At 37.3% G+C, this 142,162-nt stretch overlaps 10 protein-coding genes and 1 pseudogene across 15 annotated transcripts in view; 5 read left to right on the top strand and 6 right to left on the bottom strand.

Annotated features, from left to right (window-relative positions):
• Positions 1–7,947: 7,947 nt before the first annotated feature.
• On the bottom strand, positions 7,948–13,370 carry LOC149050512 (uncharacterized). The gene is made up of 9 exons (XM_089198055.1): positions 13,084–13,370; positions 12,860–12,920; positions 12,624–12,659; positions 12,467–12,493; positions 11,855–11,889; positions 11,610–11,663; positions 10,897–10,977; positions 10,652–10,694; positions 7,948–9,221 (listed from the first exon to the last, which is right to left on the bottom strand). The coding sequence occupies exons 1-9, from the start codon at positions 13,213–13,215 to the stop codon at positions 8,146–8,148; spliced, it is 1,545 nt and encodes a 514-aa protein (XP_089054181.1). The 5' UTR covers positions 13,216–13,370; the 3' UTR covers positions 7,948–8,145.
• A 4,530-nt stretch (positions 13,371–17,900) lies between these two features.
• On the bottom strand, positions 17,901–22,713 carry LOC149050513 (uncharacterized; annotated as a pseudogene). The gene is made up of 4 exons (XR_016182671.1): positions 22,702–22,713; positions 21,566–21,608; positions 19,887–20,151; positions 17,901–18,581 (listed from the first exon to the last, which is right to left on the bottom strand). The product of XR_016182671.1 is annotated as an uncharacterized LOC149050513 (transcript).
• A 6,272-nt stretch (positions 22,714–28,985) lies between these two features.
• On the bottom strand, positions 28,986–35,432 carry LOC149050514 (uncharacterized). Of its 2 annotated transcripts, none has more exons than XM_089198057.1 (9): positions 35,415–35,432; positions 33,862–33,922; positions 33,650–33,685; positions 33,493–33,519; positions 32,891–32,925; positions 32,649–32,702; positions 31,935–32,015; positions 31,690–31,732; positions 28,986–30,259 (listed from the first exon to the last, which is right to left on the bottom strand). In XM_089198057.1, the coding sequence occupies exons 6-9, from the start codon at positions 32,679–32,681 to the stop codon at positions 29,184–29,186; spliced, it is 1,233 nt and encodes a 410-aa protein (XP_089054183.1). In that variant the 5' UTR covers positions 32,682–32,702; positions 32,891–32,925; positions 33,493–33,519; positions 33,650–33,685; positions 33,862–33,922; positions 35,415–35,432; the 3' UTR covers positions 28,986–29,183. The 2 variants fall into 2 exon arrangements, with proteins under 2 accessions (XP_089054183.1, XP_089054182.1); XM_089198056.1 differs by lacking the exon at positions 35,415–35,432 and adding an exon at positions 34,086–34,311.
• Positions 35,433–41,449: 6,017 nt separating this feature from the next.
• Positions 41,450–46,478, top strand: LOC113677064 (polycomb group RING finger protein 3). Its single transcript, XM_089198058.1, has 10 exons — positions 41,450–41,582; positions 42,466–42,571; positions 43,241–43,337; positions 43,925–43,980; positions 44,077–44,139; positions 44,405–44,558; positions 45,237–45,270; positions 45,474–45,572; positions 45,748–45,828; positions 46,093–46,478. The coding sequence occupies exons 1-10, from the start codon at positions 41,577–41,579 to the stop codon at positions 46,150–46,152; spliced, it is 756 nt and encodes a 251-aa protein (XP_089054184.1). The 5' UTR covers positions 41,450–41,576; the 3' UTR covers positions 46,153–46,478.
• A 1,204-nt stretch (positions 46,479–47,682) lies between these two features.
• On the bottom strand, positions 47,683–66,628 carry LOC113677056 (adhesion G protein-coupled receptor A3). Its single transcript, XM_027193803.2, has 19 exons — positions 66,206–66,628; positions 65,899–65,976; positions 65,179–65,250; positions 63,752–63,823; positions 62,916–62,987; positions 62,598–62,669; positions 60,484–60,653; positions 59,637–60,202; positions 58,271–58,420; positions 57,037–57,131; positions 56,210–56,432; positions 55,585–55,756; positions 55,071–55,129; positions 54,594–54,639; positions 54,400–54,515; positions 54,171–54,313; positions 53,057–53,322; positions 52,312–52,378; positions 47,683–51,558 (listed from the first exon to the last, which is right to left on the bottom strand). Exons 1-19 carry the CDS (start codon positions 66,403–66,405, stop codon positions 49,080–49,082), a joined length of 5,118 nt encoding a protein of 1,705 aa, XP_027049604.2. The 5' UTR covers positions 66,406–66,628; the 3' UTR covers positions 47,683–49,079.
• A 259-nt stretch (positions 66,629–66,887) lies between these two features.
• On the top strand, positions 66,888–72,643 carry LOC113677055 (dihydropteridine reductase). Its single transcript, XM_027193802.2, has 8 exons — positions 66,888–67,046; positions 68,654–68,746; positions 69,522–69,618; positions 69,944–70,031; positions 70,606–70,658; positions 70,948–71,056; positions 71,778–71,861; positions 72,262–72,643. Exons 1-8 carry the CDS (start codon positions 66,963–66,965, stop codon positions 72,374–72,376), a joined length of 723 nt encoding a protein of 240 aa, XP_027049603.1. The 5' UTR covers positions 66,888–66,962; the 3' UTR covers positions 72,377–72,643.
• A 7,786-nt stretch (positions 72,644–80,429) lies between these two features.
• LOC113677063 (cytosol aminopeptidase) lies at positions 80,430–88,494 on the top strand. Its single transcript, XM_027193808.2, has 16 exons — positions 80,430–80,556; positions 80,636–80,790; positions 81,150–81,204; positions 81,806–81,914; positions 82,439–82,507; positions 82,637–82,751; positions 83,287–83,472; positions 84,006–84,148; positions 84,599–84,614; positions 84,840–85,053; positions 85,904–86,006; positions 86,263–86,342; positions 86,686–86,792; positions 87,307–87,343; positions 87,458–87,554; positions 87,892–88,494. Exons 1-16 carry the CDS (start codon positions 80,482–80,484, stop codon positions 87,951–87,953), a joined length of 1,623 nt encoding a protein of 540 aa, XP_027049609.2. The 5' UTR covers positions 80,430–80,481; the 3' UTR covers positions 87,954–88,494.
• LOC113677062 (wolframin) lies at positions 88,288–95,666 on the bottom strand. Its single transcript, XM_027193807.2, has 9 exons — positions 95,555–95,666; positions 94,085–94,471; positions 93,310–93,561; positions 92,574–92,860; positions 91,957–92,129; positions 91,050–91,187; positions 90,201–90,966; positions 89,560–89,746; positions 88,288–89,080 (listed from the first exon to the last, which is right to left on the bottom strand). Exons 2-9 carry the CDS (start codon positions 94,409–94,411, stop codon positions 88,874–88,876), a joined length of 2,337 nt encoding a protein of 778 aa, XP_027049608.2. The 5' UTR covers positions 94,412–94,471; positions 95,555–95,666; the 3' UTR covers positions 88,288–88,873.
• A 794-nt stretch (positions 95,667–96,460) lies between these two features.
• On the bottom strand, positions 96,461–101,835 carry LOC113677054 (golgin subfamily A member 7). Of its 2 annotated transcripts, none has more exons than XM_027193801.2 (5): positions 101,715–101,835; positions 101,481–101,594; positions 98,686–98,838; positions 98,304–98,405; positions 96,461–97,641 (listed from the first exon to the last, which is right to left on the bottom strand). In XM_027193801.2, exons 1-5 carry the CDS (start codon positions 101,727–101,729, stop codon positions 97,603–97,605), a joined length of 423 nt encoding a protein of 140 aa, XP_027049602.1. In that variant the 5' UTR covers positions 101,730–101,835; the 3' UTR covers positions 96,461–97,602. The 2 variants fall into 2 exon arrangements, with proteins under 2 accessions (XP_027049602.1, XP_089054186.1); XM_089198060.1 differs by having other exon boundaries at positions 101,709–101,752.
• LOC113677053 (serine/threonine-protein phosphatase 2A 55 kDa regulatory subunit B delta isoform) lies at positions 101,767–110,473 on the top strand. Of its 3 annotated transcripts, none has more exons than XM_027193797.2 (9): positions 101,767–101,959; positions 104,484–104,579; positions 105,122–105,190; positions 105,341–105,438; positions 105,553–105,715; positions 106,807–107,097; positions 107,807–107,971; positions 108,245–108,506; positions 109,307–110,473. In XM_027193797.2, the coding sequence occupies exons 1-9, from the start codon at positions 101,932–101,934 to the stop codon at positions 109,584–109,586; spliced, it is 1,452 nt and encodes a 483-aa protein (XP_027049598.1). In that variant the 5' UTR covers positions 101,767–101,931; the 3' UTR covers positions 109,587–110,473. The 3 variants fall into 3 exon arrangements, with proteins under 3 accessions (XP_027049598.1, XP_027049599.1, XP_027049600.1); XM_027193798.2 differs by having other exon boundaries at positions 104,484–104,570; XM_027193799.2 differs by lacking the exons at positions 101,767–101,959; positions 104,484–104,579 and adding an exon at positions 104,830–105,028.
• Positions 110,474–123,070: 12,597 nt separating this feature from the next.
• LOC149050515 (uncharacterized) overlaps positions 123,071–142,162 on the top strand; it is a 46,542-nt gene continuing 27,450 nt past the window's right edge. Inside the window, exons 1-12 of the mRNA XM_089192935.1 lie at positions 123,071–123,398; positions 124,074–124,156; positions 124,821–125,015; positions 125,184–125,481; positions 126,147–126,229; positions 126,893–127,087; positions 127,254–127,551; positions 128,215–128,297; positions 128,960–129,154; positions 129,321–129,618; positions 131,141–131,223; positions 132,297–132,342. Coding sequence (XP_089049061.1) covers positions 123,104–123,398; positions 124,074–124,156; positions 124,821–125,015; positions 125,184–125,481; positions 126,147–126,229; positions 126,893–127,087; positions 127,254–127,551; positions 128,215–128,297; positions 128,960–129,154; positions 129,321–129,618; positions 131,141–131,223; positions 132,297–132,342 — 2,152 coding nt within the window. The 5' untranslated portion in view covers positions 123,071–123,103. The remainder of the gene's footprint in view (positions 123,399–124,073; positions 124,157–124,820; positions 125,016–125,183; positions 125,482–126,146; positions 126,230–126,892; positions 127,088–127,253; positions 127,552–128,214; positions 128,298–128,959; positions 129,155–129,320; positions 129,619–131,140; positions 131,224–132,296; positions 132,343–142,162) is intronic.

The raw sequence follows: 142,162 nt of genomic DNA on the forward strand, positions 1-142,162 counted from the left end.
AGGTGATCAGAAATAGAAATTGCTTATTGTTTGTCAACTGTCTGTTCACTTTGTTAACTTAAACCGTACAAACTGAATTGTCAGAGAAAACGCTCATGAGTTTAAGAGCTGGGATTATGATTTAGATATTGCATCAAAAAATAACTGATTAACAAGGTTACCAAAGGCAGAAGAGAATGATCAAAGTGGTTTGTTTACACCAGCTATCCACTGTCACAGAACAAAAAATTTTGGGAATAATTAAATACACTGATATCTGAAAAGGATATGTTCGTTTTAGGTCTAAGTATCTGGATGACATAAATTTGAGTCCTCAGGCCCATAATTCAATTGCTGGTTTTCACGTGACGTCACTAAATTTCAGACTTCAGAACTATTGATCCTCCTGAGATTTTACTTTCATGATGCATTAGAGCAGCTAAAAACTAATATTCAGACAAATTTTCACTCCAAATGGGTTCTTGGTTTAGTGATAGACTACTCTTGAATTTCTAAGCTTTTGCGTGACGTGGCCTTTACATGACGAGCGAGAGAGCTGTTATGTTGGTTTGAAAGGTGACTTATTTAGGGAAATTCAGCTATCTGAACAGTTCTTGTATTAGAATAAAGTATTATTGTTACGTTTATGAGTTCTTAGAGAGATAAATTCACGCTTTTGTAGCAAAACTCAGTGACAGATGTTTCTGCTGGTTTCCGGCCGCCATGTTGGTGCCCATCTAGGTGGGCACCAGCATGGCGGCTCCATACAAATCTCTATAAATTTGGGAAAAACGTTTCTCCTCATATCTTCCGTAAGAAAAATTGCTGTGACCTGAATCTTGGCGAGAGTCTTTACATATCTAGCTTCTTTCTATTTCCAGATTCTAGACTAAATCGATTGAACGGTTTTTATTTTTTATTTTGATCTATTTTGAATGGCGTGACACTGAAAACCAGCAATTAAGTGCTATTTTCATTTTGTTCTGGTGAACCTGAGGGGCTCCTCGCCACACTTCAGAGAATTTCCATAAAACATACAGGTTGTTTACACAAGGGATTACTCGAAAAGATTGTATTAAGACTCCAAAGAAAGAAGAACGTAACATAACAGCCTTTGCTTCACCTCAAGAACCATGCTTTACATTAAACATTAGTAATGAAAACGCTGAATACATGAAGCCGTCTCGTCAGGATTAATAAATAACGAAAACAACCGCGTTCTTTGGCAAATACATTGTAGTTCCATGATTTACTTGAGTTAAATAGAAAACGATATTGAAATCAACTTTACTTCCATGATAGTCTCTCTCTCTTTTTTTTTTTACTCTGAGTCTCGATGAAGCTATAACTTCACTTTCTAATGTTCAAGAATTCTTAGACTAGCACTCGGCATTTCATAGAATCGCTTAAGTTTCACACTCTATAGAAGGATTGATGAGGAAGGAACTCGAAACACGATGTCAATTTGTTTAGTTTTTCGAGAGTTCGATGAAAGTTCTAAGAATTTGGTTACTCGATAGGCGTCCTGAAACACCTTGTTCCCGTGTTGAGCCGTGCTGACGTGTCCATGTGATCATCAATAAAAATTGCTCATTGTGAACCAACTGTCTTTAGGTTTACCAAAACTGTTCAAGCTGAATTGTCAGATAATAGGCTCGAAAAATTAGTGCTGGGATAGGTAATTCTACTGAAACAGAAAAACCATCAATAGAAAAACTGACGAAGGAAACAAGGTCCAGAAGATTATATTGTCAAAGAACAAAGTAACTGGGAATAAATAACGACTGAGTGACATTTGGAGAGGGAGATGTTGACGTTGAATCAAAATGTAAACATTTCACAGATTTAGTTCTTCAGGACCATAATAGAAGCGTCATTTTCGCTAGGTTCTAGCGAAAGTGAGGACATATCGCAAGATTTCAAATAATTGCTCACTTAGCTCGAATAACCATTCCCTTGTTAACTGCCCGATATTTTTAACCCATTAACCGCTTCAACACTGTTGCTATTTTTAGATAAGTTGGGAAAAATATACAATTATGAAACCCATTTTGTTATCATTTTAAGAGATGCGCTTCTCTGATCTTAAGTGTGGTAGTCTATTTTTGAGAATAAACTAGTCTGTGATCAAGCTAATGCACTGTGATCAAACACAATTGTGAACATGAAATCAACATGCAAATTTGGTTTTTGTAAAGAATGCTTTTTTTAATTATTTGTTTTGTTATAATTTCGTCCCAGAAAGATATTCTAGCTGATTTCACTATATCCTCAAGTGCAGGCCTTCTTTTGGGTGTGTGAGAGTTCATTCTATCTTCCTGAAAAATCTGATCGTCGCTTTACAATTAGACCGAGGAAGGTTACCCAATCGTGGCGCCTTTGTTAGGGGGGAGCTGATTTGTCCCTGATGGATGCCTTGAACAACACAAGTAAACATAGACCAGCGGCGGATATAAAGAAGACTGACTGATAGTTTGTTCACAATGAGAGGTAAAAATTTGTGAGTTGTGTCCTTTTGATATGAACAAGATGAAGAAGAAGTATGAATGTCTGTTTTGTGTAAGTTTCTCAATCAATAACTCAATCATTTTTGTTTTAAAATGTCGGTTTAAAAAAAAACCAGAAATATCATAATGCCAGACAGCTGATATTATCATGATGGTACATGAATAAGTGAACGAGGCTTTTAAAACGGAAAACTGAACTTCGACATAAAAAATAAAAAGTAAACGGAGATTTCCAACCACTGAGTAAACAAGAAATGAATTTTCGACAGTTGCAAATACTTTCGACTATGAATTTATAATGATGTTTATATCATTGATAACTTACACTCAATCTATTTGTTTCCTGGAGGAATAACTTGGAGAAACAATTTGGAAAATACTGTTTTAGAAGAACGAAGGAGCCTTCCCTTAGTTGCCTTATTTTGTAACAGACTTTACCAGAGCCAACTGTGATTGAATAGTGTCGAAGTGACCATCAACGGAGATCACATATCAGTCTGTGTAGTTTACTAGAGAGAGGAACTCGTGAAACTATTCAAAATCATTTTGTTTTTGCCCACTTTTTCTTATTTGATAATTATACTTTTAACAATACTCTAATTTCAAAACCTTCTTCAGTAAATTTATGGAAGAGATTCTCTTAGTAAATCATGGATCCTTCCGCTCAGCCTTTTCCTCTGTTTACTTGAACTTGTACAAAAAATTATCAAATTAATGTTTTTCCGGTCGTTAATTATGAATAGCTCAACTCTGATTCTCAATATGTCAACATTTGTAGATTCTGAATGAATAAAAGGAGAAAGAAAAAGTAAGAGTTTCGATGAAAGCCTTACTTTGCTGCGACTCATGCCTAAACTGAAATTACAATGTTACAGATGTGGCGGCGAAACAAAGACAGAATAAGTCATTTCAATTCATTATGTTTTGCGATAGACTGATTATAATACGAAAAATATAGGCGTCGTCGTCATGGGTCTCGTTAAGTAACCTGTCCTGTCTTGGGTATCCTGTGTGAAAAGCGAAAGTGACAAGTTAGATTCGGAGGCGAGGCGTGGTTACAACTTAAGCCTTTCGTCTTTTTTCCTCCCTTCTGTTTGTCTTTCATAAGTACCAAGTCCTTAGTCGACAGAAGGGCATAAGAAGGTTAGATCGGAAAATAGAACTGAAACGCCTTCCCTTAGACTGTTTCCACTGAAAGAGTAAAAGGGAGGAACGAGAGAAAAGTAGAGAACGGGTGTAAACAATACCATAATATGCCCAAATCGAGGCTTGGTATTAACACAAGGTAAGCCACACACTTATTGTGGTTACGCCGTCTTTGCGTGTATTTGTGATAAGAGAAACCTTGAAATGCAGAGGAGAGTTTAAAATATGCAATCAATTCGACTTCTTATAGGAGAGAGAGTTCAACTCTATTTATTTTGGCTCAGGACAGGAAAATTCTAATTCGTACCGATTTTTACATCGCCATGAAATGTCTGGAAGGTGCATCCAGAGGAGATCTAGATCCTATGTTTCCACCTGCTTAAAGCAGTAGAGCGGCGTAAAACAATAGGGGGTTGTTAGAATGGTTAATCAATGAATCTTCTGCGTACCGGTGGCGATTTCTGGAGCCGAGAGAGTGATTTTGTGTCCACGCAGTTGGGCTAAAACGTTCTGCGTAATATCTGCAGCGAGGAGCCTTTAAATACAGGTTTTCCTGACAGAATGATTGGTTACTCGTTTTCCTTCAAGCTGAAGGTCAACATCCTTTGCAGCTGTGGATAGAGAGTTGTAGATAATAGGTGCGAATAATAGCTTAAACTATTTTAAATAGTTCAAGTTATTATTTATAACAAAGATTTTAATTTACATCGATTTTTGAAACACAGTAACTTACGGCAAAAAATACTTTACTTCAGACCCGCACTATAGAACAGGCTACACAACTAGCTGGGCAAATAATTATTTAACCTTCAGTCCTCTCAAAACACCATAAGAAAACTAGATATCAGTAGCATTTTGGATCGTAACAGTAGGTTTTTCTATCTCTATAAATAGTGATTTTATATTTTGGATTCAGATCATAGATTGTAGATTTTAGATTGTAAATGTCATATTAGACTGTGCAGTTGGTGTAAGGCTCTTTATTAATTTTTTTCAATGTTTTATTGTCAGCTAAATTCTATGTCGGCTATGTAAAGTGTCCCCAAATAGCTCGTACCTAAATACATTTGACACTAAAGTAAATGTTTGTTAACATTTAAAACCTTCTGTCTAAATTTGTATTTGTTGAGAAAATGAACGGAAGGAGTACAAGGAAACCAGAAAGCAGATGCAACGAGCACCATAAAGTGACCCGTACTCAGGATGCAAACAAGGCTGAGAGAAAAACAAGGTAAGCCATGCTTGTTGTGGTCGCACGGTCTTGGCGCATGTTTATAATCAGTGATAACTTTTTAATACAGCTAGGAGAGCGTTCAATAAGTACTCAAATGGACTCTCTTTCAAAGAGTTCATTCATTTTGCAATGAAAAAATCAAGGAGGCGGTTAAAGACTATCGATGGCAAAGAGTAAAGATAAACAGAAAGCCTGTCAAGCGAGAGAGAGATTTACAAGGGAACAATGCAAATGATAACTGCTGATTGTGTTACTGCGATTCTTCCATAAGATAAATTGGAGTCTCCCGAAGGGCTCAGAAACCACTTTGATTGGTTCGCCGCGCTTGCTGATTCAAAATATTTCAAGCTACTGGTGGCTTTTGCCATCTTCTGCTTCTTCGCCAGAGTGTAGTACCCAACCTAGCCCAGGGAAGAATTCGGTGGCCAAGAAATTTTTCAGTTTCAGGAAAGCGCTTCCCCATTCCTCAAGTGAGAATGGCGCCAGTTATTCTGTGTCAATCAATGACTTTAAGTGTGTCCCTTCTTGCCGCAGGTGACAGTACCCTGTCATTCGATTACTTATCAACCAGGAGGCGATCAGAAAGAGGGTGGCAAAGGGTTTTTGCGTGACGCGTGATGGCCCCAAAATTTGCAGGATGACGCGTGATTGAACATAAATTATTCGCGTGACGCGGGATAGGACGTCACAACTTGATGCGTGATTTTCCATTTCACAAGTGTGTGACTCGTGATTTACAAGACTTACTAATTAGATTTCCGTGATAGTGAACGCTCTTTGACCAAGAGGAAACCAATTATTCAATGTAAATAGAGTCTTAACAAAGATCAATAAACCGTTTTCTGGTCTTTTCCGTCCTTTGCTGACCTTCGCCTGACATTTGATGTCTTTGATCTTCCTGGTAGGTCCACACAATCGTAACACAATATGCATAAGTTAATGTAGCTAACATTTGCTCAAGGACTATGATCTTCAGTGTTCTTTTTGTCGACCGCCTGGTTGTCTAGTTTCAACAAGTAAATCATCTTTATTTGCCTAACAAAAAGCAACCTAACAAGTAAAACGCAGTTCATTCCGGGATAAAATCGTTGGATGCAATATAATTTTCAATAATACATCCGATAGGTTGAAATCTTACAGTGTTAGCCTAGTGTACTTACTTCTTTTTATGTGACGCGTGATTGGTTTAAAAAAATTGCCCGTGATGCGTGATTCGATAGAAAAATTCAGCGTGCTGTGATTGGAACCCCACCTTTGCCACCCTCCAGAAACCTTCCTTGAATTCACTTCCTTCCTCGCCAGAAATAATAAGATCGTAAAAACAGTAATACTATTGCCGAAGCCCTTGCAAAGAATGGCTCAAACATTTTTCCGCTTACGGCAACGCTTGATTAAACAAATGCATCATGGCCTGCTCTACATCTTTCTTTGACAAACTCTAACGCCTCTCTCGACACATATTTGGTGACGAAAAAGCTTTCTGTGTCTTTTTTTCCACCTTCCTCATTTCCATCTCGTTACAGCTGTAGTCAACTTACGCTAATTTCAAGGAAAGCATTCTGAGGGGGAGACACTTTTTCAATTTTCAAAGGGAATTTTTCATCTTGTGAATAGACAACCAGCCACCGTCTCAAGCCTCGTCACTTTAGCACACAAGAAAAGCCCTCAGCTACGCGAGATGGCCCTCTTCTGTTGTTTTTTCAGATGTAGAGTATTTATACTCCCCGTTGCCCATGCATAGTAAATAAGTTGTATCGCCTGTATAATATGCATCACATCTCTTACATTTAAATTTGTTTTCAAGGCGTTGTTGGTTCACTACGGAAGGCTTTTTTTTTCGTAATTTGTGAACATTCTGAGGTGTAATTGTCTATGAGGACCGGTTACTATAGTCGGGTAAAACTTTCAAGCTGAGGGTATGAGGCTCCTTTCGTAGGAAGTCGGCAATTTTCTGGTCTTTGAGGGGTAAGGTGATTCCTACAGTGCTCTTCATCCACGTGCTCAGGGGAGTGAAAGGAGGGGAGGAAAGGGGGAGAAAGGGCTCTCCATAAGCCTGGTACACACCTGGTCCTGGTACTATTAAGAAGCGTGAAATCTATTGAAAGTAATATCACTACATTCTTTTAGATATTTCAATTTTCTAGTACTTCATCTCAAAAGTGATCATTTATACCAATTGTTAACATCGCATAATATAATGTTCAACACTTTTTTGTATTGTAAAAGATAAATGAATTTGCAGCAACAGGATATTCAGAAAATCAGACGATAGGATCTCCGACTTATTTTGATTAGAGATTCATGGGATTGTTTAGGTGTGCGGGTGTCTCCTTAAAAGAGAATGGGATATTTGTACGCAAAAATTTTCCAGCCTTTAAACTGATAAAGCGGATGTTTTGTGGCATTTCAAAGCATGATGTTGTTATGGCAACCTATTGTCATGAAAATTATCACGATTTATTGAGCCGGAAATAATTGGGCATGTTTACGTTGTATGGAAGAAACAATACAAACTATTTTGAAACATTTCCCAAAATTTCCTCACTCCTTACTCTGGACTTCGCCTTCTTCCTCACTTTGCTCAATCTAAAAAGTTGTGTCACCAAGCTCATTTCTAAGGCTGTTAAAAACAAAAAGAAAGAATGTTTCTGGCAAATGATGTAAGCAGTAACCCTTGTTGACGAGAATTGTAATATTACATTTATGCTCTCGTCAAAGTCAACAGAGCGTTGAGAGCAAAGAATGTTATGAGCTGTCTGAAATTTTAAATTTCGAAGATATTTTCTTACTTAGAAATATAGTACTAACCATTATCAACATTCTTGGATCCACAAAAAATCTGAATTGAATGGAAATATCACCCCTGATCTCTTCTTCTCTGTAAATAATTCATTAGGGGGTGGGGGTGGGAGGAGATGTGAATTCTGTGACAAAACACACAGAACAGATGAGCTGAGGGTATTTTTAGTCCATTTAAGAATATTGAACGTATCTGATAGTACTGTTCTTGGGATCAACTTTTATCAATGAAAGTGAAAGGTATTTACTCACACAAAATTAGAAAGAAACCAGACTTTAGTATCATGTTCAAAGCACAGCTTTATTGTAGATTTCACTCTTAAAGGGGCTGATAAACACTCATTTATCGAAGATATCAATTTTGACTATCCCTAAATCTGAACCGTTTTCTTCGATTTTTGAGCAAATACTATCACTATACCAATGCATAAAGCAGCTAAGACTCTTGGTCATTACGCTTTTCGTCTTGTGTCCCTATTTCTACATCCACTTGTATAAAGCGCTGTTTATGTTGTACTTCTGATTGTAGTAGTTTGCCACAGCCAGATAAGTATGACCTTTGTACTCAAATGATGTCATATCAAACGCTCCGTGGGTGGAAATCTCTTGGTACTCGATGAACTTTGCTCCAGCGGCCTGGTACACAGCTGACTGTGTGTTGTATTTCTGGCTGCTGTCGTAATGATTGGCCACACCTAAGAAGGTATGAGAGCTGATCACGAAAGGATGGCAAGTGAGGGCTCCACGAGTAGGAATAGACTGGAAAAGAACGAACTTGGTACCATCCCATTTATAAATAAACGAGTCAGTGTTGTAGGAACTTCCAGAGTAGTAGCAGGCAAAAGCGAGGAATGTGTGACCATTGATATTAACAGACTTAACGTCATATGCACCATAAGTTTGAAGAGACTGTAGTTTGACAAAGTGTCCTCCTGACCATTTGAAGAAAGGGGACTGAACAGAATGCTTCTGTTGAGAGTTGTAATAGTTGGCGAAAGCGATGTAAGTGACATTGTTTATTTCAAATGCCGTACATCCCATGGCACCTTCAGTTGCTATCTCCTGGAACTTGTTGAACTTGACGCCATTCCATTTGTAGATGACTGATTTTATTGAGCGGGTACTTCCATCGTGATTGTTTGCCACTGTGAGATATTTTTCGCTATTTAATGTGAAGAACTTGAAGTGTGCAGCTCCTTTTGTTGGTAATTTCTGAAATACCACAAACCGCTGTCTATTCCACTGGAATACTACAGAGTCAACTTGGTACGCACCATCCCAATGACAAGCCACAGCTAGGAAATGTTTATCAGCGATAGAAAAGTACTCAACGCCATATGCACCTCTAGTTTGCAGGGTCTGGTACAATGTGAACTTTTCAGTCGGTTCATCCATCTTGTAAACCACGGAGCTTGTTTTGTGTTTCTGAATATCTCCTTTATAGTTGCCAAAGGTGAGGAACAGACTTCCATTAATGGTGAAATGTTGAACAGCTGTAGCTCCCCTGGTTGGCAAGTCTTGAACTTTCTCGAAGAAGTGGAAACCAGTGGAACATTCTTTGATAAAAACAAAACAGAGTTGACAGAGTTTACCTCTCATCCTTTGCTTCTGGTTATTAGCCTATTAAAGGTGGTTCAAAAGAGTTTCGTCATTTTTAATCACCGTATTTGAACGTACCGAAGCTTTAACAGTTTACTCTTTTCGAAATTTCCATACGACATGCGAAACTGTTATTTAACAATTCTTTCTATAAAATATAATGTTACCAAAGCAACACTCCATCCTCTCAAACAACGTCCTTTTTTTCACTTTATTTTCCTGTAACTCGAAAACAAACCCTACTTCTCAATCACTGTATTGCAATCAGCATATAAACATATGTAAGTTATATGGACAATGGAACAACTTGACTCAACTGGTTTCTTTTTATTTGTTTTGTTCGTTTGTTTTTTGCTTCACTTAGGAAGTTAATAAGTTCATTTCTGCGAATGGAGGGAATGGTCAATTTTAACATAACTGACACACAACGGGCGTCTAATTTGTCAAAAAATCTATCCTCTATTGTACTCCATAAAACTGGAGCATCAAACGAGATTTTCCCTCAAAAGTTTGATGAAAATCTTACATTGGAACGAAAACTACTTACAAAGTATATATCCACTCGAGACTTATGGCAATTTTATTTCTTGTCCGCGATTTCAGCTTTCATTTGATTGTTCTTACGTTTTGGAAGGTGTTTTTGGCACTTTTTGTTAATTATAACAATTCCCTGAAAGCTTAAATTTAAGCAGAGGCAATATAAAAAAAAATTGATTAAACAAAACTAGTGTCCTACGAATAAAAAAAATAGATCGTGTCTGATGTATACGGCTCGATGTTGCCGTCTCTGATTTTGCTGCTATTGTTGTAGTGCTATTTTATAAAAGAAATTAAATCTAAGTCCTCTCAATGGTGAGAAATTTTTTCATCATAAAATTTTCCTCGATAGTTTCCACGATGAGCAGATAAAACTTATCTAGATATTTTTGCAAGGAAATGCCTTGTTTTTAATAACGTGCTGGTAAGGCTACTGTGAATTATTTTGAGGTGTTTATCATCTTTTTTAGCGTGACGTCAAGGACTGAAAAAAAGGTATATTCCGATCTACTGGGCATAATTCGCTGATTCAAACGGTAAGATACTCCCCGTTTAAAGAAAAAAGTTTTCCTGTAGGTTTTCATGTTGCGCCGATCATCTTATGTGATATAGGAAAAACTTTGGTTTTTTTACGCGCCATCGTGAAATTATTGTAAGATGTTTCTCGTCTTCTTTAGTACTTCAGAACAAAGAGTGAGTAGCACAGTTAACATCGAGTAAAAATTGGATCAAGATCGGAATTCTATTGTAACCATCACTCACTCACTCACTCACTCATTTTGACGACATAAGTAGCCTCGCCTCCTGTAGGAGACATAAGCCACAAAAACAAGTAAAAAGTGACTCCTACCGACTTTACAACACCCTCTTTTCCCGGAGGATGACGAGGAGCTCTGCAAAGAATCATTAGAAATCTCGTTATCATTATCGTTTCGTGCTTGTGCATGTCAAAGAACTTCACACAATAACTGCCAAAAAATAATAATAATAAAAAAAAGTAGCAAATTACTTGTTGTAATATTTAATTGCTTTAGAAGTACACAAGGTCTGTTGCACTTTTAAGTGATGATTTCTATCCATTATATCTTTCCGTACCAGGTCATCACATGTTCCCGGCATTCCTTTCTGTCCTTTTAGTCCTAGTGATCCTTTCTGTCCAACAGATCCTTTCTCGCCCTCGATGAAAAAGCAAGCTTATAAAAAAAGGTTGTATAGCACGAACTTTTTCGCTATCCATCATGAAATAACTTTGAGAAGTTACTGGTTTTCAAGTTTATCTTTAAGCTGTGTTCGACGAAAGAATTTTTCATACAAACCCGGCATGAAACTTTCTTTAGAAGATCCCCCCCCCTCCAACTGAATAATGACCAATCCCTACCAGGTCCTACCAGGGGTTCCTAGTCCTACTATTATCGCATTTGTCTGTCAGTTTTTAGTTGAACCGAATGATTCATAGAACTAACTTCGGAACTACAATTACCATTCTTTCCCTTTATTCCTGGCTTACCCCCATCCCCCTGAAGAAATCAAAATTTAACGTATGAGCGCAACATACCTCATTGTATTCATTGACAGTCAGATAATTCTCCAATAGGGTAAAATAAAAAGCAAGAGAACTCTTACAGTTCGGAATAATGAAATGTTCTCCTTTCCCAAAACCTAATTCTATAACTGCATCTTTTAAGGCTGGGATACCTGCAGTAATCACGATTTAAATATTCCAACCAAATAATTGGTAACAGTTAAAGTGTCAATCAGATCAAAACCAAAGAAAAATTAGCCAGAAAACCACTTAATTTTTTACCAACCTTGATGCCAGCATTTCCATTCACACCATGCATGCCTGGTTCACCTTTCTCTCCCTGGATGAGTTAAAAGGAATGGAAGTAATCTACCGGTAACCATGAAAACAGTTTTGATTGATGTACTCATAAGTTCACCACTAACAAGAAGAGATACGTCATATACAGTTCAATGCATTTGTATTCTCAAGTCCGTTTCAATGTCATTTTTTTTTAACGACGGTTACATTATCGTTTTAAAAATACATAACCTTTGCTCTAACTGTCCCATCGCGTCCATCTCGTCCTATGTTGAAAATGTTGGCGATCAGTACAAATTGTGAAACATAGATAAACGAAAACAGCAACAAAAGTACAAAGTCATGGTACACCTTCGTTTCCCAAAAAATGTATTATTCATAGTAATTTTCAGTCATTCAAACTCGTTGTAATGTTAACTTGACACAAGTAATCATCATATTACTAGGTTTTCGTTTTTCTCTCTCCCCAAATTCCCATAAAGGACCAATCAGCGGGTCAGCCCGAGGATTTTGGTAGCGTCTCGCAAAAATTTACCTGGTCCTCCACAAAGGCTCTGTAATATTCTTATGATTCCCCACCCCTACCCCCCCCCCCCCTTGGCAGCTAATTGACAGTCATTTTGCTATAGTCCCCCCTTGATATTCTGTTGTCGACGACTGATCCCCCATCAGTACCCCCTTAAAAACATGTGATCTTCCTAAAGTCCTCCACCAACCCTCCCCCCCCCCTTCCACAGCAAATCCATAATAAGCCGTCCCTACCACTTGTGTTTATGAAGGAATTCACGTTAAAAAATTTTCCATCTAAATCAAAAATTCACTTTGAATAAATAACTACATCACCGTTTATTCCATCGCGTCCATCTTTTCCTGCATAGAAAGAAATCAATTTTCTTGTGTTAGAAAGGTAAGTAAACAGTTTATTTTTATGATGAAAAGTTGTTCGTTTTTAAGTCAATAACTTGATGAATGAACCATAAAGTAACTTTTGCACACTCACCGTTTTGTCCATCTTTTCCGTCTTTTCCGTCTTTTCCTGTCCAGAAATTAACAGAAACCAAACATCAATGAAGAAACTCGAATTTCTTTCTTTCTCGCCCATATGAGCAGATGTAAATAAATAAATGCGTGTTACAAGTATTATTATTATTATTATTATTATTATTATTATTATTATTCTAAGGTAATTATGAATGTGCTGAACAAGGTGGGATTTTTGTTTGAAGTTTTACCCACCATCTTTACAGTATCCAACTTGCGAAACACAGCAGTTTGATTTTGTCGCTGTTCCATGACTCTGTTGAAGGTTTGAAAGTAAAAACGAGAAGTGTACACATAAATTATGAAATCAAGGGGTTGTTTGGGAAATCACAAGCACGAACAAAACACAAACCTTCTCACTTTCACTCGAATTCCGATTCGAATATAATGACTTCAAGCCTAGTTATCAATTTGGTTACCTGATTTGCAGATTTGTTCTGTGATTTTGCGAAGGAACTCAACAAAAAGGCAAGAGCCAACACAAAGAATAAGCGAAACATTTTCACTCTCAGCGCCCTCCGATATGAAATGGTAGACGAATCTGTCAGCATAGAAGGAACACTTTCCAACTCTGTTTATTTTGTCCCATAACAGGAAAATTCAGGATGTCCAAGGGCTTGTGTTATGAATAGTGTTAACAATGCACAATGAGAATTTGTAGTTTATGGATTATGATATGCTAACTGACCGACTACGATGAACTTCTTATATCTCCTTAAAACATCGTTATCTTGTACAGTGATCTGGTATGGAGAATTTAGACTCTTATCGGTGAAGATTAGTTGTTTGGTCTTTATGTAAATTCTCACTAATTACTGTAGTAAAAAAAAAAGGTTTTGATCCGTGAAAGGAAAGGTGTCCATAGCAAGAACTCGGCTCGCTTGACATCATTTTGAGGAATTTTTCAAAGATATGATGGTTGATATGAATACTGTGAGTTGAAAGAAAATTCTCGTTTGCTTTTACTAAGTAGGAAACACGCAAATTCATTTAATATAAAATACGGTTGAATAAAAATGAATTAAAATTAAGATAGTAAATTGCCGTGGATTTAGGATATAAGTGTGCAACTTTTTGTTAAAACCATTCTCGTGGAGCTTAATGGGATTGTAACGACGCCATTTACCGTAAGCGAGTTTGAAAGGAAAAAAATCGGTTGCAACCGTAGATCAGAACAATGTACCGCAATTATTCAAAAGCGACTGAGAGACTTAGTTCACCCAATTATCATTTTAACTAGCAAAATATTATCAGTGACATAATTCCAAAGTTTCCTTTGAATAATATAATTTTTCCTAACAGTGCATCCCTTGAATCTTTCGGTTCTAGAATCAAGCAGTATCTATGGGACAAACCTTTTTTTTAAGGTTTTTCTTTCTTGGCTCCTTAGCCTGATTTATTAAAAAGATGACGTGTAACTCAATATAAAGTAACCTTGTATGCGTATTATCCTGTGTTTAAAATATGTTTATCCTGCGAGTAAAAATATTAAAGGGGGGGGGATGTACGAGATAGCTTTGCCAAGATAAAATGGACCTGCTTACCAGAGTAACCAGGTGTAATGAAAATAGCAATTATTTTGAAAATATAATATTCTCCTTCTTTTTTTACGAGGCAGAAGACATAACTCTAAGAACAACATTAAAGAGTAGGGGGTCACTAAGGAAAAATTATGACTTATCGCTGAAAGGGTTACTTCTTAATAAAGTTGACAAGTGAAAGTAATTACCTTGGTCCGTTTGAAATTTGATCAAGTTGAGCAAACGGCTCACACACATTGTTCTATTACGTACCCCGCTGTGTTTATCCCGTGTAGCGCTATGCTGACGTGTCCAGATGATCAGAAATAGAAATTGCTTATTGTTTATTAACTGTCCGTGTACTCAGTTCGCTAAAACAGCCTTTGCTTCACCTCAAGAACCATGCTCTACATTCAACATGTAATGAAAATGCTGAATATATTAGGATTAGAGAATAACGAAAACAACCGCGTTCTGTGGCAAATACAGTGTAGTTCCATGATTTACGTAAGTTGTACAGAAAATGATATTGAGGTCAAATTCACTTCCATGATAGCCTTTTTTTTTACTCTGACTCTCGATAAAGCTATAGATCGTTTTCACGTGACGTCACAGAAATAATTTCTGCCATGTTGGTGCACATCCGAGTCACGTGTTTCAGTAAGAAATATATGCAAACAGAGTCCAAAGTTATAATTCTTCTCAGTTCACAGTCGAAAATTATGGCTTCCGAGGAAAAAAAAAATTCTTCGTCTGATCCTGACAATGTTGTTCAAATTCCACTGTCTGATTGATTACGCTAAAAAGCTGGATGGGAAAGTCAGAGAGCGCTACGTTAAGAAAATCTCGACGATTGGAATCGATCCTGCCTTGATAGAGGGGAAACACTTCGAACCTGACTGTCTTCCGCCGGTTGAATCGACAGATTTACTCTGTTATTTGGTTCTTGAGACCAGCTTTTACACGCAAAAGCAATTAAAGCCTTTCGCAGTCTGGAAGCTTACAATCAAATGGTTTCGGGGTTTGTTTACAACGTGCAAGGGCATATGGTCGCAAGCAAGTTTGTCGTGTTGGCGAAAGTGCGGCACTCTCAGCGGATGAACGAGGCCTTGATTCCAATCTGGATCATTACCGAGAAAGATGGAACAATAAACTGCGCGCATGGTCTTGGATACAACAAACACCAAGCCAACAGTCACGCACATGACAACAAACACCAAGCCAACAGTCACGCACATCACATCACATCATGCTCTGGCCATGAGATTGGACGGTCTATTGATGAAGACCTCAAAGCAGTCAATAATTACTGTAGTTTTGTTGCCAAAGGCAACTTGAAAGCATTGAGGCATGGTCTGCCATAAGTCCTCACGCTCTGGCCACCTTATGAGAAAGGCTAATCTAGCATCAAGGACGACCATCCATGCAGAGAATGTCCTTGAAACTGTTGCAATGGAAATACCAAAGCGGTAAGCAAGATCCTGCATTGGCATGTTCAGTTTAAGTTTCATTAAAGTGAGAACAAATTCTTGAAACTGTGACAAAGTTGGCGACTTTCTTACAACGAATTTCGAAACATACGGTAAAACTGTTTGCAGGACATCATAAGCAGGCAATCCAGTGTAAAATCTCACCTTCTCGTTGTCATTTGCGAAGTAAGCCTCATCGAATGGTGGTTTGGCAGTCGAGATGTGAAATAAATAATCGAACTCCTCAGTTTGAGTAGCTGTTCCTGTTTCAGTTTCCACTTCCATCGCTGAGTCCAAATTGAAAGAAATGTCACTGACCTTTTCCCCTGGTTCGCCAATTTTTTGTCGCTTGGCCTCGATTTCTTCCCTGAGCCGCTTTTCATTTTCTGCCGCAACACGCTTCATCTCACGATCTCTGACTCTCTCGTCTCGTTTCCCGGCAGCTTCTAGATCTGCTTGAAGCTTTTCTGCGGCATCACATTTATTATGGCCTAAATTCTGGGTTGGAGTCCAATCTGGATTGTACCTATCCCACAGTTTTGCAGCTTTCCCTGAGATAAAATGTCTACCACAGACTCGTCCGTGCTCCAAAATGCTGTCCGTGAGGTCTTTTCGGCTGATGGCAGAAATCAATTTTTTCGCCTTTCCTCGCTAAGAATTCTTATTTCGTCGCCTTGATTCGTTACAACTGAAGGAATTCTTGCCATATAAACTCCTTTATCACGAACAGTTCGGGTTCCACAGCCAAAAATCGCACACAAAACCTTTTTTTAGAGCTCACGCGATACGAGTTCACTGTTTACATGTGCACCAATATGGCGGCCAATTGTAAAGTGGTCACGTGACTGAAAACGATCTATATCTTCAATTTCTTATGTTTAGAAATTCTTAGACTGGCGATCGGCATTTCATGTAATCGGTTAAGTTTCACATTAGTGGACGAACCAAAGAGGAAGGACCTTAAAACACGATGTCAATTTGTTTAATTTTTCGAGAGTTCGATTAAAATTCTAAGAATTTGGTTTCGCAATCGATAGGCGTACTTATTCATGAAAGTGATATGTAGAAATAAACACCTTGTCCCCGTGTCGCGCTATGCTGACGTGTCCAGATGACCATCATAAAAAATTGCTTATTGTTTACCAATTGTTCATTCACTCGGTTTGACAGAATCGATCTTTTCGCTAGGTTCTAACGAAAGTGAGGACATATTGCAAAATTTTCAAATAATTGCCCACTTTGCTCGAATAACCATTCTCTTGTTAACTGCCCGATACTTTTTACCCATCAACCGCTTCAACACTGTGGCAATTTTTAAATAAGTTTTCCAAATATCTACAGTCAAGAAACCTTTTTGTTATCATTTTAAGAGATGCACTTCTCTGATCTTAAGTGTGGTAGTCTATTTTGAGAGTAAACTAGTCTGTGATCAGGCTAATGCGTTGTGATCAAACACATGAAATCAACATGCAAATTTGGTTTTTGCAGAAAATACTTTTTTCTAATTTCGTCACAGAAAATATATTCTATTTGATTTCACTATATCCTCAAGAACAGGCCTTTTTTTGGTGAGTGAGAGCTCAGTGTTTCTTCCTGAAAAATTTGACCGTCGCTTCACATTTATTAGACAAAGGAAGGTTACGCAATCACGGCGACTTTGTTGGCGGAGAACCAATTTGCGTGACAAACTATTCTATTTTGCATTGTGTGTATCTCTGATGGATACTTAAAATAACACAAGTAAACATTGCTTGGTTTACTACATATACCAAATTAGACCAGCGGCAGGTAATCAGGAGACTGAAAACAGCTGAGTTGACAATTTATTCACAATTAGAAGTAAAATTTATGAGTTGTGTCTTTTTGATGCGAGCGAGATGAAGAAGAGGTATGAATGTCTGTTATATGTAAGTTTCTAAATCAATAAATCAACCATTTTTGTTTTAAAATGTCTGTTTAAAAGACAAAAATAAGTGTAAAAATAAGTGAATGAGGCTTTTACAACGGAAAACTGAATTTCAACGGAAAAAATAAAAAGTGAACGGAGATTTTTAACCACTGAGTAAACAAGAAATGAACTTTCCACAATTACAAATACTTTTGACTATGAATTTATAATGATGTTTATATCATCATCGATAACTTACACTCGATATATTCGTTTCCTGGAGGAATAACTTGGAGAAACAATTTGGAAAATATAAAACATGAATTACAATGGAAAAAAAGAGCATTCAAAACATAAAATTATTGTTCTATTATAGGAGTGGAAATCTCTTGGTACTCGATGAACTTTGCTCCAGCGGCCCGGAACACAGCTGACTGTGTGTTGTATTTCTGGCTGCTGTCGTAATAACTGGCCATACCTAAGAAGGTATGACAGCTGATCTCGAAAGGATGGCAAGCGAGGGCTCCACGAGTAGCAATAGACTGGAAAAGAACGAACTTGGTAACATCCCATTAATAAATAAACGAGTCAGTGTTGTAGAAGCTTCCAGACTAGTAGCAAGCAAAAGAGAGGAATGTGTGACCATTAATATTAACAGACTTGACGTCAAATGTCCCGTAGGTTTGAAGAGACTGTAGTTTGACAAAGTGTCCTCCTGACCATTTGAAGACTGTGGACTGAACAGAATACTTCTGTTGAGAGTTGTAATGGTTGGCGAAAGCGATGTAAGTGACATTGTTTATTTCAAATGCCGTTCATCCCATGGCACCTTCAGTTGCTATCTCCTGGAACTTGTTGAACTTGACGCCATTCAAATTGTAGATGACTGATTTTGTTGAGTAGGTACTTCCATCATGATAGTTTGCCAATGTGAGATATTTTTCGCTATTTAATGTGAAGAACTTGAAGTGTGCAGCTCCTTTTGTTGGTAATTTCTGAAATACCACAAACCGCTGTCCATTCCACTGGAAGACTACAGAGTCAACTTACATGTTACAATGACTGGGCAAAGGCTAGGAATTGCTCGCAACAAACGGATATCATCTTCTTAGATCTCTCCAAGGCTTTCGACAGTGTGCCACACGAGCGCTTGCTGTTGAAACTACAACGGTATGGGATAGACGGCTCTCTACTACTGTGGATTAGAAATTTTTTGACGAATAGAAGGCAGCGTGTAGTGTTAAGGGGCAATTGTTCAGACTGGTCACCCGTGATTTCAGGTGTGCCTCAAGGAACAGTACTCGGCCCAATCCTATTCATTATTTATATAAATGATATTTCGGCAAACATTGCATCAACCGTGAAAATCTACGCTGATGATACTAAAATCTATCGCAAGATCATGGAGCCTGATAAGGATATACCAGCCTTACAGCTGGACTTGAACAAATTAAGCGATTGGGCTAACAAGTGGCAGTTGCGCTTTAATCCTGAAAAATGTGAAGTTATGCGTGTAACGCACAGTAGAGACAGATCCAAGCCTAGTTATTCCCTTGGTACGCAACTAAAATCTGTCGACAGTGCCAAGGACCTAGGGGTCACAATAAACTACGATCTATCTTGGGGTAAACACGTTTCGTACATAGTAAACAAGGCGAACAAAGTGTTGGGTATAATTAGGCGATCACTTGGAAACGATAATCGCTATGCGTTTTCCTGCCTCTTTAAGTCGTTAGTAAGACCTATACTCGAATACGCTGTCCCCGTCTGGAGCCCCTACCAAAAAAAGGATATCGAATCCTTGGAAAAAGTCCAAAGAAGGGCATCTCGGTTGGCATTAAAGCAAAAACGCGGAGAAATGAGCTATGAAGACCGCTGCCGCCTACTGAATTGGCAAACTTTGGAGAAACGAAGAGAGTTTTTATCTCTGATCCAGTGCTACAAGATAGTTCTGGAAATAGATAGTCTTCATTTTTCGGACTTTTTTGAACTTACTAAATGTAATCGAACTAGAGCCAATCACGATTATAAGCTCTACGTAAAAATAGCTATCGTAAATTGCTACAAATTTTCTTTTTTTGTACGGATCGTTAATACGTGGAATAATTTGCCTAAAGATATTGTACACGCAGGATCATTGACTTTATTTCGTAACAGACTAAAGATTTACATGAATATTGATTGAGATGATGGTAAACAGTTTTTAATTATCTGTATATAATGTTTTGATCTTTTTATTCGGGGAATCTTTTATATAGGGTTAACCTCTAGAATATCCCCTTTCGAGAGATACTTTTACAATTTTTTTTATTTTCCTTCTCTTGAATATAGTATTGTAATGTAATGTCAAGTTGGTGCGTACCATCCCAAAAATGAGCCACAGCAAGGAAATGTTTATCAGCGATAGAAAAGTACTCAACACCATATGCACCTCCAGTTTGCAGGGTCTGGTACAATGTGAACTTTTCAGTCGGTTCATCCATCTTGTAAACCACGGAGCTTGTCTTGTATTTGTAAATATCTCCATGATGGTGGAATGTTGAACAGCTGCAGCTCCTCTGGTTGGCAAGTCTTGAACTTTCTCGAAGAAGTGGAAACCAGTGGAGCATTCTTGGATAAAAACAAAACAAATGGTTAACAGAGTTTACCTCTCATCCGCTGTTTCTGGTTACTCGCCTTTTAAAGGTGGTTCAAAAGAGTTTAGTTATTTTTAATCATTGTATTTTAACGTACCGAAGCTTTAACAGTTTCCTCTTTTCGAAATTTCCATACGACATGCGAAACTGTTATTCAACAATTCTTTCTATAAAAACTAATATTACCAAAGCAACACTCCATCATCTGAAACAACGTCCTTTCTCACTTTATTTTACTGTAACTCGAAAACAAGCCCGGTGACCCTAATTCTCACTCACCGTATTGCAATCAGCATATACAAATATGCAAGTTATATAGAAAAGGGAACAACTTGATTCAACAGGTTTCTTTTCTTTGTTTTGTTTTATTGTTTTTTTCTTCGCTTAAGAACTTAATAAGTTCATTTCTGCGAATGGAGGGAATGGCCAATCTTAACATAACTGACACACAACGGGCGTCTAATTTGTCAAAAATCTATCTTCTGTTGTGCCGTTAAACTATATAAAACTGGAGCATCAAAAGTTTGTTGAAAATCTTACTTACATTGGAACGAAAACCACTCGCAAAGTATATGTCCAGTCGAGACTTATGGCAATTCTGTTTCCTGTCCGCGATTTCAGCTTTCATTTGATTGTTCTTACGTTTTGGAGGGCGACAACAAGGCATTCTGCGTTAAGGGATATTCTGCCATTCGGCCATTCCTCCAATTCGCCGTTCTGCCAATCTACCGTTCTATCATTCCGTTGAATAGGGTCACCCTGTTAAACTCAAGGTATGGTATTTCAGACCTTGCTTGCTTCGCAAATTTAGCGGTTCATTGGCGCATTAGTCGCTGATTGAAATGGTAAAATGCTCTGTCTTCGAATAAGTAAAATTTTTCTCGATAGTTTCCACGATGTGCAGATAAAACCTATTTAGATATTAGATTTAAGGTAATACCTTGTTTTTAATAACATGCCGGTAAGGTCAATGTGAATTATTTTGAGGTGTTTATCATCTTTTGTAGTGTGACAGCAAGAACTGAAAAAAAAAAAGATATATTCCGATCTACTGGGCATAATTCGCTGATTCAAACGGTAAGGTACTCCCCGTTCAAAGAAAAAAGTTTTCCTGTAGGTTTCCATGTTGCGCCGATCACCTTATGAGATATAGGAAAAACTTTGGTTTTTTTTACGCGCCATCGTGAAATTATTGTGAGATGTTTCTCATCTTCTATAGTACTCCAGAACAAAGAATGAGTAGTACAGTGAACATCGAGCAAAAACTGGATCAAGATCGGAATTCTACTGTAACCATCACTCACTCAATCACTCACTCATTTTGCCAACATAAGTAGCCTCGCCTCCTGTAGTAGACAGCCACAAAACAAGTAAAAAATTATTCCTACCGACTTTACAACATCCTCTTTTCCCGGAGGATGACGAGGAGCTCTGCAAAGAATCATTAGAAATCTCGTCATCATTATCGTTTCATGCTTGTGCATGTCAAAGAACTTCACACAATAACTGCAAAAAAGTAATAATAAAAGAAAAAGTAGCAAATTAAAAATGATGGTTGATAAGAATACTGTGAGTTGAAAGAAAATTCTCGTTTGCTTTAACTGAGTAGGAAATACGCAAATTCATTCAATATAAAATACGGTTGAATGAAAATAGAATAAAATAAAGATAGCAAATTGCCGTGGCTTTAGAAAAATAAGTCTGCACTTTTTTGTTAAAACCATTCTCGTGTAGCTTAATGTGATTGTGACGTCGCCATTTACTGTAAACAAGTTTGAAATGAAAAAAAGCAGTTGACTGCAAGCGTAAATCAAAACACTGTACCGCAATTATTCAAAAGCGACTGACGAGACTAAGTTTACCTTATTATCATTTTAACTAGCGAATTGTCATCAGTCGCATAATTCCAAAGTTTCCTTTCATCAGAACTATTTTTCCCAATAATGCATCCCTTGAATCTTTCGGTTCTAGAATCAAGCAGTATTTATGGGACAAACCTTTTTTTTAAAGGGTTTTTTTTTATTTCTTGCATCCTTAGCCTGGCTTATCGAAAAGATGACGTGTAATTCAATATGAAGTAACCTTGTTGATATTGAATGCTAAATGGGAATATAAGTATGGGGGGGGGGGGGGGACGAGACAGCTCTACCACGGTGAAATGAACCTAATGAAAATAGCAATTATTTTGGAAATATAACATTCTCCTTCTTTTATTACGAGGAAGAAGACATAACCTTAAAAACAACATTGAAGAGTAGGGTGTCACTGAGGAAAAAATATTGACTTATGGCTGAAAGGGTTCGTTCCTTTTTCATTAAGTTGACAAGTGAAAGTAAATACCTTGGTCCGTTTGAAATCTGATCAAGTTGAACAAACAACTCACACACTGACACAGTTCTATTATCATTTGTTTATCCCGTGTAGCGCTATGCTGACGTGCCTACGGCCTCGGGCGGTATCCAAGACCTCGGGCACAGTTTTTCCCAATACGAACCTCCGGGTGAATAACATATAATTACTTCACCTCAAGAACCATGCTTTACATTAGACATGTAATGAAAACTCTGAATATGCAAAGCCGTCTCGTCAGGATTAATGAATAACGAAAACAACCGCGTTCTTTGGCAAATACAATGTAGTTCCATGATTTACTTGAGTTAAATAGAAAACGATATCGAGGTCAACTTTACTTCCATGATAGTCTCTCTCTCTTTTTCTTTTTTACTCTGAATCTCGATGAAGCTATAACTTCACTTTCTAATGTTCAAGAATTCGTAGACTAGCACTCGGCATTTCATGAAATCGCTTAAGTTTCACACTCTGTGGAAGGATTGACGATGAAGGAACTCAAAATACGATGTCAATTTGTTTAGTTTTTCGAGAGTTCGGTGAAAATTCTAAGAATTTGGTTACTCGATAGGCGTCCTGAAACACCTTGTTCCCGTGTTGAGCCGTGCTGACGTGTCCATGTGATCATCAATAAAAATTGCTTATTATGTATCAACTGTTCGTTCACTCGGTTTACTAAAACTGTTTAAGCTGAATTTTAAGATAATAGGCCCGAAAAAATTAGTGCTGGGATAGTTAATTACTGAAACACAAAACCATCAATAGAAAAACTGACGAAGAAATAAGGTCCAGAAGATTCTGTTGTCAAAGAACAAAAGTAACTGGGAATAAATAACGACTGAGTGATATTTGGAGAGGAAGATGTTGGCGTTGAATCAAAATGTAAACATTTCCCAGATTTGGTTCTTCAGGGCCATAATAGAATCGTAATTTTCGCAAGGTTTTGGCGAAAGTGAGGACATTTCGCAAGATTTTCAAATAATTGCTCACTTTGCTCGAATAACCATTCCCTTGTTAACTGCCCGATATTTTTAACCTATTAACCGCTTCGACGCTGCAGCTATTTTTAGATAAGTTGGCAAAAATCTACAGTTAAGAAACCCATTTTGTTATCATTTTAAGAGATGCGCTTCCCTGATCTTAAGTGTGGTAATCTATTTTGAGAGTAAACAAGTCTGTGATCAGGCTAATGCACTGAAATCAAACACAATTGTGAACATGAAATCAACATGCAAATGCAACATGCATGGTTTTGCAAAGAAAATACTTTTTTTTATTATTTGTTCTGTTATAATTTCGTCACAGACAGGATGTTTTAGCTGATTTCACTATATCCTCAAGTACAGGCCTTCTTTTTGGCGGGTGAGAGCTTATTCTCTCTTCCTGAAAAATTTGTCCGTCGCTTTACAGGTTACGCAATCGTGGCGCCTTTGTTCGAGGGGAGCTAATTTGTGTTACAAATGATTAAATTTTACATGGAATGTATCCCTGATGGATGCTTTAAATAACACAAGTAAACATTGTTTGGTTTACTTCATGTTCTAGATAGACCAGCGGCGGATATTCAGAAGACTTATTGATAGTTTGTTCACAATGAGGAGTAAAATTTGTGAGTTGTGTCCTTTTGATGTGAACAAGATAAAGAAGAGGTATGAATGTCTGTTAAGTGTAAGTTTCTCAGTTAATAAATCGATCATTTTTGTTTTAAAATGTCGGTTTAAAAGAAAATCAGAAATATCATAATGCCAAACAGCTGATATTATCATGGTAGTATATAAATAAGTGAATGAAGCTTTTAAAACGGAAAACTGAACTTCAAGATAAATAAAAAGTAAACGGAGATGAGTAAATAGAAATGAACTTTCGACAATTGCAAATACTTTTGACTATGAATTTATAATGATGTTTATATCATCATCGACAACTTACACTCGATCTCTTTGTTCCCTGGTGGAATAACTTAAAGAAATAATTCGGAAAATAAAAAAAATAAATTGTGATGAAAAAAGGGACGCTCAAAACATAAAATTCTTGTGTTATTGGAGGAGGTTTGTTGCTTCAGCTCGAGAGCAGGACGGCTTGACGAAATAGCAATGCTGTTTAAATATACAAAGGAAACATTGCACATTTACAGCCCTACTGTTTTAGTAGAAGAACGAAAGAGCTTTCGTTTCACAGAAATTATTTTACAGACTTTACCAGAGCCAAACTGTGATTGACTATTGTCGAAGTGACCATCAATGTCAATCAGTGGAGATCACTTATCAGTGATCAATGTGTGTTTTACTAGAGAAAGGAACACGTGAAGTTATTCAAAATCATTATGTTTTTGCTCACTTTTTCTTATTTGAAAATTATACATTTAACTATACACTAATTCCAAAACCTTCTTCAGTAAATTTATGGAATAGATTCTCTTGGATCCTTCCGCTTAGTCTTTTCCTCTGTTTACTTGAACTGTGTACAGAAAATTATTAATGTTTTCTCCGGTCGTTAATTATGAATAGCTCAACTCTGATTCTCAATATATCAACATTTGTAGTTCATGAATAAATAAAAGGAGAAAGAAAAAGTTAGCGTTTTGATGAAAGCTTTACTTGGCTGCGACTCATGCCTAAACTGAAATGACAATGTTACAGATGTGGCGGCGAAACACAGACGAAATAAGTAACTTCAATTCATTTTCTTTTGCGATAGATTGATTATAATACGAAAAATATAGGCGTCGTCGTCATGGGTCTCGTTAAGTAACCTGTCCTGTCTTGGGTATCCTGTGTGAAAAGCGAAAGTGACAAGTTAGATTCGGAGGCGAGACGTGGTTAGAAACTTCAGCCTTTCGTCTTTTTTCCTCCCTTTGTTTGTCTTTCATAAGTGCCAAGTCCTTAGTCGACAGAAGGGCATAAGAAGGTTAGATCGGAAAATAGAACTGAAACGCCTTCCCTCAGACTGTTTCCACTGAAAGAGTAAAAGGGAGGAACGAGAGAAAAGTAGAGAACGGGTGTAAACAATACCATAATATGCCCAAATCGAGGCTTGGTACTAAAACAAGGTAGTTTTACATCGCCATGAAATGTCTGGAAGGTGCATCCAGAGGAGATCTAGATCCTATGTTTGCACCTGCTAAAAGCAATAGAGCGGCGTAAAACTATAGGGGGTTGTTAGAATGGTTAACTAATGAATCTTCTGCGCACTGGTGGCGATTTCTGCAGCCGAGCAAGTGACGACTTGACATTCATCTTTTCATACCGGTTTTAAAACGAGTAACTCGACTGAGGGTCATGGACATCCTCTTTAGGTGTTCCGAACTCGCTGACTATCCGTGATTTTGAGTCCACGCAGTTGGGACTATAAAGTTCTCCGTAATATCTGCAGCGGGGAGCCTTAAATACAGGTTTTCCTAACAGAATGATTGGTTACTCGTTTCCTTCAAGCTGAAGGTCAACATCCTTTGCAGTTGTGGATAGAGAGTTGTAGATAATAGGTGCGAATAATAGCTTAAACTATTTTAAATAGTTCAATTTATTATTTATAACAAAGATTTTAATTTACATCGATTTTTGAAACACATTAACTTACAGAAAAATACAATACTTCAGACCCGCACTATAGAACAGGCTACACAACCAGGCAAATAATCATTTAATCTTCAGTCCTCTAAAAACACCATAAGAAAACTAGATATCAGTAGTATTTTAGATCGTAACTGTAGGTGTTGCTGCCTCTATAAATAGTGATTTTATATTTTGGATTCAGATCATAGATTGTAGATTTTAGATTGTAAATATGAGATTAGACTGTGCAGTTGGTGTGAGGCTCTCTATTAATTTTTTTCAATGTTTTATTGTCAGCTAAATTCTATGTCGGCTATGTATGGTTTCCCCAAATAGCTCGTACCTAAATACATTTGATACTAAAGTAAATGTTTGTTAACATTTAAAACCTTCTGTCTAAATTTGTATTTGTTAAGAAAATGAATGGAAGGAGTACGAGGAATCCAGAAAGCAGATGCAACGAGCACCATAAAGTGACCCGTGCTCAGGATGCAAACAAGGCTGAGTGAAAAACAAGGTAAGCCATGCTTGTTGTGGTCGCACGGTCTTGGCGCATGTTTATAATCGGTGATAACTTTTAAATACAGCTAGGAGAGCGTTCAATAAGCACTCAAATGGACTCTCTTTCAAAGAGTTCATTCATTTTGCAATGAAAAAATCAAGGAGGCGGTTAAAGAATATCGATAGCAAAGAGTAAAGATAAACACAAAGCCCGTCAAGCGAGAGAGAAATTTACAAGGGAACAATGCAAATGATAACTGCAGATTGTGTTGCTGCGATTTTTCCATAAAGTAAATTGGAAAACATTTCAAGCTACTAGTGGCTTTTGCCATGTTCTGCTTCTTCGCCAGAGTGTAGTAACCAACCTAGCCCGGAGAAGAATTCGATGGCCAAGAAATTTTTCAGTTTCAGGAAAGCGCTTCCCCATTCTTCAAGTGAGAATGGCGCCAGTTATTCTGTGTCAATCAATGACTTTAAGTGCGTCCCTTCTTGCCGCAGGTGGTAGTACCCTGTCATTCGATTACTTATCAACCAGGAGGCGATTAGAAAGAGGGTGGCAGAGGGTTTTTGCGTGACGCGTGACGGCCCCAAAATTTGCAGGATGACGCGTGATTAAACCTAAATGATCCGCGTGACGCGGGACCGGACATCACAAATTGATGCGTGATTTTCTATTTTACAAGTGCGTGACGCGTGATTTACAAGACTTACTAATTAGATTTCCGTGATAGTGAACGCACTTTGACCAAGAGGAACCCAATTATTCAAAGTAAATAGAGTCTTAACAAAGATCAATAAACCGTGGCAGCCTTCACACTGGTTTCTGGTCTTTTCCGTCCTTTGCTGACCTTCGCCTGACCTTTGATCTTCCTGGTAGGTCCAAACAATCGTAACATAATATGCATAACTTAATGTAGTTAACATTTGGCTAAAAACTATGATCTTCAGTGTTCTTTTTGTCGACCGCCTGGTTGTCTAGTTTCAACAAGTAAATCATCTTTATTTGTCTAACAAAAAGCAATATGACAAGTAAAACGCAGTTCATTCCAGGATAAAATCGTTGGATGCAATGTAATTTTCAATAATACATCCGATAGGTTGAAATCTTACAGTGTTAGCTTAGTGTACTTACTCCTTTTTACGTGACGCGTGATTGGTTAAAAAAAATTACCCGTGATGCGTGATTCGATAGAAAAAATTCAGCGTGCTGATTGGAACCCCACCTTTGCCACCCTCCAGAAACCTTCCTTGAATTCACTTCCTTCCTCGCCAGAACTAATAAGATCGTAAAAACAATAATACTATTGCCGAAGCCCTTGGAAAGGATGGCTCAAACATTTTTCCGCTTACTGCAACGCTTGATTAAACAAATGCTTCATGGCCTGCTCTACATCTTTCTTTGACAAACTCTAACGCCTTTCTCGACACATATTCGGTGACGAAAAAGCTTTTTGAGTCTTTTTTTCCACCTTCCTCATTTCCATCTCGTTACAACTGTAGTCAACTAACGCTAGACAACCAGCCACAGTCTCAAGCCTCGTTGCTTTAGCACACAAGAAAAGCCCTCAGCTACGCGAGATAGCCCTCTTCTGTTGTTTTTCAGATGTGGAGTATTTATACTCCCCGCTGCCCATGCATAGTAAATAGGTTGTATCGCCTGTATAATATGCATCACATCTCTCACATTAAATTTGTTTCCAAGGCATTGTTGGTTCACTATAGAGGGCTTTATTTTTTTGTAATTTGTAAACATTCTGAGATGTAATTGTCTATGAGGACCGGTTACTATAGTCGGGTAAAACTTTCCAGCTGAGGGTACGAGGCTCCTTTCGTAAGAAGTCGGCAATTTTCTGGTCTTTGAGGGGTAAGGTGATTCCTACAGTGCTCTCCATCCACATGCTTAGGGGAGTGAAAGGACGGGAGGAGGGGGGGGGGGGGAGAAAGGGCTCTCTTTATGCTTGGTACACACCTTGTCCTGGTACTATTAAGAAGCGTGAAATATGTTGAAAGTAATATCACTACATTCTTTTAGATATTTCAATTTCTAGTACTTCATCTCAAAAGTGATCATTTACACCAATTGTTAACATCACATAATATAATGTTCAACACTTTTTTTATTGTAAAAGATAAATGAATCAGCAGCAGCAGGAAATTCAGAAAATCAGACGATAGGACCTCCGACTTATTTTGATTAGAGATTCGTGGGATTGTCTAGGTGTGCGGGTGTCTCCTGAGGAGATGTGATTTCTGTGGCAAAACACACACAGAAAAAATGAGTTGAGGGTATTTAGTCCATTTAAGAATATTGAACGTACCTGATAGTACTGTTCTTGGGATCAACTGTTATCAATAAAAGTGAAAGGTATTTATTCACACAAAATTAGAAAGAAACCAGACTTTAGTATCATGGTCAATGCACAGCTTTATTGTAGATTTCACTCTTAAAGAGGCTGATAAACACTCATTTATCAAAGATATCAGTTTTGACTATCCCTATATCTGAACCTTTTTCTTCGATTTTTGAGCAAATACTATCACTACACCAATGCATAAAGCAGCTGAGACTCTTGGTCATTACGCTTTTCGTCCTGTGTCGCTATTTCTACACCCACTTGTACAAAGCACTGTTTATGTTGTACTTCTGATTGTAGTGGTTTGCCACAGCCAGATAAGTGTGACCTTTGTACTCAAATGATGTCATATCATGAGCTCCATGAGTGGAAATCTCTTGGTACTCGATGAACTTTGCTCCAGCGGCCTGGTACACAGTTGACTGTGTGTTGTATTTCTGGCTTCTGGTGTAGTAATTGGCCATACCTAAGAAGGTATGACAGCTGATCATGAAAGGATGGCAAGCGAGGGCTCCACGAGTAGGAATAGACTGGAAAAGATCGAACTTGGTACCATCCCATTTATAAATAAACGAGTCAGTGTTGTAGGAGCTTCCAGAGTAGTAGCAGGCAAAAGAGAGAAATGTGTGGCCATTGTTATTAACAGACTTCACGTCAAATGCTCCGTAAGTTTGAAGAGACTGTAGTTTGACAAAGTGTCCTCCTGACCATTTGAAGACAGTGGACTGAATAGAATACTTCTGTTGAGAGTTGTAATGGTTGGCGAAAGCGATGTAAGTGACATTGTTTATTTCAAATGCCGTACATCCCCTAGCACCTTCAGTTGCTATCTCCTGGAACTTGTTGAACTTGACGCCATTCCATTTGTAGATGACTGATTTTGTTGAGTGGGTTCTTCCATCATAAAAGTTTGCCACTGTGAGATATTTTTCGCTATTTAATGTGAAGAACTTGAAGTGTGCAGCTCCTTTTGTTGGTAATTTCTGAAATACCACAAACCGCTGTCCATTCCACTGGAATACTACAGAGTCAAGTTGGTACGTACCATCCCAAAAATGAGCCACAGCAAGGAAATGTTTATCAGCGATAGAAAAGTACTCAACGCCATATGCACCTCTAGTTTGCAGGGTCTGGTACAATGTGAACTTTTCAGTCGGTTCATCCATCTTGTAAACCACGGAGCTTGTTTTGTGTTTCTGAATATCTCCTTTATAGTTGCCAAAGGTGAGGAACAGACTTCCATTAATGGTGAAATGTTGAACAGCTGTAGCTCCCCTGGTTGGCAAGTCTTGAACTTTCTCGAAGAAGTGGAAACCAGTGGAACATTCTTTGATAAAAACAAAACAGAGTTGACAGAGTTTACCTCTCATCCTTTGCTTCTGGTTATTAGCCTATTAAAGGTGGTTCAAAAGAGTTTCGTCATTTTTAATCACCGTATTTGAACGTACCGAAGCTTTAACAGTTTACTCTTTTCGAAATTTCCATACGACATGCGAAACTGTTATTTAACAATTCTTTCTATAAAATATAATGTTACCAAAGCAACACTCCATCCTCTCAAACAACGTCCTTTTTTTCACTTTATTTTCCTGTAACTCGAAAACAAACCCTACTTCTCAATCACTGTATTGCAATCAGCATATAAACATATGTAAGTTATATGGACAATGGAACAACTTGACTCAACTGGTTTCTTTTTATTTGTTTTGTTCGTTTGTTTTTTGCTTCACTTAGGAAGTTAATAAGTTCATTTCTGCGAATGGAGGGAATGGTCAATCTTAACATAACTGACACACAACGGGCGTCTAATTTGTCAAAAAATCTATCCTCTATTGTACTCCATAAAACTGGAGCATCAAACGAGATTTTCCCTCAAAAGTTTGATGAAAATCTTACATTGGAACGAAAACTACTTACAAAGTATATATCCACTCGAGACTTATGGCAATTTTATTTCTTGTCCGCGATTTCAGCTTTCATTTGATTGTTCTTACGTTTTGGAAGGTGTTTTTGGCACTTTTTGTTAATTATAACAATTCCCTGAAAGCTTAAATTTAAGCAGAGGCAATATAAAAAAAAATTGATTAAACAAAACTAGTGTCCTACGAATAAAAAAAATAGATCGTGTCTGATGTATACGGCTCGATGTTGCCGTCTCTGATTTTGCTGCTATTGTTGTAGTGCTATTTTATAAAAGAAATTAAATCTAAGTCCTCTCAATGGTGAGAAATTTTTTCATCATAAAATTTTCCTCGATAGTTTCCACGATGAGCAGATAAAACTTATCTAGATATTTTTGCAAGGAAATGCCTTGTTTTTAATAACGTGCTGGTAAGGCTACTGTGAATTATTTTGAGGTGTTTATCATCTTTTTTAGCGTGACGTCAAGGACTGAAAAAAAGGTATATTCCGATCTACTGGGCATAATTCGCTGATTCAAACGGTAAGATACTCCCCGTTTAAAGAAAAAAGTTTTCCTGTAGGTTTTCATGTTGCGCCGATCATCTTATGTGATATAGGAAAAACTTTGGTTTTTTTACGCGCCATCGTGAAATTATTGTAAGATGTTTCTCGTCTTCTTTAGTACTTCAGAACAAAGAGTGAGTAGCACAGTTAACATCGAGTAAAAATTGGATCAAGATCGGAATTCTATTGTAACCATCACTCACTCACTCACTCACTCATTTTGACGACATAAGTAGCCTCGCCTCCTGTAGGAGACATAAGCCACAAAAACAAGTAAAAAGTGACTCCTACCGACTTTACAACACCCTCTTTTCCCGGAGGATGACGAGGAGCTCTGCAAAGAATCATTAGAAATCTCGTTATCATTATCGTTTCGTGCTTGTGCATGTCAAAGAACTTCACACAATAACTGCCAAAAAATAATAATAATAAAAAAAAGTAGCAAATTACTTGTTGTAATATTTAATTGCTTTAGAAGTACACAAGGTCTGTTGCACTTTTAAGTGATGATTTCTATCCATTATATCTTTCCGTACCAGGTCATCACATGTTCCCGGCATTCCTTTCTGTCCTTTTAGTCCTAGTGATCCTTTCTGTCCAACAGATCCTTTCTCGCCCTCGATGAAAAAGCAAGCTTATAAAAAAAGGTTGTATAGCACGAACTTTTTCGCTATCCATCATGAAATAACTTTGAGAAGTTACTGGTTTTCAAGTTTATCTTTAAGCTGTGTTCGACGAAAGAATTTTTCATACAAACCTCATGAAACTTTCTTTAGAAGATCCCCCCCCCCCCTCCAACTGAATAATGACCAATCCCTACCAGGTCCTACCAGGGGTTCCTAGTGCTACTATTATCGCGTTTGTCTGTCAGTTTTTAGTTGAACCGAATGATTCATAGAACTAACTTCGGAACTACAATTACCATTCTTTCCCTTTATTCCTGGCTTACCCCCATCCCCCTGAAGAAATCAAAATTTAACGTATGAGCGCAACATACCTCATTGTATTCATTGACAGTCAGATAATTCTCCAATAGGGTAAAATAAAAAGCAAGAGAACTCTTACAAGACGGAATAATGAAATGTTCTCCTTTCCCAAAACCTAATTCTATAACTGCATCTTTTAAGGCTGGGATACCTGCAGTAATCACGATTTAAATATTCCAACCAAATAATTGGTAACAGTTAAAGTGTCAATCAGATCAAAACCAAAGAAAAATTAGCCGGAAAACCACTTTAATTTTTACCAACCTTGATGCCGGCATTTCCATTCACACCATGCATGCCTGGTTCACCTTTCTCTCCCTGGATGAGTTAAAAGGAATGGAAGTAATCTACCGGTAACCATGACAACAGTTTGATTGATGTACTCATAAGTTCACCACTAACAAGAAGAGATACGTCATATACAGTTCAATGCATTTGTATTCTCAAGTCCGTTTCAATGTCATTTTTTTAACGACGGTTACATTATCGTTTTAAAAATACATAACCTTTGCTCTAACTGTCCCATCGCGTCCATCTCGTCCTATGTTGAAAATGTTGGCGATCAGTACAAATTGTGAAACATAGATAAACGAAAACAGCAACAAAAGTACAAAGTCACGGTACACCTTCGTTTCCCAAAAAATGTATTATTCATAGTAATTTTCAGTCATTCAAACTCGTTGTAATGTTAACTTGACACAAGTAATCATCATATTACTAGGTTTTCGTTTTTCTCTCTCCCCAAATTCCCATACAGGACGAATCAGCGGGTCAGCCCGAGGATTTTGGTAGCGTCTCGCAAAAATTTACCTGGTCCTCCCCAAAGGCTCTGTAATATTCTTATGATTCCCCACCCCTACCCCCCTTGGCAGCTAATTGACAGTCATTTTGCTATAGTCCCCCCTTGATATTCTGTTGTCGACGAGTGATCCCCCATCAGTACCCCCTTAAAAACATGTGATCTTCCTAAAGTCCTCCACCAACCCTCCCCCCCCTCCACAGCAAATCCATAATAAGCCGTCCCTACCACTTGTGTTTATGAAGGAATTCACGTTAAAAAATTTTCCATCTAAATCAAAAATTCACTTTGAATAAATAACTACATCACCGTTTATTCCATCGCGTCCATCTTTTCCTGCATGGAAAGAAATCAATTTTCTTGTGTTAGAAAGGTAAGTAAACAGTTTATTTTTATGATGAAAAGTTGTTCGTTTTTAAGTCAATAACTTGATGAATGAACCATAAAGTAACTTTTGCACACTCACCGTTTTGTCCATCTTTTCCGTCTTTTCCGTCTTTTCCTGTCCAGAAATTAACAGAAACCAAACATCAATGAAGAAACTCGAATTTCTTTCTTTCTCGCCCATATGAGCAGATGTAAATAAATAAATACGTGTTACAAGTATTATTATTATTATTCTAAGGTAATTATAAATGTGCTGAACAAGGTGGGATTTTTGTTTGAAGTTTTACCCACCATCTTTACAGTATCCAACTTGTGAAACGCAGCAGTTTGATTTTGTCGCTGTTCCATGACTCTGTTGAAGGTTTGAAAGTAAAAACGAGCAGTGCATACAGAAATTATGAAATCAAGGGGTTGTTTGGGAAATCACAAGCACGAACAAAACACAAACCTTCTCACTTTCACTCGAATTCCGATTCGAATATAATTACTTCAAGCCTAGTTATCAATTTGGTTACCTGATTTGCAGATTTGTTCTGTGATTTTGCGAAGGAACTCAACAAAAAGGCAAGAGCCAACACAAAGAATAGGCGAAACATTTTCACTCTCAGCGCCCTCCGATATGAAATGATAGACGAATCTGTCAGCATAAAAGGAACAACTTTCCAACTCCGTTTATTTTGTCCCACGACAGGAAAATTCAGGATGTTTAAGGGCTTGTGTTATGAATAGTGTTTACAATGCACAATGAGAATTTGTAGTTTATGGATTATGATATGCTAACTGACCGACTACGATGAACTTCTTATATCTCCTTAAAACATCGTTATCTTGTATAGTGATCTGGTATGGAGAATTTAGGCCCTTATCAGTGAAGATTAGTTGTTTGGTCTTTATGTAAATTCTCACTAATTACTGTAGTAAAAAAAAAGGTTTTGATCTGTGAAAGGAAAGGTGTCCATAGCAAGAACTCAGCTCGCTTGACATCATTTTGAGGAATTTTTCAAATATGTGATGGTTGATATGAATACTGTGAGTTGAAAGAAAATTCTCGTTTGCTTTTACTAAGTAGGAAACACGCAAATTCATTCAATATAAAATACGGTTGAATAAAAATGAAATAAACTTAAGATAGTAAATTGCCGTGGATGTAGGATATAAGTGTGCACCTTTTTGTTAAAACCATTCTCGTGGAGCTTAATGGGATTGTAACGACGCCATTTACCGTAAGCGAGTTTGAAAGGAAAAAAATCGGTTGACTGCAACCGTAGATCAGAACACTGTGCCGCAATTATTCAAAAGCGACTGACGAGACTTAGTTCACCCAATTATCATTTTAACTAGCAAAATATTATCAGTGGCATAATTCTAAAGTTTCCTTTGAATAAGATAATTTTTCCTAATAGTGCATCCCTTGAATCTTTCGGTTCTAGAATCAAGCAGTATCTATGGGACAAACCTTTTTTTAAGGTTTTTCTTTATTTCTTGGCTCCTTAGCCTGGTTTATTGAAAAGATGACGTGTAACTCAACATGAAGTAACCTTGTTGATATTGAATGCTATATGCGTATTATCCTGTGTTTAAAATATGTTTATCCTGCGAATAAAAATATTAAAGGGAGGGATGTACGAGATAGCTTTGCTACGATAAAATGAACCTGCTTACCAGAGTAACCAGGTGTAATGAAAATAGCAATTATTTTGAAAATATAATATTCTCCTTTTTTTACGAGGCAGAAGACATAACTCTAAGAACAACATTAAAGAGTAGGGGGTCACTAAGGGAAAATTATGACTTATCGCTGAAAGGGTTACTTCTTAATAAAGTTGACAAGTGAAAGTAATTACCTTGGTCCGTTGGAAATTTGATCAAGTTGAGCAAACGGATCACACACATTGTTCTATTACGTACCCCGCTGTGTTTATCCCGTGTAGCGCTATGCTGACGTGTCCAGATGATTAGAAATAGAAATTGCTTATTTTATGTTATTTGTCTGTTTACTCGGTTCACTAAAACCGTCCAAATTGTATTGTCAGAGAATAGGCTCATGAGTTTTCGAGCTGAGATTATGATTTATTGCAACAAATAAAATTAATTAACAAGGTTACCGAAGGCAGAAGAGAATGGTCAAAGTCGTTTGCTTACGCCAGCTATCCACTGTCACAAAACAAAAAATATTGGGAATAATTAAGTTTAGTGATATCTGAAAAGGATATGTTTGTTTTAGGTCTAAGTATCTAAATGACATAAATTTGAGTTCTCAAGCCCATAATTAGTAATAGTGCTATATTTTCCTTTTGTTCTGGACCAAAAGGGCTCCTCGCCACACTTCACCGAGTTTCCATACAACATACAAGTTGTTTAACTAGGGATTACTTGACAAGATTGTTAAGACTCTGAAGAAAAAATAAGAAGAAAAACGGAAAAAGCACTGGTATCATATAACAGCCTTTGCTTCATCTCAAGAACCATGCTCTTCATTCAACATGTAATGAAAACGCTGAATATATCAGGATTAGAGAATAACGAAAACAACCACGTTCTGTGGCAAACACAGTGTAGTTCCATGATTTACGTAAGTTGTATAGGAAATGATATTGAGGTCAACTTTATTTCCATGATAGCCTTTTTTTTTACTCTGACTCTTGATGAAGCTATATCTTCACTTTCTTATGTTTAGAAATTCTTAGACTGGAAATCGGCCTTTCATGTAATCGGTTAAGTTTCACATTAGTGGACGAATCGAAGAGGAAGGACCTCAAAACACGATGCCAATTTGTTTAGTTTTTCGAGAGTTCGATTAAAATTCTAAGAATTTGGTTTCGCAATCGGTAGGCGTACTTATTCATGAAAGTGATATGTAGAAATAAACACCTTGTTCCCGTGTCGCGCTATGCTGACGTGTCCAGATGATCATCATAAAAAAAATGCTTATTGTTTACCAATTGTTCATTCACTCGGTTTAATAAAACTGTTCTTCAGGATCATGACAGAATCGATCTTTTCGCTAGGTTCTAACGAAAGTGAGGACATATTGCAAAATTTTCAAAAAATTGCCAACTTTGGTCGAATAACCATTCCCTTGCTAACTGCCCGGTATTTTTTTACCCATCAACCGCTTCAACACTGTGGCAATTTTTAAATAAGTTTTCAAATATCTACAGTCAAGAAACCTATTTTGTTATCATTTTAAGAGATGTACTTCTCTGATCTTAAGTGTGGTAGTCTATTTTGAGAGTAAACTAGTCTGTGATCAGGCTAATACACTGTGATCAAACACAATTGTGAACATGAAATCAACATGCAAATTTGGTTTTTGCAGAAAATGCTTTTTTTTTTTTAATTTTTCTTTTATAATTTATGTCACAGAAAATATATTCTATCTGATTTCACTATATCCTCAAGTGCAGGCCTTTTTTTGGTGAGTGCGACCTTTGTTGCTAAGAATAGTGGTGGGGTGAAAAAGAAGCCAATGATAATCTTAGAAGAGTTTTTTTTCCGTTTTAGTTTCAACAAGCGGCGCCAGCGACTGGCAGGCATGCAAGGATTCACACTGAAATAACAGAACAACCTTCGTTTTGCATAAAATTGTAATTTACAGTCCTTGAACTTGAAAACAATCCGAAGATTCTTTGAAAATACCATTTACTGCGAAGCGTTCGGAGTTTACAGATGTTCAAAAGCTTTTTCTGTTATGGCGTGAGATTGAGGACAAAATCGATCATTACGTTTCGTATCGTGTTTTTTTCCTGTGTGAAGCAACAAGAGATGCCGGCGACTGACGAAATTACAAGTTAACACGAAAATCAAATAACACCTAAACAAACAATTTTAGCTACCGATTTTCAGTGAATTTTTAAAGAACAATTTTTTTTTAAGTTTCAAGACAATTTGAAGGTTCAAAATACATATTACGTACTAAAATGCGAAAGTTATACACCACGAAATTGATAAATAGGCCTGAAATGAAATTCTATTTTGTTATTGATTATAGGTTGCCTAGCACGTGACAAAAATCTACCCAGGCGGAGATCCAAAATGACGGTAACAATCTTGACTTAGTTATATCACTCAAAACTCGTTCCCGTTTGTCTCATTTGATAAAGAGGGAATCGTTAATGTTTTTATTAAGACAGTATTGCCTTGATTTTCTAATATTTACAATGATAGACAATAAATTTCACTTTTCACCCACATTTACTTCTAACCTTTTCTTTTGAACCAGAAACAAAAATTATATACGTTTAAAACACACGACATCATCCACCCTTGTCAAATGTAATAGCATGATCATTTCAATTGTAATGCCTTCTTATCCCAACGTTACTTTATTTCTTTGCTACATTAGCGAACACTGAACTACTGCTCGTACTCTAGATATGGCAATCATCCACAAAATTCCCTAAACTAGATAACATTAAACATTATCCAAAAAATTATGTGTCAATTCACGAGTTTGCTCACAGAGCACTTTGATTAGATAAGTTGGCAAAAATCCATAGTTAAGAAACCCATTTTGTTATCATTTTAAGAGATGCGCTTCTCTGATCTAAAGTGTGGTAATCTATTTTGAGAGTAAACTAGTCTGTGATCAGGCTAATACGCTGTGATCAAACACGATTGTGAACATGAAATCAATATTCAAATTTGCTTTTTGCAGAGAAATACCTTTTTTATTATTTTTTCTTTTATAATTTCGTCACAAAAAAGATATTTTAGCTGATTTCTCTGTACCCTCAAGTGCAGGCCTTCTTTTTGGTGAGTGTGAGCTCATTTTCTCTTTCTGAAAAATTTGACCATCGCTTATAATTATTAGACAGAGGAAGGTTACACAATCGTGGCGACTTTAACTTCTTCAAGGGGACTGAGCTAATTTGAGTCTCGGGAAACATCAGGACTCTCGGGAAAACAAAACTGTTTCCAAATTTCTATAAAAACGCAAAGTAACTAACTTGTCGAGCCGTGTCAAGCTTATATTTCTTGCTGTACAGTAACAGTGAAAGAACTTAAGAACTCTCGAATAAATTTACCCGAACTAATTGCCGAGAAGGAATAGTCGCAATGTTTTAGCTTCAAGAAAATGACAAACAGGATCTCATTAAGAAGGTTATTGATTATTTCATTTACCTGAGGACGAAAACCACTTAAAAAGTTTGTAAATCACTTGCCTCCAGCTCGTGGTATTCAACCTTTTCTTGTGTTCTCCATAAAAATTGTAAAAGTTGATACCAACATTCTGTATGCACTTAGGACGACGATCTTGAATTAAAAAGGGCGTTTTACTATGTGCACAAAACCAGTGATTATATATTCTTTCCAACTTTTCAACATCCTCTTTTCCTGGAAGTAATCATTTAAAACTCTGATATTATTATTGTGTCATGCCTGGGTATGTCAAAGACTACAAGACAATGATTCCAAAAGAAAACAAACCAGTACTCGTTATTAGATGACAGTACTCGACACAGGGACCGTTACACCTTTAAGTGATGATTTTCTACCTGTTGAATAATTATCCATCTTAACTAATGTCGCAGGTTTTGTCTGGTTCTAAATTCACTGAATGATAGAACTTACTTTGGAACTATCAGAACTATCAGAACTATCAGAACTATCATCCTTTCCCTTTTGTCCTGATTCACCCTTCTCTCCCTGAAAAGATCATAATTTGATGTATAAGTAACACTTTTCATTGAAAGTGTCAAAATCAGATAAATCTCCATTACGGAAAAAATAAGAAGCAAGGGAACTCTTACAGTTCGGAATGATGAAATGTTGTAATATTTCATTGCTTTAGAAGTACACAAGGACTGTTGTACTTTTAAGTGATGATTTCTATCCATTATATCTTTCCGTACCAGGTCATCACATGTTCCCGGCATTCCTTTCTGTCCTTTTAGTCCTAGTGATCCTTTCTGTCCAACAGATCCTTTCTCGCCCTCGATGAAAAAGCAAACTTATAAAAAAAGGTTGTATAGCACGGACTTGAGGGGGAGAAGTTGTTTCGCTATCCATCATGAAATAACTTTGAGAAGTTACTGTTTTTCAAGTTTATCTTTTAAGCTGTGTTCGACGAAAGAATTTTTCATACAAACCTCATGAAACTTTCTTTAGAAGATCCCCCCCCCCCCAACTTAATAATAACCAATCCCTACCAAGTCCTACCAGGGGTTCCTGGTCCTACTATTATCGCATTTGTCTGTCAGTTTTTAGTTGAACCGAATGATTCATAGAACTAACTTCGGAACTACAACTACCATTCTTTCCCTTTATTCCTGGCTCAACCCCATCCCCCTGAAGAAATCAAAATTTAACGTATGAGCGCAACATACCTCATTGTATTCATTGACAGTCAGATAATTCTCCAATAGGGTAAAATAAGAAGCAAGGGAACTCTTACAGTTCGGAATGATGAAATGTTCCCCTTTGCAATTTTATCACGATTTAATTATTCCAACCAAATGATTGGTAACAGGTGAAGTATCATTCAGATCAAAGCCAGAGAAATATTAACCCTTAAAATCAGTTTTTTTTTGCCCTTAAAGAAAAAAGATTATCACACACTTAGGTTAGATCTTTTTAAAATGAACTCTACCAACCTTGACGCCAGCATTTCCATCCACGCCATGCATACCTGGTTCACTTTTCTCTTCCTGGATAATCATGATTTTTGATGAAATGAATTGAAGTAACTTCTCAGTAACCATGACAACAATTTCATAGAAGTACTACGTACTTATGAGTGCACGACTAGTATGAAGAGGTAAGTCATTAGAAGTTCTACCCATATGTATTCCTAGAATATGGATTCAGTGTCATTTCTTCAATGATCAGAATGTCACCTTTTTGGTTTAAAAAAAATAATCTATGCTCCAACTGTCCCATCGCGTCCATTTCATCCTATATTGAAAACATTGGAGATCAGTTCAAAATGTGAAAATGCAGAAAAACACCAACAGCAACAAGTGATTTTTTAATTTCAATTTTGTGAATATTTCACATTTCACATATGCCTTCGTTTCCAAAAAGATTTCATTATTCAACAAAAGTTTCAGTTATTCACACCCAGTAATTTGATATTGTCGCTGTTCCATGGCTCTGTTGGGTTTTTTTCGTGACAAACGAGAAGTGGACATTTTCAGTTCAAGTTTGTTTGTTATCAAATTTAGGGGTTATTTAGAAAATCACACGCTAGACAAAACGCAAAATTCTCATGCTTTCACTCAAATTTCGATGCGAATACAATCTCTTTAAACCAGGTTATTAATTTGATTACCTGGCTAGTAGATTTGTTCTGTGATTTTGCGAAGGAACTCAAGGCAAGAGCTAACACAAAGAATAAACGAAACATTCCCACTCAGCGCTCTCCGATATGAAATGGCAGACGAATCAGTCAACATAAAAAGAGGGACTTTCCTGCTCTGTTTATTTTGCCTCATAACTGGAAAATTCAGGATGTTCAAAAGCTTTTGTCATCACTGACGTTTGCAATGCTTAATAAGAATTTGTAGTTTATGGATTGTAATATGCTAACTGAACGTGTGTATCTGCTTAAAACATCGTTATATTGCACAGTAATCTGATGAATAGGACTTTGACCCCTATCAGTGAAGGTGATTTGTTTGGTCTTCGAGTAAATATTCATTAATTACTGTAGTCGAAAAAAGTAATATTTTGATCTGTGAAAGGAAAGTATACGTAGAGAGAATTTTCCTTGCTTTACATTATTTTGCGAAATTTTCACAAATGGGATAGTTGATATAAAAGGAAAATTGTCGTTTGCCAATATTGAATATCCTGAGTTGACTGAGAAAGACAGGAATTTTTGGAAAACTGAAAAGGTTTTACTTGAAATTGTGGTTGCTTAATTAGTAAATGTACCGAGTAAGCAGAGGGCGGACGCAGCGCACACTTCGCAAGCGCTTTGGATGCAATCGAGGCTCAGCTCCAGAACGAGGTATACCGAGTTTCATGTGTTCGCGGAAGGTGTGAGCTGAAAATCCTCCTCAATGCAGGTAGGGGAGTGTTGGATTGATACAGAAATCGACGTAGTGTTGTACAAAACATTTAAACTTAATAGTGTGGGCTCTTCCCATGAGTGAGGCCAGGCTCATCGAGATATGTTAAATCTGTGGGCAGCGCGCGATTCAAAAGCATTATTGATTAGTCTTGATTTATACGAACGCACGTAACGGATCACTCAAGGTTTCTTGTAAACCAGACGTAACCTTGAGAGGCCTTGAGTAGCGGTTTCAAATTGTGTCAATAAACCAAGATACTCCATATAATGGCGATACTGTTAAGGAGATCAACACTGAACGCATCGATAGCTGATATACATCTGGCATATGTGTGTTAAGGCTGTCATCTCCTCGAGCTAAACCACACATGCTGCACAAACTAGTCTTTTTTTTCAACCAACCAACAAAGATACTGGAAGAAACACATGAATAAATGTACATGAACAAAGTGCACACAAAGGGCGAACAGAGACCGAGAGTCAATTTCGAAGCTTGCTTGGCAACTTATTTCAGTATTAAGATGTCAGTTTCTAATTTTCAGCAAATGAAATGCTTTAAAAGTAAGACAGTAATGCCCTGTTTTATTGGCATCTTTTTTTTCTGCAAAACTATTGAGGAATCCTGATCGCAGTGAAAACAAACATAAGCTTGCTTGGCAACTCATTTCAGTATTAAGATGTCAATTTTCAATTTCCAATTTTCAGCAAATGAAATGCTTTAAGAGTAAGACAGTAATGCCCTGTTTTATTGGTCACCTTTTTTGTCTGTAAAACAATTGGGGAATCCTGATTGCAGTGAAAACAAACATAATTCTTGACCCTGAGCCCTATGTCTGTGTTCTAGTACTTTAAACCTGATAATTCTTGTATCTCTGCAGAAGCGCATCAAGTTACCAGTGACTGCACTGAATGAGCACATCATCTGCAAATTATGCAATGGATATCTCATTGATGCAGCAACTATCACAGAATGTTTGCACACTTGTAAGTAGATTGTACTAGTCTGATATATATATAATTATATATATATATATATATATATATATATATATATGAATATGACTGTATACCTTTATGTAAGATTACCAATGTATAACTATGAATAATACTAATTTTGTAATCTTAGCGAGGTCCAAAGATATCAAAATTAACTCCTTTTCTAGCTTCCACTGCAGAAATTTCCTCATAACTTGATTTGGAGAATTTATTTATATTTAGATGCAAATTATTCTCCTCAAGTTTCTCTATCCTCATCAGATTTTTCTTAATATGATGTATTGATATTGTTAGGAGAAGTTAGTTAGTAATTTCTCTAAGGAGTTGAAAGGTGAATTTACCATCAGCATTTGGCAAAGCTTTTTTTTGAAGCCACAGAATACTGCACCTTTTCACTATATCGTGTTTTTAAAAGCTTGTGAGGATGAGAAATTATTTTCATTACTTTTACATGATCTTGGTGCGAAAGGTTCAATATAAGCAGGATTTGGGACTCTTGGTTTGTGAGCAGTGCATAGGCAGTGGAAGCATATCGGTCAAGGATTGTTCACTTGAGTTTAAAATCCTGGCAACCAACTTTGCCAGCTTAGGCTTCCATGCCCTGAAAAAATTGGACTTCTCTCTTCAATGAAAGTTTTTTTTTCCCATAAAATTTAGTTTGCAAGAGCTGCTTGGTAAGACATATTGAACTTGTGAATCGATGTCCAACATGTAACAATCAAATTCATGAATCACAGCCACTCTACAACATCAGGTACAACCAGATAATCTTTGATATGCTGATATAGTTAAATTTAAAACAAAATGAGAAAAAGCATTTTATATGAAAGTCGTATAAAGGATTAACAGATTATTAACTCACTCAGTAGTGTCACTTTGAAAAAAAGATTTTTTTTTTCTTAAATCGTCAGAGTATGCTTAGTGTACTTCAGAATCAATACAGTATATGTGTGTGATATCATAAGTATATTGTGTGTGATGTGGTCATCTTCTATGACCTGATATACAACACATGTAAAACCTACATTAGTCTTTCATGTATACCAAACAAGGATTATAAAGAAAAAAGGAAAGCTGACCTCTTAAACCTTTTAGTTGTTCAGGGAGCTGGTATCCTGTATCCATTTAATTTGAATTGTTGTAAATATTTTAAAATATTTTATGGATGCAACAAAGTGTGTTTTTGTTGTCAGTTATTAAAGTTATTGACTATTTACTTGAGGATTTTGATTCACCCAACAATTCCTTCATCTGTAAAGTTTTTATGTTAAGCTGTTAGTTATAATTTGGGTGTTGATAAAATTAAGCCAAGGGATAATAAATATTTTTCTCCAATGATAGGCTTGACAGAACCATGCAAGACATTGTTTATAAACTTCTACCAAAAGTAGAGAAGGGTGCGTATACAAAATTGCACAATTAGATGTAACTATTGTAATATTCTATGGATTTTTTAATATCCTCTAAGTTGTTTAGTGCAATTTTTGTTACAGAGGAAAAACGCAGAGAGCGAAAGTTTTACAAAGACAGAGGAATGCCTTATCCAGACCCTAAAGGTAAAGAATTGTACTTTCAATCACACGGATAGTGATACATGTACATGCGCATAAAACTTTTTAATGCTCATGTTCCATCATTTGTTGTCCCAGATATTTTTTTTGCAACATTAAGTGCTAAGTGCTTTTAAGAGAATCTCTAGTGACTTCATATACCTGGTGATTATTTAAGAAAGAGGTCAGCCTGGAAACAGTAATGAGGTGGGCTCAAACATGAAGTAACATGTATAGGAGATTGTCTCTCTTGTTATTGTGTTGTTTCTAGTTCTAGGTAGCCAAACACCTACAAGTGCAGGCTCAAGGCCATTAAAAGCAACAAAGAAAGATAAGGGAGTAGCATCTAAAACAAGTAAAACTACAAAAGTCAAAAGTTATCACAGAACAGATGAGCAAATCTCCCTTCAACTTGAGACATACCGGTCAGTTGAATTGAAGGCAGTTAATTTCTTTGATAAAAGAAAAAATATTTCATTCTTTTGTTTACTGAAGAGGCTTGACAAAGGGAAGGGAAAGATGAAAAGGTTCTGTGAATGCTCTGCCAAGCCTGTCCCTATCTTCTCAAACCTATCTCCACCACTAAACCAAAACTAAACAATTTTAATAGTGATGCTACACTAGTAATTACTGAGAGTTACAAGAAAGTGGAGTGCTGCCAAGTGGTTAATTTGGAATGAGGGAAGTGGGCTGAGTTAAATACTTAAAGGTGTAGTTGAGGGAGTGTGTAGAAGTGAACATCTTTTTGCTGTATTGCTAACATCATTTACATTACTGACACACTTAAAAAATTTTATTCTTACCTGAAATTATAATTTTAAAGTGCCGCTAACCCCCCAAATTATTTTTCAATAAAATAAATTTCCTTGTTTCTGTAGCTCACAGTATATTGATGTAGGATATCAGAATTCTGAACACTGTGTCAAACAGACAGGTCATGACGAGGAAGAATATTTACTGTCAACCAAGGGATTTTTGTTGGATATTTAAAACACCAAAGCAATGATTACTGGTTGGCTGACATAGAATTAATTATGTTAATATCATTACTTAGGAGAGTTAGCTTTTATTTGAATGCTAATATGACATGTAACTTGTGTTAGGGATGGAAGCATGTGTAGCTCAACAGAAATAGAGGTGAGAATACTTTGAATGATTGATTCATTACATCTACAGCACAAATGCATAACGTTATTTCTCTCCTTTCTTTTTCTATGCCTAGCTTCCTCTTCTTAGTTTGAATCTGAAAATGAATATTTCTAAAGTATACAGTTGTATTTACTTTTCTACTTGTCTATCATGTTTGATAATTGCTGGTACTCATACTCTCTACTTTTTAGCCTCTGCCAAAGAAATTTATCAGGTTGTCAACACACGTCACCATTGGATTGCTTCAGAAGTTCTTGGCTTGGAAACTACACTTGGACTCTGAAAACATGGTGAGAAGAGTTCTGTATTAAGACATCAGAATTCTATTTGTTGCTAAACTGCTGTTATTTACTACTAGTACAGATAACAATAAAAACAAAACAGACTATTATTTTACTTGTAGTTGAAATGGTACCATGTATTTCTGACAGGAATCAATGTAACTTTGTAATTTTGTCCTTTCAGGTGGGCATCCTCTATGATAAAACAGAAATGGGAAGAGATCTTACACTGAAGTACATCAGTGATAATCTCTGTCCTCCAAAGGTAATTGCAGGTCTGATTTTCTAATATCACCTAAATAACATAGCAGGTCAAACAGCCATGCATAGGTACATGTACCTGATGATACCATCCACTTTACTGCAGTAATAAAGAGGGCCTGCTTAGGTACTTATAAGGCATTACCCCTTAGTACCCATTCTTTTTCTGTCCTGGTTGTTATGGAACTAAAATGTTACATGTCATGTCCTTATATTTGCTAATCTTGCTGCTAGTTCTTAAGTTTCTAATAGAATTTTCCTGTTTTAGGAACACTCTGCGCCCTTGATTCTACATTACAGAGCTATGGATGTAAGCTTTACAAGATGACCGGTGTTGTATGGTCAACTCAAAATTGATTGTTGTCTAATGTTTTAATAATAAATGTTTTGTAAAGCTTAATAACACTACGGAGGAGTGACGATGTTCATACTTCATGAAGTTTGAAAAAGTTTAAAATGTCCAACGTGCTAGCGTTTTATAATAGCCTGTGTTTCGCCATATCGATTACGGTTCAGTGTATTTAGTATTTATTCGTGATGAGTTCAGTCAGCTTCATAGGAAAACAAATGAGAAAGAAATTCAGTAAGACTATTGTAGTTGCATTTATATTGAATTTGTGGAAAAACTCTTATTAAAAGAAAATTTGTCTTTTATCTTTCGCTTAAGGTTGGGCGACAGTATAACAGCAATAATCGCCGTGTTTAATATGAAAAATATGATAAGGAAACAAGTCATTTAAATGATTCCCATTTGTCCTCTTACTTCCCCTGACTCCGCATTGGTGATGTAACCTAATTGAGTTTTGTGTTTAGTTGATTGTGGTTTTAATTGAACCATCCTGAAGGTTACGGTATCCTTTTCATTGTTGAAGTCGCTCTGTCTACTGTCGAAACGTCAGCTTTAAAAACTCTTACAGTGGCCAATTCACAATGTCAACTCAACTGATTAAACCAAATTATCCTATGAGCGACGTAGAATAATCTTCTTAAACGTAAAAAAAACAAAAGATAGATTAGCTAAGAGCACAGGAAGCGACTGAACAAGCCCCCTGACCCATCCCTCTCAGCTAGTTTCCTCTCTCATTTCTGTGATTTCTCTTCGCGCTTAACGAGAGTTCGCCCAGTTTTCTTCATATGATCCTCAAGCAATAACCCAAATAGAAGACTCCGGAATTTCTTATCTCTCTCATTACCTCAGGAGATGCCGAGTTTTGTCTCTACCATAAACTGAGTACAGGTGTACCATACAGTTTGTGCTTGGGTGCTGCCCATGATCTATCAGAGTACAGTCGCACGACTTGTGTCATACAAAACATGATGACTTGGCTTTCTCCAACGAGCCAAATCAACGAATATAATACACTTATCCGTGGATTTGTTTACTCATGAATCGCAGACAAAGTTGAATTGGGATGAAAACATCTTCAATACACTTGCCCTGTAATTCGTTCCACGCGCTCTCGCTCAATGCAGAAGGGCAGAGCACGAGCAATGCCTGGCAGTTGAAAATTGAGGAGTAGGGGTAGTCTTTACTTGAGAAAAACGGCTAGTTTTTGTGACCACATTCGTAACTGAAAAGATTCTCGGTAAAATAAAATTGAATCTAGTCACCATTTGACTCTTCCAACCCTATTAAGATGAGGTAGAAGATCTCAGCTGAAATTTTCGAAGTTTATGGATGTTTCGAGTTCCGTCATCATTTAACAATTAGATCTTTCAGATCCAGTTTCATCCATTAATATTCCTTCCTGATGAGTTATTACCTCTGTTTTTTTCTCCTCTCACTGAACCATTCAGGATATCGTTTTAATATCTTTAGCACACTTTGACAAGAGGCAGACAAGTGAACAATTGACTGTTTGAAATACAAAAGCATTTAATGACACTTTTTCACAAAGTGAATACTTGCAACATTTGATAGATAATTCTCGCGGTTTTCTCGAACACCAATGCATATAAGTAATAAATTACTGGTTTCTCCTCATAATTTATGGTGTTTTTACAATCGTTATTCTTAAAGAAAATATCTCTCCACTAAGAGAGAAGATAGTTTCTCTCCCTTAAACATTCAAACGCAGATTCAACCAGCGAAACACCTAACTGTCAAATCAGACTCCGTTCTGTCCGCTAACGTTACCACTTCATTGAAAGACACTTCTCAAACAAGTCTATGATTTACACACGCCGCTTATCTGACTGACGCTCTTAACTTGTTAAAAAAATATATTTCCAAACAACGAAGTACTTTCCAAAACACTTCACGACACGCCTATTAACAGCTTAAAACACTCGCTTATGAACACAAGCATAAAAATCTGAACAAAACAAAGCGATACATCGGTGAAAGCTAGCACTGACTACTATAAGAGAAGATACGTAGGCGCCATATCGACACTTCACACCTATATACCTCGTAATACCTCTATCTTAATTCTCGAGCAAAATAAGACGCGGTAACAACATCAATGACACACTCGGCTGCACCTCGTGTGCCATTACTTTTGTTCTTAAGGTAATTTAGTGTTATCAACTGAGTTGAAAACGTAAATTGGCCACCGTAAAGAGTTTAAAGGCTGACGTTTCGAGTACTAGCCCTCCGTCAGAGCGACTGCCGAGGGGCTAACGCTCGAAACGTCAGCCTTTAAACTCTTTACGGTGGCCAATTTACATTTTCAACTCAGTTGATGACACTAAATTACCTTGTTATACTCTCCAACCGACGTAGTGCCACAGTTTCTTGGGAAACCAACCCCCTTTACTTTTTTGTCTTTTGTTCTTGCCACACTTTGACGTCATCTTTAATCTTTTACTGCACAGACGCGGGCAAATAGATCTATTTTTTTATACATAGCGAATAGCAAAACCAATCAGATTGAAGCAACTATGTTATGTCGCTAGTAGATTGCTACTGACAGGTATTATTCCCAGGTTCAGATTGAGACCTATACTACCTGGAACAAGTCTGACTGAAACTAAGTTTTCTTGCGAACTAGAAATAATTTTGCATGACCTTCATCACCGCCCGACATATTTGTTCAAATGAGGAATTAAAACAAAATACTCGTTACGTTAACTGATCCACAGTGTAGCGAGCCTGATTCCTTCAGTTTAACCCTTCGATGCGAGCCTGATTCCTTCAGTTTAACCCTTCGATGCACTTCCACAGGTGCATGGGAAATTCTATCGGAGAAACGTTTCCAGTTTCCCACCACCGACAGTTAACCTTGAGCTTACTGTGTATAACAATAGCATAGCTCAAACACTTGTTTCATTGCGAGGCTTTTCAGGCGTAGGAGGCTTCAGGTGCGGAATGGGTACAAATACTGCAGTTTTTGGTATATCAGGGGCCCACTCTTTCTTTGCGGGCTTAGGTCGCTCTTCTCGCCACGAAGACATGGATGACCGCGGAGTTCGCTCTTTTGGCGTTTCGCCTGGGCTTGATAGTACGTCTTTAACGTAATTTTTACGAGATTGTGATCGTTGTTCGGCTCCTGCACGGTTTGACCGACGTGATGTTCTAGTTTCAATACCAAGATTATGATGTATGTCACGCGCAATTTGATAAGGATTGCGTGACCTCCGACGAGAGACATGTATTCCGTTCGGCTTATCACGAGAGCCTCGTGGAGCATTTTGAGACCTGACTCCATTTTTATCGATTGGGACGTCTGGTCTTGTATCCGCGGTTGTTGAAATTTCACTGGATGGTAACGCCTGAGGTTGCTCACGCGGTCCTTCTCCAGCATATTGATCGTGCGCTCTTTCAACGGGTTCTGGCGATGGTCCATGAATGTTGTCATGTGCCATGTTTTGTTCGCCTCCTTTCTGTGATGAATCACTATGGACAAGGTTTTGCTCGAGTGGAACTGGAAGGTGGTCGTAAGGTCGATCAGCTGGCGGCTGGTCTCGTGGTATGTGATCACGAGGTCCCTGATATAGCTCTGGTGGCTTACTGGGGTCGATAGGTATGTGACTAAGTTCCAGTGACCTCTGCGGCTGATCATGTGACCTTTGCCCCACATTATCTTGAGGCACTTGATAATTCTCATATGCCCTGGGAGAAGATGCCAAGTCACGTGCCATCTGATAAAGGTCGTGCACCTTGTGAGCGGGACTTTGATCACGTGCAAGGTGATAAAAGGTCTGGCCTTGGGTCTGACTTGGTATTTGGTTAACATTAAAAGTTCTCGGATCCAAATTCTGATCCTCGGGTATTTTGAAATGATCAGGTGATACTTGTAACTGATTGTGTGGGTTATGACCGAAATTTTGCCCTCGTGGGCCTTGATATTGATCGTGCCCTGGGTGTAATACGTAATGATCCCTCCTGCTCGTGGGAAGAGGAAGTATTTGGTAATGGTCACGTGGTTTTTCCGAAAATGCCCGTGGTTCATATGGAATGTGATACCGTTCCCGCACTACGACATGATCACGTGGGATGTCACGCGGGATGCTGGTTGTGGTTTCTGGAATTGTATAATGAGTGAGAAGATCTTGAGTGTCAGATGCTGATGTGGGGACTGCTTGAACACCAGGGAGCGGACTTCGATTTCTCTTTGATGGAATTGGGGGCGCTACGTCAGAGCCTTGAGAAGAGGATCCGGGGACTGGAGGTCTCCTTTTCATTGGCGGAATTTCTATTGGAACAGACGCTTCAGACGCTGAGCAAGACGTGTTAGCATTGCGTGACACAGGTTCCACACAGACTTGTTCGTCACGTACTGATGTGCGGCCTTCAGATGGAGCAGCATTAGAGGCAGTGTCCGTAGGCAGCTGAACACTTGATTCTACGGAGCTTGCTGTCCCCTCAGGTGGGGCGAGAGGTGCACGACGATCTTCTTGTGAAATAGGAAGACGGACGTTTCCACTATAGCTGTGTCGATGTCCTGGCGGATGCTTAAGAAGCCGCCCTCGGGGTTTGTGTGGCTGAGGAAGAGGAGCAGAGATACATGACTGTTTATCTGACACCGATGGTGCTTTGTCAGTTAGAGCATCAGTTTCTTTTGCCGTTACACAATCTTTCTTTTCGATGGTAATGACTGCTGAATACGGCAAGGACACATTTGACTGGGAATCTTCATCTGGCGAGAGAGGATTTTTAGCACCATGAATTTCACCCCCAGCGAATTCTGCTGCGGCTCCATTTCCGGTTTCAGCTGCCGTTTTAGCCGATGAAGTTTCATCAGAGGAGCAGGCTTGAGGACTTTCTTGTTGTAAGTGATATTCCTTTTTCGGTAAGCACTGACATTTGCAACAATACTTTTTCCAGAAAAGTCGAGTCTTTTCCTTTCTGTAACAGTAAAATACGAAGACAAGGAACCCCAAAATAATCAGAGCCAACGCAAACACGCAACTCAGTATAACGTACCAGGTGCGGGAATGTTGGTAACGAATCATGAAGACTCCTCCAACCACACTGGCGATAATGAACAATAAAATAATACAGCTTCCCCTTAATTGATCAAGCATTTCGTGTTTATCTGGCAAAGATGATTTGTCCACGTTATCACCGACCTCATCCGGATTTTCCAAAGGTTCACTTTGAATGACGAGCGCGTTTTCTTCTGCTGTGATATCAGCATCGTGTTCTTGACTGGTTTGCAACGCAACTGTTGTTTCATATGTAATTTTCATCAGATTGTACACGCGGAGGAATACGAACAAATCTATGAGCACAATCAAACATGCGGGACCCACAAATCCTCCATAAAAGGGATGTAGCCTCAACCAACAACTGCAGGGCAAGAGAAAAGAAACTTGGTCAATACAAAATCATTGTTATCTACAGTAAGTTTCTATTGTAGTTGAGACACTTTGTCTCAAAGACAGCTGTGATTTAAACATGTACATTATTCTTCATTACATCTTGTTACCTCTTATACCCCAATTCAGTATTAAATAAGAACATAGTCTTGGGTATTAAAAAAAGAAAAAGAAGATGGGAAAAAATTAGCAAAACACAGCCGCTTTGGGGAGTGGGTGGAATCGAATAGGGGCGGTGCGGCAATCTGTCTAGAACCTAAAAAATTGGCAAGTGACACGACTCTTTCTTCCGATTGTAGTTTCTCGGTAATAATTGAATACCATGTCAGTGCTTTAGGAAGGATAAAAATACTAACCGAGTCGCGATTCCCCTGAAACGGGTTTAAAGCTAGGGTTAGATCTTCGGCGTCATCGAGCGACGCAATCTAGAGAATTTCGGTGTTTCGAAGCCTTGCGTTCGGTATCCGCAAATTTCGCAAATTCTTCTCCAATTGTCATAACCCGTAAAAAGTAAAGAAATTGGCTTCAAATAAACAAAAAACGAATATAAAGACAAACAACAACAACGAAATCAAGTGGCAATATAATTAAAGTTCTTTGTAGTTAACAATCGACACCTGTCAAACTCAGGGGGGGAAAATACACCACTAGAAAGAATTAGTGAAGATTTAATTTTTGAATTAAATCAAGTACTGTTGGCAATTTTGTACTCTGAAATACTTACTAGTCGTCAACATTGTAATTATCAAGGTTACCGGCGGTAGTAATTCCACAAATAATGAGTGGTATTCCTAGCAAAATTAAAAAAAACAAAAACAAAACAAAAAACATAGAGAGGGATGAATGACCAGAATATAACCAAAAATCTTATTGATGTTCTATGAAATGGGGGGCTTTATACGGGTAAAGATTCACAATTTCTAGGGGACATTTCCAAAATTTCCTTGGCCTTTTTTCTTTGATTGCAGTGTCTTCGTTTGAAAAAAAAGAACGCGAGTGACCACAGCACTCATAAAACAAGGTTTCAGTGACTCATTTTGTGCGATAACCTAAACACTCCATCAAAATTCCAGGAAGAATATTGCTACAGCATTGACAACAAACAACGAACTAAGAGGAAAACCACGATGAGAAAATCTCCAAGCAAAAGATATCTTCATGAAAGCTGTCTATACTTTTGATTCCAAAGAATTGAATTGGTTCACCGCCAAACGTCCTTTACCCTATGACTGCCAAGATCTCATCAGTGATTCGCCTTACTGTCAACCATACGATTTTAATGACGTAGGTTCGGGAAATTTGGTATTGTATCAACTAACAGTCCCCTTGTTGATATTTCCCTTTATTCTCATAACCTATGTACGTGATATTGTATTGATATTGTATTGATCTTGTAAGGAGAAATTCTGTCTTGGTCAGTCATGGGAGTTAAAGGGTTAATACACTAAAAGCAGTAAAAGCGACCATACCCCAGCTTATCATATAATATCTCAGCACAGGGTTGTATTCCTCAGGCTCAATAGCAGTTCTTATCAGTCTGTGAAGACACACTCCACTACAGCCGATCCACAGTAATGAGCTGAGCAGGAAATAATGCAACACAATCCCAACAGAGCGGCACACCAGTACATTGGTCACGTGATTGATTCCCGTCACAAACACTACGATAGAGACAATGAGAGCGAGGCACTGATTCATCAACATGGCCGCGTCATCTCTGTCGTAACGCAAATCGCTGTGGAAAAAAACAAAGAAGAGGGTTTTAAACACCGAGTTAGCAGCTCATCGCTTAAGAAACAGAAAACCGTACAGTGCACACAAAATCACCACCCAGGCAAGCTATTCAGTAACTCTAAAAAACATTAGAGAACTTAGGCAGTGTAGTTTTTGAAACGCAGACTGCAACCGGAGGTAGAAAAGAACTAATTATGACGGACTTCTACGCTAATATATAGGACCGTATGTTCGTCGTTAAACCCAAATTGTGCTGACCAAAAAGGCGTATTAAAAACTAGGAAAGGGAACTTTCAACCTCCGACTGCTACGTCTAAAAAACGATGTGCTTAAGCTCCCTAAATAATTCGCTGCGTCCTCGTCATTAGATTCTCAAACAATTCCTTCCGAAGATGTAGAGGGTTGCGTCAGAATTTGAAATATAACTCATTAACACTAAAAATTACAACTTTTAAGAAGATTAATTTTAAAATACCAGAAGTAATTTTATTACAGAAAATTTCGCGGTAAAAGCGGCGTTATTTAACCTAAGTGATCACAAACAGCCGATCAGATTAAATGAAAATATCCCAAAGACCCAATCAGGACAAATGAAAATATCCCAAAGAGCCAATTAGGTCTTTTAACACTCATTTGAACATCGCTTTGCATGCTGTTAGATTTAAACCTCAGCAGGAAAATAGCAATGCTAAGAACGCCGGTAATTTTCAAGATTACGAACATACCGAAAAATACGCCGCAGTACTCTGCCATCCGATAACCTTTATTTCATATGGCGGAAAATTGCCGCTTTGAGCCGGTGGGGACTACATATGCCCCATGTGACCAGCACAGAGTGGATGCTCTTACCGTATCAGTGCATACACTATCAGCGTAGCAAGGAGGAGGAGCACAGAGATTCCAGCACCTACGAACACAACGATCTCTATGGAAAATGGCACCACAGTCCATTCGTCATCAGTGATTGCACTGACCGCTGGTGTCTTCATAGTCTACAAAGAGATTATTAAAACATTTGGTGAACAAACTATTTCAGCATGCTGAAAAATATAAGGAAAAACAAAGACGGTCAAATTACCATCATGACAGCAAAGTAGTCCTTGCTAGAAAGCTGTGAGCACTCTGTGATCGTATAGTTGCCTTGAGATGAAACCATGTTGCAGTCAGAATTCTCTTTCCAACTTCCAGGTCCATCTACAAACAATCGAATCACATCAGTTGCCACACATGAAATTCACAAACACAGTTCCACGGCTAGATAACAAAACTTACCATTGCCACCATGATCCCAATAAACTGGCGTAGGTTCGTCACCACTCTGTGAATATAACGGAAAGATCGAGAGTCAGCTCTAAGAGGACTCTTTCGGAACAAGTTTCTTTCGTGTATCCATGGTAATCCAGGACTGCCCTTGTTTACTTCTCTAAGCTCCGTGGTTGTCTGGGAAGTCTTCTATCCCCTCAACAGAAGGTTCAATTGGTCACTAGCGTTTTCTCAATTTACAATGCAGGTGTCCTCATTTTGTGATTTAACATCTGAGGATATTTTTCTTTGTTACGATTGGCTGTTGTGATCACTTTGATTTTGGTTTTATCGAAACTCAACTGAGAAGTACTCTTATTGTCATTCCGTTCATTTTAGACAGGAAAACCCTGAGAACAATACTTAATTTGGTATGGTGTGGAATATTTAAGGCTCACCTCGAATTAAGTAATCACATCAATAGTAACAAATCATTGAAGCACAAACCTGATGATTTTTGAATTCCATGATAATAGGCTGAGAAAAATTCGTCAATTGAATCCCCTCTGGAGCAAAAGTTATGCACAACATGAAAAGTCAGTTTTAAACACATAACACAACTGGAAACAAATAACATGAATGCGAAGCCTTGTACAAGTATCTTGTAGGTAACTATCTTTGTGATTAAGATTTGGAAAATCACATTACCGCAGATAAAAAGAAAATCAATAAAATAACTACGAAGCATAAACTTCTAGTTCAATGATGCCATTTTTTTCAAGACATCTTGACATGCAAGCCTTCAAAAGTTCAAATGAATAAACGGTTCCTTTTAGCAAGAGTTGTATTAGTGATTAAGACCATAAGGAATTTAAACTACATTTTAATTTAAACTTGCATTTTCTCCTTCGTTCATTTACGGCTTCTTGAGTCTTCTTCTTCTAAACGACCTACGGTAAATTGTTTAAGCTACATACTGGTATCACAGTGTGCTTTAAGTTTCACAGTCAATTCTACTCACCAAACTGTGCTGACATCACACTACTAGACACCTCTCTCCTGGTATGAACTCCACTTGAATTGGAAAGTTCTGGAAAAAGTTTACTATTGGCATAGATTATAAACTGAAATTTTACACCAGCTTGGATTTGCGGAAATAGCGATGGAGGAAGGTATATGGAGGTGTCTGTCATCTGCAGTAAAAGTAAAAGCGTTCAAAAGCTTAAATAAAAAGAGAACAAGCATTATATCATATGACCACAGAGTGGTGAAAATTTCGAAAATTTTGTTTTACTCCGCACATGTATTAGCATACAAAAATAGGGCTCGACCTAGACAACTACAAAAAAGATACGACAGTTAAAACTTTCCTCTTTTTCTTCAAGTCAAAACAAGCGCGACCCGTTTTCTCATTTGTTTTATTGCAAGTCGAAGTCCACAATTTCAATGAACGTTCTCGAAAAATGCAATGGAGCCGTGTGAGTGCAAAGCCGGACGGTTTTTTTCACGTCAACCCATCCAGCTCTGCACGTCAGCTTTCACTATGGTTTGGGATTGCGCGGGGAGTGAGGGGGGGGGGGGGGGGAAGGAGCTACTATAATATGAAGATAATTATAGAATATGTGATGATACATTACTGCACATACCGGTTTCTTAGTACATGACTTATTGTATTCACATGAGATACAATTTACACGCAGCAATCTGGAGTTCTTGTTTTTCGTCACATAACACATTTTGCCTAAAACATCGAGGGGTGAGGTTTGCACCACATGTACTGCTAAGTTGTTTGCCAAGAAGGACACGTCAAATTGTGATAAAACGTCCAAAGGAAATCTTGTCGCCAGTAAGCCCACACGAAGCACCATGCTGTAGGTAAACATCATAGTAGGTTTTAAGTACTCTAAATTAAGTTGAAAGATTTCTAACCTAAAAAAGGGAATGTTCTGATTATTGATTCACAAATAATTTATGCTTGCAAGGTGCAAACCTTTTTTTTCTGACCATGTCATACAGTAGTGTATTTTCAACAGAAAGCCTTGAAGGTGGGAAGGTAAAGTGGTTTTAGGCACTAGATTTGACATTGTGAACTTATCCAGTGCAAATCTTCCACCACACCCCTCAATGAGTAAATCAACTCATCTGTGACATGTACCAATGGGTCTATTTCATGGAAAATTTGCCTCTCTAGTGAAATGAGGTATTCCAAGTCAATTCTGTATTTTTATCATTATTCTCATTATTTTCATTGCTTTTGTTATCATAATCATTATCATGATCACTATCCTTAGCATCATTATTACTTTTATTATTATTATCATTATTATAATTATTGGTATTATCAAAGCTCAAACATCTTGAATACCCAGCATATTTCTTAGAAAAGGAACATTGTTTCATAGCAAACTTTGTATTATTTGGTCTAGCTTAGTCTAGCTATCTGCACGGTTTAAAGCTACTTAAGAATACAAACCTTGAGCAAGACTTTGACCTCCTCTGAGCTTCTTGTAACAATGACGTATCAGCGTCCATCATGTTACTGATGGTTCCAACTAAATTTTTACCAAGCTGTAACACGAGAAAAAGAAAAAAAATCATCCTTAAAATTGATAAAATGCATGGTCAGGAGTATATTTTGGCACCATGGCAAGAGCATATATGTGTACAACATGTGCAGTGTATGTGAAGGCCTAAAGAAACAAGAATCAATTTAATGAGGTGATTTGTCCTGTGGTAGATAATTTCATGACAAGTGCATTGTATTGTTCAAAAATACTTTCTTATAATAAGTGTGGATATGTATTAGAGTTTCTTCAGAACATCAACAAAACGCATTAAGGCCATTTTGTAAATTAGCACTTCATGATTATTATAATTTCATACAGGGGAAATGCAAGAATATACAATGAAATACTCCATCAATCAGAGCAATTCCATCTTAAGAATCACCTGGCTCTGTTGTTTAGGGCGTGGATAACTCTACTAATGGATGAATCACTATCTGGTGGATAGGGCAGCATATTTTGTTCACACTTATCCACTGGATGGTGATTTATCCATTGGTTCACAGTATCCAACCTTTAAACAACTGGGCTCTGGACAAGAATAAGCATGACATTATTCTTGACCTGAATAATCACTTCAGCTAAAGTCATCCAGTTTTTATAGCTGTGTGCTGAGTTGCCAAGCCCTTGAATAGGAGAGAGGCTATGGATGACCTTTTTCCAACACAAACCACATTGTTTTTCAGATATTCATAACTTTGATATCACTCAAACTACTTGGTAGTCTCTATCACATCAGGGTCAATCTCTGTATGCTCCTCAGCAAGGGCTTTTTAACTAAGCACATGACTGTAAAATAGGTGATTACACCAATAGAGAATAGGTCATTTTACAGTTGTGTACTTAGTTGCCAAGCCTTTGATTTGGAGTGAGGCTGAAGGTGACCTTGCTGTGATAGAGACCAGTATTTAGTTAGCATGATAACAAAGTAATTTACATTTGAAAAGCAGCAAGGTTTGTATCATAACAAGGTCACCCTTAGCCTCATTCCTGTTCAAAGGCTTGGCAACCAAGCACACAACTGTAAAATGGACTATTGATAATACTCCCAAAGAAACACTATGTGAACAGTGAAAACAATAGTGCAGAATGCATTAGAAGGGTGACCTTGGAAAGTTGATAAAAAACCCACAAGCTCCTTACTTTTTTATCTCCTCCAATGACTTGTGCCAAATTCTTCACAATGTCAGCAGTATATACAACATCCAGTGGATCTGTATATTCCTTGGCTCGTCTTGATATGTTCAGTAAATTCCCGCTGACAGATTCAACTGTTGTCTCGTTAACTGTTTTCTGGTCAAAATGGAAATAAAAATAATACATGTAAACACATTTCTTACCCATACTAGAAAAAGTATAAATTTCACAAAGTTCTGAGAAAAGAGACAGTTTCCTTGCCCTGTTTCTTGGCCAACTTTATAATGCCAACAACTACATGCAGACTCCAAGCTGTTACTTTCTTTCATAATAAAGGAAGTGAAATGAAATATCTAGCAACATTTTTGCTTCACACTGACAGGAAATAATGGAGATACATAAAGAGTTGTCACAGGAAAATGGGCCATAAACTAGCTGCATACTCTCTTATTTATCTTGGAGATAAAAGAATAAGGTCCTACCACCGGAAAAGCAACCAGCTCTCAAGCTGGGAGTGTGTCCACCCATAAAGATTAAAAATTTGTCAAATTAAATTTAGAAAATACAGGCAGTATTTCTGGTAGTAATACTACAACTTCAGGTACTCCACAATGCATGGTTGCCACAAATAACAATTGGACCCTGTAAACATAACTTTAGTTTCCTGTTTGCCTAAAATTTCCCCCAAAAATATATTAATAACTAACAAAGTGTCTTGGCTTTGCTTAGCACTTACACTCTTATGAGTGTCCAAAACGCACAACAGACAAGCCATGAGAATAAAAGAAAAATATCAATTAGGGGATTATTAGTTTATTCCACATTCACTGATCTAAAATCATAAGAACTTTATGGCAGATGGTAAAAAGAATTACTTATAAGATCGGGGAGTGAAAGGGTTAATACAGTCTGACAAACCACCAGAGGAGGCAAAAAACACTTCTTACTCAGACATAGTTAGATGCTACACTGGTTTGCAGATTTAATGAATGTAACCGAAGAAGTTACAATTCATAGACCCAACGTTTCGACACTCCTGTCTAGTGCCTTCATCAGGGGTGATCTAAACGCTGCAACAAGAGGTCCTTTTATATGATCACTAATTAGGACCTAATCACTAATTAGGACCTCTTGTTGCAGCATTTAGATCACCCCTGATGAAGGCACTAGACAGGAGTGTCGAAACGTTGGGTCTATGAATTGTAACTTCTTCGGTTACATTCATTAAATCTGCAAACCAGTGTAGCATCTAACTATGTCTGATTGTCCACCTAGTTGCCGTGTGAACTTTAATATATTTTACACTTCTTACTCCTTAACCAAACCTATTCATGTACTTGACATGACACCATTCTCTAACAACTAGTTTTACCTGTTTTAAATCATACAAAGCACGAGTTATTTCACTGGCATGAGCACATGACTGTGCCTCTACAGGCATCCAGACACCTTCTCTTGAGCAATTTCTTCTGGCCATGATTTTAATTCCCATACCATCTATCAGGCTGCTCCTTACACCAACAGGGCAGGGCAAGAAGGCAATACCCCCAGCAGCTGTATGATGCCAGTGAAATGTTCCCCGTTCATTCTTTGTGGTAACTGCGCTGCAGAATTTACCATTAGATGGAATTATCGAGAGACGTGATGTCCAAATATGCAGATAGCCTCCTTTGTTTGTAACATTACAGCTGTAATAGCCCCCATCTTCCACAGTAAGTTGTTTTATGTGCAAAACAGATGAAAGTAAAAGTTTGTCATGGTCACCCTTCAAATCAATGCCAATCCGTTTGTCTTTAGTGACTGGTTTATTGTTCTTGTACCAACTTAACTGTGTGCCAGGAATCCAAGATGAGTTACATTCAAAGGAATAACTGTCACCATTGAAAGCAATTTGATCTCCTTGCGGACCAAATGACATGGTTTTTAATGCATGTTTATCTATAAAGAAAAAAATTCACAGTTAACAAGTACTGTCAGCAGTATTTTAATATTCTTGTTTCTGAGTTACATCAATAACTATCTATGGGCTCAAGCTTAACAAATCTGTTTTGGCAAAATAAAATACTCAAAGGCACAATATGCCTTCAAGGTTCATTTTTCAGCAAAAATCTTTAAAAAATGTCTCCTTATTTCACATTTAGCTTCCTTGGAGCATATATTCTAAGGACTGCCCCCCAAACCAAGCGTCTGAGAGACTCAAAATTATATAAACACCTTACCACATATCATCTCCTTCTTGTTAACACTTGCAATTGTTTTGTCCCTCAGCTTAAGAGGTTCCTCACAAGTGCCTTTAATAGATGGTCGTCTGTCTGGCCTACTTTTTGCAATCCATTTCACCATCCATTTCAGGTTACAGTCACAGATCAAAGGATTAAGTTCAAGGTCACTTCAGAAGAGATAAAACAGATAATTAGCCTGTAAGGTCAGTACACGGATCAAATAAAACCTATTTGTTTCTTTTTCATTTGGTTTTCCCACTTTATATGATAATGTGAATTGGTCACCACAAGGAGATTCTCAAGCTGACATTCCAAGCATTAGCCCTTCATTGGAGGGAATAGACTTGCTCAAATGAAGGGCCAATACTTTCAACGTCAGCCTTGTAAACTTTTATGTTAGCCAATTTATATCAACAACTCAGTTCATTAAACCAAGTTATATTGTAATCTTGTAAGACCCCACTCCTCTCCCACTGATGTAGCACCACAGTTTCTTTAGAGACTTTCCATCTATGGCTTCTTTCTTTTTTGGCCACAAGACTTTGGTCTCCTATCCAAACACAAATCTTTTTTTTTGTTCTCAATCACAGTGTGTTTCATGGGAAAGATCACTGATCACTACTGGGTGTCAAGATGATTATATTTTGCTCTAAAAACTGTGATTTTACAATTTTCCTTCAAGCAGCACATTTAAACAAGGAAGGGATAACAATATCTGAGTAACAGTCAATGACACTAATACCTTCTGTAGAACTAGAACTGAAAATAAGACACTGGTAAAATCAATTGCATTCGATGTATGCAGACAGTTTGTAATTTTCATTGAAATTTCTTCATTTATCCCTGGCAGTTAAAACTGACAAGGGTACAAAACTAGTTCGATTATGGACCTTAACTTAGGTTTATATTAAGGAGAAAATTGATAGTAATAAGATACAATGTACTTTAAAATGATACAAAAGCACATTTCTGAGGAACTATTTATTACTTGTAACTTCTCAGTGACAGCTCTATCATTGACTCACAAATTCAATAAAATCAATTGTAATTGTAACTGTTTCTGAGCATCAGGCTCAAAAATATTCGGCAAAGTTTCAAATTAGATTAAGTTCAAAATTTACTTGAATCACATTCTTATGCTTGAGTTATCATTGTTGTGACTAGGTTTTTTTCTTCTTGACCAGATGTTTGGTGCTGTCACTCAGTTGATGGTTGTATGGCTGTACGACTTTATTCAGCATGTCTTTAACAGCTTCGTGTTCAGCTTTTAGGTTGTTATGCATCAGGAGAATGACTTTGTCAAATGTTAGAATCAACTGCCTCATAAACTGTACAAGTTTGTTGACATTATCCTCGATGCGCGTCATTGTATAAGTCAAAGTAATAACCATCTTTGCGAGACCCTCATTTGACATATTTCCCTCTTCTGCTTGGACAGTAATAAATTTAACAGCTTTTTTCATGACATTGAGAATTTTGACCAGTTCCTCAAGAGCTTTGTTCAAATCACACACCACATACCACTGCCCATTATAAATCCCCTCAATTTTTTCCATAGCTTGTTACACTGAGAAGTTTCACAGAATACCTGTTTTACTGAGTTTTTTTTTAAATTTAATTCCTAAAGAGCAAACAGATGAATTGATTTTTTTATTTTATTAATGAGTAAAAACCACATTTCCCTCTTACTTTGCATTAAAAATTAAGCATCTAGCCAGATTACCAGGAGAAAAAGTTGATAAAATCAAACACACAAATTTCATTTCTAGTCTCAAAATATACTGTGTAAATGATAGCACCAGTTTGCTGCAGCAAAAGTGTTTTAAAATTTCTAGAATTCTCCTATAATAGTAATCTGATGAACCTCTGAAGACCAATTTCTTCGTAAAAAAACTTTTTTTTTAACTTATCATTTTTGTACATAACATATTTCTTAATATATACATCTAGAGTTGTGTTCACCCCAGAAAAGCACCTCAGATTAAATAACCTTAACTATCAAGCAGCAATATCACCATAAATTATTAAACAAAATCAGAATATTGATGAAGTGTGAGTTTGTGTTTTCAGTTTGTCATTTTTGGAGAGATCTAAATGCAATTTGTACTCACATTTTTTGTAAGTTACCAAGTGAGTTAAATAATCCTTCAGGAAGGAGAGTCAGCCTGTTGGAAGATAAGTTTCTGAAAGAAAAAAATAAAAGGAAATGAAAAGTCATCCCACAAATCAAACACTGAATATATTAAATTATTGATGACAAATTGACTGCAATCATCTTTTTGCCATAAAGAGAGCAGGGACTTGAGATCAGGAGTCTTGATGCCTGACTAGGAGAGAACTCCTAACAGCTGACTGTGAGTTACTGATGCATGTACATGTAAACTATAGATTCAGTAATTGACTCAACATTTTACCTCTAACAAACTTACATTATCCTTAGATTCTTGCAACCAGAAAATTGAGTCTTATTTAGCTTGAACATGTGATTGTTTGAAACATCACTGAAAAAAAAATGGACAACAACAACAATGTATTATAGCTGAAGTTTATGGCTTTTTTTAAATTAGAGTCCAACAGCTTCTCAAAGCTAAAAGTTAGACGATCTCTGCTTATAGGCAAATAAATATGATATATTTGACTTGCTGATGCAAGAGAGTTAAATTGGACTGACAGAAGTGTCTCTCTATTTCCTTTGATTTGGTTTAAAGTAAATTATATCACTTTGAAAGTACTAACTTACTTATTCACTAAAAGATTCCTCATGAAAATAAACAATGACATGTAGCACAAGCTTTTCACTGGAAACCTTGAAAAATATTGTTTATTCTTACAATCTTGGTTACAAGAGGAAAGAGTGATATTCCCTGTAATCAATTGTACATGTACTGGTGCATGCATGGTAAAGGTATTAAATGGTGCGTACAACTTGTAAACAAAACATAAAATACTTTGTGAATGTAAAGTATGAGAGTTTATCTATACTCATAAGTAAGTTTTGACAGTTACAGAATAAAAATTGTAGGTTGAAATGACTAAATGAGAAAAAATATCTCTACTAACCAGGTGGGCCATAAATCTGAGCAGAAAAAACTTTGCATAAAAAAATGAGGTGGTTAAGATAATTATTTTATATATTTGGGTTCAAGTAGAGGAGGAGACTTCAATTCAAACAAACTTTTGAATTTTGAAGGCCAAACAGTTAAATACAGCTTACTAAATTGAACAATCATGGTGCATATATTAACTGGTAGGTGTCATAACTCACATTATTCTAATATTCCTCAGTTTCCTAAAGACAGCTTCATCCAGGAGGAATAATTTGTTGTGACTAAGATCACTGAGGAAGAAAAATTACAAATTATAAACTAAAATAAATAAAAAATAAATGTCAGTGAGTAATAAAGTAAATTACAGGTGTTATAAAATATACAATAAAAAATATACAGACCAAAATTAAAATGCCTCAATGAAATATTTGTAGTAAGAGTAATTATTCTATACAAGATACATGTATAAATGCAAAAGAGAACTGGTAAAAATCAAAATACAAATCTTATAGAGGGATAAACAGATCTTATAAACAGAGGCCCAGTATATTGAATTAATAAACTGGCAAAGATCAACTGATAAGTTAGTTTAGTTGCAAATAAAGAAACCTCTCCTTTTCATAGCTTTTTACAACATACACCGTATATCTATTGGAAATAAACACTGTAACTTTCCATACTGTATCAGTTTTTGCTGATAATTGTTCCTAATCAATAATCAATTTACGCAGGATTTTTATAGAAACAACTGAATTAATTCCCATTTTAATCAATTTTAATTCAATCCTCCTATTCAGAAAAAGAGAAAAATGCTCACATTTACTGTGTGGAAAGGATATCAATTTATTTTCACATGAAGTATTTGTTTGGTGAGCTTCATGCCTCAATAAACCCTTTTACTTCCACAAATATGAAATTACTGTACCCCTTCTGATATCAAAGTCGAAAAAATTATCAGCCGGGGCATGGTAGGTTAATCAGTCTTAGACCAAATTCTTTGCACTGACAGGTAACAAAAGCTCTTACACTAATTAATAATGAGAATTACAACTCCACTCTTGGGACTAAAGAGGTTAAACTTTCTCAAATGTGAAGAGAGAGCTTAACCTACTGGAATGTACCATGATAAGCTTAACTAAATTCTGCTGTTAAGAGGAATCTAGAATTAAATTCCTAATTTTTACAATCTGAGAGGTGGAATTAAAAAAAAAACCAAAAAACAAAAAACATGGACTGGGGAAGGTAATTGGTATGACCCACCCTTCTTTCTTTCTATCTTATCAGCACCCTCACTTGTTAAAGAAAGGGAGCAGTTGCAAGATAACTTGACCAGCCCTTTAACATTTTGTCATCTTATCTTGCAAGGCATCTGAGAAAACCCAAATAATATGGGTCTCATATTTTCTTACTTTCCTACAAGAAATTGTGTACATCATATTTGGTTGAGCAACAAGCTAAACCATGCATGATACTCAACAGGAAATCAAGAATTCTACAATATGTTAAAAAAAAAAAACTGAAAACCAGTAAATACCAACTCTACGATGTACGCACATCCAATTCGTGTACATGCGAATTTTAACCCGCACTGCTGTTTTCTCAGCTTATGTGAGGATAGTATAGCACATTTAAACATACTACTCACAGCTTTGTTAATCTGTTCAACCCTGAGAACGCATCTGGTTCGATCTTGTCTAGTTCATTGCCAGACAAAAGTCTGAAAAAAAAAACACACACACACACAACATCAATTAATACTGACGAGGATTTTCGAGTCAGAGGCTAAGTTGTCTTCTAATTACCATCGGAAGTGCCATAAAATTTTGTAAATTATCGTGAGCCTAACTGAGGGGAAGTGAGCACTACATCATCGTGTACTATCTGCGTAGCAGGAAGCCACTTCGATTGATTCCCATTGACTCTTTCAATTATTGCAACAACCGGGCACGCAAAAATTCGAGCGACATAAAAAGCCAGAAAGATAAACACAATAAGTTTATTTTGAAAATAAGTACACACTTATACGCACAAAGAAACATTGTGGACAGCGTAGAGAAACGGGGATGGAGATTGGAAGTAAATAGCAAATTCTTTCCATATTAAATCAAGCAATCAATATTCAGAAACTTTCTCACAAGTATTTGTATATTCTTTGGGGTTATTGATATTGGTCACTATAAACTTTGCAAATAATGCAACCATAGGATGTATAACAAATTGAACGATGGAAACTTTGCGGAAAATAATAGAAAATTCAATTAATGTGCATGCATGTTAATATCATTTGTAGCTACCCGGTTCATTAATCAAATGAACTTTAACTTTCCATGAAATAAAAAAAAGAAAACATAAAGATTCCACTTACAATCGCTTTATTTTTGTGAGATTTTTCCTTTTGAAGGCATTGTTTTTGATCGTCTGTATCGCATTATCTGACAGATCGCTGCAATGGAGGCAAAAAGGCAAAGGCTTCAAAATTCCTACTATGCTCAAAAACCATGACTAACTTGGCTTTTCATAAAGTCAGTTAGGATATTAACTGCGGCTTTACAATTGGAGAAGAGTTCTACGTCGAGAAAAAATTACACAGAAAACACAGTAAAGACAAGAATATAAACATCAGCGTAATCCTAAAACGACAAAGCCCATAACATACGATCGGTCTTACTCACAGTTCGAATGTGTCGTCCGGCAGATCATTAGGGTTTATTGGCGTTTTCAATCCTTGGTTCGCACAGTTTACTGAATAACCATTCGCTTTTTGTTCACATCCACATTTCGGTGGGCAGTTAAATGATGGCATCACTCCATAACCAAACAGCATCAGCAACACAAAGATGAGATTCGTAAAAGCTGTTTTCATTTGCATCATGGCACGGCGCAAAGGAACTTCGCTCGAATACTTTTAGGTGACTGATGAACGGATAATGGCCGGCCTTTCTACCGACATACAGAAGGTAGTTTACTTCAGTCCTGCTAAAATCTTCCGAACATGATATCACAGGATTTCGGACCCAAAAACCGCCTTTAATGAATTGCCCCCGTTTTGAAGTGAGATCAAGCAAGCAATGTTCTGATTTGCATTTTCTTTTGATGCCGACGACAAATACCTCCCTGGGGACTCCCACGGGGATAGCATGCTGTACAAGTAAGTGTTTGTTTGTTTGTTTCTCCTTCTCTCTCTTTTTCGTCCATATAATTTACCAATCGTTTCAAAAAATATTATAAATAATTATTGATTATGGAAAGGCAGAGTTAACGGGTTACAAAAAAAACAAATGAAAACATTGGATATTTATTTTTCGGGGAGCTTGTTCTCCCCATCCCGATGGGTATGACTTTGTGACTCGGGCAAGTAACTACTCTGCGAGTGGTCGGTAAGGAAGATTTTGTAACCCTCCTACTTGCCGCACGTGGGAAGGTTCCAATATGGCAGTAGCAAGGGTTTTGGTTTATGGCGGGAAAGGAGCCCTTGGAGCTACCTGTGTGACTTATTTCAAATCCAAAGATTGGGTAAGAAAAAACAACATTCTTAGCCTAGCAATATTTACAGGTGGAAAGTAGTTTTGTGCCTAGAACTTTTGACGATCGCTTTCTATTTTGTGGTGATAATCAGCTGTAATCAGGCCCTGCTGTAATAATCCGTACTTCACTAGGTCTGTACATCATCAGTATAAAAAACATGCTTTTAGATTAGAATCGTCTGATCCACATTTCTGAAGCGGCAGCTGGAATTCCAGAATTCGTCGGAATTCTTAAATTTGAGTTGGTTTTGTTTTCAGTTAACATTTGTGGCACGAATTATGTCAAAAATTTCCAATAAAGCCGTCGCGAAATTAAGCTAAAGGGCTTATCGTTAAATCTGTGAGCGGAGAAATGACATTTTAGTCTTCGTATTCAATAACTTTACACCTCGATATGAGTAGATACTTGCTTAATAACATTATCGTATGTGGAAGAAAACGTGCATTGTGCGTCGAGGAGAAATTAAAAGAGAAGCACTGTGGGTAATATCTAATAATCTTTGGAGGCCAATGTTATTTAAACAGGGAGAAATCCCTGTTTGGCAGAAGGAGCTGTTTCCCCTTTGTGGATTTATTAAGGCAGCAAATAGTTTTTTGCTGTCAGTTAACACAGTTTCAGAGGGTCTGTAGAAGCCGTGGTTTAGAGTGCATGTTTAAGGAAGCAGATTTAAGGGTCAAACCCAATGAAACAAGTAGAGTGATTCATTCTGATAGACAACAACTCCTTACGAGATATTTACTGTGGGATTTTTGCAACCAAGATGTCATCAGAAACATGAACTGTGAAAAGGTTTACTGGGTGTCTTGTCTTGTTCCCTTTCATTTGGGGGCAATGTCTGATTTAACACCAAATTTCAAGAATATCTTTATAGGAAATTTATGAGAGAAAGTAAGACTTAGTGTATTGATCTTGAGAGTGAAAATGTCAAAGATAACCCTAGTATTCAGTCTCCTATATCATTTTTGGTTAGAGTTGAGTGTATGGGAGTTCTCTGTTTTACACATAGAATACAATGGTATAATTGCTCCGGTGATTCTAGAGATGCTAGATGATTGGTCAAGGATTGCATCATATCTTGCTATAATCACCTTGTACAAAGTGATTATAGTAGGAGCGATCAATTTCAAAATGGCTGCCTCATCGTTAGTCTGCATGACGGAGGAAGTGATGAACATGATAAAGGAAATTCAAATCGGAAGAGCGTAAATGATGCTACTTAATTTGGAGTAACACTTTTCAAAAGAAAGATATCAAGTTTTTGCTGATTGAATTATATTAAGTTATCAAATTCTAGAGGAAAGTGGCTCTTTATTTCAGTAAAAGAAATAAAAGCAATTGATACTGAATGGTTTTTACATCAAAGCAAAAATTTACAACAGAATTTGAAAGCAACTGAGCAATTATACTTAAAAAAATTATTTGCCTCAGAGTCAGTGATTACTGTTGAATAATCCCCTTGACCTTGTCTCAGGGATCATTTGACAAAATTCACTTTGCCTTCTGTGAACAATTGTTAAACAGTGAGACAGTGGTCTCCTGTTGGTTGCATCTTATCTACAAGCAGTTCTGCTCTTCTTTTTTTTTTTTTTTTACAGTGGGTGGCTTCTGTTGACTTGTTTCCTAATGAAGAAGCACATGCAAATGTGGTTGTTACCAAGACAGACTCGTGGACTGAGCAAAATGAAGAGGTGTGTAATATTTGTGTTTAAAAAAATTTTTGTAAAAATATGGCTACTGCATGGGATGGGATGATATTTGAAAGATTAATGGATTTTTAATAAACACAGTATATCACTGATTGTTTTGTACTTTGCAACTTTTAATTAGTTTTCATCTTAACAGATGAGCATATTAAGATGGTAATGGAATGTGACTTGCATATCATTTAATGCATTTGATGCATTTGTATTTGTTTACAATGTGCAACTCCTAGTTCCTACTTTCCCCAGTCTCCTTTCCTGAGAATATGAAAATAGAACATAGTATAAAAACATTCTTCCAAATACCTATGTGACATTCTCCACCCTTTAGTGGCAATTGGTTTGTCCATGTACAGTACAAACACTAAGGTGCCTTACTCTAAAGATCAAGCAGCTTGTTATTCATCCATCATCGTTTCTTTGACATCAAATACTTTCCTGCAGCTGTTATTTAACTTTGCATCATCAAAATCAAAATCAAAACACTTTTGGAGTCAGAGTTGCCTTTCGACATATTACTCACAATATACAGTTACAGATGCTGGTAATTCATGAATGATTAGTTGTTAGCCACTGTTATGTGCTTGTTCTATTTCTTTTGTGTGGCTAAAGATACTAAGTCATCTTCCCAGTGAGCTTCTTAAATCATTTGATGAAATACGAGGTAGTATCTGAAGCTGAATGTCACAATAAATAACCAGCTTTTGCACAGAACAATAAGAGTAAGACATCCATTGTTTTTTTTATCATTACTGATGAGCAGATCCAGCCCAAGGTTGAGGAGATCCTTGATGGTAACAAGTTTGATGCAATAATCTGTGTTGCAGGAGGCTGGGCTGGTGGCAGTGCCAAAAGCAAAGGTGAAGTAAAATCTACATACGCAGACACATGCCACAAGGGCTTTGCCATTTCCTGCTGTTTGATGCAATTTGGATCATTGTTTCTCAAGTAGAATGTTATTGATTAGTGGTATATTATCAACTCTGTCATTCCTTTGTAGCAAAACAATGACCATTCTAAGGCTGCCTTCTTTCAAGTATGATTATCCATTAATAACTCTTAAACCTGGTTGAACACAGTTATAGGTAGGAACATTTGTGCTGAAAAAAAATCATTCACCAAATTGTATTGTCCAGTTTGTTTGCTGTAATTATCCTTAACTGTTTGTGGCTTTTCATGTATCAGCTGTTGTCAAGAATGCAGACTTAATGTTCAAGCAGAGTGTTTGGACCTCTCTTATTTCTGCCAGTATTGCTTCTAAGCATTTGAAAGAGTAGGTATCAGACTGTATGTGAATGTTCTGCAAAATGGCAAATGCTATACTTTTTACATAATTATTTCTCCTCTCGCTCTGTTTGTTTTTTTGTTTTTTTTGTTTTTTCCGGCACTAAGTCTTAATTTTATAACAGTTGACTAGCTCCTCTTACCAAATTTATGTAGTTCTTCTTTGTATCAGATGGAATAAGTAAGAAAAAAATTATTTATTTACTGTGTTAATTCTAAATGAACACTAGTAGCAAGGTGCATGTCTCCACATTTTTGTGATTAATTTTGACTGACACCACTCTCTTCATTTAAGTTGGGAAAAGGGGATAATCATCAGTTAGAGGGAGATATTTGATAATAAACAGATAGTCTCTGATCAACCAGTGGTTATCAAAACTAAAATGTAGAATCACAAATTGAATTTATTCAATCAATAATTTGAGGCAAGTAAATCTAAAGATTATGGTCACTGTACTGATGAAAACTTACAAATCAATTGAAAAGTAGTTAACAAGACATAAAAAGTGGTGGTCGGTAGTTTTGCATTTCAACCATTTAATTTATTTTTTCCCTAATTTCAGAAATGGTATGTTGACGTTGACTGGAGCTCAGCCTTCTCTGGGGGCTACACCAGGTAAAACTGCTTCTTTTTGATAATCTTGTATTAATTGGAACTTTTTGAAACAGATACTTTTAGAAAACTTTTCTGTTACAGATGGCATTGCACTAAATTAGTGCTACCCATCCCTCCCCCCACTCCCCTCCCAGCCACCTGCTGGACTCAAGGAGGGAGCCACTCATGGATTCCCGAATTAATTGTAGTGTATCTTTAACAGCAGTATGTCATTCTTTTTTTTGTGCAAAATCAGCTAACAGGATTAAATTTAAAGTCTACACCTCAATAATATATTATAAATTAACAGGAATGTTGGGTTATGGTATGGCCAAGGCTGCTGTGCACCAACTTGTTAAAGGACTTGCTGATGAGAAAGGAGGTCTGCCAAGCAATGCTTCTGTTCTGGCTATCTTGCCGTAAGTGTGGATGTGTTAGTTTTTGAGGATTACCCTCATTCCTGGGCTGGTGGGAGACTTCATGTCTTTTCTAGTGGTTAGCACCACAAACTCTGCCATATCGCTCAAGGTATTGAACCCAGTTGGCTCATTGTGATTTATTTTCACAGCACCTCTCTCTGCTTAGGGCTGTTATCAACATACTGTCAAGTGAACCTGACAATATGTTGGCAGGATTGTCTGCAATAGACAACCTTCCCATCAAGGAGGAGTGGATGTACTTGTTGTCGCTCTCTGGCCTGAGCAGTAGAGGGCTCTTAAAGCCCACTTGGCCTCAGGACCTAAATGTCTAGTAGTTCCTCAACGTAAACATTTCTTACCCAACTACAAGGGAATATTTTCAATGTGCTCATAACAGAACACGTATGTCAGATATTGGAGGGAGTGTTGTTTGCTTGCTCCTTGACTTTTTGTGAAATTTGTTAGAAGGCAGGACTGCAATACCTTTATTATTCTTAGCTTGTGAATGTTTTCCTTGTTACACCAGACTCTATTAGTCAAACCCTAGTTCCAACAAAAGCCAGAACATGACACTAGTTCAGATAGAACTCTTTCTTATATCTTCCACATTGGAAATCCCTAAAACTCATCACAATTTATTATGTAGCGTTCAGTATTAAGCATTGACCAGTTTACATTGGACTTACAGAAGCAACCTGACTTACTCTTCTCTTAACAACAGCATGACATTAGACACACCTGGTAACAGGAAGGGAATGCCTAATGCTGACTTCAATCAATGGACACCCCTTGAATATGTTGCAAAGTAAGTCTATTATTTGATTTTGTTATTAGAGTTTTTTTAAAATACACAATTTTCGCGTCAATCTTTTGATAAAACGCGTTAGATCAGGACAGACAAGAACATAGCTTCTGTAAATCTGCTGTAATAATGTTACTTTTTCTGTTTCGATAACCGAATTGAATTTATTTGTGATAAAAGTAAATTGGTCACCGTAAAGGGTTTCAAAGCTGACGTTTCAAGCGTTAGCCCTTTGTCAGAGCGTATGACGAAGGGCTAACGCTCGAAACGTCGGCTATGAAACTCTTTGCGGTGGCTAATTCAGTTGATAATACCAAATTACCGTATTGTTGTCGGTAAACACCGTGCGTTCTCTCTGAGCGCCTTTGTAAGCTAATGTATGTCGTCTTTCTATTCTTGGCAGCTTGTTATTTGAATGGACTCAAGATAGTGATGTTCCACCGAGGGGAAGTTTGGTCAAACTAAAAACCCAAGATGGAATATCTTCTTATGAAATTCACACCGGCGGACTTCTTTGATAGAACTGTGACATCGCTAACAAAATGATCTTCTTTGATTCCTATGGCGATGAAACAACCGTTTCTACCAAGAGGTACTAAGCAAGGCCGAGGCAGGATAATCATTTAGGGAAATATTTCCAAATTTGTACTGCTATAAGAAAAATTTCACAAGACGGCAGCCTTTCCAGTTTCATAGGAAATTTGTTAGGGTTTACTACTAAGATGTACATTAAAGTGTGGATCCAGGTTGATCGGTGATTAAAGTAGGGTGAACAGTTCTTACAATTTGTGTTTTCGTATACATCAATTTTGTGGCCACGAGGGACCGTAAATGGGATCTTACCATTTCATCAGTACTTGAGGTTTCTGTTTTTTCTTAAGATTTATCTGTCAGCCCTTCCTTTGTCAACGTCAAATGCAGTTCAGACGTTCGTTTTTTTTTTTAAGAATGAATTTAGACAGCTTTAGTGGCGCAGTTAAATGTGACCTTTTTTTTGTTTGTCTGTTTACTTTTTTTTTACCTGAACAAAATCTCCTTCGATCTTTAACTCCCAGAAAAAATATCTATACTGTACCTGATTTTCCTCGGAAGGACAAACAAGGCTTTGCTCGTAGGGTAACTAACGGTATGCCTCTGAAGAAATGGTGCTGCTTTCAGTTGTGGGTTCTACAATGAAACCAATCATGCAAGGACACCTCTATAAAGTGTATACGTGCGCCTTTATTCTAAGGTTAGAAGCTCTGCTCTCAGCTGAAGGGAAAAAATACTCCTTCGTGCTTTGCATTTGTTATCATCTTTGATGTAACACGTTTACTGTTCCCGAATCCCGAGGCTATACCCTGCGTGTAGTTACGATGTAAATAACGTATCCATTTCACAGAAATTTCTATTCATTGTTGCATTACAATGAAAAGGCTTCATGTATTTACAACTCACTCTACGGGTATTTACAACTCACACTTTGACTACCTCAAACAGTTGCTATTCTCAACTGTAAAGTGATACTTAATTGACCATATTACTATTAAGTGATTTCAAAGACAGTCACTCGGTTGTTTATCTCCAACAATACATAGTTACACCGGAAAGTGAACTTATGCGATGAAGGAAAAAACAGTCAAGTGACTGTACCACATAGTTGTGACTCGCCGATTCTAATACTTATATTGCCTATAACTATGGCAAGAAAGCCCGTAATCGAGACTGCCATATCTAATATGTATGCCCAAACACTACCGTGATGTATCTGAGTTATTAGGTAAAAGGTTTGCTCTGTCACAGCCTACGTTACCTAGTTTAGTAGTTTATTGAAAAGAAGAAGCGAACCTATCCAAAGAGAGTCGTGCGATAATTTCGCTTTGAAACTTTCAACTCGATGCAAGTTTCAGAATATATGTGTACCTGTTTACTTCGTTTGCTATTAATATCCTTAACTGTTGGTGTCTAACTTTTTCAAACTCCATTAACCCCGTTTGCCCAAACGTGAATTGAACATTGAAATGTCATTCAAATTTTCAGGTTTGATAACTTTCTAGAAGTCCTGAAAAGCGCCGTTCTAAGAATCGTAGTTATAAATAGGAGTTATTTGAAAACAATCAAGTTTTGGTTTCAAGCGGGGAAAATCCCAGCCTCTGCTTGTTACATGAATTGCTACTGATGCTTATCCGAGGTTGTGCTCTAAGAAAAATTGAAGGAAGCCCAGAGCTCTGAAACTGTGAAATCCAGGGTTCCCAGCATATGCTTTTCATGAAAAAACTAAAATTCTTAAGTCGCCCATGAGCAAAAGTTATACACCAGAGCCCACCGGGTGCTGCTAGACCACAGCCATGTTATTTAGAGATTCCATTCTGTAGACTTTTCAAACTCCATTAACCCCGTTTTCCCAAATGTGAATTGAACATTAAAATCTTCCGGTCAGTCAAATTTTCAGGTTCGATAACTTTCTAAAGTCCTGAAAAGCGCCGTTTTGAGAATCGTAGTTATAAATAGGAGTTATTTAAAAACACTCGAATAACGTCAAAGCGCCGTTCAATGAATCGTAGTTATTAGCGCCGTTCTAAGAATCGTAGTTATAAATAGGAGTTATTTAAAAACAATCAAATTTCCGGTTTCAAGCGGGAAAATCCCAGCTTCTACTTGGTCACATGAATTGCTACTGATGCTTATCATTTAGAGATTCCGTTCTGTAGAGTAATTTCCAAAAGTGAAAGAAGGGTACATCGAGATTTGTGTAATTGTGAAAAGTGTGGTCACTTGTGTGTGGTGACAAGTATTTAGTTATAAACAAGACTTGAGTCCGAGATATGAAATATAAACCGTCAGCAATCTTTATCAGTTACTGAATTATATAATGAGCTAGGCTATTTCCGTCTCGCATTTCATCAAACCACGAGTAGCTTGTGTCCACGCGCATCATTAATAGCCACAGCAATGCGTGCCTCCGTCACGCACATCCCTGATACACACCATATCCCTTTTTCTTCCTTATGTTGGATGTATATGTTGCGTTCGAATATGCCACCTCTGCTGTGTATGGACACTTGTAGGCAATGTTCCGCGTTCAGTGAGGCGACGAACACATGATCCGTTGGCGGAAAACAGAATACTGCAGCTCCTCTAGGAGAAGTGTTCCCACTTACACGGAACTGATGATAGTGGCTTCCATCTGCATTAAAAGCGTAAATGCAAGAGTTTCGTTGTAACACCATAAAACCTCCATCATTGGTAGCTGTGATGTCAATTGCGTCTTTTAATTGCTCTCTTCCAAAGCGGTTACGGAAGCGTCCTTCACTGCCATACACTTCTACTTCGCATGGAGTAGAATAATCGATGAAGGAACTTGGGGTACAGATCACATCTTCCACTAGCACAGCCAACTGATCAGTCTTGTTGTTTACTGCCACAGAGAGAACTCTGTGCCCTCTCTTTTCAAGAATGATGCTGCTTAACACTCCTTGGATGTTAGAAAGGTACCTTGCGTCAGTTGTGTCCACCAAAAGGGACATTCTGCTTTGTTCCGCAGTCGGTTTCACGCACTGAATTTTCAACGTTGCTTGTACACTAATTGACACGACGGAAGAGCAAAATTGATCTTCATTACTATCAAACGTTTTTATTTCACCGCTCCGGATGTCTAAAAGAGTAAACTGTCCTGTAGACTTTTCTTTAGTTCTGTATAGAGCAGGTAGTTCGGGGACCTCATTATTCACCTGGAGTTTCTTCAACCTGTTTACAATCCTCGCGTCACGTACAGGGTCAATCTTCTCTTCCTTAATAGTAATGCACGGCCAGTCCAGGAGCGCGGATCTGTGATCACCAACCATATGAGTGATTGCTAACACAGAATGATTAATGCGACAAACACCTGAGATAACTTCGTTACGGTCATTCTTGCTTAGTCGAGACTTGAAGCTCCTCTTGACTCTTTCTTGAAAGGTCTTCTGAACTACCGCCATCGAGTGAAGCTCCTCCAAGTGATATCTACAAAGGGGCAATGCAATGCTTGGGCTGTCTGCATTCTCTAATATTGTAGCCAAAACTAGGTACTCCATGGCCAATATTCGAACAGTCGGACGTAAGGCTTTGTTACTGACGGCCTCGGTTGCTTTCTTGCGAGCATCCTTAAATCTTTTTTTTGCCTCAGACAATGCTTTTTGCGACAATTTGTCAGGATCGGTCAGTTCTGTGCTTTTTATTCCCTCAGGAGACGAAATTGAATTTTGACGCACAGTGGTGAGTAGTCCAACGTCATTATTATTCGCCTTTTCCTCGATCTCCATGGCTTCTTCAGTCGTGGATTTTTCCAAAACCACATACATTAGCACGATTCCTTCTTTAAAGAAGTTAATGCTTGCCCCAAGATCCTTCCAAGCTATGGAATCCAACTTTGAGTTGACGGCATCGATTTCTCGCACAATCCAATCACGAAACTTTTCATCCGTCACATCTCCATCCTTAAGCTTCTCTGCCAACAGATCACGGCCTTTACTTATAAGAAAGCCAATAGTGGCCTTAAAAACACTATTCAATATTATTCCTGCCATTTCCTCTTCAGAAACTATTGAAGTCTGTACAAAGCGATTGAAATTTCCGTTTGGCACAAGCAGATATTGGAACAGCTAATCACAAGACCTACGGCATCAATCTAAAATAATTCCCCTATTGCATCGTCGCTCGTTTTATCGATGATTTGGGTTTCAAATGCGACTTGCTGAAAATGCACATATTTGTTTAGTAAGGTCATGAAACTCCCATTCTTGACTTCTGCAACATGCCCGTGCAGATAGCGATTGATTCAAGTGGACGAAAAAAGCTACTTTTCAGAAAAAATACCACAAACTTGAGTCGCCCATGAATTCTAAGTTACATTCGATTATTTTGTTTTTTACGATTTTCGGTGTGATTCTTTATTCGGTTTGCTGGGGGTGATTTCTAAGTTTGGTGGAAAAAAAAGGAACAAACAGACGCGTGACTGTACCACATAGTTGTGACTCGCCAATATATTGTGACTCACAATTATTGCACGTAAACAGTGATTAAATAGTCAGTCTGAGACTGCATGTGACTACTGATAGAGCACATTTTTTTATGGCTCAAACCAGAAATGAAGGTCTTATAATGACGCTAGAAGGGAGTTTTGTGGGAGATTTGTATTCACATGCAAAACAGAAAACCTGTTAGATCCCACATATCTATGAGTACCTGTTCCACATGAGAAAGATGATTCAAGAACCATGCAAAGCGCCTAAATGGCATTTAACCAATAATTAAATGGCCAAAATTGATCATGCATGTTAACAATAATAATGATAACAATAGTACAATAAAATTTTAAAGGGTTAGTTCGAAAGCTTTACGGTTCCCTTATCCTCAAAGCTCTAATAAAAATTAAGCTGTGCTTCTTTTTATTTTCCTAGCTGTTAATTTTGATCAATTTTCTTATTTTATTACAATTCCATTTTTGCAAGATTGTTGTTTCACACACGCCTTTGTGCGTGTTAGGATATTCCGTCATTAAATGTCACATCAAGGACTGAAAAATTGGATTTTTTTTAGGTACGAAACAGTTTGCTTCAGAGGCATTCTTCTTTCTTTTGTGTAGGCACTCAATAATCTCCAGTGCGAATGTCAAACTAGGAAAACAATCCAGAACAAAAAGTAAGTGACATCGGGTCAAAATCAGGTGAAGTTCGGCGCTCAATTGTTATCTCGCCTCCAACAGGAGATAGTAGCCATAACAAATATGGGGAACTAACCGACTGACAGGTCCTCTAAATAAACAGGAGTGAAGACAATGAAAACTCGGACTTCGTCAACGTCAATAAATAGCCAGGTTTATTTGTTGGCAACGTTTTCCAAGTTTAGAAGACGGTCATTGGCGATTTTCTCTAATGAGGGGTGATTTTCGATTCTACAATTGATCACTGATAGAGGATAAAGAGAACTGACATTCACTCTTAAAAACACGAGTGCTTCAAGCTGCTCTGAGATCGATGTCTTAGCTTACTTTGTTTCACCGGGTGTGAAAACTGAATCAACAGCTGACAAACGTTCGAGCTTAAGAGTGTGCAAATCGCTTCCTGATGCCTGCGCCATCTGATTTTCCTCAAGAAGCCATTGGCTAAAGGTATTTGCGAGAAAGACAGAGTTATGTGCAAACCACTCATCATACTAATTTTTGAAAGGAAGCAAATTTTCTCACTCCAATGGAGGGAGAGAGTATTTCGGTTGGAATCCTTTTAGATAAAAATTTCTTAAATTTTTTCAAAAATTCTTAATTTAACCTAATTCTTGAAGCAAACAAGGTCATACAATGAGGCCTCATTACTTTTATTGGGAGGCTATATGTCTGAACTCTTCGCATATCAGGTCCTGAAATTATAAAAACTGCATCCATTGCTGGTGATCTTACCTTTGACCCGTTGGCCATCATGTTCAACAAGGGCGTTTCCCATCTATCAGCCCTGGCCGGTCAGACCGGTCAATTTCAACATGACTGGATGCTGACAAAGATTCCATTAGAACAATTGATAGAGCTTGGGAATTGACTGATCCGGTTAGAAGGTTTGATCACCAACGAATTTCTCTCAATATTGAATGGAATGATCTGGTCAGCCGGTTTTACATTGGTAATTGTACGCGCGTATATATTGAGGGACAGAACTCCAAAAGAAGGTAACGGTATATTTCGAAACTTTACCACATTAAAGGCAGAATTCTAGGACATATGTTTTTATTCCCATACAAACGAAACTGGTCCTTTGAACTTCAAATTCAACAGCTTCCTTCAAGCCTTAGTAACTGTATTATATCTGCGTTAGCAGGTTATGACTTTTAACCGAAGCAGTTTTCGCAAAGCAAACAAGAAGATATGACAAAACCTTTTTCGAAAGCGCGCCATGAACATTGTCCTGTGAACAATGACTGTGAGACAAATAATCTGTGGTGGAGTACTGGTGGGGAATTTTTCTCGATAATTTTCATCTTTCACTTTCTGACATATCTCCTGATGTAGCGGCATTGCTCTAGACCAGCCCACAGTTCTTCATTTTCCATCTTGTTCTTCGTTTTCAGACTTATTACGCTTTTTTCTTTGAAAGTTTTTTCCTTTAGCGAGTGCAATGGTGGTAAGCTAGCAGGAGGGAGAATTTTAGACAACAGCCTCTCGCGCGCTGTATCTTGGCTTTCCATAACGCTTGTTGACTTTTCGTGAAAGAGACTCTTCTTTGCCGAGGCTGCTAGGGAAGTTGACTGTGTTGAGGTGAGCTGATCGCTGTTACTGACTTTGGCACCAAGAAAATGTACGTATGGCGTCTCTCGGCTTGCACAAATTCGGCTTTCGGTTTTGAGATTTCCTTCGATTGCCAAAATTCTTCTGACACGAGAAAAACCGCTGTAAGAAACAGAGGAAATGTTATTGTAATCGACACCAACTTTCTTAGAATATTTTCTTTTGTTATTAGGAATATTTTTCTCAGGGATTAGCCTCTGTGAGTCAAAATTTCTTGAGATTGAACACAAGAGCTCCTGTGAAGTTGCCCAGCCGTGAACCACTTTGTAACGTTCTTGTCCATCAACTGTCCTCGCAGAATGAATTTTTTGAGATGAGAAGAAAGATGTGAACAGACGGATAATGGTGTCTTTTTGTTGTTTCAGAAGCTTCTTTTTTTCAGCTGTTCCTTGTTTATCTATTTGCTTCTTTACTTCTTTAAGTCGCCTTTCTTCATGAGCGTTTAGCATCGTGATTCTCTTTGCTTGAAAGCCGTCCAAAGTGAACGGTATTTCCCCAAACTGACTCTCTGCTCTGATCTTTGCAGCGCACCGTTGCGTCATTTGTCTTAAGAATAAAAGAGGACTCTCTGATTATAAGCGATGAGAGACTAACCAATGAACGCCAGTTCTGGATAAAATGAATTTGCCTTATCGAGGATCGACGTACCTACACTGATTTCAAGAAATGAACTGAACTTATTTATTGATTGGCAAAATGATTTCTGATTGGCAAAAACAATTGTTGGTACACTGAGAACTGTGACCCCTGTGACTTCGTGGAGAACCTCCGGCACCATGGCGGAAACCATAATTTTAAACGTATTAGTTACCAAAGTGTAATTATCTCATCCAAACCAGTTGGGTTAGCTCTGAACGCAATTTGATCCAAAATTTCAGCCATCTTAGCTGCATAGTTTTTTTTGTATAGCAGAGGGAGACTCCAAGATTATGCACTCGATCATATTTGAGCGTGCGTCGCTTCTGTATAATACCCTGGTACTAAAAGCTGTTCTCTATTCTATTGTTATCTGAAAAATTACAGGAAATTAAAATTTAGTTCAGGGGAAGTTGGGTAGCGACAACAAGTCTTGAGCGGCACATCTGGAAAGATGTGCTGATGATAAAAACTGTGGAGATATGCGGTATCTTTTTCATATCTGAATTTTGTTACATTGTGTAGAAATGGGAGAGGTAAAAAGGGAAGTAGGCCAATTTTTCGTCTGTATAAAAGGCACACAATGCACTTTTGAAGGCTCACTTGACGAAGAGTCACGAACACTAGCGTGACAATCGATTTGACGTGACGTACATTCTTCTCGAGAAGGTCTGGAGTCAAATTAGCTGCTACAAGATGGCGGCTGCCTCTCTATTATTCTGTCGTTCGTCAAGACACCTTTCGTCGAGGATTAGAGAGTTTTGCTCAAAAGTTAGTACTCTAAAAAAAGAACGAAAAAAACTTTTATTCGATAAAAATGTGCTTAATGTGTTTCCTGGTTGCATTTCAGGCCGTCATTGATCGTGGGGTCGTACTTGGCGTGTTTGAGGTGGACAGCGGTCATGAAAAGAAATCTGATGAGGTCGATGTAGAAAATTTCTTCACCAAAGCAGCTAAAAACTTTAACTCAAGAACTTCAGGAAAGCTCACGGAGATGATCAAATTGTGAGAAATACCTTTTTAACTTTGTTTGAAACATTTTGTTTAGTTTTTTTTTTAAACTTGTCAATAACTTTGTCATTTCGTGACAGTTGGTGTTGTGTGACAATATTGTATCTAAGTAATGTTCATAGGCACATATCAGAAAGAGACTGTCTTAACGGTAGTTTGACTGTCACTGAAGGCGCTTAACCTAGCACTCACTATATTTTGAAGGACTTACAGGTCTCACAGGGATACCACTAGTATGGAAACTGGGACAGAACACAAGTGGAGAACATGAGCCCCTAACAATTATATTGTAAGGGAAAACTACTAAGAAATGATATAGGAATTTATTGAATGTGTTACGTTGATACCAATAGGTCTGGATTTAAGGGAAAAATTGGCAAATCAAAGACATACTTTGGCATTGATAAGGTGCGTATTCTTTAAAATGTACTTAGTTCTTTTTTTTTAATTTCTAAATTTTACAACAGACATTGATAAATTATTGTAATTTTTTCAATTTTTTGAAACATAGTATATTTACTGCTTGCCAAGGACATTTTATGATTTAATATTTTTTGATGTGTTAAGGTAACAATAAATTTGTGATAATGACCATGATTTGTTTAACTGTTTCAAACTTAATTGAGGATACTTTTAGTCCATGAGATTTTTAAGGCTGAATTCAATATTTTTTTGGTAAGGAGAACCTTTCTATTTTTAAATGAAAATTTTTTTAATTTTCATGTTGGAAGTGTAAGTAGTATTTCTGTTGATGGAGTAGAAGGTGATCTTGGCACTCTGTGCTTTGAAATGTGTCATAAAATATTGCCTTTAATTGTAAATATTTATCTGAGGTAAATATCATTTTATGTCCACTTGTGGATACAAATGTGTCCTCTGGTGTTGATTTTGTCTCTCAAGAGTTAACACAGGGAACAAGTGAAAGATTATTATATCAAGGGGACAGCTTTTAATTAGCAGACAGTTTTGTCAGCAAGCTTCAGTCTTTTTCTCTCTTATTCTCTTTCAGGATTACCCTTGTGTTGTTGTTGTTGGTCTGGGTAAAAAGGATATTCAGTCTGATTCAGAGACAAGTGAAGAAAAGGAATCTTGCAGCAACTACAGACAGGCTTCAGGGGGTGAGCTTTCTTTTATTACATGTATGGTAGCACTTGAAACCAAAAAATTTCACTGTAAATCATTTAACACTCCAATAAAATTTGCTTTCTTCCAAACATGAGGATCTTTGAAGCCCAATTGATGGTTGAGGTAACATGTGCAAACTAAGTCATCACGCCTTGGATTTTTCAGAATTTCTGAATTTTTTTTTCATAAATAAGGTAATTTCAGTTCACTTGAGAAGGTCATTTTGTCATTTGTAATCAACCACAAGTCTTCATCCAATTACTTGTAAGCATAGAACACTCGCAATCAGTAAGCAGTTATTTGATGAGAGGGGAAGGGAGGGGTGGTCTATAATAGTACATAATGTATACATGTTCAACTTGGTGTTTTTTATAAGTCAAAATAAAAGTAGAGAACCAAAATGTGTCTTATTCAGTGGATATGTCTCAGATTCATTGTGCAGTGTTGGACATGTACCCACATAGCTTTGTGGAAAATTCTTTTGAAATGACTTTTCAATGGTACCATTTTGTCGCAGTTGGTGTCAAGGTTCTTAGAGACTGTGGAGTGCAGACAGCAGAAGTAGATATGTTTTCAGACCCTCAAGGTAGGAAAAGTATATTTGATATGGATAGCAGTTTATGAAAGTGCCAGAATGGTGTATTTTGTCTTAATGCATAAACCTTTCCATGATTGAAACAATGCAAACATCATATTCTTGTACCTATTATTTCAGCTGCAGCCGAAGGAGCAAATTTAGCTCTTTTCAGTTATGACACATTGAAATCTTCGAAGAAGTTGGAAGTGGATCTCCAGCCCCATAAGCATGTGACAGAAAGTGATTTGAAGAGGTAAATACCCTCATCTAATAAATAAATTGATAATTATAATATGAAATCGAAGTTTGTAAATTGTTTCAAAGGTGACATGGTTTTTATGAGTATAAAAACTTATTTTATTGGTGATGTTCTTGTATTATTATCCTTGATTTTTCCTGTCTACCCTAAGAAAGTGTGCCATGTAAAAGAGCTAACCTTGTGCAGCTACTGAATATAAGTTAACCCTCTGATCCCTGAGGGTGACTAGCATCTAATTTCTCCCCAAATGATAAAATAAGGTCACAAGAATAAAGGTACGACCACCACTGAAAGAAGCTTCAGTGGTGGTAAAAAATTTTCCTTCTCAGTACCTCTGGAAATGCATAGAGAATAGTATGGAGAACATGCACACTGATGTTAGGGTGTAAATAGTGAAAAATGCTGTAAATAACGAATTGAAGTAATATGTATCTGGCATTTGTGTTACATACGACCTATTTTTTGTTGTGATTTACCAAATGTAATCAATTTTTTGGTTTCTTAATGTGTATTGTTCATATTACTGCAGCCAAGAGGAGGAAATAAATTTCTATGCCTGGCATAAACTTTGGCAGGATGGGTTACTGTTATCTGGAGCACAAAATTTTGCCAGAGAGCTGATGGAAACACCATCCAACCTTTTGACACCAACAGTCTTTGCTGATACGCTTATCAACAGGTTTTCAGATCTAGAAAGTGTGGAAGTGTTGGCAAGGTATTTAATACACATTTCTCTGTTGCTAAATTCATGTATTTCATTATGTATTTATATTTTTAACAGTAGTACAGACAATAGTCTGTGTGACCTTCAATATGTGCATAGTCAACAATAACTTGCATAGCTGTCCAAGCATTATGTATTACATATGTATATCAGGGTTTTGTACATGTCAAACAGGCTGGGAATATGCTTTCACTCTTCCCAAGTGGGATTCCAGTCCACAGAAGGTTAACCTGGCATTTTTTAAGGTTTCCCTGGAATAGTCTCATAGTTACTGATATAAACTCCTGGATGTACATTTAGAGAGCTTATTCAGAATTAAGAATGAATGTAAGTCTAATCCAGTAACTGCACGGCTCCTATTTAGTGAATGATAGACATTGCTTGGTGGAGAAATGAATTTAAATTGAATGTTAATTTATGGTGGAGTTCTAATCCCATAATACTACTTAACAATAGCACAAGGACTGATAAGTATTGCTTGTTTATTCCAGAAGTTGGTTTTACCAAGTATCTTTGTTCCCTAGGGACCAAAATTGGGCAGGAGAGCACAAGATGGGTGCATTCCTGAGTGTTGGCAAGGGCTCAAGTGAACCAAGTGTTTTCTTAGAAATGAAGTATTCTGGTGCCAAGGAATCTGATTCACCCCCTTTAATTCTTGTTGGGAAAGGTGACCGTTTATTTGATTTTTCAGGAATCAGCATGACATTTGTACAGTCCTGAACAGAACTCTTCCTGGCAAATAATTGTTTTGTTCAATGGCAATCTTTTCAACCTGGAAAGGTTCAGATAAAAATATTTTTCTCATTCTTGAAATGGGATAAAAAAAAAATGGGATTTAGCAGTGGACATTTCATGAGGTGGCTCTTCTTATCCACTGGTTCTAGGTCAATTTGGAATTTAGAATGTTGATTTTCATGTATATATAAAACAAAGGCATTAGGGATATTTTGCTTTCTTTCTTTTCACTTGTTGATTTGCTGGTGGGTGGATGGGGAAATAGACTAATGGACTGACTTACCAGTTGATTTAATTAATTAAAAATAAAGGGTTTGCTCTTGAAAAATATAGAATCGTTTTTGTTTTCTGGCCAGTTGATATTCCTTTTCTCTCCTTACAGGTGTGACATTTGACAGGTGTGTAAATGTTCTTTGAGTTGATCAACAAAAGTGTACAATACTTGAGTTTAAGTTAAGTCACAAATGTCTTGGATATTACTAACACCACATTTTGTTGCTTTGACATGTTGTTGCTTTGACTTTCCTTTTCATAGGGTTTGTTTGAGAAGGGATCAGTGTTATTTATGTCTGTGTTGGCTGCACTTTTGTTTTAGTTTTTTCTTTTTTCATTTCTTTTGTTAGTGGTGGTATCAGTATCAAGCCAGCTGCTGGAATGGGGCTCATGAAAGCTGATATGGGTGGAGCTGCCACTGTTAGTGCAGCATTTGAAGCCATAGCAAGGCTAAAAGTGCCAATCAATGTCACAGCTCTTGTCCCTTTGTGTGAAAATATGCCATCAGGATGTGCTAACAAACCAGGAGATGTCATCACCGCAATGAGTGGGAAGACTATTGAGGTAACTCAGTAAAATGGTCTGGGTATATTTACAGGTCCTCCATATAAATTTAAACGTTGGTTTGTAATGAAATTGTCATACCTAAGATCTAACCTTGTTTTGGGACACAACACCCCAACTACCCTTACTTTCTTATCACACATTTAAAGACTAACCCATCGAAATAAAATGAGAGAGGTTTTGGGAGCAGAAGAGTCACATTTGTGTGCGCGGAAGGGGCGGTTTAAGATGTCATACCATATAAGACTAAGAACGAACGCAAATCTCGCCCGTCGTCGAGGTAATCTAGTGCGTTATCACGCCCAAAAACCATGGGGTTATGTGAGTATGCAAAAAAAGCCTCAGAATCAACAGAAAAAACGACGAAGGACCGTGCTGAAGAGAGAAGTGAGGCAGGGAAAACGTATCTTTTGCCAAAGGAAAGTTGTAAAAAATCGGTAGAATGTTGAGCAAAAATGGGAAGCTGGAAACAAGACGTTTCCGACTAAAACGGGAGAGTTGGAATCTCTGTAAGTAACGGAGTTCTTTCAGAGCAGTTAACAGTATGTTGGGCGGGGGATGTAGTTCAAGGATACTGAAGGTTTTTTTCTAACTTAAGTTTCGCACATCATGACTTCTAGCCAACTTTTTTCATTAAACGTGCGCGTGGGGTCGTGTGGGTTAGTAGGTGCGTGCGCTATAATTGGTCAATTTAGCGGCCCGTATTTCCCTGTATTTCCGAAGTTTTTGGAATCGAAACTCTACCCAGATATAAAAGAAATATCTAACTTACCTCGTCTTCTAGGTCCGTAACGTACAATACCGACCTTGAATTCGCTTAGTAAGAGGTATGTCAACCATTCTTTCGAAGGTTGACAATACTGATGCCGAAGGAAGACTCATTCTTGCCGATGCTCTTTGTTACGCCAGCAAATTCAACCCTCGTGCCGTTATTGATGTGGCTACACTTACTGGTAACTGTCTCGGTCATACTAAGTTTTGTGTCTGTATTATTTCAACAAGGGATTTTATAGAACAGATAAAGATGCGACTCATCTATATGTACTCAACATCCTGTGTCGCTTCAGTCAAAATCTTTGATTAACAATGATACCTCTTTTCCTCTGACCATTGTGGAACCATATAGGAAGTATTGTTGTATAGGGTAACCAAAATTTGATATAATCACCTATGCTTCAGTACGTTCAGTTCTAACACAGTTTTTTACAGGTGCGATGGATATCGCCTTAGGACAAGGAGCTACAGGTGTGTTTACAAACTCTGCAACATTGTGGCACTGCATTTTTCAGGTAAGAAATTCCGATACTAACATAGCAGCCTTCTTAAGTTTTTGGGAATTCAGTCGAAAACTCTGTTTTTTATACATTCATCACTTTCACGTTAGAAGTAAAAAATTCCTAACGTTATCCTACTGGTCAGGCTAAAATCAGACTAAATTTAATCGATGGTGTCTTTGGGCGGGGGTGTTAACGGTTTCATTGTAACAAAACAAAGCAGGGCATTCCCTACTCCTCTGAAATGCGCATACACCACAGCCTTTCCTTTAGAATTTCTTAGCTCATTAAATACCTTTTAAAGTTTGTCTGTCAGGAAGCCTGGCTAAACCAGTGTTTTGTTTAATTGTACATTCAGGCTGGGTTCGATTGCGGGGAGCGAATGTGGCGCATGCCATTATACAAACACTACACCGAACAGATACAGTCCGACGTGGCTGATTTAAGAAACACTGGAAAAAAGAGGTAAGATGGAAGAATTGAAGATGGGTGGGAATTGGGAGAAGAATGGAAGAAAATGGGTGATGGAACGTGACTCTGGAAACAGAAGGAGTGGTTGGATTGTTATTACAAAGGAAGCTGTTGCATTCTATAAAGAAACGCTGTCGATGAGACGGATATCACAAGAACTCAGTTACATAGTTTAATAAAGAGAAAGGAAATTCCGAGCAATCTGTAGCATTCTTTCATTCCATTACTTAATAGAACAGTTTGTATTTATTTTATTGTGAGACCGAAAATGTTACTAAGCGCGTTCTCCACGCCTCCACGCCTCCACGACTGATATTTTAACCAAGTTTAGGTAAATAAGTGTGTGTTATTTGACCAAACGTGAGATCAAGATGGGTAAACATTGGCCGAGTTCTTTTTTCGCGGGTGATCCAGTGCCCTCTCACCCGCTCGGGTTGCCAATCAGAATGCTTCATATTGCCCACGGGCGCTGCCAGCCGTATAATAACCATTTTTTCTGTTTTTTTAGGTCAGCTGGATCGTGTACTGCTGCAGTTTTCCTCAAGGTAATTGTAAATCACGATTCAAGTGAACCTCTCTTAAGGGAAAATTAAGGGAAATTTGTGTTGCGAATTTGACTTTGAATTCAGGGTTATCTGAACGCTGTAATTTTTTTGTAGGAGTTTGTTGACGCTAAACATTGGGCTCATTTTGACATCGCCGGTGTGATGGACAACAGTTCGAATGCTATCCCTTATCTCAACAAAGGCATGTCAGGTAAGGTGATACCGGAAACCTGTAGCCTGAGAAATGGTGTGATTTTTCCAGACATCATTGACCAGGAAGAACATTGCGTACATTGCGTACATTTTTCACCCAGATAGGAAAGGATAATTCATGAGGTTTACGAGATTCTTTGGGTCCTGGGCATTAGACCCTAGCGAGGGCCCCAAAGCATTAATGCGCCTGTTATCAAAACCGGTAATTTAGTCAGTAACTTTTCTTGTCTTCTCTTGTCGATGAAGAGTTAAAAGGTAGATTTTAGAGAAGTCCATACTCTTATCTTATCACATTACACGATATCACATTCTTTACTTTACTTAATTTCTTTTAGGTCGACCAACAAGAGCCCTTGTGGAAATTGCTCGAAAACTCGCAGTCAACAACTTGGATTAAAAGGCTGAATTCGACCTGAAGAGAGCATGTCACATTACTGAATATGTTTTCGTGAGAGAGTTTGGCAGAATAAGGAAAATAGAACGTTCACCCTTGATTTTACACCACTCTTCTTAGTAGCACGGAACAAAAAGGTTCACGGTTGCACAAATCAAATCCTGTGGGAGAAAAATACTTTTGGAAGTTTTTTTTTTATTGTTCCGTGAACAAATTTGGCCGCGAATCACTCGGGTGTAAATGTTCATGGTGGTATGTTTTAAATCCTAAAGATTGTCACCAGCCGGGTTTGAACTATAACACAAAACCCAACATGCTTCATTAAAGAACACAACAATTACCAACAAAACATTTTATTAACTTCGAAGAAGACTTTGATTATAGGCTTTGAATCTAATATGTCTTTAGAACAGCAGTTGCGCCGCAAAGTAATATGAAACTGAACATCTAAGTAAATAATAACGGAGGAGAAGACTTAGGTTAATAATGAATTACTATTTAAAATAATGTAAACTTAATAATTAAATACTTTTTTCAAACCTGATAATAACATATATTTTTTCTGAAGCATCAATCATTAGATCAAGATTTTCCTCTTGAAAATAAGTCGGAGCTTTATTGAGAGACTAAAAAGAACGGTGATATTGTTACCTTTTCTTCCAATAACCTTGGGCAACTGCTTCGCACGGTTACTAAAATATTCAAGTTGACTCTTGCAGGTACCTTTTCGTGCAAACATGGCCTCTCTGGAGAGAAAAGACCTTTCTATGAACGGGGTCAACTATTCAATACCCTAGAGGCTCTGATACCCTGTTATGATTAAGTACCCAGAGACTCTAGCACCCTTTTCTATTCATTACCTTAGGGTACCCTACTTAAGTGGTTGGAACACACTAATCGTCTATCACAACAGCTAGGACTATTTAGTCATCGTCGTGTTCATCTCTCTCAGTTACCAAGGGAGTCATAAAGAACTGGGCCATGAATCTGCCTGAGTCACGCAATCCTTCATATATGTCGTCACGCCCCAGTCCAATCCGTGGTTTGACCTTAACGCCGTCGATATAAAGTCTCTTGGCGCTGACAGTCACGTAAGGCGGACCGTTTTGTAAGCGTCCTTCAAATGTGATCTGGGAAAGAAAATACAGAACAAGGACACAGTGATGTATCACTGCTGTAATAGGGGGGTGGGGGGGAGGTGCACAGGAGAGGCAAGTTTGCAGGCTTTTACAGTACATCGGTTTTATCTCGAACTTCCTAAGGACAGCTAAAATGGTCCTCGATAACAAGGGCAAGACAATAGTAATATAATTATGGAGGTCCGCGCCTAGACACGCGTTCATAGTTCGACATACCTGGATGCTGGACTGCACTGCCAATAATTTGCAAGCAAAGCGACAATGCTACAGAATTCAGATCATCTGGGGCCATGATAGCCATGAGCTCATCAGTTTCAGTAACGTCAAATGTTACCCTCGTTAAATTAAGTCTACAACCACTCCTAAACTGAACTTAATTTGTCAAACTTTCAGAGTGAGAGCTCTATAGTAGAAAGGAACTAAGGACTGTGAAAGGAAAAAAAGACAAAATTTGAACGTCGTTGTTATACCTGTGTGTATTTTTGTAAAGTGACCATGGAATGATAAAAGCGATGCTTCACTGTAACTTGAATCACTTCACTGCTGTGTGACTTGGAATCCGTCATGTTCACCCCAACAGAAAACGTGTACCTGTCAAAAGTTTTAAGGTGGCACGGTCCTCTCGCCCTTGGGAGCCATGAGCTTTTCTGAGGAGAACTAAGGACAAAATGAAAAAAGAGAAAAACGTTGAAATTTTTGAGTGAATGCATGGGGAAAAATATATAATCTGAGGAGTCAGTTTTGATTTTGCGGTTGGATACAATCAGCTTGGCTAGAGAGAGTTAGCTGGGGAGTTAGAAACACAAGAAACTTCTTCCAGAGCGCAACTGAACTTTTGAGAAATTAACGTAAAGTTTTCACAGCAGTTTCGCATCTGGGGATAAAACGAGAATTGTGCTAGGTGTCCATACATACCACGCCACAATATTTCAGCAATAAATTACCACAAGAGGCGTAACATTGTGACGATTTACGCCTAAGTTTTCTCTTACAAGCATTTTTTTTTTTGTGCTTTCAAACAGAAGTTTAAGGAGAAAGTTAAAAATATTCCGAAGGTGGTTGAGTAGGGGCCCAAAAGAAATTGTGAAGGGGGAGGATTAACAAGTCTAACCTGACAATATTGTCATCTTCTTCTCCTCCAAGGAGGCACTTGAAAGTCGGCCGCAAAAACACAGGCAGGAATGCTAACAGGCGTCTGAAACGATTTTCCAGTGAGGTTACCTTGACATAAGCCACAGTTCCAGTCCAGTTCACTGACTCACCCTGAAATTCAGAGCACTGTATCTGTACTGATGCCATGTTCACATTTTCACTTTCCCTGGCCTCCAATCCACAAGTTTTGGAATACTCTGCCCAAGTCAAGGGCTTTGGGGAGCCATATAGAGAAGGGACAAAATTGACAAAAACAATAGGGACCAAAAGGCAAAACACCGCTAGGCCCGCCACGATCATTAGCAGTTTCTTCTTGCGCTGGAGTTTGCCCGAATAGGGAATTTCCATTTTGGAGTAATAGAAGAACACTGATGTAACTGCGAGGATGATTGCAGTAACAGCAAGTTTCAGAGCGATGTCAAGAGTCATAAACCACTTCAAGAAATAAGTGATTGTAAGACCAACGGTGAATAGGAACAGAAAGGGTAGCATGGTGACAAAAATGACCCACCCCACCGTGGCACGAAGCAGGCTCGCCCATGAGGTGAAATGGAATAATTCTGTAAAAAGCTGACACCAGAGTAGGCACACTGCGTGTGGGACAAGTACTTTATATATGCCTCGCCAAGAGTGACGACCCGCCATGATGATGAGTAAAACAAGGATGACCACGTGAAGTAGGGAGGGGAGGCTGATTGCTAATTCCAACCCATAGGGAAGTGGCACTACACAGAAAAACGGAAAAAGCAAAAAGTTAAAACCAACATACTTTATAATCAAGTAACACTGAGTGGCAAGTGATACTTACCCCTAGAAATAGGATAGCACAGGACACCCAAGACTCTTACATTCTCGATGCTTCGTAACCCAGTTGTCATTAGTTTAAGGAGAATAGTGTACAATGCATAGTCATCATATTTGTCAGGCAAACCTCTGAAAGATGAAACTAGTTCAAATACAAGCACAGTTAGAAAAGGATAAAACTACTAACAACTTGCTTCAAATCCCACAATATTCCAACAACTACTATCAGTTTAACATTTTATCATTAAGACAATCAAATACATGCATTAATCTTTTGATTATGAGGTCATCATTTTTCTACATAAGCAATTGAATGACTGTCCCAAATTACTATCTGCAACCAATCAGAGTATGGGAAATTTGCATTGTTTAAAGAACTCAAGTGCAAGATGTATTAAAGGTTTTTTTCATTGCTGATAAAGTGCAGACTGAAGCACCTCAAAATCCAAGTGGGCTAGGGAAGGAGATAGAAGGATATGTACTCCCTGAAAACTTTGCAGGGAATTTTTATCCTAATTGACAACAAAATATTAATTTTTTTTTTCACTGCCATTTCAGACCTGACCCAAAAATTATTACTAGCACTATTTCAAGATTTTTTGGAACAGCTATGATGGAAGAAGAGCCTAATAAACTTATACCATGGAAAAATATTTATAATTTCTTTTAACTAAATTTTATTATTTTAAGACCAATAAACTAGATGAGCATGCAATCTCAGAATGCAAATGACTACAGTTAAAATCAATACAATGAATTATAATCAGGAAAAAAAAAACAGCTCCATACAAGTAGGATCAGCCATACCCTCTAGTAAGCTACAGATCTACCTAAATCTTGGACAAAATTTGTAAGAGAATTCACATAAATTCCATATTTGAGTATACCAATAAAAACAGGGTCATGTTCACCTGTAAACAAGAGAGCCACCAAAGACATTTCAGAACATGGGATCCATTGCTTGTCACAAAGTGGAAGAACTGCTACTGTTATCAGCAAAACAATGAAAAAATACACATACGGAGCTGAAGATTTCCATATAAATGTCCTTTCTGTCTCTTGTGCATCAAGTCTTGGATCAAATCTAGACAAAATTATGAAATTAAATAAAATTATTATTGCATAACAGAATCATGTGGTTACTTCATTTACATTTAAAATAAATGGTAGATGGAGCTGTTAGTAGAAAATAACAACTATATCACGTCATGCAATATTGATTTTTACAATTACATTAAATGGATCTTAATATCATTATATCATCATGATGGGGATTTTTTTTAACATCACAATAATAACATGCAGTTACAACATGCAGCCCAGCCAGCTCATCAATAAGTTCTTTAGAGCTAAGTATTAGGTAGAACATTAGACCATGGGATTGGAATCAGCAGGGGTGTGAGTTCTTTCTTACAGGAGCCATTAATTTCTTTTGGTCCCCTTTGTTACTTTTTTCTTCAACAATACAAATCAAAACAACCTCCAAGACTAGCTGGAAAAAAAAAAGACAGCTGAGAGAATCACTTACTTTTTCATGAGCTCTGCAACACTCCGTAGCTGCCGCAGAGCTTCTCTACCATAGAACATTTGAAGTGAGAACACCACCAGAGATATGAATGCAATATAGAACACAACCAGCGGGACAAGAAACCACAGAAAATCTCCAGTAAGATGGCTGTAGATGTACAGAAGGAACAGCATGTGTATTTGAGATGTTGGAATCAAGGACTTCAAAAAACTTGATCCTTCCTTTGAAATCTTCACAAGAAGGAAATGTTTGGCATATTGGAGGGATTGCTGTGGAAACTGCACGACCTAGATGAAGGTGAGAAACTGACATTAAAAATAGAGTAGAAAATGATACAACACTTACCTGATAATTATCACTATCATCCATTCTCCTAACAAAGTCCATACAAGCTGTTACAAAGTGTGCTTATAGCAACTTTGTTCTGAGTTTTTTAAGTTGTAAGTGCTACAAAGAGAAGTATGCTCCAGAAAATGTATAATTTCTACTTCTGTCATTCAAAAGTTATATATTTACCAATAAAATTGTAAGAATTAAAGAGCAGGAAGATTCTAAATTTAATTACTTAAATACTCACCCTGGACCTGAGATATGTCTTCTTTGTGATAAATGAATAACACTTAATAAAAATAAGAGCCTGAGATGACAAAAACCCCAAAAGTTACTAATCAATAATACAAGACAGTCACCACTGGACTTGTAGAAATGACTTTTGAATGCTAGGTGTGCTACATACCTTTTCTAGTACAGAAGCTTTTTGAAATTTCTCCATGTCCTCTTTACTGAGCAGGGTAACAACTTCTGGTACTTCACCCCTAGCATATGCCAAAGCTGTATCCTTCATCTCACTCAGAGTGAATTCATTCTGTCCACCAACTGTCAAAGCATTCATCAACAAGCTCATGAGGCTTAAATCTTGTTTTATCTCTTCCTGGTCTTTCTCTAAATCTTCAGTGTAAGTGGTTTCCTGACTTGCAGTCACTTTTTCCTACAAAGTCCATGTATAATTACCAAAACCTATAAATGATTGATACTTTCTCACGATCATCCAGATATCCCAGCAAACCAACACAAACTTTTTGACCTGTTGTATTTTTCTAAACTAAGGAATAAAGCTCAAATTCAAAATGGTTAATTTTGACAAATTATGAAAGCAGTAGACCCCCCAATATCCCAAGTGGGTTATTGCACTGTTTAACAGATAGAAAGTGGGGTCTATTGATTTTATAAAATAACTATGGCTTTTATACCAGTGCAAAAAACAATAGGTTTTTGACCAGTCAGGGTGGTTATAGTTTCTCAGTTGTGCTATAAAATGTAATAAACCTTTCATAGCATGGATGGGTCAATCTGCCCAGGCAATGAAACAATTAATCTGCATAAATCAACTAATAGTACAAGGCACCTGGGTTTTATATAGGGGTCTGTGTTAGAGCCATATAATACAGTTACCAATCTTGTTGAATAAATTCCAAATAATTTAATGAAAATCAACTAATATTAATCAGTACCTTAAGTTTTGCCTCTGCTTCTTTCAGAGCCTCATCAATATCTTGAAGAGCAAGCTTGTCTTCATCATTCTTTTTCAAAGAATTATAAAGAACTTCTACAGCATATTGAAGTCTTTTGTCCTCCTCTTTTGTATTGACACACCACACCACTTCATGTTCATTCTCTGCACTGATTCCATCTCTGTCCTTTAGACATTTTGCTAAGATAGCTGTGGCTTTCTTGTCTCCTTGTTTGGAAATTCCAATTAAAATGTTAACTGCCTCTTCTTTTTTTTCCAGGGCTGACAATTTTAGCAGCTCTTCAGCCTGTGATATTTTTTCTTCCATGGTCAACAGTGTGAGATAGAACTGGATTTATGAACAAAATGCAGCTAAAATCCCTGAAACCTGTTGATCAAAATTCAAGCCTGTAACCTAAATGACAAAAAGTTTTTTAAAAACTATGTACTAGAGCATGAACAATAGATGAAAATTGATGATCAGAACCTCAATCAATAACAACCGAGTATAATTAGTTAATTGGCCTTAACTGACATCAGTCAATTGATGACCAATTAATAATCACACATAAGTAGTCACGAACTTCATCGATTGACCATCACTGATAGTGTTCATGATAAATTCCCGTCTTGCGAGTGTATGCAGAGTGAATATAGTTCTTCAGTGTTTGGTGGAAATTTTTGAGATGAGATAACCTTATTCATCATTATGGTTCCAGGACACAAACATGTCCAGGCACAGATAAACGCACCAATTGCTATTGTATAAACCTAGAGTCAGAATTACCCAAGCCTTGTGCTTTACAGCTCCTAAGAGCTGCAGTTTTCCCCTTTCAGAATTTTCAGTGAAATACGAAGAACATGTAGGTTACAACTAAAGAGCAGAACCTTTCAGGAAATGAAAATACATCTCGGCGAAAACATACAGGAAAATCTTTGCCACACCTAGCCGTTTAGTGATATGGATATAACAAAAAACACTGCTATTGGCCCGCGACAAATACAGATCATTTAAATCTGTCACTTTGTCATTTAATCAGCCTATGTCACTGTGCTGGTATAGACAGAAAATACTCCACATGTTCACATAATGCATGTTCGTGTCGCAGCTCAAATTCCTTTTCTGCCAAAACTTCTGTTCCAAAAGTCAACATCTTCATCGCGTCTTCATCATTATTGTCCACCTTCTAGAATCACCACATAAACTTGCATCATTGAAGAACGTTTTAAAAACAAATGTTCCAGCGAACACATTCAACCTAGAGGTTGATAACTCCCCGGTGTATCAATGCGTCCCATGACGAATACGTGAGATCGAGCTAGCTGTTTGTCTTGACAGAACTAACTCCTTTATCCCAGATCTTCGACATTAATATCATTCAAATAAGCAAAATTAGGAAATTCAGATGCCATAATCCTCCGCAGAGGGCAATCAGTGATTACAACGGTTTATGAACTCGTTTTCACATACCCTCAGTTTCTACATAAACAACGATTCTGCCATGTTGCTTCTTAATTTCCAGCAATTTGGTTGTCACGCCAGAGAGTATTGCGTGACAGACGGAATGGCTAAGCGCGATCTTCGTGACGTGTCGTTTGTAAATGGATGTCGTGGTGGAAGTTTGCTACGTGACGTCTAACAAGTGACAATTTACAAGTGTGAGAAAATCCCTAGCCTACACACTTAGCGTAAATTTTTTGCGCTTTCCAGGAGTAGAAGGCAAACGTTAGTTACGCGCAAAAAATGCCACTTTTACAAGTACAGCACTCGTTCAGCACCTGAATCCGTCCACCATCCAAACGGATATTAGAATGACAGTCCCGAGCCAGAATGGGGAAGAGAATTAGGCATTGTAATTGAAGGTGAATGTTTGAAATGTTTTATTTTCACGTAAAATGAATGATCGAACCCACACAGAGACTAAGATTAGGTAGGCTCCTAGATCAGAACATTGAATCAAGACAAGAAAAAACTAGAAACAAACAACAAAGAAGCAGTGAAGAGCAGAATACTGTATCTTTGGACACTACAAAAAAAATTATTGGTTAAGTTTAATCACTGCACATCATCCCAACCCTTGAAAAACAGCAAGACAATGTCATCTCACTCACAAGCAGCGTCTCGCCAATCCCTTGAAAAATTCAAACCAGATCCTCCTTTACCTCACAACAAATGTCTTAATTCTGAAGAAAGCATTTTAGTATGATGACTATATTTTAATCTTGCAGAACTTTATTTATCTAGCAATCCTATGAAAGTAAGCAGTCTTTTTAAAGATCACCATATTCCTACTGTGAAAAACACATGACTTTTCTTTGATCAAAGTTACATTTTGTTACATTTTTTTACCAAGAAAAACATGAAAATGAAATCATAAAAATAATAAACCTATCGTTTATTTCAACAATGAATTAAGTGCACCTTTGAATACAGTATTTAAGCTGTTTTTAATAAAAATAAATACATGTACAGATCTACCTCAATCAAGTAAAAACAAGCATGTGAACCAAAAAAATTGCCCACGCATACATGTGAACACTCCTTTTTTGATATATCACTTCCTTCAGAAGTAACTTAACATACATTGTCTTTTGACAACACCTAGTAGATAAACATGCTTCTGAATTTCTTAGCTAATTTACTTTTAACATTTAGCATGGGTGTTTTCAGAGCATCTGGTTTCTAAGTGATGACCTTGAATGTAAATTGTGACAAATACAGATTTATTAAATTAAATATTATCCAAACAAGGAAAGGGATAACAATACTGATACACTGTCTGACTAGCATGTTCACACTTGCGAGCAATAATAATCAGGGCAGTTCTGTCCTATCACAGATATGTGTTTGTGTCCTTATAAAAGGAAAATCATGCAAAATTAACCCCAGGTAGAAATAGAGAATGTGTTTTGCAAAGCTGTTTTGGGTGTACAACTTTTAGATTACGTGCAGACTGGTATAATCATCACCATAGTGCAGCCCTATCCATGAAGCATGCAATCATTGGTTAATGCCAATCATATACAAACATTAAACTGTTACAAGTATCACCTTTAAAATGTTATTTATCATAAGTAATGTACAGCAGAGTTCCATTATCTTACATTCCACATCTATCGAATTTCTACTGTTTAACCATATGCACAATAATGATCATTTACTAGACTTAAATCGCTCAGAGAATAAATTGCCTAGAGAAAAGTTGAGTGTAACTTGAAATTTTCAGTGCACCTGATTGAAAGTAAACTCATTTAATTAACATATTTAATGATCAAAAATCATAACATGATCATAATTTATTTCAATGTACAAAAAGCTAAATAAAATATTGCTATTGCATGCAAACATTGGCAAAGTTTGTAAAGATTTTAGCGACTATGCCCTAAAAAATAAAGGAACAGAAGTGATTTAGGTCCTTGACTGTATCTCAGCCTTCAAGATAATACAATTTTTAACACCACCAGGATGTTGAGCTTTAGAAGATTCAAAGTGCAAGAAATCACACATTGCTTAATAGGTCACCTCTGATCTGATGAGCTGACAACCACAATTTCAATCTGTAGTAGACTGTTAAGGAATGATTCATAATAATCATGGTTTTCTTTGCAACAAATCTAGATCCTACAAGACCAGTTAATCAAACAAAGTTTAGCTGTTGCTTGACGAAACCATCTCCTTAGCCATCTTCAATATAGCTAAACCTTTTACCTGAACATTTATTTTTTGTTGCCAGTGTTGAAAGGGCCACAAGCTTATAGTGAAAGGACATTTATACCACTGCAATGACAGAGCCTAACTGACTAAAGGGGCTCATGTATGTATATTTATGTAAGTGTATAAATATATATATATATATATATATATATATATATATATAATTATATATATTTATATTTATAATACACCTGTTTTTGAAATTGTTGCAATTTGAAAAAATTTGCGAAATATGTATACCTCTTGTTTTCTCATCAAAAAGTGTCTCTTTTGTCTTATTATGTCTTTTTCCTCCCACAATATATACATCGCTCTACTCCTATGTATTGAGCACTGTCTTGCATAAGTCAAAATTACTCTTTATATATATATATATATATATATACATACACACACACACACACACACACACACACACACACACACACACACACACATAATATACACATACACTCTTGCGTATAAGTGTATAAGCAACATAAAACATATTTAAGTTGAAGGATACAACTCGAAGTCCCCTGTCCATGGGGTTGGTGATCATTAGTCCCCTTGGAATAAACACACTTTGGTTCTGTTCATTTATGTAATCTGCTAGTCTCTTTAAACACTGGTAAGAAAGAAGAAAAGGTTTAAAGAATTATTCACAACCACACAAAATAACTGCATGTACATATCAGTAAGTCTTACTTATCTCATATCAAGCAGTGAAAAATACGTAGTAAAATTTGTAGGGAAAAAAATAGTGCAAGTACTGTATTGCAAGTAATATAAATGGTACGTTGACTGTACTGAAAACTTTCTACTGTTACATTCTTTTTGCAAACACCCTCCCCTTTGAAACCATCATTAAAAAACCCAGATTTATTTTGAGGTATATGGTGTCTTACCTTATTGTATTGAGTTTGTATGCACATGAAAATAAGATAAGCAGTAACACAACCCAAACATCCCTCCAGGTAAGTTCTAGGTCCAACTTTTTCAGCTTCATCAAAGATTTCATTGATGTGGTTGACTGTTTGCTCAAACTGACTCCGCTCAAGCTAAAAAAAAGAAAAAGCCTTCATATCTGGAAAATACTTGTTTATGACTATATTTGCCATCTGCTAATTTGTCAAGCTATACTGATCCCAAGTGACAATTAGCTAAAAATTAGCTTTGTCACTGTTTTTGGCATTTTTGAAACTCTTAAGTTAAATGTATTGAATATCCAAACACATGTCATCAAGGGCATTCTAAAAATATACACATGCTAAGACTTGATTGAACTGCTTGATACAATAAACAAGTTGATGGCCCAGGGATTAGGAGGCTCAGCATAATTTGTCACTTATGACAAAAATAGGCCATTAAGCCAAAGAAATCTCCAGAACAAGGACAAAAAGGAGGAGTTCCAAGTGAAATGCAAGACTCACAAGATGTCCAGCTTAAAAATCTCAGACAGAACATAAACAGCTTTGGCCCTACAACTCCTCATCACTATACTAAGGTTTTGCTAGGTTCTATGAATGACATGAAATTATTGCATCAAAGATGCCATACTCTCTTTTGTAATCATCTTCCTAATTTATACATGTAAGCCTCCACAACACATTTCCAAATGTCAATGATCACACATAATCTTTTATGGATCAAAACTCTTTTAAATGTACTTTAGTTCCAATTAGATAAAGAACCTCAACTATAAAAAAAATTTAACTCTTTGAGAACTTGGAAAGAAATAAGGGTAACCGGACATTTTGTACAAAAGACTTTTCGCACAAGTCTTTTAGCACAAGTTTTGGACCGTTTGCACAATTCTTAGTGGTCATTTCACACAATAATTATAACTGAGAAACATCAATATAAAAGTTATACTGATTGATACTGATAAGACATTTCACCTTCACAAGATCCAACGGCGAGAACATAGACATTTATTATGTAATAACTTCCACTAGATCGAAATGCTCGTGAACACAATCACTATTCTTACTTGAAGAAAGGAGGGGTACAAATCTCTCTCTCTATGAAAATTGTAAAAAACTCCTTATTTGAATTACTACTTCTATAACTTTTCCTTTGTTGGACAAAAAACCTTTTAGTTTTGACTGTATCATCCACTACAAACATGCAAACATGACGACCCACGCTAAGGACACCATGTTGATTTCGAAAGTAACTGTCACCAGTCTTCCCTCCTTATTCACTCGCCTTCAAACAGCATTTTTATCGATCTGTAAGAGTTTCAAATAAAGCTATTGAAAACTTCATTCTTATATCTTTGTTATATAATGAAAATTGGGCATACTGGTAGTATTGAAAGTGACATGTGAAGGTGAAATGTCTTATTAGTATCAATTAGTATACCTTTTATACTGATGTTTCTCATTTATAATTATTTTGCGAAATGACCGCTAAGAATTGTGCGAACGGTCCAAAACTTGTGCTAAAAGACTTGTGCGAAAAGTCTTTTGTGAGAAATGTCCTGTATTCAAAATAAGACAAGGAGACTAGTCACAGAGGCTGTTGAGATTTTTAGATTGGATAATAAGTAAAGAGGAAAGTTTTTTCTTGAGGCACCAGTACTACTTCCCCACCCCACTGAATAAGTATAATCCTTGTAGTCCCTGTCACCACTTGATAACACATACAAATAAGTAGCATGGTGATCAATTCAATACCAAGTAGACAAGAAATGAGAATATAGAAAAATATCAACAAGGGGATTATTAGTGGGTCCAAGACCAAATACTCTAAACTAACATCATAAGAACTGTATGATAGACAGTACAGAGAGGTAATAATAAGATCTTAGGAGTGAACAGGTTCAGATATACATTTAGATGTGCTGTTTCCCTAAAAGCTGAAGTTCAAAACCCAAGTTATCTCACCAAAACAGAAATTATTGAGGATGAAATGAAGGATTACAGGTGTGATCTTGAGAGTAAAAACATGAACCTATCAATAATTGATATTAAACAAATAATGGAACTATAAGGAACATTAAATATAGGTACTATCTCCTCTATGGGTTGAAGCAAAAGTCAGAAATTCTACAAAATATAGCCAACTAAAATTTTCTTACCCCGCTTCTGAACTCTGATAAAGTGCATCATTCCAACCGATCAGATGCTACCGGTATGTTATATTGGAACTTGAACAATTTTCATGAAAACATTTTTCCATGTTTTGACTCATGAAACCGTTCTCTTGAAAACATTGTAAATTTATTTCTGCACCCTAAAAAATTTCCAGGAGAGTGCATTCCCTCAGACGCCTCTAACGGCTCGCAAACTTTGAGTTAAATCATCGTTTTTCCGCGCCTACTCTTTGCTCGTGGTCATCCATCACTAATTAAGATCATCTTTCGCGTCGACTCAGTTTCTTTAAGAGTTTGTTTACCGTGCAAGGTTAGAAATTATTGATTGCTCGCTTTCCTGAATTTGCAATAAACGAGTTTCCTCGTGTTTCTAGCGAATAATTAACAGAGAAAAGTTGAAAAAAACGCCAACTTTATGTGCGTGTGTGATATTTAACAAAATAGTAGAAACAAACTTGATCGACCAGTTGACCGAACCCACAGATATACAACAAACATAAATTATACAGACTTTGTCTCGACCAGCAAATGCAGATATTACTCTGGGTAAAAAATCAAATTCATAAAAATAATATAGAGTCAAATGCACTTCCTCAGACCTACCTTTCCTTCTAATTCAGGTGGAAACTTATTTTGAAAGCGACATGCAGTTCCGCGCGAGTAGTCCCTCTGGATGAAAACTTTAACATTTCGTTTTGAGGGATCGTCGGTGGACACCTGACAGAAATTTTAGTACAAGTAAAAAGATAAGTTTTTTTCTAAAGCGGCGTACGCTGTTCTAAAAAAAAACCAACGTCTAAACACGCTAATCAACGATAATTCATACTGCACCCCAACCTGAGCCGTCGCCATGTTGACTTCTTCTTGTCAAAGAGCAGCCTTGCTACCAGGCCTTCCCCGTTCAAAGCTATCGGAATAATCATTGGAATATACTATACGCGTAGCACTACGAAATTATTGGCGGAGTGAACCAGAATATTCAAGTTACCACATTCAAATGTATCTACACCCTTTGATTCGCTTTTTTTTAGACGATCGGATGATCTGAAGAACCATGCAAGTCTTGAAGGATAAGCTTCACCGTAAGTAAAACCTGCGATATTTTTTTACTGAAATCACTGTTGAGCACTAAAGTGAATTAATTATTTGCGATCTATGCTAGCGTTGTTTACATTTTAACAGGTCAAGAGCTCCAGTTTGTTTCTGCTAATAGATTCTCCGTCGAATCCGTTTGAAATTCATAAACGAGGGCAACCAATTAACGTGAAGTAGTAGATATCCTTGTAGTTTCGAGACAATAGACGTTCAAAATTGTACGGCACGTTTCGCTTGTAAGGTCAACGTGCTGCGAGTCGCACCGTAATGAAGAATTTTAATCAGGTTTCATAATCGGTATACATGATGAAAGTATCAAAGCATTGGCAAACAAAGGATCACAGAAACACTCCTTTTCATTCCGCAAGCTTTGAATTTTCCCACAATCGACATGTTCATGATAGATATAAACATTTAAGCTTGTGAACAATGGCCTGAAAGTTCAACTTCGAAGATTCAAATGACGAAAAAGGAAATAAATCATTGACTTATTCTTCACTGAATTCGAGATTTTTTAATGTCATCAACCCAGAACGACGATATCGGATTGTGATTTTAAAGCCCATGGCCTCGTACAGCGTGGTACATTTCACACTTATTCCCCAATTCTACTTACAGACGGCGACTACGTGTTCACAAACCTGCTTTTGTACGTTATACTAATGAACTAAGAACCAAATACTTTTGGCGTCAAGATTCAAAGCTAATTATGTAAGCTGCTAAACTGAGCACACTGATCAAAAAAAAAACTTGAACATTCCACGTCTTGTTTGCTGCTCCGAAATTCTAAGTTATAATCATAGGCGGCCCAAGCTCACGTCTCGAGAAAAAGCCAACGATGAATTCATGAACGCGTCACGCGTTGTGTGACTCGGTGTTAAGTTACGGGAGGAACCGTTGAAAATTTGAACACGTTATAAGGCATAGGTATGGGGAACGAAATATGGTCGATTTATAACGATAAATATTTCGAAATCTGAATATTTTACACGTAAAATCAATAAAAACTTACTCATGCCCTGTGTATCCGTCGAAGTTTCTAGCGATTTCTGCCGTTTTAAGCTTGCTTTACCATCACTGTTATCCATGTCAAAAGTCTTTTGACATGGATAACAGTGATGGTAAAGCAAGCTTAAAACAGCAGAAATCGCTAGGAACTACGACGGATACACAGGGCATGAGTAAGTTTTTATTGATTTTACGTGTAAAATATTCAGATTTCGAAATATTTATCGTTGTAAATCGACCATATGTCGTTCCCCATACTATGCCTTATAACGTGTTCAAATTTTCAACGGTTCCTCCCGTAACTTAACACCGAGTCACACAACGCGTGACGCGTTCATGAATTCATCGTTGGCTTTTTCTCGAGACGTGAGCTTGGGCCGCCTGTGTTATAATGTAAACAAAGTTGACGGCACAGCAGTCGAGGAAAACCAGATGAAAGGAAGGTTTTAGAATATAAGATCTTAATTCAGTCAAACTTTCTTAAACAGTATAACAAACAGGAGGCGATCAGTTTAGCTATAATTTGCCTGCAGATCTGCGCGAGATTTGTCACGGTATTTTAAAACACGAACAAGAGAGTTCTCGGGGAGATCCTATTGTGTTCCGTGTCATTCGATGCCGCCAAAGAATAACACTCGGTAAATTCTACTGTCTACAGTGAACACTAGCCGTGGTTTATTATTTATGTTGTATTGTATGTGATAAAAAAATTATGCAAAATCAATCATTTTAACATCATTTGAACTCTGAATTAAATCGAACTCTTTCCCTTTTCGCTTTTCGCAATCGAAAGAAATATTCATAAATAAAGTGGGAAGTCACGAAACTCGTGGTAACTGCCGAAGGACCGCCGAAAGACTGCCGAAGGACGTCGTTATTCACATTTGCTTGCGTTTCGCATTGCTTTTTCAACGCCTCTGGTGAACCAACTTGACAATACAACAACTGATAACCGTGACAAAATCCTCCGTAACGGTCTGTTCTAGATATTCAAGATCGAAATAAGTATTGAATTACAGTACCAATTTCGCGAGTTTTATTTCACCTTTTAACAGCTTTTAAGGCTCAATTGAGATTTCATTGGAGAAAAAAATCTCTCCATTTGATTTTTCATTCGAATCCGCTCTTTCGAGGTCCACAATACAATTACTACGACAAGATGTGATGTTATTATAACTTCGTGGTTCAGTTTTAATGTTCGTTTTTTTTTTAATGAATTTGCGTGGAGGATCTCCGGCAAAATATTACCAGTCTTTGAGGGCAAACATCTCGCGCAATCCCCCAGGTTGTTATCTGCTAAACATACCTTACAGAACTCATTCAAAGGTCGCCAACAATTTGCTAATGAGGCTTAAAATTAAATTTTTGCCCCGAAGTATTTAAGCTTCAGAATATCTGAATTCCCTGAAATACTCTAAGTAGTGTCAAATTGAAACAATTACGACCCCATGATTACGCTCCTTCTATTTGATTTGTAACAATTACAATTTTATTATCCTGTAGATATAGGCCATCATCATAGCCCAAAGTTAAGTCACGGCGACAAGCGAAATGGGTCCAAACAAAAGAACAAGGAGGAAAAACGTAAAGGTGATAAAGGTGTGTCGATATCTTTGTTAGTGAACTCATCGGAGGAACAGAGCTACAACCTCTCTCCGTTTTATCGGTTGAGGCTCTTTTTTAATTGCATACCCCCTTTGTTTTACTCTACGATTTTCATTTTGTTACAAAAAGTGAAGGTGGAATCTTTCCCGAATCGAAACCTCTCCAAACTAGAAGGAAATTTAAAGCTTGGCGCTAAGATTTAATTTTCCATATTTGGAAAGCATACCCAAATCTGGTAATTTCGTTTTCTCTTTATTTTGACGTCACGCCTTTACGTTGAGCGGCATCCATGTTGGATTTCCTTCGCTGACATCTATGTGAGGTTGCAATCTTAGGCCATCCTGGCCTTTCATCTGTATTTGGTCTTTCTTTAGTGATAAATTCAGTTTTAAAACATCTATGTGTCGCTGTATAGGTGTATATTGCCGTTAATGCGATGGCAAGTGAGTATTTGCCGATGTCAAATACAAATCTCACATTGATATAGAAGAACTTGTCATTGTGAAGATGCTCATTATGATATTTTGTGTCTGCAGAGGATGGAGGAGAAGTACAGTGGTGCTTTTCACAGGTGAAAGGGACATTAGACGAGGATCTTACCGAAGGTAAAAGTGGCTCTAGCTTCGAACTGTTACTCGGTTAGGGATCAAGTCTGGTCTCTATGAAAGCTTAGACTAGTACTTTACGCAAGGTACAAATTTGTTCACTTGTACTTTAGAAGCAACCTCACCCGCCTACATCTTTATGATTTTCAGCTGATATAGTCTCCACTGTTGAATTTAACCACGATGGTGAGCTTCTTGCAACTGGTGATAAGGGAGGCAGGATAGTTATCTTTCAGAAAGAAGAAGCGGTAAGAATTTTTTTTTAACAAATGACCGGTTGTTCAATCATTCCTGTAGGTGTTAACTGTGTTTTTCGTACTCGCTTTTCATGGTTTCACTTCTCTTTCAAATTGTTGTTCCAGCCGAAGGGATCACAGCATTATGGTGAATACAACGTGTACAGTACTTTCCAAAGTCACGAACCAGAGTTTGATTATCTTAAAAGTTTGGAGATCGAAGAGAAGATAAACAAGATCAAGTGGTTAAAGCGGCGTAACGCATCGCACTTTTTGCTTTCGACTAATGGTGGGTTTATTGTTTAATTTACTCGTTTTACCGTCATAACACCAACCGTTAATTAAGGAGTAGGACTCGTGAAACTTAGATAAATGCCGGCTTGTCAGTTTTGTCCAGCTGACCTCAGATAGGTGTGTCAGCAGATAGTTTTGGTTTTGATATTGTACATTTGTGTGGTAATAGTTCACTACGTGGGGCATATCTTATTTATCAGTCTCTTCATTAATCAAACAATTGTGTGACAGGGAAATGTTCTTGCATACAATTCACTCAGAAACCTGTTAGAATATAAACACTTGATTTCACTTTGGAATATTTGCATCCTAGAATGAAACTAGAGATAATGTGAACGTTTGAATTCTTGAGCTTTGAAAATGTTGTAGCATATATTACAGTAGAGAGACTTTCCTTACAACAGTTTCAAGCCCAAAACTGAAATCAAACTCTTTGTAGAATATTAACCCTGTAACCCCTAAGAGTGACTAGCATCCAATTTCTCCTTTCAATGTCACCACTGAATCACTCATTAAGGCCACGAGAATAAAGGAAAGGATCACCAACTAAAGATGCTGTTGATTGTTCAACAAATTCTCCTTGTCAGTACACAGGAAATGTCTAGAAAACAGTATGGAAAATATGCCTAATAGTATTAGGGATTGAATGGTTAACCTTCAAAGCTACTTGTATTACTTGGTGTAACAAATTTATTTTAAAAGATCTGATAACAGCATAACTTCTAATCCCTTATCACTTTCTTTCATTCTGAAATAAGCACAAGAGAAGGTTCCTTTTCAATTCATTTGTTGTAGTGTTAAAAATGTTTAAACTTGCTGTGTTAGTAATAGCAGTTTACTTGGGACGATCTTTTTTTTCATCACTGTTAACTTTGTTTAATGTGGTATATGTTACATTTGCTTATGCTAACTAGTTGTTGTAAAACCCTCTATGTATAGCTAAGTGGTTGTAATTTTCAAATCAGCCATCTTTCTCAGTGACATTTCAGTGTTGAACAAAGTGCTTGGCTTTGAAAATGCTTATGCTTAAACATTAATGTACATTTTCATGGATTGAAATAATTAGTTATTTTTTGGTTTTTGCAGATAAAACTGTTAAGTTGTGGAAAATTTCTGAACGGTGCTTTGCTGCAAGTAACTTCAACCTGCGAGATGACCAGGGGGTACCAAGAAATCCTGAGGATGTAACATCACTTAGAGTACCTATTTTTAAGCCCTCTGAGCTGGTAGTGGAAGCAAGTCCTAGAAGAGTATATGCCAACGCACACACATACCACATCAATTCAATATCACTGAACAGCGATGATGAGACATACCTATCAGCAGATGATTTGAGGATAAATTTGTGGCATCTGGGGATAAATGATCAGAGTTATAGTATCCTTTTCCCTTATAGTAACTTTTTTAGCTATGAATTTTATTACTACTTAATTGCTTACTCTCTTTCTTTTGTGCTCCACTTCAAGTTTGCATAATAAGCAATTGTTTTTTTGTTGATGTTGTTGCAAAGTGTGCCAGGAAAACTATTTTTATTGAGAGGGCATGAATTATACAAGACATGATACTTGTGTAGTTAATGGGTAAAATTCAAAGTCTTTCTAATTTTTTTTTAATATTCATTATTGTTAGAACTGAAGTGGAACATATTGAGCTTTACCATGATTAATTGTCTGTCACATCCTGAAACCAATATCTGTCAGTTATGGACATGAGTATCTCAGTAATGTCAGTGCAATGAAATGTAAGGAGCCAGTTATTGGTACACAAGGCTCTGTGCATACCTTTTATCAAAAAAAGTGATGTAAAGTACAAAAACAATTTTAGCAGTGTATTATGCTCCAAAGTGTAACATGACAGTGTCACAATCTTCACCCATAACATTGTGGTTGCTCAGCCATAACAGATGTTACAGGATGTGGCCTCTATTGGTAACCCCTAATTGTGTTTGTAACCAGAGGAACAGTTTATTTGTTTGTCTTCTTATCACTGTGATTTATGACAGTGTTTCTTTTTTTTAGAAAGTGCATCCATTTCAATGGTAGAAATAATGAAAGTGAAACCCAAACTTTTCTTAACAGTACATTAGATATTGTTGATATCAAACCAGCAAACATGGAGGAACTCACCGAAGTTATTACTGCAGCAGAGTTTCATCCAATAGAGTGCAGCACATTTGCATACAGTAGCAGTAAAGGAACTGTCAGGCTATGTGACATGAGGCAATCAGCATTGTGTGACAGGCATACCAAAAGTGAGTTTTTATGCCTTTTCTTTGAACTTACTGTTATGGCTTCATGTTTTTATTTCTAAGAAGCTCCTGATTAAGGGTTCTGCTTTACAGGGGTATTACTGTTTAAAGATTTTTTTCATGGTTGGTTGCCTTGTAAGTTCACTCACTACTGTCAGTTCTAATGTAAAAATATGGGATCTGTGATGGCTCTGGTTAGTAGATAAGCAAAGATGTTTTCTATAGGTCTCAATTAATGCCAATACTGGTATGAATTACCAATTATTTCTCCTGCAGTGTTTGAGGAACCAGAGGATCCTGGGGCAAGATCGTTTTTCTCAGAGATCATTTCATCAATATCAGATGTAAGATTCAGCCACAGTGGCCGGTACATGTTGACACGTGACTACTTGACTGTCAAAGTATGGGATCTAAACATGGAAAGCAAACCAGTGGAGGTCTACAATGTTCATGATTACCTTAGAAGCAAGTTATGCTCACTGTATGAAAATGATTGCATCTTTGACAAGTTTGAATGTGTTTGGAATGGAAATGATGGGTAAGTTAGAGGTGATACTCTTCTTTGTAGAGGAGTTTTCTTTTTGTCCAAAATTTCAATTCATGTAATGGAGTATTGATTCTCAATAGTTTCAATTATCAGTTAAAGAACTTCTTGCTTAACTAAGGTCATTTATGCATAGGATATAAATGAGAGAATCTTTATTCAAACTGTGTAAAAGAAATGGAGGGTATAGATGATTATTTAGCCAATATACAATTCACTGACCTGGATGTCATCTTACCTTAAGTATGAATCTATCAAGTGCTTAAGATTATTCAGCTGAAAGAGTAAATTATTTCTGTTAAACTGGGTTGAACATTGGGTTTCTGTCCTCGCATTATGTATTTGAACTGCAGTAAGCTTTTTCTTACTTGTACACGGTTTTGTTTCCAAGTGTTACTTTTCATCTGGGTATTGTAAACAAGACATCTGTAGGCAACTGTGGAAACCAGATGCACTATGAAAGGCTCTATTGCAATAGCCTTGACAGACACACAACTTTCCAAGTTAGGTCAGGGTTTTTTTTTTTTTTTTTTACCTTAAATAACATGTGAAGGGAGACAAGGTGTTTTCAAGTACAACAGTTACTAAAATGCTAATTTAAACTTTTAATTGGTGGTTTTCCCATTGATTATTTGTAATGGTTCAAATTATGGGGGCAGAATGACTAATGAAGTGAAAATTTTGGATTGATGCTATCTACATTTATTGTACCAATCAGTTATGTGCAAACCTAAAATTATTTGCCATTTATTTAGTTTTTTATTGATTCGTTTGTTTGTTTTTTCCATTTTCAGGTCTATAATGACGGGTTCTTACAACAACTTCTTTCACATCTTCGACAGAAATGACAAACAGGATGTTTGTTTAGAGGCATCACGGGAGTTTAGTAAGCCAAGGCAGATTTTAAAGCCTCGTCGTGTAGCGGTAACAGGAAAGCGAAAGAAAGATGATATCACAGTAGAATGCTTGGACTTTAGTCATAAGATTCTTCACACTGCTTGGCACCCACAAGAGAACATTATAGCAGTAGCAGCAACAAATAATTTGTACTTATTCCAGGAAGCCAGAACATAACTCTTGTAACTGTTTATAGGATGCTTTTTTTTGTAATGATAACAGACAATTTTGAATTTAGGTGTATCTAAATTGATGGTATATTGTATAATGGTTTACTCAGCAATTGTTTAGATAATTGTCATCAAAATTTTGAGAAAACTATGTATCCTATGAGTTATGAAAAAATAATTTTGTCGGCATTTTGTTTAAATTTTGCATAGATTCGAGTTGCCATTAGTTCTTTCAGCCTGGACTGTTTCCTACATGTATAGCCAAACTGATATTTTTTTTTCTTTTCTTTTTTGTCCCTTCACATTCATTAAAACTGCTCTACCTCTATTGGGAATGGGGGCGGCTCCCAAATCTTCATTTGAAAAATGATTTTCACATGTCATGTAAATATTTAAAGCATTATTTGTTAGGAAGCTTGTTGGGGGAAGCTTGTGGGAGCGAGTTTCTATTGTGTAACTTAATTAATTTTAAGAACCAGTCTTTTAACTCTTGCTCTATGTTCCGTCCAATTATTAATTTCTTATTTAAGTGGAATCTTTCTGTGTGTTCTTTTGGGTCTCTCCTATTTCTCCGGTTAAAGCAGACTGCCTTAAAATTCCAATATAGTGCATCATTTGACTTCTCCTTTCTTGACCTCCAACGTAGTTGTGTAGTGGTACTTTTGTAGTGATATCAATACCCTGAAATGGTATACGATAAATTTGTAAGTGCCAACACCTTGATACTTAATTTCTTTATCATTTACTGTGAACATTTTCAGAGCCTGACAAGTGTTACTGTTTCTCCTCAACAAGATCGATGATGTTTTAGCGTTAATATCTGGACTATTTAAATGGAGAATGAATATATTGATTTGTAACTGCTTATAATAAAAACAGATTTTGTTTTTATAATTATTTGTGTTCGATTTAGAGCACACATTCAGCACTTTGGCTCTCCCAAATGACAGAATGGGAGGGGCAATCATATGGGGAAAGTCAGAGACTTCTGAAAGTAAACGCGGGGAAAATGTGAGTTTGCCTCTGTTGACGATGGAATGAGTAGGTGCACCCTGAACCTCCCTTCCCTTTCGCAGGGTGTGTTAGTATGGCAGCTATGTGGCTTTGGGCAGAAAGATCAACATACGTGTCAAATTGCAGAATTACGGGCATTTGCATGAAAGGGATTGCTTGATATGTGCTTTCAATCGACAATGAACCATCTCAAGACAGCAGTAGCCTGCAAACAGGCTTCCTGTCAGTTAAGAGAAGATTGGCGAAAAGGAATTGGAATTTAAGTTCTCTCACACAAGACTGTTTGGTGGGAAGTAGGATGATGGCAGCAGGGCCAGCTAAGGCTCAAGATAACTCATGCATTTAACTTCATCAAAAATTAATTTTTCACACCTTTCATTCAGAATTTGGCTAACAGAAAAATGGAGCAATAAATTTTTATCAAATCTTCCCTTCTTTTCATGGGTTTGGTCAATTGAAGGTGGTTAGTGGCGGATATTTACCGAGCCGCGAAGTGGTCATATTAATATCTACCGCCAGCTACTGACAATAAGGTGAATAGTTGTTTCAGTATATACTAGAACAGTGACGAAATAGAACAAACGTATGATTTTTACTAGGTTATTCCCGCAACAATCGCAATATTTTCAGCTCAAACTCCATGCGCACTGCTCGGAAGTGAATAGTTGACAATTATTCATTAAGCGCGTTGGATATGAGATGGTAAATAGCCAAGATGCGCAAAGAATAATTGTTTTATTCAATTTCATTAGATCCTGGACATTTTTGATATTTGGAGCCTTTTTTCAGCTCTGCAATCGCGTTGCTGCGATACATTTCCGTTTAAGTTGACTCGGAATATGAGCTGATAACCGGAGTTGAGTGAATCATCAGAACATTCGAAATTAAAAATTCAATAAATAAACAATAGCCTCCATTTGGCGCGAAAATATGTACGGATACTTATCCTGCGAACAGTTTTCCGAGAGTGTGTGAGCTTCGAGGAACAGATAATGTCCAAGGACAAATATCGGAACAGGCTGTCGTGCTTCTTATTCTTCATGTTTTGCAGCGCGCACGAAAAAATGTTTACGAACAGCTTACTGCGTACAGCGTCGGATGCTTGCTTCTAAGTAGCACGACTTCATAAACAAAACAAGATTTCCCTTCTTCTGTTACAACCATAAAGCCCCCTTCTCGCCTTTAATTGAATTTAAAACGAAGAGCTACCGTAGTATCCGTAAGGTTTGAGAATTGGGGAGTGTCCTTTGGGTGATATCCTCAGATATCCCCCAGTTTTAGCTGGGGAATATTCGTTAACGTGAAGCGTCAGACCAGCTAGTCGCGCGCGAGCAAAAATATTTGATAGATCATAATCGAAGATATACCGATTGATATTCCCTTATTTTCAAGCTATAAGTCCATTACCATAGGCGAGAGAGTGTTTTGTAGTTGTTAAAAAAGAAGGGACATGTTTGCTTGTTTATAAAAAGTAAACCGTTAAATGTTCGTCAACATTAATTCCCGTAATTTGTCGAAATATTTGAAGGATAATATAAAAATAGTCACGTTTGGCGCGGAATATGCTTGTTCGTTCACACTTTAAGGACGAGATTACTCATGTTTGCAGGAAACGTTTGGAAGTTCAGGAGTTTGTTGCACACTCGCCAGCAATATTCACGCAAATCACCACTTGAAACCAGATAGATTCGTTATCTGCTTGGTGCGTCTTACGGTCGTGAAAGTACAATTATTCTTTGATATTATTTTTCAGTTACGCAACAGTCGTTAGTTTGAAAAGTAAGGCAAGTGCTTTGTCTGATCGAAATTTCCCACCCAGGCAATCCTTTCTCACTTCCGAAAAATGAAATGAACACTTTTTTAAAATGTATATTCAACTGTGGGTCGAACTAAACGGCTCACCTCTTTGAAACTTCCAATTTATTAGTTTTAAAGTAAGCCGATTTAAATAGCCCTTTCATTAATCTCTTACTTTTTTTATGAGACGAATGAGATTTAGTTTTACAACATTCTTTAGGTGTCATGTATCACTTCTATCGTTATCATCAATTTATTCCCTTTCTTAAACTTTGCCTCTGGAGGTTTTCCAAAGAAAGCATGGATATCGATGATCGCCGCTGAAAAATTTCTATTTCACATAATAAACATTAACAAAGAAAGAGATTAACTTCCCATTTTCGATTTCCCATTTCATTTCTCATTCCTCATTCTGAGGAGCCCATTACTCGGAGCTTCCATCTTCCATACTTAACCTCTGAATCAACCCTTTCCCGTATCTTTTTATTTTTAGAAGCAACTCCACGGGATTTTTCGCGGGCGTTTCCATAATAGCCAATCATAAGAAAGCTGTAGTCCTCTATTGTTTACGTCACATGCAGGCCGCGCAAAAAGATTTCAGTAATGGCGAAAAGAGCGGAAAGTTCATGCAACCTCCCGCCATTTTTTTAGGGTGTTATGCAAATGTCAGCGTGTTTTTGCGGGAAATTAAAGAGCTCCCCCACATATCTTAGTTCTAAAATAAAAAGATACGGGACAGGGTTGACCCAAGGGTACAATTGGTATGGAGGCCCCGGGTAAAGGTCTCCTGCCATTACCCATTCTCCATTCCCCATTCCTCGTTCTCCATTCTCCATTCTCCATTCCCCATTCCTCATTCTCCATTCTCCATTCTCCATTCTCCATTCTCCATTCTCCATTCTCCATTCTCCATTCTCCATTCTCCATTCCCCATTCCCCATTCCCCATTCTCCATTCTCCATTCTCCATTCCCCATTCCCCATTCCCCATTCTCCATTCTCCATTCTCCATTCTCCATTCCCCATTCCCCATTCTCCATTCTCCATTCCCCATTCCCCATTCCCCATTCTCCATTCTCCGTTCCCCATTCTCCATTCTCCATTCTCCATTCCCCATTCTCCATTTCCCATTCCCCATTCCCCATTCCCCATTCCCCATTCCCCATTCCCCATTCTCTATTCTCTATTCTCTATTCTCCATTCTCCATTCCCCATTCTCCATTTCCCATTTCCCATTTCCCATTTCCCATTCCCCATTTCCCATTCCCCATTCCCCATTCCCCAATCTCCATTCTCCATCCCCCATTCCTCAATCCTAGTTCTACAATCCCCATTCCACGATCTTTATTCTACAATTCTCAATTTGCAGCTGACGTCATAAATTTATGCAAATTAAGCGTCCGCCATGTTGGTGCTCACCTCGGGTGTGAAATTTCATGCAAATATATCGCCATCTCTACCGTGCTCTCTTTCAAATACTTTTGTTTTATGGATATTTCCGGTGAAAGAAATCCAGAATCACAAGAGAATATTCTTCCTAGGATAACTGTGCTTTGAACTAAGCGGAGGGCTTAGAAAGAATAAGTATTTATTAAGTTAAGTTAAAGCCACGTTTGAGATCGATATTTTAAGAAAATTTATGTGGTTGATGTCGATCCAATAGCCATTCGAAGCGAGCACTGAATTCAACTCAAAGTGTCTGTCACCGATAGAAGTCTCGGGCCTTCTTTCTAATTTAGTTCTGGAGACAAGCTATTGTACAAATAAGCAAGTTAAAGCCTTCAAAAGTCTTGAGGCGTACAACCAAATGGTGTCTGGCTTCGTAACATCGGCTCAAGGAGCAGAGATTGTTAACAAGATTGTAGTTGTGGTGAAGGTGAGATATTAGTAGCGGATGAACGATCCTCTTGTAGACATTTGGATTGTCGCAGAAAGTGGTACACAAATATGCGTCAAGAAAAAGGAACGAATATAGGATGAGAAACATACGAAAAGTTCCTCAATCATAAAGCACCGCTCCCAACGCATTACCTCACGGAAATGCTTGGCTTAATCCTTGAAGAAAATTCGTTTTAATTCATTGAGGAGAGCTTCCTTTAGAAACATGGAACCGCTTTGGGTATGAAAATAGCAGTGCCATTTGCCAATATTTTCATGGAAGAAATTGAAAAGAAATTAATCCAACAATTAAAGCGGAACCAAACCAAAAGAATGGAAACGTTACATTAATGACGTTTTCTCCCTTTGGGATTGCGACAGAAAAGAGGTAAATTGGTTCATTAAACGAGCTTACTATTTCCACCCTACTATCAATTCACGGCTGAAATATTAGAGAATCAACCAAATCACTTTTCGATACCACGGTGTTCAAAGGGGAAAGATTCGCAAAAAGTTTCACCTGGGACATCAAAACTCATAAGAGGCAGACCGAGACTTCCCAAAGACTTTAATGACTAATGGTATTCGATAAAATCCAATCCCTTTGACCCAATCACCTCTGCTGCCGCAGCCGAAGACAACACAAAGAACCATTTTTATTTTCTCACTCACACCTTACTACAAGGGCATTTGTAACTATTTGTTTGGGCACCAACATGGCGGATAGCAACCGTCGTCACGACAAAAGTCACGTGGGTGAAAACCAAGAATCCCCATTCTACAATCCCCATTCTACAATCCTCATTTCACAATCCCTATTCTTCAATCCCCATTCCACAATCCCTATTCTACAATCCCTATTCCACAATCCCTATTCTACAATCCCTATTCCACAATCCTCATTCTACAATCCCCATTCCACAATCCCTATTCTACAATCCCCATTCCACAATCCCTATTCCACAATCCCTATTCTACAATTCCTATTCTACAATCCCTATTCTACAATCCCCATTCCACAATCCTCATTTCACAGTCCCCATTCCACAATCTCCATTCCATAAACTTTATTTTACAATCTCTATTCCACAATCTCCATTCCACAATCTCCATTCCACAATCTTCATTCCATAATCTCCACTCCATAATCTCCATTCCTCAATCCTCATTCTTCTATTCCTGCTTTTAGTAACATCCGACAAACTCCAGCAAAAGACACTGGGTATTGCCATATTTCAGGCGTATGGCGAGTGTGCAATAGTTTAGTCAATCTTTTTACCTCCTTTCTGACGGAATTCTCCTAAGGTAAGACCGATTATTCTTAATGTATTTCTCAGCTCCATAAACAAACATTCATTAGCTTTTGTTGGTCAGCCACGACTCGGGACTCGACGCCAGCGTGGCTTTGCATATTGAAACAAACAGCGAAGTCTTGTCATGTAATACTGTTTTAAAATAATATCACATTTGGCCGAAATCCAAGGAATGTATTATTTTGTCATTATTGTTCCATTTAAAGCGTCTTATGCATGGTTGTTACAGAAGAAAGAAAATATTTGCTTGTTCATGAAGTCGTACCAGAGGACACTCAAAAGAAAACATCCTACGCAAGAAACAGCAAGCTGTTCGAAGACATTTTGTGACGCAAGTTTCAAAATATTTAAAGGATAATAAACACAATAGCCTCTATTTTGCGCGTATATTTGTCCTTGGACATTCATGATCTGTCAGGAGCCCATCGATGAAAAATATCTGTTCCTCGTTAGTAACAGGAAATCTAGAACAAAAAAATAATAATAATAATTTCTTGTTTTTAATTACCCATTTTGTTTTCCCATTCCCATTCCCCATTCCTGCTTTCAGTAACATAGGAGTTTGTCTCATTTTCAAAATGGCGGACTTTGCCGCGAAAAGGTCGTCTTGGTGTCATACAGTGTCCTTCCTCGAGAATGGATCATATAGAGGGGAGGGCAGCTGAATAAAAACCGAGCTAAACGGCCCTAAATTAGCTCACGAAACTCACACAATGTAAAGAAATAGCTACTTAAGTAAGGTAACTTTGTCTAGATTATTTACGTCTGCAGTGCGACCGTCTATTCCCATGCAAACCAATATATTTCAGTCACTGAGCAACATAAATGTATTTGCATATTTACGGAGCTTGGGCTTCCTGAGCTTTAAGAAGTGAATAAAGAGAAAAAGGTTTCGGTAAGTAAAGAAAAAAAAAACCCAAGCGAGTCCCATTAACTGGCGTCCTCGCTTACTCGAGCCACTTTCGATGTTACCCTGGGTAAGTGGGGGTAATTTAAACCTTCTTGAACTCTTGCCTACACGATTTTATCCTGAGCAATTTGACACCTAGGCAATTCGAATTGGATCCCCCTGATTGACTTAGAGTCGAAAATGGAAACGAAATCAGAATCTTTCATTTGATCCACCTCTCCGTTTCCTAAATTCTTAGGTCATTCCCTCTTGTTAAAAGCTAAACTTGCTTCATTGGTTTTGCCTTTAAGGTCTGAACCCATTGCTACAAGTTACTTATATTTGCAGAACGTTCACGTACAATATTTGATATCTTCATATGCCCGACATAAGCATTGCAAAATTCAAAATGCGAACACGAAAGCGACTGTATCTAGACCAATGCAAAGACATCTTATGCGTGGAACCTCGTCACCATGTCTGCCGCGCGCAAAATTTTATATTACCTTACGTCATAAAGGAAGTTTTCGCAGAAGTACATCGCAGTGAGTCAGGATATTGTTTATTGACTACGTTTGATAAAACAAAACTAAATTTCGTCTGAAAATGACTGGAAGAGCTGGGAGAGGTTAGTTCATGCTTTGTAATGTAATTGTTTACATCGTTATTCACTTTAATTCTATAACAGACAGTTTTCAACGCCATTTTTGAGAACGCCAATTTACGCTACCTTTTCAACACTTAGCTCAATCTCTAAACGAGTTTCGAATTTCAGTAGACTGTAAGGTTTGTCTAACGAGAAGATTTTGTTGCGATCATTTTCAATGCGCTGATTTGTGCGACCTCGAGAGAAAAGGAAATCAGATGGTTTTGAGGCAAAAACCAAACCTCTAGATATCTGGTAAAAATGTCGGCAACATGGCTTTCTAGAATTAGATTCGGAATGTTTTTTCAGGTTAAAGTCAATGAAACAAACATAACAGCTAAGACAATGTATTTTCTAACTTAAAAAACAAGAAACTGAGAACCTAAATATAATATATCTTTTAATATAAACAACGGTAACGACGACAGGAAATATCCTCAGCGCTTAACATTGGGCGTCTTGCAAACTGAAAACCATGGCAACAACATATCAACAATCCTTCCGCACGAACTTTTTGATACATTTTACTTCAATAATTAAGTGGAGTATGATCGGTAAATATCGCAAAGAAGGTTGCAGATCTACTGATCTCGATGAATTACAATATAGAACGCTTTTTAACAAAATATCGTAAAACGAAACCAAAGTAATCACAACAGCAAATCAGATGGACGGCAAATGCCTTGAAGATGAGAACTCAAAGTAAAACCAATCAAACTGCCTGAAGCGCGGGAAAACGTGAGAGACCATGTGGTGATTGGTTTAATTTTTGTACCTGATTAGTATAAAGAGTGGCGCGAGTTTTCTGGTCGCTGCGATTGACGTATGAATTCACCGGTATGTGGCATGTCAGATATCGGCCATTTTCGCCAGCAATCAAATTCGTCGCCATCGGCGAATTAATTCACCTAGTATCTCTTCGGCTTGAGAGACCTCTTGACAGTTATTCGACAAGGTTGAGCAAACTATCGTGATTTGACAGAAGCGTGCATAACATATTATTCATCACTGTTTAAATTTCATGAGAATTGCCAGGAAAGGAAAAGAAAACAAAAGGAAACAGAGAATTTCACTTTACCCTTCTAAGAAAAAATTGGTAGTCGATTTCGATTCTATCTTATTGTTCGTAAGCGATATTAAATTTAAATAAAAACTACGCGAATTCTCCATGCATGGAATAACTTGCACACGCAAAGTCGCTAAAAAGTGCAACTCCAGCTTGGAGAGAGAAAACAAATAAAAACGGCTACTCACACAACCCATAGTCCTACGCGTAATTTCGCGCGAGCTTCCAAAATTTAAATGTCTGAGCACGCGTTACGCGTCACGCGTCACGTCAGTTGGCTTTTATTTTAAAACATTTTGCCTTCCCATAGCATGTTTCTGAATTACGGTTAAGATGTTTCAGTTTTTTAATTGGTCAAATGACAATCTTGGCTACATACTCAAATTTTAAAAGCTACACGGGTGTGGCCATCACGGGTGTGGCCATGATACACTGCAACAATTCGTCCTCATGGTCAACTTTGTTTTGGAGTGTCGAGCATAATCACAAGGTCTACGTCTCCAATTCTTACGCCAGAAAACACTTAGCGATTTTATTCGTTGATCGGCGAAAATCATCAGGCGCGCCCGCTGCAGCGATGACGGTTTTCAACACTAATCGCCGCGATTGGCTTATAAAATCGTTGATATCTGGCATGTCACTTTGTATTAGCGGCTTAAGGTCCTAAGGGCAGGAACACATTATTTGCGCCATTTCCTCCAATCGCCATCTTTGACGTCTTAAAAACAGAAGTGCTTTTGACAGATTCAGTGGCCACCTGTCCTCCCGTTTGGCCCGAGCGAAATGATGGTTTGGGGTTAGCACAACCTCGTTTGGTGATCTGAACTCCGCTAGGTTAACGGACGGGGAATAACAGCTGGGACTCTACGAACACTGTGATCAGCTCCTCACCGGTCACCACTCGGACCCCTATTATATTATTATATCTCTACGGCATAAATGACTTTCCTTGCAGTTTTCAGTCTTTAAATTTGTGGGCTCCTCAAAAGTGTGGGCAGCTGATGGATTGAATCTCTATACTTTAGTCCAAGTTCGAATGTCTTGTTCTGGAGCAATTGTCGGTCTAACAGCTTTCTTCAACTCTTTAATTACCGGGGCCAACGGGTACAATCTTCAAGTTAGCCGGTCGTCTTACACTGGAATGACATTTGTTTTAAGACTTCAATAAAGAGCGCGAGCCTCTTTTCCGACAGTACGGGTGTTCTATGGAAGATCCGAAGGCGCAAAGATCTCCAACCTCATGCCATGTTCGTTAGGGGATCAAGCGATTCTCTAAAATTTCTTCGTCCCATTCTAAGCCCTTTGGATCCAAGTCCTGATGAAAAAGCATCCCTGGAAGAATAAACGGAGCTGCCATTCCAGCAAGTCACGAACGGAATTGATCATTGAAAGTATACCACGCCTAGTACAAAGTCGATCTTTAATGAGCACTTTTAAATCAAATGTGCCAGTCGAGACGAACCAAGATACAACCAGGTGCATCACAGTTGCATGTCTCCCATCACAGATTGCAGTGCGCGCAGGGCTTCTTCTTGCAGCATCATATCGATTGATGTCTTTTTCTGAAACACGAGAAACACAGGCTGTTCTTTTAAACGAAATAAAAACGTTTGCAGACGGAACAGTTCCGTTAACTAATTAACTAATTAAGAAACCTACACGACGCACTCCTCCTACTTTATCAAGAATACGATCGTTGATGTCTCGCCACCTGCTCTGCATCTTAGGAGACAATCTCTCCAGAACATTTCTTATGTTGTCGGGGATTTAAACCATGTTGAGATACCCGGTAGTTTTGAGGATGTTGGTGCAATCGAACAGGAGAATTGAAACACCTACAGATCCAGCTTCCTTCTGGGTTTAGGCGCAAACAGCTACGCACAATCTGTTGAGCTCTTCTTTATGTGTCTTTATAACAGTCTCGAAGACATCCGCGAAAAAACATTAAACGGGGGCTTTTTTTCTAGATAAGGAGTTTTCTGCTGCTGATTTACGAATTCCTCCTTCGCACGATTTTGCCGTTCAAGATTATAGTAGGCTTGGTCTCTAAGGCTAAATTCGTCATCAGTGTCTAAAGCAGAAGATCTCGGAACCGTTTTTTGCTAAGTCTTCTGACTCACGAGTACGATAATCGCATTATAAAACATGGATCAAATTCTGTTTGGAGCTCTGGGGATCTCCTCGGGAGGATTGGCCTCGCATGGTGCGGATAAGAGAGCATGGACACGACGCCAAGAGTAGTCCTTTCAACATTTACCTTAGCATAATCGTCTTCCCTGGCTACTGCCTTCTTGTGTTTCTTTTCCAGTTTAAGCTGGTCGAATTGATCATTAGTCTGAGAAATCCTATGAGGTGAAAAGAGTAAGAAAAAAAATTTGTTTGTACCTTCTAGGAAAACATTGAATGTTTGAATTTAAATTCAAATCTCAGTTTTTATTATTTAGTGCATCTCAATTTTTATTATTTATTGCCGACAACCAAGAAACCTCTCTTTTGGTTAACAGGACGAGCGAGATTTTGCCTACGGGCTCTTGAGTCAAGCGGAATTGGAGTAAGGAGAACTGGAGGTAAATCCATTGAATGAATATGAATATGTGTTACCTATATTACTTCTTTTGTTTCTAATGGGTGCGCTAACTAAATAGATGACTAAAACCTGGTGAACTGTAAGAAAATTGATTAAGGTAGAATTTACACCAAAAACACATTAGTAGATAATTACATCTGATAAATATCATTCTAAATGCTGTTACTATCGTCATTATCATTGCTCATAAATGCAGTTTAGAATTTGAACATTTATATCTCTGTCACAGATCGAAACACTAGGGTACAGACCCGAATCATTGTGAGTATCTTAGCATATATGTGGGCAAAAGTTGTTACTTTACTAAAGTAAAAGCGAAGAAAATTATAAAGGAGAAGCTTTTTAACGTGGGTGGTTTTCCGAGAGCGAAGCTCAAGGAATACCAATAGCTCCGATACACAGAAAATGTTCAAGGTGAAATATTCAAGAACACTTTCACGCCAAATATAGATCATTGTGTACTCACAATCCATAGGATATTTTGGCTACGCGCAGTACAAATTTTTTCGAACAGCTTTCTGACCCTTTATTGCTTTTGATTTTCAAATTTTAGTTGAAAATTTGATAACACCATATATCCCCCAGTTTTCGGCCGGGTGACACGTTACATTTGATATATTAGAAGGTGGAATATTCTTTTTATGCAGTGATTATGGATAGTCACGCATCTTTTGATCCGCTGGGTATGGATTAAAAGTGCAGGAATCAAATTTGTCACGACGGAAGAGGCTACTCTTCTTTGTTTATTATTCCACCACCTCGTAAGCAACGAAGAGCATTGTTTTGAATAATGTCAACCTAGATCTAATATTTGGCGATAATTTTACCAAAATTAAGTATTGGCTGATAAGTTAAACTGTAAGGACGTGAATGGAATACCGTGAGTGTTAGCAGGGAAGGTCAAAAGGAAAATCCGGGCAACCTCTTACTTTCAAGTGTATTTTAGCATTCAAATGTAAAATAGAAGTATTTTTCTCTTTTAATATAATACTACACAGGAACAGCAACGAAGAAAAGAGCAAGAAGAGCTCGAGAGGTATGAGTATAAACGATAAAGGGAAATACGATGAGAACTTTTAAATTGATGCTTAATCTAATTAATTTCATGATTTTATGTCTAGGTAACACAAAACAGATCATCCGTGAGGCTGCATTGATTTTAACATTGGCCTAAATTCAAAATAAAGAAATAGTGTTTTACTGAATCTTGTAACTGATATTTTCCCTAGAAATGTTGAGCAACACTTCAGAGACGAAAAGTTGAGTTGTATTATTTGCAGTTTGGTGCGGAAGTTAGACTGATAATTAGCACAGGTTAAAAATGAATGGAACCCGTGTCACTTTGGAAAATCTCACGAGCAGTTGTAGCACTTAGTTCTCTCTGACTCATTTATTCTGTTTGATTCATTCTCTTAAAGTGTGGAGGAGCTGCTTAAAATCAAGCACGAGCTGACAAAAGAGAGGGATGAAAAGCTGTCTGAAATTGCCAGAGTAAGGGTTTTTATTTCATATTTTCCATTCAAATTTTCTTTCGCTCTTTTACATGCTCTGTGAATTTTCATGAGCCAGCAAATGTTCAACAAAAATTTCAACATAAAAACCGTCTTTATACAGTAAGTTATCGCGTGCAGTTTAGTAACTTTGCAAAAACATCTACGTTATCGTGTTTTAAAAAAGTATGAAAAGTAAGACTCGCAAATCCGTGCAAAGCAAATGCTAGACCCTGTTGTCATTTTTTTTAGAAACTGGTAAATATGGGGTCCCTTATAAATTTTTATGTCTGCCACAAATTTCCATGAAACCTCACAGACTCCTTAATATTGATATTTTTTAATAAATGTTTATCAACAAGCAACGAATATGATTTTTTTTCAGTAAAAAGTTAGAAAGCACAATGATCTTCTAAGTGGTCCATTAGATCTTAAATTAATAGACGACAGGTTTCCATAGTTACACATTAGGTTACATTCGCATGACTTTTTTTTTTTGACAGCTGAAAGAAGACATTCAAGTCCAAAGTAATAAAGCTCAGCGAGAAGCTAGAAAAGGAGAGGAACTTAAAAAGGAGTTGAGTCAAGCAAAGAGCGATTTAGAAAATAGAACTGCTGAGCTGCAGACAAAAGCAGGAAATCTTCAACGTGCACAGGAAGACATCACAAAACTTGACCAGCAACTCAAGGAACAGAGGGTAAATTTGTTTAGAGTTTTTATTCAATTTTCATTTGTCTTCAAAAAAAAAAAAAAACTTTTAAGCTTCCCTTAGTCATGGATACTTCTTTAATTAGAGAGGAATGGCTTCCAAGTGTTGATGATAATATTTGATTTATTTTAGATAATGAATGAAAAAGCTGTGGAGTATACGGATGTGTTGAATGCTCGCCTAAACAAAGTCCAGCAAGATTTTGATCAGAAACTTGTCAGCATTGATCGGCTGGCCACGGAAAACACACAGAAAGCAGCGGAGTTGAAGGCAAAGGAAGACGAGATAAACGGGCTGAGACAGGAAACACTGCACCAAAGTGCAATGGCAGAAGCCATCCAGAGAAAGCTGAGAGCCATTGAGGATCAGAAGATTGAGGCTGAACAACGAGAAGAAACTCTTAAAGGACAAGTTTCTGCCTTGAAAAAAGGTAAGTGGAATGATGGTATGAAAAGAGAATGTTTGTCTATTTTGAAACTAGGCAGATCTCAGACATATCTGGCTTTCCCTTTTCCTCATTTCTAGAGTAGCCCCAACGAGGCAAAGTCACCTTAATCAAGACTTTGCTGTAGATTTAAGGGACTTACAAATATAGACAAGGTCAACCACAAATTGCAGCTTTTTCAAAGTGTTATCCTGTTAACTAAGTTATTTTTGTTGTATGATTAGTACTAAGGTGAGCTGCAATTTATGGAACGGCAGGAAAGAAGCTTTTCCAGTCTCCCAGACCCTAGTTGTGTGCAACTACCAACTGAGCTACGAAGCCACACACTGGTAGCGGGGCACAACATAAAGGATTGTTATGATAATAAACTTTTAGTTCAATGTTAGAAATTATGTTGCTATCCATTGCGGTGAATATTTTGATAGATGTTGTATGGTTCGTGTCACGATATTGAGTCAGGCAAACAATTCATGTCGATTGCCTGACTCATTACGGTGACATAAACGATAAAAATTCTATTAAATTCTTTAGTTCTCGTTAAAATCTATGTCATTACAAATAGTGATAATTAGATCGTCAAACATGCTTACCAATTAAGATTACTCAAATGAGATGTAACCATTACAATCTATAAACTCTCCCTTCCTTTATTGTAATCAGAACTTGAATCAAGCAGAATGGAAGCTGAAGCAGATAAAAAAGCCATCGATGATCTTGTCTGCGAAAGGGACATCCTTAACCAGGTACTTTACTCTTATCGATTTTACTCTTAATCTGGGCTTAGGAGTTTTTTGTTTTCGGTTTTTAGAAGGGGATGTTGTATCTAATATTTGGTTTTATTTTTGTCAATAAACCCTTTAAAAAATTTTGAATTTGGAGTCAAGAGGTTCTTGTTGTCGGACCTCATCCCGTTTGCTGCGTTTTGAATGAACCTGGAGTATTTACATTCCTCCTGGATAAGCTGCTGGCAAACATCTGTATTCTAAATTTTGAAGACAAAAACATCTTCAAACAGTTGCTCATCGTTTGTTCTTAAGTAAATTTTTAAAGTTAGAGAAAATGCAGTTTTTGACTCATTACAACGTATGACTCTAAACTTGCCAATCTATGCCAAGCAAGTGCTAGACCCTGCTGTCATTTTGTTGTAGAAACTGGCAAATATAAGGTCTCATATAAATCTTGATGTGTTTGCCACAAATGTCGATGAAACCTCTCGGACTCCCCAATATTGCTATGTATGTAATAACAATGGTTATGAAAAAGCAACGAATATGATTTTTTTTGTTTCAGTAAAAGGTTAGAAAGCAAGATTATCTTCTGAGGGGTCCATCACATTTTAAAATTAATGGAAACAGGTTTCCATAGTTATGCGATAGGTTAAATTTGTTTGATTTTTTGTTTTCACAGGTTAAAGTAGACATCCAAGTCCAAAGTGACAGAGCTCAGAAAGAAGCAAAAAAAGGGGAGGAACTTGAAAAGGAGTTGAGTCAAGCAAAGAGCGATTTAGAAAATAGAACTGCTGAGCTGAAGACAAAAACAGAAAATCTTCAACGTGCACAGGAAGACATCACAAAACTTGACCAGCAACTCAAGGAACAGAGGGTAAATTTGTTAAGAGTTTCTATTCAATTTTCATTTGTCTTCAAACGTTCATGTCAAAATTCTCGCGATAGAAAAAAAAATTTTAGGCTTTCCTCGGTCATGGATACTTCTTTAATTAGAGAGGAAAGGCTTTCAAGTGTTGATGATAATATTTGATTTATTTTTTAGATAATGAATGAAAAAGCTATGGAGTATACAGACGTGTTGAATACTCGCCTAAACAAAGTCCAGCAAGATTTTGATCAGAAACTTGTCAGCATTGATCGGCTGGCCACGGAAAACACACAGAAAGCAGCCGAGTTGAAGGCAAAGGAAGACGAGATAAACGGGCTGAGACAGGAAACACTGCACCGAAGTGTAGTGGCAGAAGCCATCCAGAGAAAGCTGAGAGCCATCGAGGATTTGAAGATTAATGCTGAACAACGAGAAGAAACTCTTAAAGGACAAGTTTCTTGCTTGAAAAAAGGTAAGTGGAATGATGGTATGAAAAGAGAATGTTTGTCTTTTTTGAAACTAGGCAGATCTCAGACATATCTGGCTTTCCCTTTTTCTCAGTTCTAGAGGAGCCCAACAAGGCAAAGTCACCTTAATCGTGATTTTGCGTGTAGATTTAAGGGACTTACAAATATAGACAAGGTCAACTACAATGCAGCTTTTTCAAAGTATTATCCTATATATAAGTTATCTTTGTTGTATGATTAAAAGAAAGGTGAGCTGCAATTTATACAACGGCAGGGAAGAAGCTTTCCAGTCTCCCAGACACTAGTTGTGTGCAACTACCAACTGAGCTACGAAGCTACACGCTGGGAGCGGGGCACAATTTAAAGGATTCTTGTGATAATAAACTTTTAGTTCAGTGATAGAAATTATGTTGGTATCCATTGTGGTGATTATTTTTATAGAAGTTGTATGGTTCGTGTCACGGTATGGAGTCAGGCGAACAATTCATATCGATTGCCTGACTCAATATGGTGAGATAAACATTAAAACATCTATTAAATTCTTTAGTTCTCGTTAAAAACTTTATGTCATTACAAATGATAATAATTAGATTGTTCGACATACTTATCAATTAAAATTGCTCAAATGAGATGACAATCTATAATCTCTCTCTTCCTTTATCTTATTCAGAACTTGAATCAAGGAAAAATCAAGCTGAAGCAGATAAAAAAGCCATCGATGATCTTGTCTGTGAAAGGGACATCCTTAACCAGGTACTTTACTCTTGTCAATTTTATACTTAATCTGAGCTTAGGTAGTTTGTGTTTTTGGTTTTTAGAAGGGGATGTTATATTAAATATTTTATTTTATTTTTGTTGACAAATCCTTTAAAAATGTTTGAATTTGGAGTCAAGTGGCTCTTGTTCTCGGACCTCATCCTGTTTACTGCGTTATAAATGAACCTGGAGTATTTACATTCCTCCTAGTTAAACCACGAGCATATATCTGTACTCAAAAGTTTAAAGACAAAAACATCTTCCTACAGTAGCTCATCGTGAGTTCTTAGGTACATTTTTAAAGTTAGAGAAAATGCAGTTTTTGACTCATTACAACGTATGACTATAAACTTGTCAATCTATGCCAAGGAAGTGCTTGACCCTGTTGTCATTTCTTTGTAGAAGTTGGCAGATATAGGGTCTCATATATAAATCTTGATATGTTTGCCACAGATGTCCATCAAACCTCTCCGACTCCCTAATATTGCTATCTTTATAAATGGTTATTAAGAAGCAAGGAATATCATTTTTTTCTTCCAGTAAAAAGGTTAGAAAGCAAGATTATCCTCTAAGGTGTCCATCACATTTTAAAATTAATGGAAACAGGTTTCCATGGTTAAAAATTTGGTTAAATTTGTGGGATTTTTTTTGTTCCGACAGTTTAAAGAAGAAATCCAAGTCCAAAGTGATCAAGCCCAGCGAGAAGCTAGAAAAGGAGAGGAACTTAAAAAGGAGTTGAGTCAAGCAAAGAGCGATTTAGAAAATAGAACTGCTGAGCTAATGACAAAAACAGAAAATCTTCAACGTGCACAGGAAGACATCACAAAACTTGACCAGCAACTCAAGGAACAGAGGGTAAATTTGTTAAGAGTTTCTATTCAATTTTCATTTGTCTTCAAACGTTCATGTCAATATTCGCACGATAGAAAAAAAACTTTTAGGCTTCCCCTGGTTATGGATACTTCTTTAATTAGAGAGGAATGGCTTTCAAGTGTCGATGATAATATTTGGTTTATTTTAGATAATGAATGAAAAAGCTGTGGAGTATACGGATGTGTTGAATGCTCGCCTAAACAAAGTCCAGCAAGATTTTGATCAGCAACTTATCAGTATTGATCGGCTGGCCACGGAAAACACACAGAAAGCAGCGGAGTTGAAGGCAAAGGAAGACGAGATAAACGGGCTGAGACAGGAAACACTGCACCAAAGTGCAATGGCAGAAGCCATCCAGAGAAAGCTGAGAGCCATCGAGGATTTGAAGATTGAGGCTGAACAACGAGAAGAAACTCTTAAGGGACAGGTTTCTTGCTTGAAAAAAGGTAAGTGGAATGATGGTATGAAAAGAGAATGTTTGTCTTTTTTGAAACTAGGCAGATCTCAGACATATCTGGCTTTCCCTTTTCTTCAGTTCTAGAGGAGCCCAACAAGGCGAAGTCACCTTAATCGTGATTTTGCGTGTAGATTTAAGGGATTAACAAATATAGGCAAGGTCAACTACAATGCAGCTTTTTTAAAGTATTATCCTATATATAAGTTATCTTTGTTGTATGATTAAAAGAAAGGTGAGCTGCAATTTATGGAACGGCAGGAAAGAAGCTTTCCAGTCTCCCAGACACTAGTTGTGTGCAACTGCCAACTGAGCTACGAAGCCACACGCTGGGAGCCACACAATTTAAAGGATTCTTGTGATAATAAACTTTTAGTTCAGTGATAGAAATTATGTTGGTATCCATTTTGGTGATTATTTTTATAGATGTTGTATGGTTCGTGTCACGATATGGAGTCAGGCGAACAATTCATATCGATTGCCTGACTCAATATGGTGAGATAAACATTAAAACATCTATTAAATTCTTTATTTATCGTTAAAAACTTTATGACATTACAAATGATAATAATTAGATTGTTCGACATACTTATCAATTAAAATTGCTCAAATGAGATGACAATCTATAATCTCTCTCTTCCTTTATCTTATTCAGAACTTGAATCAAGGAAAAATCAAGCTGAAGCAGATAAAAAAGCCATCGATGATCTTGTCTGTGAAAGGGACATCCTTAACCAGGTACTTTACTCTTGTCAATTTTATACTTAATCTGAGCTTAGGTAGTTTGTGTTTTTGGTTTTTAGAAGGGGATGTTATATTAAATATTTTATTTTATTTTGTCGACAAATCCTTTAAAAATGTTTGAATTTGGAGTCAAGTGGCTCTTGTTCTCGGACCTCATCCTGTTTACTGCGTTATAAATGAACCTGGAGTATTTACATTCCTCCTAGTTAAACCACGAGCATATATCTGTACTCAAAAGTTTAAAGACAAAAACATCTTCCTACAGTAGCTCATCGTGTGTTCTCAGGTACATTTTTAAAGTTAGAGAAAATGCAGTTTTTGACTCATTACAACGTATGACTATAAACTTGCCAATCTATGCCAAGGAAGTGCTTGACCCTGTTGTCATTTCTTTGTAGAAGTTGGCAGATATAGGGTCTCATATATAAATCTTGATATGTTTGCCACAGATGTCCATCAAACCTCTCCGACTCCCTAATATTGCTATCTTTATAAATGGTTATTAAGAAGCAAGGAATATCATTTTTTTCTTCCAGTAAAAAGGTTAGAAAGCAAGATTATCTTCTAAGGTGTCCATCACATTTTAAAATTAATAGAAACAGGTTTCCATGGTTAAAAATTTGGTTAAATTTGTGGGATTTTTTTTGTTCCGACAGTTTAAAGAAGAAATCCAAGTCCAAAGTGATCAAGCCCAGCGAGAAGCTAGAAAAGGAGAGGAACTTAAAAAGGAGTTGAGTCAAGCAAAGAGCGATTTAGAAAATGGAACTGCTGAGCTGAAGACAAAAACAGAAAATCTTCAACGTGCACAGGAAGACATCACAAAACTTGACCAGCAACTCAAGGAACAGAGGGTAAATTTGTTAAGAGTTTCTATTTAATTTTCATGTCTTCAAACATCATGTCAATATTCGCGCTATAGAAAAAAAAACTTTTAGGCTTCCCCTGGTTATGGATACTTCTTTAATTAGAGAGGAATGGCTTTCAAGTGTCGATGATAATATTTGGTTTATTTTTTAGATAATGAATGAAAAAGCTGTGGAGTATACGGATGTGTTGAATGCTCGCCTAAACAAAGTCCAGCAAGATTTTGATCAGCAACTTATCAGCATTGATCGGCTGGCCACGGAAAACACACAGAAAGCAGTGGAGTTGAAGGCAAAGGAAGACGAGATAAACGGGCTGAGACAGGAAACACTGCACCAAAGTGCAATAGGAGAAGCCATCCAGAAAAAGCTGAGAGCCATTAAGGATCAGAAGATTGAGGCTGAACAACGAGAAGAAACTCTTAAAGGACAAGTTTCTTGCTTGAAAAAAGGTAAGTGGAATGATGGTATGAAAAGGGAATGTTTGTCTTTTTTAAAAACTAGACAGATCTCAGACATATCTGGCTTTCCCTTTTTCTCAGTTCTAGAGGAGCCCAACGAGGCAAAGTCACCTTAATCGTGATTTTGCGTGTAGATTTAAGGGACTTACAAATATAGACAATGTCAATTACAAATTGCAGCTTTTTCCAAGTGTTATCCTGTTAAATAAGTTATCTTTGTTGTATGATTAGTACTAAAGTGAGCTGCAATTTATGCAACGGCAGGAAAGAAACTTTTCCAGTCTCCCAGACACTAGTTGTGTGCAACTACCGACTGAGCTACGAAGCCACACGCTGGGAGCAGGGCACATTTTAAAGGATTCTAATAATAATTAATTTTAAGTGCAATGCTGAAAATAGAGAGTAATATATGGGTGTACATTGATATGGAATTTCTCTTCGAGTGTTCCATATCTATAATTAACTGTGTAATATATAGATTTAGCCAAGCCTAAAAGAGGAGCTCGCTTTTTTTTTTCCCGTACGTCCCAAGGGTTCAACGCCTTGCGCCGGCCAGGACTAGAACTCGGGTCGTCCGACTCGGAACCCAGTGCACTGACCACTGGACTACTGGACAGAGCCGTGGCGTTGGAGTGCCCGCGGCACAGTTAACAACACATGTTAAAAGTAGCACCTTGTACGGTCGTACATCCAAATTCATGATGAAAAAATGCGTTGAATTATAACAAAAAAAAACAATAAACATACTTTTCACTCAAAAAAAATTCTTAGTTATTGACTTTGTCCTCACCGACAGAAGAAATATTTCACGTACAGTGCCAAAATCGGCCAGTGGCAACTCTACCAGCTTGGCTCCAGCAGTCGATTGTTGTTCTCAGCCGCGAGAAATGCCATTACCAAAGCCACTGAATACGTAACTTTCGGTTTTTCTTTTCGCACTTTGGTTTTCTTCCCATTCTAGAAAAGTTTGAACGTCTGTGTCTGTGAACGATACGGATTTTTCAGTTTTTTAACAGCCATAATCCGAGAAAATTTCGACGAAAGACCTTGGATTGAGAATGGTCAAGGCTTTATTGTTCATTCTTCAACCTAACAGAGTGGTGAGAAAGGCGAGTGACGTGCTAGCAGCTGATTGGTGATATCAAACACACGCGAAAAAATATCGTATATTTTCAAGTGCGTTGTTACGGCTTTTCTCAGGGCTGGAAATCCTAGTATAACACCATAGTTTATATGATAAATTATGTTATTATTCATCGTGGTGAATAACTTGATAGGTGTTTAATCGTTTGTCTTATGATAAAGAGTCAGGCGACCAATTCATATTGATAGCCTGACTCTATATTTTGAGATAAACAATAAAACGTCTATCAAATGTTTTAGTTCGTGTTAAAAGTTGATGTAATTACAAATCATGATAATTAGATTGTTTGACATATTTAGAAATTAAGATTACTCAAATGAGATTTAACCTTTACAATCTATAGAATTTCTCTGCCTTTATCTTAATCAGAACTTGAATCAAGCAGGAAGCAGACTGAAGCAGATAAAAAAGCCATCGATGATCTTGTCTGTGCAAGGGGCATCCTTAACAAGGTACTTCACCCTTGTCAATTTTACTCTTAATCTGAGCTTGGGTGTTTTAGGGTTTTGGTTTTTAGAAGAGGATGTTATATCTAGTATTTGCTTTTATTTTAGTTTATCAATCTTTTAAAAAGTGTCCAAATTCTGTTATAACCTCAGGAACATTGATGTTTGATTAAAAGGGAATGTGGATTTTGGATGAAACATCGTTCTTTTTATGAAAAAGATCATCGCTTAGATAATTCTCCTTAGGTGGGCTAAAAACAGGACCAGGACCTCATCCTGTTTGCTGCGTTATGAATGCACTTGAATCGAATCGAATGTTTGTCCATTGCAGGTTCCCCTCCTCCCACCCCTCCCCTGGACTGACTGCTAGTCCATTACAGGTTACTCTCCTCCCACCCCACCCTTAGGAAGTCTTAAGGCACCCTAAGGCACCGCAATTTTTCTCATCCTATGTTATTGCGTATAATTAATAAGAGAGAGGATTTGAGTTTGTTTATGTGCTTAAATACACACAGGAGGAGATGGAAGCAAAAGAAAAAATAAAAATGTAAGTACTAAAGGTTGTCTCATTCGTTGCATTAGCACCCTGCTTTTTAAGTGCTTTCATGTCTCCCGATCTTGCTGCAAATGTATAAGCTAGAAAGTTATACCTGTGTCAACTTGTGGTTAATGTTTGCTTACCTGAAAAATACTGAAATTAGTAAACAACTGCTAAGTCTGTCTTAGAGTCAAATTTTGGCATCGCAAGCTGTCGGATTATTCGCACACAATCAATTATCAATTAATCAATTTGGGAAGTTACAACCTTTTCCCCTTATTTTAGACCCTGCAGCACCCTTTTGCCTCTCTCGTAATACTTAATTCCTTGTTAAAAATTAACACTTCTTCTAGAATTAGTAAGAGCCATAAACATTTCTATTTGCTTGAAAATATTTGGTTCACATATTTTCCCAATTTTAAACTATTCCTTAACGCTATAAGAGTTAAGGAGCTCCAGTAAAATGACACAAAAGGACATTTTGTTTGTCTTCGTGAAGTGATATCACAGAGTGTTGTAAATTTTTTTCTTCTTTTTACAGAGAATTGAAGAAATTAGAGAGAAACTTCGCTATCTATCGCTTGGAGGTAAAATATCTGTAATTGAGCACTTTGTACGTAGAACGCTTTATCTTGTTGGTGAATCTGATTTCCATGCTAATGCGTTAAGCGGAATCAAGTGACAAATATTTTTATGTTTGTATTTACGGGCGAAATATTTGAAGATTATTGTCTTACCGAAACGATTGATGAGATTGGAAACATGCCGTTGCACTTAAAAGTTGTCCATTAAATTTTGAATCTTGTCGCGCCGTAAAAGTGAAAGCGCTTGTCCAAATATCTTTAAACTGCTCGAAAAAAAAAGACACAAAAGCTGGTTTCTTCTTGTTCAAGAAACTGTTTAAGCATTCTTGTGACTTCTTTTTGATTTTGACGAGACCTCTGTGAAAGATCTACTTTGAGCAGAGGCGTCCAGAGCAATTTAGAGAAAAATATTGCATTACAGGTAATTTAGCGTAACGACCAGTAAACTTCTATTCACGGCTCGGATTACTGTCTTTCAATTTCACCAAAGTAACAATAAAAAACCACCCGCTACCTGCAACTGAGAAGTGTTGACGGGGAAATCTTGAGGTGTTTCAAAGTACCACCGAACAATATCGGTAAACATAGTCTTGTAATTGGTTTTTCAGGGGAAGATGGCTCTGAATGACATGGAGAAGTAAGTAAAATAATATAATTATTCGCTTATCAGCAATGGTTAGAAGACTGTTTCTAAGATGAAGTTTTCTGAGAGTGTAGCCCTGCTGAGAGGCTGGGTTGAAATCATGGTCACAGAAACGCTTGAATTTTTGGAAATGAAGATCTATAGCCCGTTATCAGTGGAGAAAATAGAGGAAAAATCTATAATAAGCAGTCGAAATACTTCTCAAGTTTTTTAATCTGGTAAATTTGTAAACCATGCAGTTCAAATTTATTTACAAATTAAGGTGAGTGGAAAATTTCGAGGTGAAAATTTTACCAAAATTTCTTTCTAAAAATGCAAATAGCACGTGTACTGAGAAATTTAGCTACAAATTTTTCTCAGAGAAAATTCCAATAGCTCCGTAATATCTAGATAATTTGATTACTTGTCGACATAATAACAAAGAGTTGATCATCTAAAAAGTCTTAGTGAAGCTTTTTTAATTTTTAAGTAAATTCAACCATTTAGTAGATCACGACTTATTAAATTATTTAAGTTCATAAACCTTACTGGAAGAGTAAAATTCCATTTTGTATTTCACTTTTTACAGCAAATTGGAGGATGCGAAGAAAGCTCTAGCAGATGTAAGTATACTTGAAGAAATGTCAGCATTCACTTGCAGCACTTTAATTTGTTTTCAGCCTTAGAAATCTGAAATTATTCATTTCAGCTTTTCTTGTAACTTGTAAAGAAGTGCAAACTATCTAATCAACTGAACTTGTCAGCGTGATTGAGTATGTCTTAGGATGTGGGTCCTGATCAAATTATTCAAAAAGCTGAAAAAAAGATCCCCCTCTCTGATCGTCTGTTGAAATTGGAATACTACGACTTTATTATGGCACAAGCAAAGCGTATTTAAATGCATGTGAACGTTCATCACCGCATGCAAAGTGTCGATTCCCGGTTGAATTGATTCATTTTGTTTCATCAGAAACGTTTAATAGCCATATAACTATAAATTTGATAACCTCGACCGTTCACTTGTTTTTAAAAACACCTCAAATCTCGGCTTCAGTTTGAGATATCAAGGACATCATTCTCGGTTATTAAGTAGTTAGAATGGATTGCCTTTTTTGGGAACTTGTCAAAGAAACTACTGTCTTGATTTTCCCATCACATTGTCAAGACAAACTTACTATCCTAGGGGCTGTTAAAGATTGTAAACAACAATATAATTTAGTTTAAAATTATAATTAGGACCTTTCTGCACTGGCGACTGAGTTGTTTATTTAGACAAATTTTCTTTCATCACGAACATTTTACAAGTGCGGATGGTTTGTCGCAACTTCACAAATTTTGGCCAAATCAGACATATCTTCAAACGCACCGCCGATAAACCAAACTTTTATAACCTTGTCAATCATTTGTCGTAAAACTATGACAAGTGTGTAATTGAACTGAAATCAGTTTACTAGAAAGGCAAAAATTGTCATTTGCTGCAAAACTCGGGCATTTTATATTTTGAAAACGACTTAGGACCAATCTGGGAAATTGATTTGAAATTGACGAAAATCCGCCTAATTTATAACCTAAAAACGTAAGTAGGTAGCTCTTGCTGAGATAACTCGGCCTACAATCCTCTGAAATCGTCTTTACACATAACTTTAAGTTCTTGAAACTCCCAAGGATGGGTATTGTGATAGGAGTGATATTACCCTTTAGACGGTCTTTGCAAGAACTACTGAAACAATATCAACATCCCGTTACACTTAAAACAGCAAGCAATCCAAATGTTATACCAATATCACTGACAAACACTGCATTTCTCTTTTGCTAGGGTAAAAGAAATCAAGGAAAAAGAAAAAGGCTGGACGTATTTAAATGTCTTTAATTTACCTCTTTATTTTCTTTTATTATTGATGTCAATTATTTTTTCACGATGTACTGCAATTTTTCATCCTCTTTTCAAATTTTTAATACTTTTCCTACGATCTTTTTAGCTTAGACAATACCTTCCTTTGTTCGATTTCGGTTTAGAAGTTTTTATTATTACTGGTGTCAATTATATTTATGTGACGTGCTACAGCTTTTCATTCTCTTTCGCCATTTATTAATGCTCTTCCTACGATCTTTTATCTTAAACAGTACCTTTATTTTTTTTGGGTTCAGTTTTAGAATTTTTTTTTATTACTGATGTCAGTTATATTTATACGACGTGCTGCAATTTTCCATTCTCTTGGTATTTAATTCCTTTCGCAATTTAATGTTCTACGATCTTTTTATCTTAGAAAGTACTTTTCTTTTATTAGGTTTCGGTTTTAGAAGTTTTTTATTGCTGATGTCAATAATATTCATAAGACGTGCTACAATTTTCAAACTCTTTGTTTTTGAATTCATTTCGCAATTTTTAGTGCTCTTCCTACCATCTTTTTATTTTAGGAAAACCTTTCTTTTGTTCAGTTTCGGTTTTAGGAGTTTTTTTTTTATTACTGATGTCAATTACATCTATATGACGTGCTGCAATTTTTATTCTCTTTGTTTTTGAATTAATTTCGCCATTTTCAATGCTCTTCCTGCCATCTTTTCATCTTAAGCAGTACCTTTCTTTTGTCCGGTTTCGGTTTTAGAAGTTTTCCATCGTCAGAAACTTCACAAGTGTGGCTATCATTGGTATCTCAGGTAAGAAAGATTCGATTCTCATCATAGTGGCCTCAACCAAAATTATCAGTTGCAAAGTCTTTTCACCAGTCGACCTCCACAAATCGAACTTGACCGACTTGTTACCACTATCGTTGGATTTTCTCTTTCCATGCACAAGGGAGACTCGCTGTTCACTGCCTGAGTAATGTTTTACTCAGGTAGAATTACACCATCTGTGCTTCATCATCAACAACTTACAGTAAGCTCCACCACCACTGGAAGATACGACCTCGGTCAATTACCCTGCCTCACCACAAGGTCGCAACCAGACCACCTCCACCAACACTGCCGGATTAGCTGCGTCTACCAATACAGTAAACTGAAGACGGCCTCAGCCAGCACAAAGAGCGAGACCACTTCATCCTGAGCACTCAACCGGGCCACTCTTTCGGCACAACTAACTGTGCTTTCTCGACCAAAGCAGCCAAATGGAGGGCATCTCCTCTACTTCCGGTAGCACAACCAACTTCATTACAGAATCACAGCTGTGATCACATACTGCTTCAGACGACCTCTTTCTTCCCTACAACTGCTTTTCATCAACAAATTACGACTGATAACTCTCCCTAACTTCTACCTAAAATGAAAGTTTCTCTAGTCAACAGTTCGAGCCACTGAGGATAAATGTAGAAGGTGACTGGAAAGAAAGGAAAAGGAAAAAAAAGAGTTCATGAACTAAATTTTCTTCGCGAAAGGTTCGAGTTATTGTCAACTGTATCCTACGTTTTAAGTGGCTGATTCTATAAATTATTTCTATCTTGGGCTCTTCCCTTCTTCATTCACAGCTTAGAGTGTGGAGTATACGACTTGTTTCACGGAGTTCATTTGCTTGTTTACTTCGCATCAAAGCCTCATAGAATTACTTGCTTCATCCTTGTCATAAATGAAACAAACCGAACCGAAACTCGAGTTATTTCATCTCGTTTGCGACAATGACCGCTTATCATCCCTTGCATTGTACCAAATGCCTTTGGCATATCAGCACTAAAAAGGTTGGTAGGTACGCATCGGCCAGTTGGTCCGACAGTATACTTAAGTACTCCTGTGGATTATTCTAGATGGTATGTCTTAACCGCTGGCGTATAAACCTCATGTCTTCTCCAATATGCTGTCACATCTCTGCAGTGGTCTTTTTAAGCTAAGTCACGCTTATTGAAATTCTTGTTGTGCAGCTTTTGCCAGCCTATAAATGTAAATGTATTTCTCCAAAGGAAATGCCAGATAGGTGTGAGTTTTCAGATCTCTTTCGGTTTCTAATTTTTTGTTTCTGTCATGGAGCTAATTGTGGGTGCATGCCAATAGATGCTGAGATTTCCTCTATCCCGTACATGAATGGTGAGTCAAACGATCTTTGTTCCACTTTTTCCTTGATGCTGTGGGAAGAGCCCTCATAGAGTGCTTGTGGTCGATAGTGATGATTGCTTCCTTGATAAAGCTATTTTCACTCTCTTGAAGTTGTGGTCCAGCCAAACTCCTTTCAACCAACGTTCACCAGGCGCTGAAATGGTTGCTTATTGGTGCGCCATAACTCCAGTATCATTTCCAAAGAGGCAATTGTCAACTATAACCAATGCTTATTACTTTAACTGTGCTGTTGATCTTGTAAGAGTACCTATTCGTTCATGTTCCAAAGGGAGAAGCTGACAAAAGCTTTGTACAGCACAGTCTGAGCTCTCTTTTCAATTCTTTAATGATGAGTAAGACAGTAATTTTGTTAGGGACTCTAAGAGTCCTTTTTCTTTATGTCCATCCCGCTAACTTCCCCCTTGGACGATTTAAGAGGTTCTTTATTGTCCTGAATGGAATGCAAAGGATTGCACTCTGTAGAGCACTTTCCTCTTTCTCAGTGGCCGTCTGGACATTCGAGGCTGGGCTTTCAGTCTTTTGGTATTTACCATTCTTCAATCCAATCTGGTGTGCAATTACAATCTAAGAGGGTTATTTTACCACCCTTTTTTTTTTCTCTGCGGATTTTGTGACTTTCAAAGTTGCTGCCGTCATACGGAGTAAATAACTTCATTCTGTTACCTAATGAAGCTGATGAAGCTGAGGGAGAATGGGCGAGCGGGAACCAATTTTCTGGAGGATCTTCAAGAGTTCGTACGTATTCTCTACGCGGAATTGAATGGTAGAATCGGCGGAGGTAAACTGAGTTATTCGTTGTTTTCTGAAACTCTACTTCCTGCTTTAGCTTTTCCCGTTGCAAGTACTCCTTTCCTCCTGCGTCGGTAAAGGAACTCTTCGGTCAGTACCATGAGCTTTTTGAAAGGGAAAAGCTGATAAAAGCATTGTACAGCTCAGTTTTGGCTCTGTATCCACTCATCAATAATGGATAAGACGATGATATTTGAGTGGCTTTGGAAAACTTTTTCTTATCTCTCCATCACTATAACCTCCCCACTGAACAGTTTAAGAGACTCGTTGTGGTTCTCATGGGCATGCAGAGTGTTATTCTCTGTACTGCACCATCCTCTTTTAAAGCGGCCGTCTCCTTGACCTTGGCCTTCTCCTTGACTGTGTTGGCCGAGGCGGCCAATTCGGTCGTGTTAGTCGAGGTTGTCTGGTCAAATGACCAATTAGGCGGGAAAGGCAGAATAATGGTTGATGCCGATGGTTGTGGTGGTCGAGCTAACTGCTGCCACCTTTAGAATGGTGAAGTAGGAACAGTGACCCCTTTGCATGTGATTGAGAGGTACCATCATGTATCGTGTTTTTTTTTTCAGTCTGGTTGGGTTGATTTGTGGTGGTCGCCCAGTGCATTGACATGCAGCTGATTCTGTTGGATGTGGTCACCATGTTGTGCATCAAGTCCTTCTTCTCTGAGAAAGTCAATATTTGGCCACATATTTGATAGGCTCTGGTCCTAGAATCTTCTGAAAACGAAACCGAACTGAATTTCATTTATTTTGCAAGTGTTTATTTGAATGTCTATAAGGTTTTTTTTTTTATTTATACTCACAACCTTCGTTTAATAGGTTTTCATACTTATCTGTTCTGAATTATTGCAGCACGTCATGGTTATCATTTAGTATTTTTTTCATATGCATAGTTTTTTTCTCTTGTTTAAATTATTATTATCATTTCAGCCTCTACTCTCGTTTCATTCAAATGTCATTGCTTTTTATCCAAAATTTTCTTAAACTGTGCTGAATTTTATTTATTTTCCAAGTGTTTCTTTTAATGTTTGATTTTAATTTCTTTTTCACAGATTTATACTGACAACCTTTTTAAAATAAGCTTTCAAACTGCATCTGTCTTGAATTATTTCAGTACGCCACGGTTATCATTTTAGGATTATTTTCGTCTATATTCTTTCCTAAATTAACACACAATGTAACTCTTTTCATCTTATTTAATTTAAATGTAAGATTTTCTTAATTCTTTGTCAAATTTATGCTCAATTCTCTGCTACTCATTTCATTTTTAATCCAAAAACTTTGTATTATTGCAGCACGTCACTCAAAATTTTTTTCACAATAATATTTCAATTCTAGTACTCCGCCTATTATAAATCTAAAAGCTTTGTATTCTCAAGAAGGAATTTGCGCAGCAAGTAATTGTCACAATTTTAAGATTATTTTCCATTTTAATTAAATTATTATTTTTAAATAAATTTGATGTAGCACTGTTTTCAATTTAATGCTCTTTTTTCCGGCTTTATGATGAAAACTTTCTTGAAGTGCACGAGAAAACCAGGCGGAATCGGATGGATTGATCATGTTCAAATCTATATCAGTATGGGTTCCCTTAGGAAAATACCCATTTCCTGAAGTTTTTGCACAATGAAAGACAAGTTACTGTGACAGACATAAGTGCCATCTGTGAATTCAATCCACTGTGTTATATTCTATATCTATCAGACTTCAGGAACATTGAACTGTTTTAACTTGTCCATTTCATTTCTTCCCTATCCTCGCCCTAAAGTAAAGCCTGGTTTTGTCAAAGTCCAAAGATTGAAAATTTGAAGGCAACTGATTTCATTATCAGTGTTGACTTGAATTGCATATCTAAGCAAACGCTTTTTGTCTGTTTGATCAAATTCCAACCCACAACTTTGTTTAATTAACTTAAATTAATATGAAATCTAAAATATAATTAAAACCTGAACGAGGAAAGAATCTCTGAATAGCGCAACTTGAACTCTCTAAGAGAACTTTTTCGTTAGTTGATAATAACCATTAAAGAGGTACATAGTCCAACTCTTTAACAAAACCTAACACTCAATACATATTTGTGAGGTGCCTCAGTTCCAACTACAGCCTTGGCATCAATCGTCAGAATGTACCAGATCCGATTTGCCTCTAGCTTCGTTGGCTTTTTTGAAATGCTGTTGAAGCGGGATGAAAGCCTTAGGAAAGATCGATCAATATTATTGGATTTTTACTGTTTACTTTTACAATTGATGTGGAAGAATTTTGGAGAAGCTGTTTAGAAAAAAATCTAAGTGGACAAAGGAAGTAGATAGAGTTTTTAATGAAACAATCACGGTTTCGGTAAACTTTTTCCAAGTCTAAGGATTAAAATTTTTCAATTTTTACGCCTAACGGCTGAAATTTATGGCTGTTTTACGGCTTTTAACCCCATTAAGACCCTCAGGTTTGCATTCGTGGGGAAAAATTTTATTTGGCGCGAACAGTTGCGAACGCCAAAGTACTGTGCGCATAGTAAAAGAAATTTGGAAAAAGGGGGGATTTCAATACTAACAAAAGAAAAGGCTTGTCTTATTAGAAAGGGACTCACGATGGAGCTTTAGTCCAGAAAAAATGTTGCCCAAGCAAGATAGCTAAATGCGATTCCGTGGGATACGTTGGCAACTGAGCGTAGCATTGAAAGCGATTGTGCAGCAACAGTAAACTACCATGATCAGATGATTAGTCAGTTGGCTCAGCCGAAGAAATCACTGTAGAAAATTTTAGTATTAAATAAACAGTAACTGGCTTTGTAGTTGAAAATAGCGAAGAGGAGCGGCTCAAAAACCTTTGGATTTTTCTGAAACAAACTGGAACTCCACCTACTGATATCCTCGTGTTTCTCATCGCTTGTTTCATCCCTTCAAAGAGCAACAACTTGGTAAAAACAATCACCATTTTTCGCTAATAACGACTTCTCTCCTTTGAGGACGTATATTTTCAGCCTTCGTAATTTGTTTATCAAACACGTTAATAAGTAGGAAAACAGGCTATTCACACTTTTTTTAAAAATCGTAGTTACCAAAACAAGGAATGACCTAAAATGATCCTGACTGATGTGTACAATCACCTAAAGTAATCTATAACGGATTACACAACTGAGTGCTTACCCAAAGAAAGACTAATATTATGCCAACTTGTACAAAAAGCTGCAAATATATCTCGCAAATGGTTAACTACTGCCACAAAAAAGAACTACCACAATCCAATTACCTTGGGTAACTCGACACCAAGGCAGTTCGAAATCGGATCTCCTGAATTAACTCAAAGTTGAAAATGGAAACAAGATCAGAATCATTTATTTGATTTACCTCTCCGTTTTATTAATTCTTGGGTCATTACCGTCTGTCAAAAGCTAAACTAGCTTCATTGGTTTTGCTTTTGAAGTCTGAACCTATTGCTACAATTTTAATTTTATTTGAAGAATGTTCACGCACAATAATTAATATCTTAATATGCCCGACATAAGCATTGCAAAATTCAAAATGAAAACACAAAAGCGACTGTATCTATATCTATACAAAGACATCTCATGCGTGGAACCTCGTCACGATGTTTGTCGCGCGCAAATTTTTTATATTACCTTACGTCATATAGGAAGTTTTTGCATAAGTAGATCGCAGTGAGGCAGGATATTGTTTATTGACAAGGTTTGATAAAACAAAACTAAGTTTCATCTGAAAATGACAGGAAGAGAGGGAGAGGTTAGTTCATGTAATATAATATAATTGTTTATATCGTTATTCAGTTTAATTCTATAACAGACAGTTTTAAACGCCATTTTCGAGGACGCTAATTTACGTTACCTTTTCAACACTTAGCTCAATCTCTAAACGAGTTTCGAATTTCGAGTTTCAGTAGAATGTAAGATTTGTGTCTAACGAGCAGTTTTTGTTCCCATTATTTGCAATGTGCTGTTTCGTGCGACCTCGAGTGAAAAGAAAATAAGATGTTTTTGAGACAAAAACCAAACCTCTAGATATCTGGTAAAAATGTCGGCAAGATGGCCTACTACAATTAGATTCGGGATAACTTTTTTTTAGGTTTAAGTTAATGAAACAAACATAACAGTTAAGACGATGTATTATTTAACTTAAAGAAAATTGAAAACTTCTAATATAATCTTTAATGAGCACTTTGAAATCAAACGTGCCAGTCGAGACGAACCAAGATACAACCAGGTGCATCACTGTTGCAGGTCTCCCATTAAAGATTGTAATGCGCACAGGGCTTCTTTTTGCAGCATCCCATCGATTGGTGTCTCCTTTTGAAACACGAGAAACACGGGCTTGACTTTTAAAGGAAATCAAAATGTTTGCAGACGGGAATGATT

This window comes from Pocillopora damicornis, chromosome 2, assembly GCF_964200805.1.
Source record: "Pocillopora damicornis chromosome 2, jaPocDami1.2, whole genome shotgun sequence".
Taxonomy (NCBI): Eukaryota; Metazoa; Cnidaria; class Anthozoa; order Scleractinia; family Pocilloporidae; genus Pocillopora; species Pocillopora damicornis.

What these genes read in the sequence shown, in the direction of transcription:
- LOC149050512 (XM_089198055.1), bottom strand. Translation starts at nt 13,215, where the DNA reads ATGCTGACAGATTCGTCTACCATTTCATATCGGAGGGCGCTGAGAGTG. An exon ending in AGTTGGATACTGTAAAGATG is followed by an intron (nt 12,660 to 12,859) that starts GTGGGTAAAACT and finishes ATTTCTGGACAG; the next exon opens with GAAAAGACGGAAAAGACGGA. An exon ending in TGGACGCGATGGAATAAACG is followed by an intron (nt 11,890 to 12,466) that starts GTGATGTAGTTA and finishes TTTTCAACATAG; the next exon opens with GACGAGATGGACGCGATGGG.
- LOC113677062 (XM_027193807.2), bottom strand. Translation starts at nt 94,411, where the DNA reads ATGGAAGAAAAAATATCACAGGCTGAAGAGCTGCTAAAATTGTCAGCC. An exon ending in GGTGGCTCTCTTGTTTACAG is followed by an intron (nt 91,188 to 91,956) that starts GTGAACATGACC and finishes TATTTGAACTAG; the next exon opens with TTTCATCTTTCAGAGGTTTG. An exon ending in GTGCTATCCTATTTCTAGGG is followed by an intron (nt 90,967 to 91,049) that starts GTAAGTATCACT and finishes TTTTCTGTGTAG; the next exon opens with TGCCACTTCCCTATGGGTTG.
- LOC113677056 (XM_027193803.2), bottom strand. Translation starts at nt 66,405, where the DNA reads ATGATGCAAATGAAAACAGCTTTTACGAATCTCATCTTTGTGTTGCTG. An exon ending in CTGAGGAATATTAGAATAAT is followed by an intron (nt 62,988 to 63,751) that starts GTGAGTTATGAC and finishes TTTTTTTTTCAG; the next exon opens with TGATGTTTCAAACAATCACA. An exon ending in CTTGGTAACTTACAAAAAAT is followed by an intron (nt 60,654 to 62,597) that starts GTGAGTACAAAT and finishes TCTCTTCTGAAG; the next exon opens with TGACCTTGAACTTAATCCTT.
- LOC113677055 (XM_027193802.2), top strand. Translation starts at nt 66,963, where the DNA reads ATGGCAGTAGCAAGGGTTTTGGTTTATGGCGGGAAAGGAGCCCTTGGA. An exon ending in GGACTGAGCAAAATGAAGAG is followed by an intron (nt 68,747 to 69,521) that starts GTGTGTAATATT and finishes ACTGATGAGCAG; the next exon opens with ATCCAGCCCAAGGTTGAGGA. An exon ending in TGGCAGTGCCAAAAGCAAAG is followed by an intron (nt 69,619 to 69,943) that starts GTGAAGTAAAAT and finishes TTCATGTATCAG; the next exon opens with CTGTTGTCAAGAATGCAGAC.
- LOC113677063 (XM_027193808.2), top strand. Translation starts at nt 80,482, where the DNA reads ATGGCGGCTGCCTCTCTATTATTCTGTCGTTCGTCAAGACACCTTTCG. An exon ending in AGTGTGGAAGTGTTGGCAAG is followed by an intron (nt 83,473 to 84,005) that starts GTATTTAATACA and finishes TTTGTTCCCTAG; the next exon opens with GGACCAAAATTGGGCAGGAG. An exon ending in TGAGTGGGAAGACTATTGAG is followed by an intron (nt 85,054 to 85,903) that starts GTAACTCAGTAA and finishes ATTCTTTCGAAG; the next exon opens with GTTGACAATACTGATGCCGA.
- LOC113677053 (XM_027193797.2), top strand. Translation starts at nt 101,932, where the DNA reads ATGCAAGTCTTGAAGGATAAGCTTCACC. An exon ending in AGACGAGGATCTTACCGAAG is followed by an intron (nt 105,191 to 105,340) that starts GTAAAAGTGGCT and finishes TATGATTTTCAG; the next exon opens with CTGATATAGTCTCCACTGTT. An exon ending in CTTTTTGCTTTCGACTAATG is followed by an intron (nt 105,716 to 106,806) that starts GTGGGTTTATTG and finishes TGGTTTTTGCAG; the next exon opens with ATAAAACTGTTAAGTTGTGG.
- LOC149050514 (XM_089198056.1), bottom strand. Translation starts at nt 34,217, where the DNA reads ATGCTGACAGATTCGTCTATCATTTCATATCGGAGGGCGCTGAGAGTG. An exon ending in CGGAAAAGATGGACAAAACG is followed by an intron (nt 33,520 to 33,649) that starts GTGAGTGTGCAA and finishes CTTTCCATGCAG; the next exon opens with GAAAAGATGGACGCGATGGA. An exon ending in ATGGAAATGCCGGCATCAAG is followed by an intron (nt 32,016 to 32,648) that starts GTTGGTAAAAAT and finishes TTTTTCATCGAG; the next exon opens with GGCGAGAAAGGATCTGTTGG.
- LOC113677064 (XM_089198058.1), top strand. An exon ending in CACAGAATGTTTGCACACTT is followed by an intron (nt 42,572 to 43,240) that starts GTAAGTAGATTG and finishes CATAAAATTTAG; the next exon opens with TTTGCAAGAGCTGCTTGGTA. An exon ending in GCCTTATCCAGACCCTAAAG is followed by an intron (nt 44,140 to 44,404) that starts GTAAAGAATTGT and finishes TGTTGTTTCTAG; the next exon opens with TTCTAGGTAGCCAAACACCT.
- LOC113677054 (XM_089198060.1), bottom strand. Translation starts at nt 101,729, where the DNA reads ATGGCGACGGCTCAGGTTGGG. An exon ending in CACCTGAATTAGAAGGAAAG is followed by an intron (nt 98,839 to 101,480) that starts GTAGGTCTGAGG and finishes TCTTTTTTTTAG; the next exon opens with CTTGAGCGGAGTCAGTTTGA. An exon ending in TGGACAGGGGACTTCGAGTT is followed by an intron (nt 97,642 to 98,303) that starts GTATCCTTCAAC and finishes AGTCTACTACAG; the next exon opens with ATTGAAATTGTGGTTGTCAG.